This window comes from Dromiciops gliroides, chromosome 2 (assembly GCF_019393635.1).
Source record: "Dromiciops gliroides isolate mDroGli1 chromosome 2, mDroGli1.pri, whole genome shotgun sequence".
Classification (NCBI taxonomy): Eukaryota; Metazoa; Chordata; class Mammalia; order Microbiotheria; family Microbiotheriidae; genus Dromiciops; species Dromiciops gliroides.
In genome coordinates this window covers 336,601,433-336,745,611 of record NC_057862.1, presented here as the reverse complement: position 1 = coordinate 336,745,611, position 144,179 = coordinate 336,601,433, and the positions used below count along the sequence as shown (strand labels likewise).

The window sequence follows — 144,179 nt, the reverse complement described above, 5'->3', positions numbered from 1 at the left end:
GAAGCACAAAGATTGACTGGCCAAATGGAAAAAAAGTGCATAATTTCACTGAAGAAAACAATGCCTTAAAAAATTCAGTTGGCCAAATGGAAAGAAAAAAAAGGTGCATAATCTCATTGAAGAAAACACTACCTTAAAAAATTCACTTGGCCAAATGGAAAAAAAAAGGTGCATAATCTTACTGAAGAAAACAATGCCTAAACAATTAAAATTGGACAGTTGGAAGATAAGGAATCCATGAGACACCAGGAATCAGTCAAGCAGAATCAAAAGAAGAAAAAAATAGAAGAAAATGTGAAATACCTCATTGGAAAGACAACTGATCTGGAAAACAGATCCCGGAGAGACAACTTGAGAATCATTAGACTACCTGAAAGCCATGACCAGAAACAGAATCTAGACACCATACTCCAGGAAATTATTAAGGAGAACTGCCCTGATATCATAGAATCAGAGGATAAAATCATCATTGAAAGAATCCACTGATCACCTCCTGATAGAGACCCCAAAAGGAAAACTCCAAGGAATATTGTAGCCAAATTCCAGAATTATCAAGTGAAGGAGAAAATACTCCAAGCAGCCAGAAAGAAGCAATTTAAATATCATGGAGCCACAGTCAGGATTGCTCAGGACCTGACAGCTTCAACATTAAAGGACCCCAAGGCTTGGAATATGATATTCCAGAAAGCAAAGGAGCTTGGATTGCAGCCAAGAATCTATTACCCAGCAAAAATGTGCATTTTCTTTCGGGGGAAAAGATGGACATTTAATGACATTGGGGACTTTCAACCTTTCCTGGTGAAAAGACCAGAACTGAATAGAAAATTCAATTTCAACATACAATACTCAAGAGAATTTTAAAAAGGTAAACAGAGGGGGGACAAAAAAGGTTACCCTATTAGGTTAAACTGTTTATATCCCTACACAGGAAGATAATACTCATAACTCTTAAGAACTGTAAATATATTTGGGCAGAGAGAAGGACTATACACAGAGGGTATAAATATAAACTGTCTTTGAGGTGATGATACAAAAAAGAATTAGGGGTTAAAAAGGGAATCTATGGGGAAGAGAGGAAAGGGGAGGTGGAATGGTATGAATTATATCATGAAGAGGTGAAAAAAAACTGCTACAATAGAGGAAAAGAAAGGAGGGGTGACCATTGTTTCAACCCTATTCTCATTAGATTTGACTCAAAGAGGGAATAACATATACGTTCATTGGGATGAAGAAACTTAACTCATTCTTTAGGGAAGCAAAAGGTGAAGGGAAAGGGGGGACTGATAGAAGGGAGGACAAAAGCAAGGGAGAAAAGGGTAAAGAAAAGAGAGGGGGGTGATAAAAAGGTAGGGCAGATTGGGGGAGGCAGGGGTAAGAAGTAAAACGTCGGTGAGGAGGAATAGGGCGAAAGAAGGTGGGGAATGTACAAAGTTGGTAAATAGAATGGAGGGGAATAGACAGTCAGTAATAATAACTGTGAATGTGAATGGGATGAACTCTGCTATAAAACAGAAGTGAATTGCAGAGTGGATTAAAAACCAGAATCTTACAATATGCTGTTTACAAGAAACACATTTGAAGCAGAGAGATACACACAGAGTCAAGGTAAAAGGCTGGAGCAGAATATATTATGCTTCAGCTAAAGTAAAAAAGGCAGGGGTAGCAATCCTTATCTCAGACAAAGTGCAGGCAAAAATAGATCTCATTAAAAGAGATAAGGAAAGAAATTACATCTTGCTTAAAGGTACTACAGATAATGAAGTAATATCAATATTAAATACGTATTTGCCAAGTGGTATAGCATCCAAGTTTTTAGAGGAGAAGTTAAATGAGTTACAAGAGGAATTAGACAGTAATACTATACTAGTGGGGGATCTGAATCTCCCCCTCTCAGAATTAGATAAATCTAGCCAAAAAATAAATAAGAAAGAAGTGAAAGAGGTGAATAGATTACTAGAAAAGTTAGACATGATAGATGTCTGGAGAATATTGAATGGGGATAGAAAGGAATATACCTTTTTCTCAGCAGTACATGGCACATTTTCAAAAATTGACCATGTTTTAGGGCACAAAAACATTATAGTCAAATGTAGAAAGGCAGAAATAGTAAATGCATCCTTTTCAGATCATGATACAATAAAAATTACATGTAAGAAAGAGCCAGGGAAAAGTAGAATGAAAATCAATTGGAAACTAAATAATTTCATTCTAAAGAATGAATGGGCCAAAAAACAAATCATAGAAACAATTAGTAACTATATCCAAGAGAATGACAATAATGAGACAACATACCAAAATCTATTGGATGCAGCCAAAGCAGTGCTTAGGGGAAAATTTATAGCTCTAAATGCTTACATGAATAAAAAAAGAGAAAGAGGAGATTAATGAATTGGGCATGCAACTTAAAAAGCTAGAAAAAGAACTAATTAGAAATCCCCAGTCAGATACTAAATTAGAGATCCTGAAAATTAAAGGAGAAATTAATAAAATTGAAAGCAAGAAAACTATAGAATTAATGAATAAAACTAAGGGCTGGTTTTATGGAAAAAACAATAAAATAGATAAAATATTGGTTAATTTGATTTAAAAAAAGAAAGAAGAAAACCAAATTACCAGTATCAAAAATGAAAAAGGTGACATTACCACAATGAAGTGGAAATTAAATCAATTATTAGGAATTATTTTGTACAACTGTATGCCAATAAATTTGATAATCTAAATGAAATGTATGAATATTTACAAAAATACAAACTGCCCAGGTTAACTGAAGAGGAAATAAAATCCTTAAAGAAGCCCATATTAGAAAAAAAAAATTGAACAAGCCATTAATGAACTCCCTAAGAAAAAATCCCCAGGGCCAGATGGGTTTATGGGTGAATTTTACCAAACGTTTAAAGAAAAATTGATTCCAATATTATACAAATTATTTGGAAAAATAGGTGAAGAAAGAGGTCTACCAAATTTGTTTTATGACACAAATATGGTTGTGATACCAAAACCAGGCAAAGCAAAAACAGAGAAAGAAAATTATAGACCAATTTCCCTAATGAATGTTGATGCTAAAATCTTAAATAAGATATTAGCAAGGAGATTACAGCAAGTGATCACCAGGATAATACACTATGAACAGGTGAGGTTTCTACCAGGAATGCAGGGCTGGTTCATCATTAGGAAAACTATTAACCTAATCAACCACATCAATAAGAAAACCAACCAAAATCATATGATTTTCTCAATAGATGCAGAAAAAGCTTTTGACAAAATACAACACCCATTCCTAATAAAAACACTGGAGAGTTTAGGAATAGGGGGAGCTTTCCTTAAAATAATAAACAGTATCTACCTAAAGCCATCAGTAAGTATTATATGCAATGGAGATAAATTAGAGGCCTTCCCAATAAGATCAGGGGTGAAACAGGAATGTCCATTATCACCCCTATTATTTAATATTGTCCTAAAATGGTAGCTTTAGCAATCAGAGAAGAGAAAGGAATTAAAGGAATTAGAATAGGCAAGGAAGAAACAAAACTATCATTCTTTGCAGATGAAATGATGTTATCCTTAAATAATCCTAGAGAATCAACTCAAAAATTACTTGAAACAATTAACAACTTTAGCAAAGTAGCAGGATATAAAATAAATCCACATAAATCATCAGCATTTCTATACATGACCAACAAAGTCCAGCAGCAAGAGATAGAAAGAGAGATTCCATTTAAGGTAACATTAGATAATATAAAATACTTGGGAGTCTACTTGCCAAGACAAACCCAGGAACTCTATGTACACAACTACCAAACACTGTTCACACAAATCAAATCAGATCTAAATAATCGGAAAGATATCAATTGCTCATGGATAGGCAGAGCTAATATAGTAAAAATGACAATACTGCCTAAATTATTTTACTTATTCAGTGTCACACCAATCAAACTACCTAAAAATTATTTTATAGAGCTAGAAAAAATAATAACAAAATTCATCTGGAAAAACAAAAAATCAAGAATATCCAGGGAAATAATGAAAAAAAATTCACAGGAATGTGGGTTAGCGGTACCAAACCTGGAGCTTTACTCTAAAGTGGCAGTCATCAAAACTATCTGGTACTGGTTAAAAAACAGAGTGGTAGATCAATGGAATAGGCTAGGCTCAGGAAATGCAGTAGTAAATGACACTAGTAATGTAGTGTTTGATAAACCCAAAGACTCCAGTTTCTGGGATAGGAACTCAGTATTTGACAAAAACTGCTGGGAAAACTGGAAGATAGTATGGCATAGACCAACATGTTATACCTTATACTAAAATAAGGTCAAAATGGATACATGATTCAGACATAAGAGGTGATACCATAGGTAAATTAGGAGAGAAAGGAATAGTCTACCTATCAGATCTTTGGAAAGGAAAACAGTTTATGACCAAACAAGAGATAGAGTATATTATAAAATGCAAAATGGATGATTTTGATTACATTAAATTAATAAAAATTTTGTATAAACAGCAGCAATGCATCCAAAATTAGAAGGAAGGCAGAAAGCTGGGAAATAATTTTTGTGGCCAGTACTTCTGATAAAGGCCTCATCTCTAAAATATATAGGGAACTAAATCAAATTTAGAAGAACCCAAGTCATTCCCCAATTGAGAAATGGTCAAAGGATATGAAAAGGCAGTTTTCTGATGAAGAAACCAAAGCTATCTATTCCCATATGAAAAAAATGCTCTAAATTTCTAATGATTAGAGAGATGCAAATTAATACAACTCTGAGGTACCACCTGACACCTATAAGATTGGCTAAAATGACAAAAAAGGAAAATAATAAATATTGGAGAAGCTGTGGGAAAATTGGAACACTAATGCATTGTTGGTGGAGCTGTGAACTGATCCAACCATTGTGGAGAGCAATTTGGAATTATGCCCAAAGGGCGATAAAGCTCTGCTTACCCTTTGACCCAGCAATACCACTTTTGGGTCTTTTTCCCAAATAAATCATGGAAAGGGGAAAGGGACCCACATGTACAAAAATATTTATAGCTGTTCTTACGTGGTGGCAAGGAATTGGAAGCTGAGGGGGTGCCCATCAATTGGGGAATGGCTGAAAAAGTTGTGGTATATGAACACAATGGAATACTATTGTGCTGTAACAAATGATGAGCAGGAGGAGTTCAGAGAAACCTGGAGGGTCTTGCGTGAGCTGATGATGAGTGAGATGAGCAGAACCAGAAGAACATTGTACATAGTATCATCAACATTGAATGTTGATCTACTGTGAGGGACTATATTCTTCTCACTTATGCAATGGTACAGAAGAGTTCCAGGAAACTCATGATAGAAGAGGATCTCCAAATCCAAGAAAGAAAAAAAAAAGAACTGTGGAGTATAGATGCTGAATGAACCATACTATTTCTTTTGTTTTTGATGCTGTTGTTTTTTCCTATTTTGAGGTTTTTCATCAGTGCTCTGATTTTTTCTCTTATAACATGACTAATGCAGAAATAGGATTAATGTTATTATGTATATATATATATGTATGTATGTGTGTATATATATGTGCATGTATATTTATATATACCGATATACACGCATGTATATATATACATACATGTGTGTACATATACATATATACATGTATATATACATGTATACATTTGTGTGTGTATATATATATACATGTATGTGTATGTGTATATATATATATCCTATATCAGATTACCTGATTTCTAGGGGAGGGGAAAGGGAGGGGAGGGAGGGAGAAAAATCTGAAATTGTAAAGCTTGTATAAACAAAAGTTGAGAACTATCTTTACATGTAACGGAAAAAAATAAAATACTTTATTAATTAAAAAAAAGAAACAGGAAAAGGTTTATAGAGTCAGGAGAGAGATGCAGGAGGAGCAGGGCAGTTAATGAACTTTACACTCATCAGAATAGGCTCAAAGACCTTAATCTCATCAGAGTTGGCTCAAGGAGAGAATAACATATGCAGTTAATTTGGTGGAGTAATCTTTCTAAATTGTGCAGTGAATGAGTCTTACACTCATCAGAACTGGCTCAAATCAAGGAGGGAATATCCTACACACTCAATTGGGTACAGTAATCTTTCTAACCCTACAGGAAAGTAGGAGGAGAAGGGGATAAGGAGGGATGTGTGAAAGAAGGGAGGCCAGATTTGGGGAGGGGGTAGCCAGAAGCAAATCACTTTTGAGGAGGGATAGGGTAAAAGAAGATAGAAAACAGAGTACATATCATGGGGAAGGGAATAGGATGTTGGGAAACAGTTAACAGTAGTAACTGTGAAAAAAATTTTATAGCAGAGGCAAGAGTAATGTAAGATGATGATTGATGATTGATAGATGATGGATGATGGATTGATGATGATTGGATGAAGATGCAGATTGATTTATGACAATGAAGATGGAATGATGATGATGACTGATGATGGGATATTGTGAAGAAAACTATGTAACTATATAACTATAACTATATAAATGTTATCTATTACTGTTGTTGCAATAATCAACCTGATGGGTTTATTGTAAGGAAATCTGTCTTTAAAGTACTATATAGATGTAGTTTACTAAAAAAAATGATGAGTAGGATGCTATCAGAAAAACCCAGAAAGACCTATATGAGCTGATACAACATGAAATGTACTGTATGCAAAATAACAGCAATACTGTACCATGGTCTGCTGTGAGTGACTTGCTTATTTTCAGCAATGCAATGATCCAAGACAACTCTGAAGGTCTTATGAAAAATGCAGTTCATCTACAGAGAGAGAACTGATGGTGTCATAATATAGATTGAAGCATAATTTTTTGTTTGTTTGTGAATTCATTTATCTGAAGTTTCATGTTTGTCTGTTTCTTTCACAACTTGGCTAATGTGGAAATGTTTTGCATGACTGATCATATATAGCTTATACTGAATTGCTTGAGTTCTTGGGTGGAGAGGGAGGAAGGAAGAAAATTTGGAACATAAAGTTTAAAAAAATGATGTCAAAATTTGTATTTCCATGTAATTTGGAAAAATAAAAATTAATGGGAGAGTAGGAAAAAAAAAAATCTTAATGTCATTGATAACCACAAGGGTATGGTTACTGATCTAGAGCCAGACATTCTGGAGAATGAGGTCAAGTGGGCCTTAGAAGTATTGCTAACAATAAAACTAGTGGAGGTGACATCATTTCAGCTGAGCTATTCAAAAACCTCAACAATAATACTTTTAAAGTGCTGTAGTCAATGTGTAAGCAAATTTAAAAAACACAAAAGTGGCCATTGGATTGGGAAAGGTCAATTTACATGCCAGAACTAAAGGCAATACCAAGGAATTTTCAAATCACCAAACAATTTTGTTTAAGATTCTGCAAGCAAGCTTTCATCAATATGTGAACTGATAATTAGCAGAAGAGCAGGCTGGTTTTCGTAAAGGCAGAGGAAATAGAGACCAAATTGCCAAAATTTGCTGGAAAAGCAAAGGAGTTCCAGGAAAAAAGAAAAAAAGAAAAAAAAAAACCTACTACTTCACTGACTACACTATAAAGCCTTTGATTATGTGTATAACAATAAAATGTGGAAAGTCATCAAACAGATGGAAGTACCAGATCATCTTGCTTGTCTCCTAAGAAATTTACATATGGTCCTAGAAGCAATAGTTCAAAATAACATGGAGAAACTGATTGGTTTAAGATTAGAAGGATACTGTGACAAAAATGTATTTTGTCACCTCATTTATTTAATTTATATCCAAAGCACATCCTGCAAAATACAGGCTGGCTGAATGAAAAGCTACAATTAATGTTTCTAGGAGAAATATCAATGAATTCAGATAAGCAGATGATACAACTTTGATGGCAAAAAAGTAAAGAAGAATTAAGAACCCTCTTGATCAGGGTGAAAGAGAAAATTGTACAAACTGGCTTAAAGTTTAACATTTATAAAAATTAAGACCTGGGCAGCTGGTCTTATCACTTCCTAGAAAATAGACGAAGAAGAAATAGAAGCCATGTCATTTTATATTCTTAGGATCAAAGATCATATCATGTGGTGATTGAAGGCATGGAATTAAAGGACACTTACTCCTCTTAAGGAAAGCTAAATCTGGACAGCATACTTTAATGTAGAGATATCACCTTGCTGAAAACGGGTCATATAACAAAGCTGTGTGGGTTTTTGTTTGTTTGTTTGTTTTTCCAGTAGCATTGTATGGCTGTGAGAGTTAGACGTAAGGAAATCTGAGTCGCACAGAACAATGTTCTTGAATTGTGGTTCTGGAAAGATTTTTGAGGGTCCCTTGGACAGCAAGGAGATAACCAACCATTACTTAAACAATTTAGTAGAAAGTCCAAGGATAAAGCTTAAATACTTTGGCTACATAATGAGGTGAAAAGGTTCATTGTAAAAGAATGAAGCAAAAGAGAAAGGAGATGGAAAAAGATGAATTGGATAGATAATATCATGGAAATAACAAATATTTACGTTTACAGACTTCAAAAGATAGAGGAGAATAGAAGGACCTGGCATGATACGGTCTATGTGGTCATGAAGATTTGGACATAATTGAAAGGCTGAAGAAAACATCTGTCAAAACCTAGGCAGAAACAAACATTTCACACTGTATAAGCTCAAAATGGGCAACTGATTTAGGTATGACAGATAATATCATAAATAAATTAGGGAATCATGGAAAAAATACCTAAATCATCTAAAATTAGAGGAAGATGGGGCATCTAGGTGGCACAATGGGTAAAGCATTGGCCCTAGATTCAGGAGGACCTGAGTTCAAATCTGTCCTCAGATACTTGACATTTACTAGCTGTGTGACCCTGGGCAAATCACTTCACCCCAACTGCCCCACCAAAAAAAAAAATTTAAATAGGGGAAGAGTTCATGACCATGGGAGGTAAAATGTATAATTTTAATTATGTTCATTTAAAATTTTTTACAAATAAAAAAACAATATAGTCAATATTATAATTTATAAAGGAAGCTGGGAGGAAAACAGCAGCAAGCTTCTTTGATAAATGTCTATTTCTCATAGATAGAGAGATAGTGTGCATCATATATAAATATATATACATGTATACACATACACACATACATGGACATGCATATATATGTATATATACACATACATACAAACATATCTGGAACTGATATAAATTTATAAAATTAGGAGCCATTCATCCTTACTGATAAATTGTCAAAGGATATGAGCAAGTAATATTCAGAGGAAGAAATCAAAGCTATTTATAGTCATAAAAATGTTCTAAATAATTAATGATAACAATGCAAATTAATACAATTATGAGGTATTACCTCATACCCCTGTCAGAGGGGATGTGGGAAAATAGGTACACTAAGGCACTATTGGTAGAGCTGTGAATGAGCCCAATATTTGTGGAGAATAATAAGCAACTATGCCCAAAGGATTTTAAAACTGTACATACTAATAGGTATATCATATAGCAATCAAAAAACCAAGAAAGAACATGTACAAAAATATTTATAACAAGAATTTTTGACATAACAAAAATTAGATCCTGGAGGGATGCTTATCAATTGGGAAATAACTGAAGAAGTTTTGGCGTATTTATTTGATAAAATACTATTACACTGTAAGAAATCATTTGGCTTATGATTTAAGAAAAACCTGAGAAGTCTTATATGAACTAATGTAAAGGAAATTATCAGAACTACAAGGAAAATCTACACAGTAACTACAAAAAAGTAAAGATAATCAATTGTGTAAGTCTTGATAACTGATCAGTCAAATGATCCATCACAATTCCAAAGTGCTCATGGTCTAACATGTTTTTCACCTCCAAAAATAGAACTGAGCGTCTGAATATTGATTGAAGCACATTTCTTCCTTTCTTTATTTTCCTTGTCTCCCCTCATATTTCATGAAGAAATGTATTTTGGATGAATATTATATATATATATATATATACACACACATATATACATATATATAGTTTCTTGACTTTTTTAACAATAAAAATTTAATTATTTTACTTTGACATCCAGAATATATAACAAACTTTCACAAATTTGTAAAAGCAATCAATATCCAGAATTATTTGAGTAAAGCATATTTTAACAAAAAAAAAAGAGGGGGAATGAAAAAATTTAAATGTTAAATACTCAACATCATTATTGATCAGAATATCACTGGAACACCTGTTATGGTCCTCTTCCCAAAGTCCATCTCTGTTGCTTATTTTTTTCTACCTTTGCCAAATTCTTAAGACTTTTTATAAATGGAAAAACAGGTACTTGTTTCATAAAATAAAGATGGCAATTAAGGGAAGGGTCAGGGGAGCTACAAACCAGACATTATGAATTAATGGAAAAGCATTTATTGAATACCCGTCTCTGCTAAGTTCCAAGTTCAATGCTCAGAATTGGGGATAACAACTAGAGAAAAACAGTCCATGGTCAAATTAACATTTTGGGGGTGGGGGAAGGGGAAGACAAAATATTAGTGTTTGGCTTCTGGGTAAATGAAAAGACTTTTAAATATTCTAAATTCTGTCATAAGAATGTACCAGAAGGATATTTTGTATGATACAGGCAAGGAGGTTAGATGTCTAATAGATTTTTAAGAATAAAAAAGTAGATAATCTTAGTACTATAAGATACTTTAAGATATCATATTCTTCAATTTTATTTCTTAAAAAGTAAACCTAGAGGGGCAGCTAGATGGCACAGTGGATAGATCACTGGCCCTGGAGTCAGGAGTACCTGAGTTCAAATCCGGCCTCAGACACTTAACACTTACTAGCTGTGTGACCCTGGGCAAGTCACTTAACCCCAATTGCCTCACTAAAACAAAATAAAACAAAACAAACAAAAAAAAAAAGTAAACCTAGAGAGGACAGAATTAAGATGGCAGAGAAAGGTAATTTTTTTTTTTTGCTTTAGGTCCTTTAAATCTACCTCTATAACAGTTTATGACCTAATTCAGACTGAAAACACCAGGAAAAATCAGAAAGTGATTTTTCTCGTTCAGAGCTATTTACGAGGATGGACAATGAGGTCTTTAGACACTCAAGTCTGGATGACCAGGAGTAAAGTTCAGAAGAAGGACAAAGTAGGCAAAGAAGTGGGGAGAGTTTTAACACACAGGAATGTTAAGGGGGTTGAACAACAAGGCAGGAAGCATCTGGGCAGACAGAGATCCCAGGCAATCTTTATACTAGTACTGGGAACAGAAACAGGTATTGTCATCTAGCTCTATCATTCAGGCCTAATACACTCTCCCAGGTAATAGTTTGAGGGTAGAGATGAGTAGTCCTGAGGGAGCAAAGACCCTTTCTATATAAGGATCAAAGAATGAGCTTTGGGGCTATGAGCCTGAGAATATTGTGGACAGATTTCTAACCTTTATCTTGGCATATAAGGCTACAGTAGAATAAATAAAGGCAGAAGAACAGGACCAAAAAAAAAAATAAAAGCCAGTAGTTCAGTTCACTCCAAATCTATAAATCCTTTCAGTGACAAAGAACATCAGCAGCCTATAAAGACTTAAGGCAACAGATATAAATTGGGTTAGGGATTTGTAGATAAGGAGGGCAATGAACAGACGTCTTCCTAGAGTATACCACTTTGTAAGCACCAAAATTTTATAGGTCTCCAATATGAGCTGTGAAAGTAGCAAAAAGACATAAAAGACAGAAGCTTAGGACAGGAATCCAACCCAGAAATGAGCTGAGCTGAATACTAACATAAAGTCCAAAGTCAAGAATTGGGCTGGAAAAAAATGAGCAAAAAAACCTCCAAAAAACAAACAAACAAAACAAACAAACAAAAACCCCAAAATGTTGCTATGCTATCTTAAGACACAAATACAAAAGAAGACAATGGCATAAAAACCTTTACAAGCAAAGCCTCAAAGAAAAATAATGGTTGGATACAAGTCTACCAAAATTTCCTACATGGATTAAAGAAAGAGATTTTAAAAAGGGGAAAATATTTAACAAATTAAATAAGAACAAGAGAAAAAAAGTTGGAGAATGAAAGGCGAACTATACATGAAAATATGAAAATATAATTAACAGTTTGATAAAGGAGGTAAAAACAATACTGAAAAAAAATAACTCCTTAAAAACTAGAATTGGCCAAGTGGAAGCCAATGAGTCTATGAGATGTCAAAGAAAAAAAGAAAAAGCTAAAATTATTTTAAAACATAAGATATCATAAAAAACAAGTGAACTGGAAAAAATTTAAGAGGGGAAATAACTTAAGTATAATTGTATTACCTGAAAGCTATGAACAATAACAAAACAGAGCCCAGACATATTTGAAGAAATTATAAATGGAAACTGCCCAGATATCTTCGAGTCAGAGGATAAATTAAAACTTGAAAGAATACCTCAGTCACCTTCTTAAAGAAATCCCTAAATGACAACTCCCAGAAATATTAAAGTCAAAATCCAGAACTCTGAGATGAAGAAGAAAATAATGCAAGCAGGAAGAAAGAAATAATTCAAGTACAATGGAGCTAACGTCAGAATCACACAGGCTTTAGCAGCTACCAATATAAAGTATCTGAGAGCTTAGAATATGAAAGGGTAATGCAGTAGAAAATGATTTAATGGCAAGAATGTGTGGAAGGGTAGATTATCTAACATAAATGGGATATACAAGGAAGAATTTATGTAATGGAGATGAGAATGGAGGGGGCAGTGGGCAGCACTTGAACCTCACCATCATTTAAACTAAAAGAAGAAAGAATATACAAAAACACAGTTGGGTATATAAATTCACATTACCCAACAGGAAGGTAGGAGACAAAGAATTTAAGAGAAAGAAATTGGTGGCAGGGAGGGGTAGTAAGTTAGAGAAGTAGTGGTGAGAAGGCAAACATGTCTTGAGGTGGTGACATGGTAAGAGAGAGAGAAAAAAGAGAGAGACAGAGAGAGAGAACCAGAGAGAGAGAGAGAGAGAGAGTGAGAGAGAGAGAGAGAGAGAGAGAGAGAGAGAGAGAGAGAGAGAGAGAGCCAGAGAGAAAGAGAGAGAGAGAAGCAAAATTAAGCAAAGCTCCCTGAAGTCAGGAATTATTTTCACTTGTGTCTTTGTCACCTTAATGCCTGGCACATAACATAATAGTTGACATGTAATAAAAGTTTATTGAATTAACTCCATTTGTTACTATCAACATTCCTCAATTACTGACCAACTTATGTATGTATTGAGGTCAGTACTGCAGATAGAAAGAGGTGTGATAAGAATTATTTGCTTTTAAAATATACTGGCATCCTGAGAGACAGAGCAAAGATGGTGGAGAGAAGCCAGGAAGATACCTGAGCTCTCCTGTGCTTCCCTCAAAAAGAACATTAAATCAAACTCCTAAATGGATTATGAAACTACAGAACCTACAAAAAGTCAGAGAGACACAATCTTCCAGCTTGAGATAATTTAAAAGACTTCAGGAAAGGTCAGTCTCACTCAGGCCAAAGGGGAACACAGCACGGCACAGCCCAGTGCAGCACAGCACAGTGCAGTGCAGTGCAGCATAGAGGGTGTCTGGGCAAGTCAGTAGGAGGCTCTTAGCCATAGTGGAGCAACTGAGGACCCTTGATCCTTGCTCAGCAAGCTGGTAGCACAGTGGGCCAGTTGTGAGATCCACCAGCACTAGCTGAGAGGGCAGGCTGCCAGCTTAAGGGCTACTCACGAGACAGTTGTGACTGGGATGGAACATGCCACTGACAGGAGCAAGCTCAGGAAGCAAGCCCAGGGCAGTGAGGAATCCATAAGCCAAAGAGGCCTCAGAGTAGAAAGTCAGTGACATAGCCCCTATCCCCCAGCACAAGAAGCCTGAAGCAGTGACCCTTGTAGCCCAGGAGCAGACCTCGACTTAAAAAAAAAATAAGCCACAATATGACTAAGAAACAGAAAAGGGCTCTTACCATTGAGGGCTTCTATGTCAACAGAGAAGAGCAAAACACAAACTCAGATGAGGACAATATTCCTAAATTGCCTACATGTGAAGCCTCAAGGGGGAAGATGAATTGATCTCAAGACCAAAAAAACTTGGAAGAGCTCAAAAAGGATTTTAAAAATCAATTGAGAGAAGTAGAAGAAAAAATGGGGAGAGAAATGAAAGCTATATAAGGAAATTATGAAAAAAGAATCAACAACTTAGACAAGAAAGCACAAAGATTGACTGAAGAAAACAATTCTTTAAAAAATTCATTTGGGCAAATGGAAAAGGAGGGTGCAAAAGAGTACTGAAGAAAATAATGTATTAAAAATTTGAACTGGACATATGGAAGCTGACTCCCTGAGACACCAGGAATCAGTCAAACAGAATCAAAAGAATGAAAAAAAAACAGAAGAAAATGTGAAATACCTCACTGGAAGTACAACTGACCTGGAAAAAAGATTGAGGAGAGATAATTTGAGAATTATTGGACTACCTGAAAACCATGATCAGAAAAAGGCTGGACACCATATTCCAGGAAATTATCAAGGAGAACTGCCCTGATAATGTAGAATCAGAGGATAAAATCATCATTGAAAGAAACCACTGATCACCTCCTGAATGAGACCCCAAAAGGAAAACTCCAAGGAATATTATAGGTAAATTCCAGAATTATCAGGTGAAGGAGAAAATACTGCAAGCAGCCAGAAAGAAACAATTTAAATATCATGGAGCCACAGGATTGCCCAAGACCTGGCAGCTTCAACATTAAAGGATCGCAAGGCTTGGAATATGATATTCTGAGAAGGCAAAGGAGATTGTATTGCAGCCAAGAATTATTTCAAAAGGTCTATAAAGCTGTCCATACCCTTTGACCAGTAATACCACTATTAGGTCTATAGCCCAAAGAGATCATAAAAAAAGGGAAAACAACCCACACGTAAAAAAAACAAAACAAAACATATTTATAGCAAGCAACTTTTTTTTGTTGTGGTAAGAAATTGAAATTCGAAGGGAAGTCCTTCATTTGGGGAATGGCTGAACAAGTGGTGGTATATGAATGTAATGGAATACTATTGTGCTGTAAGAAACAATGAGCAGCATCGGGCAGCTAGGTGGTGCAGTAGATACAGCCCTTTCCCTGGATTCAGGAGTACCTAAATTCAAATCCAGCCTCAGACACTTGACACTTACTAGCTGCGTGACCCTGGACAAGTCACTTAACCCTCATTGCCCCGCCAAAACAAACAAACAAACACAAAAACAAACACAATGAGGAGGTAGATTTCAGAGAAACCTGGAAGGACTTAAACTGTACACAGTATGAACAACATTGTGTTTTGATCAACTGTAACAGACTTGACTCTTCTCAGCAATACAATGGTCCAAGATAGTTCCAAAGGACTCATGATGGAAAATTTCTTCAAATGCAAAAAAAAGTACTGTGGGATCTAGATGCAGATTGAAGCATACTATTTCTATTTTTTGTTTTTTTTTGTTTGTTTGTTTTTCTCTATTGTTCTGATTCTTCTTTTATAGCATGACTAATGCAGAAATATATTTAATGTGATGGTACATATATAACCTATTACAGATTATTTGCTATCTTGGAGAGGGGTTAGAGAAGGAGGGAAATTTGGAACTAGAAATCTTATAAAAATAAATATCGAAAACTATCTCTACATATAACTAGAAAATAATAAAATACTTTTATGATTTAAAAAAGCATAATGGCATCCTGAAATAAAAGCTCAATGGGAAGAACACATATAAAATCAATCAATGACTGACTGAAAAAATAGATGATAAACCTATAGTTATTTATCTTCCTTTCAAAAAATTATAAAAAAGAATCTTCAATTTTCTTAGTAACAGTGTTTAGTGACCCTAACAGGATTGTTTTCTATGTTTCTAAATGTAATTATTTTGTGTTTTTTTGTGGTTTATCTTTAATTATTCCTTATCTTTTATTTAAGATCAATAACTGAAAGCCACATATGTAAATTGCTGATGAATTTGAAAACTCTTTAAAAATTGATACATTTTAAGGAAAATTGAAATTTTCTTAGTATTTCACATGTCCATTTCCTCAAAGTTTTAATTATTTCTATACTTAATTTAGCCTGTCGATACCTTCTTTTTGTCATTCTAAATTGTGGACTCTAAATCAGATGCAGGATTTTGATGAACCTGATGATTATCAAGGGAAAAGGGATATTATATGTACATTTCCTATTACCTATGTAACTGTTGTGATCATTTAACCATTTGTTAATAAAGATAGTTTTATTCAGAGGACACTGAATGCAAAATTAATGAATTTGCATTCTATCCTAGAGGAAACAGGAAATGACTGAAGATTTTTAGGCAGGAAGTGTGACAAGGTCCGGTATAATCATTGATATTTTTGCCATGTGTATGAAAGATAGGTTGTAGAAAGGAAAGTTTAAAGATAAAGATATTATCAAAGAGGCTACTTAAAGAATTTTACATGAGAAGCAATAAGTCCTTAAGTAATAGTCATGACAAGGTGAATATGAAGAATGGAACAGAGGTAAGAAATATTATGATGTAGGAATCATCAGACCTTGGCAACTATCTGGACAAAGGAGCTAAGTGAAGAAGAGACTATAATCTGAGGGTACCAAATTTACAAACTTGGTTGCCTAAGAATGCCATCCATAGAAATAATTAAATTGAGAAGAGACAGGTTTAATGAGGTAAGTAATAGTTATGGTTTTATATGCATTTACTTTGAGTTGCCAGTTAGACAACAAAGTAGAGAGATACCAATAGGTAATTGAAGATGAGAGTCTAAATGCCTTAGAGAAAATTTGGGATACATACATATATACATATTATATACAGTCATATATGTATATGCACGTGCAGATGTGTGTTTATGTATATACTTATGTTGGGGAGTCTTGTAAGTAAAGGATACTATTGAACCCAAGTGATCAGATAAGATTACCAAGGCAATAATACTTAGGGAAAAGAAAAATGTGCTAAGAGCAGAAACTTTAGAAGACCAATATTTGTGGAACAGGAGAAAGATGTTGAATCAAATAACACAGAAGCAAGAAAGAGCAGTGTCAAAAAAAAAAGTCTGGGAAATACAAAAAAGACCCCAAGTAGTAAAGTAGGGAGGTAGGAACAGTCAGCAGTGTTCTCTCTTAACACAAATGAATAACTTTGTCCAGAATCATCGAGGCCATTTAAATGGAACTAATGAATTTTCTTTTTTAACTTAATTGGCAAGTAAATCTCATCTAATCATCAATTTGATAGACATTTTCACTCAAACCCACTGCCCACATAAGCACTAATCTGATTTTATTTGAATAGAATATAGAAAATAAACTAATTTTGACACTGTGTAGACACATTCTGAGTAAGAAACTAAAATAAATAGAAAATACAATAATAGTGCTGAAAGGTTGGCTTAGGTTTTAATATTTTTCTGAACATGTTTCTTCATTTGGCACCTGTTTCAAAACTTCTGAGCTCAACATTTCAATACCTATGACATTGTTTGTCAAACAGCTTGTGATGTTTCAATTTTTTTGAGACTGGGATACATAATAAACTTTTGTCTAAAGGTACCAAATGTTATAAAAATAAAATAAAATGAAGTTAAGTGAGCGATGGAGAAAACTGTTTATCAAATAGCATAATTATTTACTAATTTTTCACTTTATGCTTTCAAAATATGGTACAGTGTTTGTGTTTGCAATAGCTCTTTCATTTTTCATATGAAAGCATATCCATAAATATTTGTCTAAGGAAAGACCTGCTCTGTGTGCAAATGATTGTTGAAATGGAGCACTTGGAAAGGAAGATCAGCAATGTTTTCACTGAGAAATAATGAAAACATATTTGATAAATAATTCATTTACACCTGCTGTGCATAATAATCACTCAAAATGTAGGAGTTCTCACTGAAATAGTCTTCAAAGCAAGTTGCCCTTTGGAAATTGCTGCTTCCAAGGAAGGAGACTGGATATTCCTACTCTTAAGAAGGCAAAAGTTGGTACAGGAGCCTATGTCCCCAAATTTTTATTTCAGTAATAAATTCAAGTTTGCTGAATGTCATAATCAAAGTTTTAATGAGGTGTTTATGAGAGGAATCATACTAGGTAAAACATTACCTAAATCAAGATCCAATTTTAAATAAAATAGATCCATCAATGTGAAAGGCCATGTGGAGAATTAGATAGAGCATAGGAATTGGACTCAAGCAACCATAAGACAGTTAGATTGACACAATAGATAAAGTACATTGTTTGGAGTCAGGAAGAATTGAATCAGATCTGATGCATGACCCTGAACAATTTAAAGGCTCTCAGCTTTACGCTCTCTCAAACCCATTTTCCTTAATAACAAAATGAGAGGTTTGGACTTGGTACACTGTAAGATAGTTTATAACTCTAAATTTTTAATACACTTATTGACAAATGCTAGTCATATAATCATTGACATAAATCAGACTCAAAGTTTTAGAGAATTTCCTTTCTGCATTTGTGAAGGAAAGAGGTAGTTTTCCTTATATTGACTGAATTATGTGTGTGTAAACACACACAAACATTGTTAAACTGATTGACTGTTTATAAAATATTTTAGATTTCAACAAGTAGCTATCATAAAAGCTAGTACATCATATGTAGATAGAACAGTAGGTTGCCAAGGTTCAAAGCTCAACTTTGTGTAACCTTATGCAAGTCACCCATTTTCTCTAGGACTCAGTTTTCTCCTCTATAAAAGAAAGAATTTGGACTAGCTGACCTCTAAGGTCTTTTCCAGCTCTAAATCTATGAACCTATAAACTAAAGTAAAATCTACACGGAATATCACAAAGGGAGAGAAACTTATAAAACTAATACCTTTTATATTTTACTTTCCCAGTGGTCACATATATGACAGATTATTAGCATTTAAATTGTTTTTGATTTCTTTTAAAATGCTTAAAATTTTCATCTCATAGTTTTTAATCACCTTCAATGAGTTGTTTTTTTTTTTACCAGTATTATCTGAACAAATAAATGTAGGTTTAATAAACTAAAACTCTAGAGATGTATAATTTGAGAAAAATTAGTGGAGATACAGGTGCATATGAGTTTTATAACACATAATTTAAGCAAAACATTTTTCATTCCTTCAATACCCTAAAGATGTCATAGATATCAGTGTTCCTGAAAGGAAAGGGGTCAAATTAAGGGGGAAAAAAACAAATGTATATGAAAGTGAACTAAAATTCTAGAAAAGTCAATTCAGGAAAGATATAAAATTCTGAAAAAATGGAATTGTGAAAAAAAAAAGGGAACTGATTCTAATAAGGAAAAGAAATAAGTTGCCTTAAAGATATAATGTGGACACACAGTGAACTCACTTAGATTTTTTTTAAATGTGCAAGAGATGGAAATGAGGGAAAATAATAAGTATGAATTAAAAATGTAATTAAACTGTAATCAAAATGTTAGAAAAGTTAAAACAAAACTAAGCTTGGTCAGGAAATGTAATTACAATCAATTTTGTTTTTCATCATTTTAGCTATAACAAGGGAGAAGACTCAAAGCAAAGACAAAGACTGCTACTCAGGTGGATGAGATAATAACTGATAACAAATAAGGAACATAATTGCTCAGTTCTCATTTTGATTCTATTTCCCTGCCAAGGAGAATTACTTTTGAACTGGAAATAACAATACAAAATTGACTAATAGGAATTTGATATATTGACTTAATAGAGAAGCAATAAGAAGGCACCGGATGTCCTTGATGCATTCAAATCACCAGGCCCAGATGAACTATGTCTTTGGATACTGAAAGAACTGATAGATGTGACTGTTGCAACACAGTCAGTGATATTTTTAAAATCATGGATAACAAGTGATATATCTGAAAACTAAATAAGCTTGAAAGTCCAAATATTAAAGAAGGAAAAGAAAATGGTGTCTATAACCAATAGTTCAATGTCCTTAAATTAACATCAATTCCTGACAAAACTTTAGAAGACATTATTAAAGATACAAATATGTACAATTTAGAAAAGGAAGAAATGATCATAAAATATCAAAACAAGTTCATCACATCATTTCCAAATAAATTTTATGTTTTAAAAATCTTAGTCAATTGGCACATAAGGGTAATGCCATAAACAGTTAGCTCCATTGTTGTAAAACTATAAGATCAAAGATATAATATCAGAAGGAATCTTCCCACAACCTAAATTTACAAATTAGGAAAGTAAAGCTTATAGAAGCTAGTTAACTTGTCCAATGTGACATAGGTAATATTCTAAATTGAAATTCATGTATTTTCAATTCAAGGTGAATACATTTTTCATCACTGTTTTTCACGCCAGTCTTATTAGAAAGATGGACAGATGTAAACTTGCTACCAGTCAGTGGGCAAGAAGGAAAGGATCACTTCCAGATTCAGAAATGAGAGATATTTAACATTTAATATACTATCAAATGAACAGACAAAATCAGAGAATATTTAGGCTCAATTTAAGCAGCCCCAACATATCAAGAAGGACTTCCTCTATTACAAAGGTGATTTAATACCTCAGGAAAGTTTCAAAATTTACATCTCTAGAATTTTAAATATTAGATACATTTACTTGTGAAAATTATAAACTTCATTGTGCAGAGCCAAAGTCTTAATTTTTGTTCTTTATATCTTAGAACTCAATGAAGTAAATTAATCCACATTCTTCTTGAGGATTTGTCACCCTAATACCTATAAGTCCTAGTGGTCAGGAATTTGATGTATGCATACACCTGTAGAAAGACATATCCTCACATAATGTGAAGCATAAACTGCCTTCCCAAATTTAGTTTTTGTTAGTGGTTTCCAAAGAAGCAAAGTTAGGGAGGTTAATTGCCCTGAATGCTTGCTTCTGCAGTATTACACAACTGATTGACAAATCCTGATTCTAAAAATTTGCCCTTTTCTACTATGGTGCCACTTTTGGAAATAACCTAGACCAGAGTTCTGGCTTCAGTGGAGTATTCATGACTCATCTGCATCCCCCAATACATTAACTACATCTAAAAGGAGATGTTGAATTGGCTTTTGCTCTCTCTTTGATAACACTGGCCCTGTTCCAGACTAAGCCACAAGGCAGACATGATGGAAATATTTATATTGTCAATGCAGAAAAAGATATGAAAAATGCTAGACATGGGTTTCTTATAAACATAGCTACGTTAATGTTATCTATATATGAATTTATCCTCAGAATGAAAATGCTTAAAAAGTAAACTATTTATAGGTGGACCATTCATTTGTTCATTTGTACTTTAGTCATTTTTAAGGGGATAAAATATATGCAATTATGTAAGAATTTAAATGCACCTTTGTGTTTGTATGTCTAATTAGGTTCTCCCCCTTTATATTAAAGATTTATTGCTATCTCTCCCATCTAATTGAAAAAATAGAAATGATATTTTATATCAATTTTTGACCCAAATATGAGATATGGGAATCTTTAGTAAGATTATTACAAAATTGATGGGGTATCAGAAACTTTTAGGTGGTAGTAAGAATTTGAGGAGCCCTCAACAGTCAGAGAAGCAGGAATGAAAATAGAAGCATGAAGAAACATTGAAAAAGCATTAGGAATTAGAAGGCAAAACAGAATTAAAGATCACAAGATATTGACTGGAACTTGAATTATAATCATTGTAAATTTACAAGTTGTTTTCTATCTAAGCATGCATAACTAAATGGGGAAAAAGGCACAAAAATCACAAATACTTCTAAGAGTTTATAATAAAAGTTTTTATAGCAGTGACTTGAACTTTATTTATACAATTCCATTCAACAAGCATTTATTAAATAACAGTCCTGGTGACATAAAGAAAAATAAACTGTGTCTACCCTCAGTGAAAGTAGCAATAGAGAGTTCCTCTAATGAGAGAGACAATATGTACATAGGTGAGTAAATATAAATAATATGCATAGTTTTTTTTTTTTTCTGGTAGAGAACAATTACAAATGGTGGGAACATCAAGAAAGTCCTTAAAGATGATACATAAATTGAAACTTGAAAAAAGCTAGGAATTTAAAGAGATGGAAGAGTGAAGAAAAATTAGTATCAGATTCTAATAGAAACAGATGCCTGAGGGCTACTTAAAAAAACAACAAAAAACAATATTTATGTTTTAATTGTGGGGAAGTTAGGTGTCACAATGGATAGAGTGCTAGGTCTGGAGTCAGGAAGAACAGTTCAAATTCAGTTTCAGACACCTATCAGCTGCTTGGCCCTAGGCAAGTCACAACCTTTTTTGACTCAATTTCCTCATCTGTAAAAAGGAGCTGGAGAAGTAAATGGCAAAGTACTCCATTATCTTTAACAAGAAAGCCCCAAATGTAGTCATGAAGAGTCAGAAGTGCCTGAACAACAACAACAAAAATGTTATATTGTGTTTTCCAATTAGATTTTAATCTCCTTACTGTGACACTGGAGAACTTTGGCAACCAGGGAATTTAACACCTATGAATAGGAAGAAGTTGATGAGAAATTAAAGCAAGTTGGGAATTTCATGATCTGAAAAGTCATAGAAAAAAGTGCTTTCAATACACTTCTTCATCCTTAAACATAAAACTAAAAAAAAAAAAGTATGTGCCAAGTTTTAGCAAATAAAATAAAAGGGATAAAGTAAGATGAAGATACCACACAGAGAAAAAGGCTAATGAAGTAACATCAGAAAACTCCTTTTTAAGTCCCCATCCTCTGTCCCTCCTGAATGCAACAAGCAGCAAAACAATCTCTTATACTTCTGTTTTGGAGCCAAGCTTGTCAGTATCTCACCTTCTCCTCTGGAGTTATAATTCATGTAAAACCTCTTCTGCAATCTTTTCTATCACCACCACCACCACCACCACCACCACCACCACCACCACCACCACCACCACCACCACTACCACCATCTTTCCCAACCCTGTCACCTGTCCAAGAAACAGAAAATATTGATTTGGCCCAGCCACAGGAAAGAAAGTAATTCTAAAGAAAGAGTAATGGGGAATGAAACTTTTTTTTTTTAATAATACAAAGTTCACTTGTGGGCTAGGGGATTACACATCAAAGTTTTATTACATAATGGTAGATCAGCAAGGAATTAAGACTCTTGAAGTGACTTATAAACAATCTCATTCTAAAAGAAAAAAAAAAGATCAGAGAGAGAAAAGTTGATTATAATTACTGTTCTCATGCAGATCAATCAAGTGTTTAAACCAGAAAGTGGAGGCAAAGACTGAAAGAAATTTATATAGGCATGTGGTGAGTAAAAAATGGCTCATCAATTATTTACTCTTCTAACAAAAGTTGGGGAACAGTACAAAATAAGGTGACTCTCAACAATGAAATTCTGAAGTAATAAAGCAAAAAAATTCCACTGAAGATGATAAAATCTTCAGGTATGGAGGAAATTAAAGTGAATGCACGAAGAACCTAGCAACCAACTCATATTTCACAGATATGTATAGAAGATTACAGAAAAAATAGGTAAAAGGATGAATATTGAAATGTGGCACAGTATTATAAAAATAGTGTCAGAATGAAATGAAATTAATGAGAAATTACAAGAGCAACAGCAGATATAGAGTTATTCTTAGCTTAATTAGAAGAGGAGATTCAAGGAAGTCACAGAACTGTGGTTTGGGGTATTTGGACAATGACAAATGACCACAGAGAGAAGATAGCATTGCTTAATCCTTGCTTGGATTCTGTTTTCTCTGCTAAGGAGAATGCCCTTTTCCTAGGAAGACAAAAAATACAAATGACCAACAGGAAGCTGATACACAAATTAAGCAAGGAAATATGAGGAATAATTAGCCACCATTGAATTGTAGTAATCTAATCAAAATTAACTATACATTCAGATAAAGAAATAACTAGAGGATATGATCTCTGAGCTGTTGGCAATTATATATGAAAGGACATGGAGAAAAGAGGAGGTGTCACCGGATCGGAGAAGAGCACATTATCAATTTAGAGAATACATGAATGATCTTGGAGTTTATGTGGCACAGTGAAAGGTTCAGTGATCCAGGAGTGAGAGGAACTGGGTTCCATTCCTGCCTCTGATGCTTTCAATCTGTGTGAATTTGGACCTCCCTGGAATTCAGCTTACTCATTTCTTAAATGAATTGACAGAGATGGCTGTTGAGCTTCTTTATAGCTCTAGATCTATGAGTTTGAATATATGAGCTTAACTGTGACTCCTCGGAAAATGTTAGAATGAATCATGAAAAAGATGATTAGTGAATGTGCAGAAAATGAAGTGGTATTAACAAATAGCCTACATAATTTCATCAATACCAGGTAGACCATTTTAGTCTGTATAAACTCTGAGAATGCTTATCCCGACTCCTACTCTCACAGACATTTCTAGAACAAGGTTATTTCTTCCCTTCAGAGTTCAGCTCCTAATTCATGGAATATTTTATCCCTCATTCATGGGGAGTTCTCCTTAAGCATGGTGAAGTAATGCCCCGCATGTTCTTAGCTCCTAACACCAACCTCGCTGTTACTATTATTGTCCAGGGAGGATGTTTTTGGGAAAGTAGAAAGTCTAAAACTTTCCATATCATTCAAAGATGACAAAATCCTCCTCCAGTCACAAGATGAGGGTGCTGGGTCCAAAGAGGAGACTCAAGACCAAAGTCAAAGTTTTCCATTACCTCCAGGTTGTTTCTCCTAAGGAGTATGTGCTGAAAAAGTCCTGTTTGCTCTAACCTCTTAAGGCTGGACCAGGGGCTTGAATCTAATAAAAAAAGTTCAGTTAGTATAAATACAAATTCATAGTTTGGTTCATAAAACCCAAACAAGCTTCATAATTACAGGATTGGGGAAGTATGGTTAGGCAGCAATTTACCTAGAAAAAAGATTTGGGGGTTGGGGTTGACTGTGGGCTCAATATGAATCAGCAGGATCATGTGACAGCCAAAATAGCTAATGAGATCTTGTATAACATTATGAGTGGCATAGCTTCCAAGCATAATGAAATTATCTCCTGTCAGACCAAATGTTGACTATTTTGTTCTAGATAACATAATAGGTTAGAGAAAAAGATGATAAATCAGAGATTGTGAGAGTAAGACATTCAGGATAGGAAAGGGCCTTCTGTCTGTGTTACATGATGATAAACTGAATGAACTAGGGATGCTTAGCCTAAAGAATAGAAAATACAGGAAAGATAGCATAATTATCTTCAAGCATTTGAAAGCAATATAGAAGACAGGTTTGACTTCCATTTATTTATGAAACTAAGGAAATAAAATGTATCATTAAGAGGTTGTTAGGTAAAAAAATTCTAAACAATTAAAATTATCCAAGAGTGGAATGGGCAGCTGTGGAAGGGTTAGGTGTTGCTCTTGCTCCAGCAATTTTTCAGTTGTGTAAGAGTCTTCATGATCCCATTTGGGATTTTCTTGGCAAATATTCTAGCATAGTGTGCATTTCATTTTCCACCTCATTTTACAGATGAGGCAAACAGCATTAAGTGACTTACCAAGGTCACACAGCCGGTAAGTGTTTGAGGCTGGATTTGAACTCAGGGCTTCCTCACTCCAGGCCTGTACTCTATCTTCTATGCTACCTAGATGCTTAGGAGGTATAGGTCACATCTAATTGGAGGTCTTCACAGAAAAGCTAGACTGAATGAGTGTTTTTTTTTAAAGGTCTGAGAGTTTGGGGGTTTATTCACCATACCCTCATGAGGTATCTATTATAATTCTTATTATCATCTCCCCCACACTTGTGGAAGTTTATTTTGATTTGGGGACCCTACCTTTGGGCTGAGATTAGAAAGCCTTAGGCCCTCAGGTTTTTCTTTTCTGTGTGGAAGGGGCTGGTGCCCCTCCCCCTCCACTTCAGCTGAGCCAAAAAGCCCCATGAGTTTTATAGACTGCTGGGGGAAAAAGCCCCAGTTCCCTCTGCCCTGAGTGGATCTATCCAAGAGATCCCAGGCTCATCCAGGCCAGCCTCTGGCATAGCCAGTTCTGAGATCTTGTATATATATATACCAGAGAGTTAGACACTGAGGGAGGTGGTGGAGAGCACAGAAGTGGTCAGGACAGGGTACAGGTTGGAGAAAGCGAAGATTAAGAGAACAGAAAGGCTGGAGCACTAAGAGATGGGGGAAGGAGAAAAAGCTAAGAGCAAGAAGAGACAAAGGCCAATAGGGAGCAGGGGGGCTGTTCAAATTTTTTTTTTTTTAACAGCCCTCCTGCTCTGTATCAGCCTCTGCCCCTTCTTGCTCTTAGTTTTTTCTCCTTACACCATCTCTTACACTATATCAATACTCTTTTAATTGGGCATCATTTTTCAAGTATTACCCACTCCAATTTATCCTCCAATAAAATCCCAGAGTGTTTTTTCAAAGTGCAGCTTGGGGGTGCAGCTAGGTGGCGCATCAGATAAAGCACCAGCCCTGGATTCAGGAGGACCTGAGTTCAAGTTTGACCTCTGACACTGTCACTTACTAGCTGTGTGACCCTGGGCAAGTAACTTAACCCTCATTGCCTTGCAAACAACAAAACAAAAAACAAACAAACAAAATAAAACAAAACAAAGTGCAGCTTGGATTGTGTTATTGTCCCCCTCTTTAAACTCCAATGGACCCCTATTACCTCCAGGATCACACATAAAGACCTTTGTTTGACCTGTAAAGCTTTTCATCACCTTGACCCTTCTTACTTTCCTGTCTTCTTATACTTTATTCCTCTCCACAGTATCTATCATCCATACATACTGACCTACTTGCCATTTCTTGAAGAGGCTGATCCATTTCTTTGACTTGACAATGACTGTCCTCTATGTCCGGAATGATCTCTGTCCTTATCTCTGTCTTTTAGTTTTACCTGGCCTTTATCAAAACTCAGTTCAAATCCCACTTCTGCCAGAAGGTTTTCCTGTCCGCCCTCCCCAGGCCTCATCCTCCATCTGCTAATACCTTCCCCTCTGAAACTATATTCCATCTAATCCTCTAATTTCTCTCTCTCTCTCTCCTCTCTCTCTCTCCTCTCTCTCTCTCTCTCTCTGTCTCTGAATATGCTTAATCAATATGTATACTCTGATAAAAGATACTGTTTCCCAAAACAAACCATATTATAAATATCTTTTTTTTAATAAGGCTACCATTCTCTCCTTTAACAAGTACAATAACATGCTATTAAGGTATGTTTTAAAAATGAACAGGTATTTACTATTCCTTGGAGCAAGGAATCATTCCATAGTGAAAAAAAAGTTCATGAATGTTTGGGATGCCCCAAGTTATTTTTATAAGTGTCATCCCATGTGGATTCATACTGTTGCTAATTGTTAATAAATATTGGATACATAATTCTAAAAAATAATACATTCATTTATATTACTTTCAAACAATATTCTACCAAATCATCCATATAAAGCTAAAAGACTTATTCATAGAAAGTATTAAAATAGTCAAATCTGTTAGGAATAAACCTTATTCTTCCCAGAACAAATATAGCTCTGATCTCCCCAAACTATGAAAATCTTACTCTCTGGCTACATTCACTTGCTCATCGAACATTGTGATATGAAAAAGTAGTCTTGCAAATGTGCCATTTCCATTTCATAAGTGCATAGTTTTGTCATTACCTACAGTATGGAATTACTAACATGCCCAAAAGACAGTAACCTGAAGAAGGAAACTAGATAGGAACACTGGCATAAGGGATTAGATTTAGGGTAGAAGAATAGATTTATATAAAATGAGAATTTAACCTTTTTGATTCACTTATGGCTAGAGGCAATTATAATTTTATATTCTAAGAGTCAAACATAAAGATACTTTCATATTAAAAAATAAATATATGACTAATGTTCACAGAACTTCTTTGAAAAACAATAATTAAATTTGTAATGTATTTGGGATTCAGATGATTAAAATGGGGTAATCAGGGGAAAACTTCCCAAAGGGAGGTGACATTTGAGCTAAAGGAAGACAAGATTTCTGAGAGAGATTTAAAAAGAGTGCATCGTAGGATTATGAAATAGTTTGTGTTAATACACTGATCTAGGAGTTAGATTTGTGATTTGGGGGAATAGCTAGTAGTCCAGAACTCCTAAAATACACATATATGAAGGAGGATAGAAAGAAATAAGAATAAAAATATGTCTATGTCTGGAAGACAGATCATGCAAGGCTTTTTTTTTTTTTTTAGTGAGGCAATTGGGGTTAGTGACTTGTCCAGGGTCACACCAGCTAGTAAGTGTTAAGTGTCTGAGGCTGGATTTGAACTCAGGTCCTCCTGAATCCAGGGCCCGTGCTCTATCCACTGTGCCACCTAGCTGCCCCCATGCAAGGCTTTTAATGTCAGACCAAGGATTTTGCATTTTATGTTTCAGGCAGTAGCAAGTAATTTTAAGGCTGTGAACAGAGAATTATTTTTTTCAGCTGTTTAGATGATGAATTGAAAGAGAAACTAGAAAAAGGGAAAATAATGGGAAGCTAGTGTATTTAACCAAGGCAGCAGTAATGAAGCCCTGAACAAGCTAGTGGTTGAGTATACAAAAGAAAATGAATCTAAGAGATGTTGTGGAAATAAAGTAAACAGTGCTCAGTAATTTATTTGATATTGGGAGTAAAGAAAACGAAAGAAACAAGTTTGAACCTGATATTTTGAACCTCAGGCATTGGACAAATTGTCATGGCCTCAACAGAAATAGAGAAATTTTTTGGAGGGGAAACTAGGTTTAATGAAAAATACATTGAGTGGGATATGTCTATATTTTCATGAGAAGGCATTGGACAACCAGTTGATGATATTACTTGAAGATAAAGTAAAAGCTGCGGATATAGGTTTGCAAGGGACATGAAACAGAAGATGGTGGACAAAAGCCAGGAAGTTACTGAGCTCTCTCAGGTTCCCTCAAAAAACAACATTAAATTAAGCCTCTAATGGATTCTTGAGTGAAAAAGCCCACAAAAAGAGATTGTGTGAAACAATTTTCCAGCTCAAGAAAACTTGGAGGGATTACAGGAAAGGCCTGTCTCACTTAACTAGAAGGGGAGAGCAGCCCAGTGCAGGTGGTGTCCGTGATAGCTATAGGGAGACCCTTAGCCATATCAGAGACCAGTGACTGAGGCCCTTTGGTCCTGCCTCAACAGGCTAGTGGCAAAGTAGACCATTCTGTGAGGCCTCCAGCCCCAGAAGAGAAACCAATTGCCACCCTGGGAACTAGGCAGAACAGGCATGATTCTACTGTGCCAAGTCAGTACAGTGGGCAAGTCATGAGCCCAATAAGCTACAGCACAGAAATCCAGTGAACAGGCCACTATTCCACAGTCCAGAAGCTTAGGACAGTATACCCTGTATCCCAGGAGAACAGGTGAACTTTACTAGTCACAAAATAGGCTAAAATGACCTAAAAATCCCCATAAAAATCCCTGACCATAGAAAGTTACTATGGTGGGCAGGGAACTCAAAATATAAATTCAGAAGGACACTATCAATGGAAGGGTTCAACAAGGACTTTACAAATCAAATGAGAAAGGTAGAAGAAAATTAGAAAAAGAAATGAGAGGTATTCAAGAGAGAGTAAACACCTTGAAAAGAAAAAATATTCCTTAAAAATACCATTTGCCAAATGGGAAAAAAAATTCACTGAAGAAAACAACTTGTTCAAATGTAGAATTAGTCTAATGGAAAAGGAAAAATAAAAGCTAATTGAAAAAATAATTCCTTAAAAATTATAATTGGGCAAGTGTAAGCTATGACATTAATGAGACATCAAGAATCATTCAAAACAAAATCAAAAGAATGAAAGAATATAGAAGAAAATTCAAATACCTCATTTGAAAGACAACTAAGACCTCCTGGTCAGAGCCATGGTCAGGATAACACAAGATCTAACAGCTTCTACATTAAAGGATTGGAAGGCATGTTATATGATATTCCTGGAGGGCAAAGGAACTGGGATTACAACCAAGAATCACCTACCCAGCAAAACTGAATACACTCAGGAGAAAAATGGGAATTCACTTGAAAGAGAGGACATTCAGGCATTCTGTGATGAAAAGACCCTGAACAGAAGAGAAAATTTGAATTTCAAAACACAAGATCCTAGAGAAGCATAAGATAAACAGGAAAAGAAATCATGAGGGATATTAAAATGTTAAACTGTTTACATTCCTACATGGAAAGATGATACTTCTAGTTCATAAGAACTTTCTCATTATTAGGGCAGCTGAAAGGAGTATATTTAGACAAAGGGCACAGGTGTGAGTTGAATATGAAGGGATGACACCTGTAAAGAATTTATGTTTTTATATTTTTTGTTTTGTTTTGTTTGGGGGGGGTTGTTTGTTTTTTTGGGGTGCAGTTAGGGTTGGGTGGCTTGCCAAGAGTCACACAGCTGGTCAATATCAGGTGTCTGAGGCTGGATTTGGGCTCTGAAATTCCTGTGTCCAGAGATAGTGCTTTGTCCACTGTGCCATCTAACTGTCCCATGATGACAGCTTTAAAACAAATTAAGAGGTGTGACGAATGCACTGGGAGAAAGGGAAAGGGAGAGGTAGAATGGAGTAAAGTATCTACATAAAAGAAGCCAGAAAAGCTATGGAGTGGAGGGGAAGATGGGGAAGATATAGGGAAGTTGATGAGCCCTACTCCAGAATTGGCTCAAAAGGAATAACATACATACTCAAGTGGGTATAGTAATATATCTTGCCTGTGGGAAAGCAGGAGGAGAAGGATGTAAAGGGGAAGGCGTTGAAAGAAGGGAGGGCAGGATTGGGGGAGGGGTAGTCAGAAACAAAACACTTTTGAGGAGGGATAGAGTGAAAGAAAGATAAAAACAGAGTAAATATCATGGGGATGGAGGGCAATACAGTTAACAATAGTAACTGTGAAAAACAAAAAGTTGAAGGAACTTGTTGTCTGATACATCTCAATTCTCAACACATAGAGAACTGAGTGAAATTTCTTTAAAAGAGCCATTCCCAATTGATAGATGATCAAAAGCCATGGAGTTTCAGATGAAATAATCAAAGCCACCTATAGCCAGATAAATATAATCCTCTAACTCACTACTGATGGAGAGATTCAGGTCAAAACAGTTCTGGCTACTACTCAACCTGTTGGATTGGATAATAGGACAGCAGAATAAAATGACAAAATGTTGTGGAAGATATTGGGAGAAATGAGACATCAATGCACTGTTGGTGGATTTGTAAACTGATTCAAACATTCTGTAGAGCAATTTGGAACTAAGGCCATATATGACTATACAACCATGCATATACTCTTAGACCCAACAATTCCATGTTCGGCTGTTATCCTAAAAGAGATCTTTAAAAAGTTGAATTTGATATTGGGTGATGCCCATCCATTGGGGAAAGGCTGAACAAATTGTGGGATGGGATTAGGATGGAACACTATTGTGCTATAAGAAATGATGAGCAGGATGCTATCAGAAGAACTATGAAAAATGCAATCCATCTACAGAGAAAGAACTGATTGGCATCTGAATACCATATTGAAATATATATTTTTGTTAGTTACTCTTTATAAGGTTTTTTTTGGTCTGGTTTCTTTCACAACCTGACTATCTGGAATGTATTGCATGACAGCACATATATAACTTAAATTGAAGTGGCTTGAGTTCTTAAGGGGTGAGGTGAGGGGAGGGATGGAGGAAAGAATTTGGAAGACAAAGTCAAAAACAAATGTGAAAATATGTTTTTACATGTAACTTGGGGGAAAATTCTAAATAATAATTTTTTAAAAATTAATTGGAATCTAAATAATCTAATCCTAAAAACTGAGTGGGTTGAACACAAATCATTGAAACAATTAATACTTTCATCAAAGAAAATTATAATAAGAGAATATACCAAAATACAAGGGTATGGCCAAAGCATACATAGGGAAAATGTATATCTCTAAGTGCTTTCCCTGAATAAATACAGAACCGATAAATGAATTGGGCATGCAATTACAAAAGTTAGAAAAGAAAAAATTAAAATTTTCTAATTAAATGCCAAATTTGAAATCTGGAAATCAAAAGAGAGATTAATAAAATTAAAAGTAAGAAAACTATTGACCTAATAAACTAAAACCTAAGAGCTAGTTTTATTTTATTAAAATATAGATAAACCTTTAGTTGATTAAAAAAAAAGCAAATCAAATTACTAGTATCAAAAATGAAAGGGGTTAATTCACCACCAATGAAGAGAAAATTAAAGCTATAATTAGGAGCTATTTGGCACACACAGTATGCCAACAAATTTTACAATCTAAATGAAGTGGATTAATATTTATAAAGGTATAAATTGCCCAGATTAACAGGGGAAGAAATAAAATTACGCAAATAAGCCTATTTTAGAAAAAGATATTGAACAAGCCATCAATGAATTCCTAAGAAAAAATCTCCAGAGCCAGATGGATTTACAAATTAATTTACCAAACATTGAAAGAACAATTTATTCCAATACCATAAACACTATATGGGAAAATAGGTGAAGGATGCCTATCAAATTCATTTTAGGAGAAAAATATGGTGCTGATACCTAAAGCGGGCAGAACCACAAGAGAAGGAAAATTGCAGACAAGTTTTCCTAATGAATGTATTTTTGTTTGGTTAGGTAATTGGGGGTTCAAGTGACTTGCCCATAGTCATACACTAGTTAAGTGTCAAGTGTCTGAGGCCAGATTTGAACTCAGGTCCTCCTGAATCTAGGCCCAGTGCTCTATCCACTGTCCACCTAGCTGCCCCCAATGAATATTGCTGAAAAATTAGAAAATTAAATATTACCCAAAGGGATTACAGAAATTTATCACTAAGATAATATTCTAAGACCAGATGGGATTTATACTAGGAATGCAGGGCTAGCAGCTTTACCAGTAAATCAGGGGTGAAACAAGGATACACATTTCACCACTATTATTCAATACTGTACTAGAAACATTAGTGTTAGCAACAAGAGAAAGAAAAAGAAATTAAAGGAATTACAATAGGCAATGAAGAAGCAAAATTATCACTCTTTTCTAATGATATGACGATATACTTAGGGAATCCTAGAAAATCAACTAAAAAAAATAACTGAAATAATTAACAACTTCTAGCAAGTTTTTGAATACAGAATAAACCCACATGATCATGAACATTCCTATATATTTCCAGCAAAGCCCAGCAGCAAGAGATAGAAAGAGAAATTTGATTTAAAATAAGTGTGAGACAATAAAAAAAAATTTAGAAGTTCACCTGCCAAGACACAAACTCAGGAATTATATGAACATAAGTACAAAACACTTTTCAGACAAATAAATCAGATCTAAAGAATTGGAAAAAAATAAATTGCTTGAGTAGGCTTGAGTTAATATAATAAAAATTACAATTCCACCTAGATTAATTTACTTACTCAGTACCATGACAACTAAACTAACAAAAACATATTTTATAGAGTTAAAAAAAGTAACAAAATTCATCAAGAAGGGCAAATGGTAAAGAATGTCATGGGAATTAATAGAAAAAAATGAAAATCAAGGTGGCTTTGCCATACCATATCTAAAAATATGTTATAAAAGCAGAAATCATCAGAACTATTTGTTACTGGTTACGAAATCAAGTAAGTTGACCAGTGGTACCATCTCAAAGTCTTTCAGGTTGGACTAATATGACAGAAGCAAAATGATAAATGTTGGAGGTGTGGGGAAACTGGAACACTAAAGCATTGTTGGTTGAGTTGTCAACTGATCCAACCTTTCTGGAGAGCAATTTAAAACTATGCCCAAAGGGCAAACAGACTTGTGGATACCCTTTGCTCCAACAATCCCACTACTAGATCGGTGTCCCAAAGAGATCATATATAAGGGAAAAGGACCCACATATACAAAAATATTAATAGTAGCTTTTCGTGGTAAGAAAGATTTGGAAATTGAGGGGATGTCCATAAATTGGGGAATAGCTGAACAAATCATGGTTTCATGGACGTAATAGAATATTATTGTGCTAAAAGCAATGATGAGCAAGTGGATTCCGAAAAACCTAGAAAGAATAACATGAACTGATGCTGACTGAAATGAGCAGAACCAGGAGATCATTGTCCACACTAACAACATTGTGCAATGATCTGCTATGATGGACTTAACAATTTTCAGCAATTCAGTGATCAAAGATAATTCCAAAAGTCTCAAAGGAACTATGGAGTCTGAATGCAGATCAAAGCATACTATATTCACTTTTTTGTTGTTTTTACTTTCTTGTGTTTTTCCCCTTTTGTTCTGATTCTTCTTTCACAGCATGACTAATGTGGAAATATTTTTTACATGAATGTACTATATAACCCTTATCATATTCCCACTGTGGAGAAGGGATGAAAGGGAGAACAGGAGAAAAAAAAAACTGGAACTCATAATCTTACAAAAATGAATTTGAAAACTATATTTGCATTCAATTATAAAAAAAAATACTATTGAGATGGTAGAAAACAAAATCCAACTTATGTAGAAACAGAATTGATACTTGAACTCAGGGAAATTATGATGAAAACTCCAGAAAGTATATATATATTAGAAGAATATTTCCAATCCTTCTCAAATTATTTCTTTTTCTAATTTCAAATCATATTTTATCTAATAGTTATAAAAAAAAAGGTGTCTTTGCTCATAGCAGAGAAAGGAAATTCAACAAGGATAATCCATCAATTTCATTCTTCTCTGGATACTTTTCTACCTCTGATAACTTATTGTTAGCTGAATATCCACAGAGACACCACTTAATCTTGCTACATCTCAGTGTTCTCACCAAAAAAAAAAAAAAATGGGGGGAAATTATCTTTGTACATGTTATTTCTGAATGTTGTTTAACTATAATGGCCTGCCTCTGACTTGGAAAAATAATGAGAAAACATCTTTTTTTTTTTTTAATCCAGAAAGGGACTAAAGGAGTAAAATGTCCCATATGTTGTCAATTTGACTTTGGCCGAATGGAAGATTCATGTACAGGAGTGGATAGAGGTGTAAATGAAAATGCCTGACATTTTTTAAAAGAAGAGATTGACAAAACTTTAAAAAGGAAAAGTGTTAAAAAAAATAAAAATGTTGTGAATAGAACTAAATCATACAAGAAGAATGAAGAGTTCTGTACAGAGTCCTAGAGAACCATTGGCTAAAGGAAAAGGAGATAACTAACATCCAGTGAGGGAAATGGAAAAGTATCTATTCAAAAAATAGGAGAATAGGAGATATCAATGTCTTGAAAACAAGGGAAGAGTAAATGTGTAGGCAGAGACAAAATCAAGTTTTAGGGGGCAAATGAAGACTGAGAAAAGCCATATATTTAACAATTGAGGAATCGTTTATAACCTTGGAAACAAAAATCTCAGTTTAGTGGTATTATCCAGTGAAAGATAGTAAGGCCTAGAGAAAATTAGGAAGGGGAATAGTAAAGAGCAACAAATAGATCTGATTATTGTGAAGTAATTTGGCAATGAAAGAGATACAGAACAAGATATTGTTCAAATGCAAGTTTTTTTGTTTGTTTCTTTGTTTGTTTTTTAAGAAAGGGAAAAGCCTGTAATCTTAAACAGTATGGAAAGGCCACTGATGATTAGAGATGGAATGCTTGGTAGGGCAAACCCCTGGAGGAGAAGGTAGTTGATGGGATTAAGGGAAAAGCTAAAGGAATCAGCTTTGTTCAGATCAAAGATAAAATTAAAGAAGGAGAAGATAAGTAAAATGGCAGGTATTGAATTATAAAAAGAAGGGACCAATATTCAAGTGGGTCCTATATTCCCAGATAGATCATCCACAGAATCCTATGATCATGGATTTGCTAAGTAGGAAATACTTTTTGAATTCAAATATCTTAATTTTATAAGTAGAAACCCTGAGGCAGAGAGGTGAAGTGATTTGCCCAAGGTCATGTAACCTGAAAGTGTCTGAGACAACACTTAAAAAATTTTGTTTGTTTCTTTGTTTGTTTTTAACTCCAAGTCTCTATTCTGGAGTGTGACTGTAGTGCTTAACAATCAGATAGGGGGGTGGAGAGAAAATGTATACATAGTCACTTTTAAAATTTAATCTGCATTATTAACTTTTTCTCCATCTTTGTTTTTGGTTTGGGACAATCAACAAATCAATAAATCAATCTCTGATATAAACATTTGCCAATTTCCGAGATTAAATGCTCCTACTGCAAAATTTATCTAGTGGTTCTCACAAGCCATTGTTTGCTTTCACACACCCCTAATTACATTCTGCATTTCATGCTGATCAGAGAGAGGAGGTGTAAGCATATCTGTTGGAAGAGAAGAAGTGGGAACAGGTATTAAAGACTGAGATTGGAGAAATGTGTTTCAAACTTAAAAGTAGTTTGGCAAAATCATTAAAAACAGAAAAAATTCTATTTGGACAAAATTTTTTCTGGCTCCAATTTATATGAGTTATCCAATGCTTTGACATATTCATATCATTCACTTCCCCAACAACTTGTTATATATTTATAGCATGTACTTGTGATATCGGGGTGAAGAAAGTAGGTAAGGGGAGAAGTCTTGATTCTTAAAAAAAAATAATAAGGAGGGGGCAGCTAGGTGGTGCAGTGGATAAAGCACGGGCCCTGGGTTCAGGAGGAGCTGACACTTACTAGCCATGTGACCCTGGGCAAGTCATTTAACTCACATTTCCCTGCAAATAAATAATAAACAAATAAGTAAATTAATGAATAAATAAATATATAGATAAATAAATGAGCAAATAAATAGACAGATGAATAAATGGATGGATTGATGGATGGATAGATTGATAGATAGATATGATATTAGGAGCCAAAAAGGGGTTAATAGAAAAATCTAAGACCAAGTTCTAATACAGATATAAGCTCTAAAAGGGAGTCAGACCTCAGTTAATGGATAACTTATGTTAGGGTCCTCGTACCATAGTGATCAACATCCATAACTGGACCAAAACGGGTCAGGTCAAAATAACAATAAAGGAAAAAGACAACCTATAGAAATTGTAATGAAAAATGATTATATTTTGAACTAGCCATGGGAATCAGAAAGAGACATGCACAGAAAAGGCCAAATTTGTCCCCACACATCACCTTATGAAGTGTAAAACCCCCAAAACACACCTCCACAGAAAAAGGTACCCACCTCAGCGTTGGTATAGGACCCATGAACTCCAAATTAGGATAAGCCCTCCCTTATAACACCCCTAGGCGGAGAATAATATAATGAGTAGAACGCCCTCCTCTGTATGTCCCCAAGGTGGAGATTATTATAATGAGACTGATAATTTATCTATACTACTGAATATAACTGTCTTTTCTTTCACTATTCAAGAGATACCTTTCAATATTCTGTTTCTCTCCCGTGGTCACCCACGTATTGCAAAAAAACTTGGGAAAAACTGAGTCACTGAGTCTTGTAATTCTTTTGGATGGACTCACAATCAATTTGACTCCAATTCCAGCCCACATCTGATAGATAGATAGATAAATACATGGAATAAGGAGATAAACCATGCCCACACAAAACAAGTTAAAAATAACCACAAAGCTACATATAATTATACATACTGGGTCAGTTCAATAGGGAAAGGGGCTAATCCTGGAAGGCTTAATAACACAAGAGGATACATATTTGCCTATGATATAGAAATACCAAGTCATCCATACAGCTGGCTATGAAAATACTCCTTATGCAAAAGAAAACAAGTCACATTACATTAGCTTTCCTAGTACTATCTTGAAACTCTAAATAAAAAGGCCTATATTATTTATATAGTTCGAGAATTGAAAAGTAGTTCTTAAAAGTAGACATATACCTAATGAATTTCTAAAGCTCTCCTAAATTTGAATTATAGTAGCACATTAGCTTATTCAAACCTATGGGACAGGATGGATGGGAGAAGAAGGGATGGGATAGAATGAGAACAGGACAGGAAAGCAATGGAAGGCAAGAGAATGATAATAATAATGGCTAATAATAGATAAATTTTTACATAACATTTACTATTGTGCCAAATACAGGGTTAAAACACTTTATAATTATTTTCTCATTTGATCCTCAAACAACATAGGAGGTAGGTGCTATTTATATACCCATTTTACAGAAGAGGAAATTGAAGAAAACAGGTTAAGAGACTTGCCTTGGGTAACAGAGCTAGTAAGTGTTTGAGGCTGGGAATTAAACTCAGGTCTTCTTGACTTGAAGCCAGTGCTCTCTATATTGTGCATCTAGCTGGCTTTTATATAATGTCGTCATGTGCCAAATACTGTTCTAAAGACTTTCACAAATTGATAAAGAATTGATATAGAACTTTAATTCTCATTAATATAAAAAAAGTTTATAAATCCTTGAAAATAAATGGCAGAAGGGGGGCAGCTAGGTGGTAAAGTGGATAAAGCACTGGCCCTGGATTAAGGAGGACATAAATTCAAATCTGGCACTCACCACTGACACTAGCTATGTGACCCCTGGGAAAGTCACTTAACCTCAGTGCCCTATCCAAAAAAAGAAAAAAGAAAAAAAAAGAAAAATAGAAAATAAATGGCAGATGGTTCCTAAAAAAAAATTATTTACATTTCTCCTTCAAATTCAAAACATGCACATACATCTTATTTCTCTAAATAATATGCTAGTTATCTCTAATTCACTCCTATAGCTTATTCAGAGTTTATATGACATGTCAATCGCCTTGTGTTCTGGAAATTTTATTTCTTACCCTTTCCCATACTTAATAATTATTTAATACTAAATATAAGAACTGAGAGTCAGTATGACATAATGAATATAGAACTGGCCTTGGAGTCAGGAAAAACTTCAATTCTATTCTCATCTCTGAACTATTAATTGTGTGACTCTGATCCACTTCCTCCTCTGAGTGCCTGATGTAAAATTCTAAGACTAAGACTCTAAGATGCAGGCAGGTTTCCCATACCAGTGAAATTAGTGATCTTGTGTGAGTGTGCCATGCACAAACATTTATCTGCATGTATGACATTATTCAGTGAATAGAATTGCAGACCATGAAATCAGGAATTCCTGAGTTCAAAACCTGGTTTCAGATTTTACAAGTTGTTGTGACCTTAGGCAAGTCAATTAACCCCTCTTATGATGCATAGCTTTTCATTGTTCTGTAGTGGTCCTGGCCAGACCTCTTTGCTTTTATTTTTCTTGTTATTACAAATATGTTTGTTAAAAATTACTCACTGTTTTTTTTCTTAGATTCCCTTTCAGAATTTGGTCTGAAGTGTTGTGTTTTTTTTTTTTTTTAATCTGTTTTTAGTTATGGAAGAGATGGAGAGCTTGATATAATCTTGTTGGTATTCTGCCATCTTTGCTTCACCTCCAGGGTACCTTCTCCTATATTTATATTAGTAGATCAATTACACTGAAAAAAATGTGTTATCTAGAAATAAACACCAAACTGCAGGTATAGCCTGACTAGAGGAGATTGCAAGGACTTCTATCTCATCAATGTTTTGGGAATTTTGATTTCTTAATACAACCTTGGATAGCATTTTTTTTTTGCTACTATGTGATACTACCAATTCATATTGATCTTACAGCAAATTTATCAAATTAGATTCATTTAGTAGATTCATATATTGATCTAGATTAGAGGGAGTTATTATGATAGCAAGTATGTTAAGACCCAAGACACAAACTCACAAAAAGAGAATAATTAAAACATCTAATAAAAAGCCTCAAAAAACCCATAGCTTGGGTAAAAATTCACCTTGAATTGCTTTGAACATTTTAAATGTTTTAAAAGAGTTTAAATGTATTTTCTAAAAAACAAAATGAGAGCACTAAACAAAAGATTTATTTTAAGAAATAAAACCTACAGACAAATTAGAAAGGAACATGAGCAACAAAATCTTTCCCATGCAACAACTCCATGAAAGCGGAGAAGAACCAAATAGAAGCTAATAACTTCATGAGACAACAAAAAAAATAAAGTCAAAAGATTTTTTTAAATAGAAGAAAGCGGAAGGTATCATTGAAAGACAACTTACCAGGGGCAGCTAGGTGGCACAGTGGATAAAGCACCGGTTCTGGATTCAGGAGAACCTGAGTTTCAAATATGGCCTCAGACACTTAACACTTACTGCTGTGTGACCCTAGCCAATTCACTTAACCCTATTGCCTCACCAAAACAAAAAACAAACAAACAAACAAAAAGAAAAATATTGACCTGGAAAATATATCAAGTAGAAAAAAATAACTCACTGGACTACCTGAAAGTCAGGATGATTGTGGGGGGGTGGGGGAGATCCTAGATAACAAATCATGTTAACATAAAAGAGAACTTTCCAGATATCTTAGAACCAAAGGCAAAGCAAAGACAAAAAATAATCTGCTCATCACTCCTCAAAAGAATGATAATGAAAATTCATGGAATAGAATAAACTTTTAAAATCTAAAGTTTTATGATCAAATTATCATATTTATGCAAATAGAATGAAGCAAAATACTATGCAGTGGAAAGGTTAAAATAAAACACAGTATTCCAGAATGAAGAGGATCAGGCTTAAAAGCAAGGATGAGGGGCAGCTAGGTGGCACAGTGGATAAAGCACAGGCCCTGGATTCAGGAGTACCTGAGTTCAAATCTGGCCTCAGACACTTGACCCTTACTAGCTGTGTGACCCTGGGCAAGTCACTTGACCCTTATTACCCGCCCCGCCCCCCCCAAAAAAGCAAGGATGATTTACTCAGCAAAACTGAACATAATACTGTTGGGGTTGTATGGAAAGTGGTTATATAGAAGATTTCCCAGCATTACTCATTAAAAGACTAGAGCTTCTTAAAGACTATGAAGGACAAATATAGAAATCATGTTAAACACAAAAATGTAACCTTATGATCATTAGGCACTAAAGAAGGGGAAAAATGCGTATTTTCTCATAGGGGAAGATACACTGTCCCTTTGGAACACCATTGTAAATCATATGTTGAATGACAGAAGGCCTGGGATTAAATTTTATATATTGGTGATTTTAAAAGAAGAATGAAAAGAGAGGGAAGGGGGAAACTATGTAGCACAGTAGCTAAAGTACCAGTCCTGCATTCAGTAGGACCTGAGTTCAAATCCAGCCCCAGACAAAAAAATTAAAAAAGAGGGAAATAGAAAAATAATGGGGATTGGAAATAGAAGAGGAAGGTTAGAGAAAATGATCTCACTAAATCAAAGTGCACAAGTCAATATACAAACAAGGAGGAAGTGGGAAAAACTGACACAAAACTGACCCACTTTCATCTGAACTAAAGAGGGAAGACTACATACATGCAAATAGATTGTTGGGTACAGAAATAGATTCCACTCAACAGAATAATAGAGAGAAAGAGTCATAAGGGAGGGTAGATCAATTGAAGGGATTATTTTTAAGGAAAACAAATTCTAAGGATGCACAAAAAATTTATAGCCATTCTTTTTTATGGTGTCAAAGAATTAGAAACTAGAGTCATATCCATCAATTAGCAGCATTAGATAAAAAAAATTATGACATAAAAATGTGATACAATGCTATTATCCTATAAGAAATGATTAAGGGAATGTTTTGAGGGGAAAAAAAAACTGGGTAAGACTTGAAGAAACCGATGAAACAAGTAGAACTAGGAGAACATTTTTTTATTTGCAATTACAATGCAAGAACAAGCAAGTATGAAAGATTTAGGAATCCTGAATGGTATAATGATTGACCACAATTCCAGATTTCAGTGGTCTCAGAGTAAAAAGATGAAAACGGGCAAGCATTTCCATTTTTTAATGTATAATGTATTAAAGATTATCTCATAAGACTCTGAAAGCATTTTTAATATTTTTGTTATTCACATTCCCTAATAGACTATATGAAATATTTTGAAGGGTAATCTTGTTTTACTTCTTTTTGTAATTCATGTGTCATTTAACATAATTTTAGTGTATAGTTGGTGTGTTATAAATTATTTATGATCATTCTTTTTCTCTCCCTCTGTTTTGGACCTAACCTTCTCACTTTATTGTTACAAGGCCTCTAATGGGTATTGAAAGGTCTAATTTAAGAATCAAACAAGGATAGGCAGGTCCTTCCCACAAGAAAGTGAAGCCTGGGAGTTGGGAAAAACAACAACTTTTTATATCTAGTCAACTTGCACTTACATATGGCAAGCAATAAAGTACACAGAAGGGTTTGAGTAGCAGTAAACAAACAACAATGTTAATGCTGATAAAGAACCAAAAAAAAGAAAAAAAGAAATCATAGAGATGATAGCAAGGACATTCTGATAAAGGAAATAAGACTATATGAAAAATATTAGGAGCAAATATCTTTTATTCTTCAAGCATTAATCTAACAGGAGTGTTATTTTTTCCAGCAGCTGTCTTATACATTTAAGAATGGTCATGCTTGGGAAAATTTTACTGGGCATTGCTTTTATTAGATCTTAAAGGGGTACTGCTGCTAGCCTGGTTTATGATCAGACTGTTCTGCAGTACACCCTCTATGACATGGCACAATTCATCCCATTTCTTCTACTCTGTACAATGCAGAATCAGACAGAAAGACCACAAGTGAATGATTGCCATCTCAAAGAACTTCCATGCATTCACTGAGATAGAAAAATTTCCCAAATCAAGGAAAATGATTATTGTTTTACCAATTGTTCTGACAAGTCTGTTGGTTCTTGTTGTAGTCTTAGACACAGAATTGAGTAAATCAGATTAAGACTATGTATATTGACCTCTACATTAAGCCTACCTGTTGTACAACTTAGTTTTTCTCATTTAGCAAGAAGCAGTGGATCTGAATTGAAATCAATAATTTTGATACCACAAACAATAGGTCAATGAGGAAAACAATGTCAGATCCTGTCCACTAAGAGTTTGTTCTAAGTCTTATGGCACATATAAAATACCTCTCTATTTAGTATAAAGTTAGAACATTTTTGAGAGCAAATGAAAGAAATTGGCAGGGAAAGGGAAAACTTGAAGATAGAGGATGGACAAAAGGATTGGGAGGGATAAAAAGAAGGCATTGGGACATGGAGGAAGAGGTGGAGAGAGGGACAAAATGTCAAGTGAGAAAAAGGAATGAAGATGGAAGGAGAATAGAGGAAAAGACAGAAGGAGGGATAAAAAAAGGAGGGCAAGAAGAAAGAGAGGTAAAAAGACAGTTTGTCCAAGTTTTGAAAGCTAAAAGATAAAAATATGAATCATAAAGAAAAATATATTCTTGATTTAGACTACTATAATCATCTTTATTTTGTGGATAGATAAATTGCAAAAGTCAAATAAGATAGAAGTAGCATAGCCTGAAGCAACATAAAATTATTCAAACTCTTCAATGAGAGGTATTTCTTTAGTAAATTACTTGAGTCCTATTTATTTATTTATTTGCTTGTTTGTTTATTGGTTGGTTGCTTTATTTGTTTGTTTGTTTGTTAAGACTATTTTCCCTGATTGACTCTGTAGTTCTATCTTTGCTTGGAACTGAGAACCACCTTAGTTTCACCAGTTGTTACTACTTCTTGGTTATGCTCTACCTTTTTTTTCCAGATTGTTTCACAATTTTTGAATTTAAATGCAGATTAAACTATTGCTAAAGAAACAACAGAATCAATAGCTAATGCATTTTTAAAGTGGTTCCTAGGCATTTTTTGTCTTGAATTGAAACAACTTAAAATGTTCACAGAACCAACTTTAATCAAGTGTAACTATAAACTACATAGAATTGAAAATGAAATGAGTATAAGACATTTCACACTTGAAGCAGTCAGACGATAATAAGTTTCCACCTGTTAACATATTAATAACAGTGTTAAAGAGCACAATGTGCCTGAGGTATTACAAGACTGTGCAATTTTACATCTGTCAAGAAGTGTTTTGCTTGTTAGCAACTGGTTAAAGTATCAAAAATTGAGTGAATACTATAGGGAAAATTGTTGTAACAGGGAGTAAGGGAATCTTCATTTCTTGCACTATTTTAAATAACCTGGGGAAAAAAGAGCATTGGAGAATATGCAAAAAAAAAGAAGTCCTCTAAAGTGGGAAGTAAATGGCCTATAGAAATAGCTCATTCCCATCTCTAATTTCTATGATTAATATGCCATAATTTTGAATGGAGCATACACAGAGTGAGCCAGTACATAATAATAAGAGGGCAGATATAACAACAGGAGAGATATTGTCCTGATTGAGGCAGTATGGCATAACAGCATATGTGGGGAGATCCACTTAGTAGCAGGTAACATAATGAAAAAGATTAATCTATTTTATCCCCCATGTGAGTCTCTTCACAATGGAACTTATACTCTGAATCTGAAAATCTGAATATTAAAAATCAAATAGTGTCAAATATGACACATTGCACTGCTTATCAAGAGACTTTGACAACTATTCAAGCCCAAATAAAGTTCAAGACTATGATAGATAATCAATGATGATTGATTTCTCCATTTTCAAAGTACAAAAATCTGTGATAAGACAAAGCCTAACAAGAGACAAGGGAATCAAGTAGAAATTTGCAAAGAACAACCAGATTCCTTTCTTCCTTGCCCTGTTCCTTATTAATTCTAATCAGACTGCTGCCTTCCACTAATGTGCTCTAATAAAAAATAATATTTTTTGCTATAAGCCATATAAGCCTGGTACGTTGTAGTGAGCTTGTCATTTATAAAATCTTCCAAATGTTATTGATACAAAATATTATTTAAATGTCTAGAAAATATTATAACTTTTCAAAAGCTTTTTTTTTTAAATCTAAGTATCTACCTCTGAACTTATCACTATTAATATCCATCTTGTTAGTTTAGATGAAGATTCCAACTATATACAAATATTTGAGATTCTCATTCTGTCAGTGAATATATTAACTAGCCTTCGATATTTTACATCATTTGTACACCTAAGAGATACAATACATAATGATTACTACTACTGCTACTACAGCTTTAACACTATGTACATTCCCTCAAATGTTAAAGATTGCAACCCAATCATGCCTTCTTAATCTTATCATTCTCTTGTTTATATCCTTCTATCAATCCTCTATAATGGGCCCATCCAACAGTGATGGGTGGAGCATGCCTAGCACTTGTTGTCTTGAAATTGTTCAGGTTCCAGTGCAACTTGGAGACTATCCTCCTTTACTCCTGCTACATAACTACTCAATCTAGTTTTAATTGTTGTCTCCTGATAACATCATTAGAATTAATATTTCTTCATCACTAAATTTATACAACCTACTTATTTATGACATGTGCTTCTCCACTGCCATTTTTATAACATTAAATTCTCATAATTCAGAGACAATAGTACTCTATGACTCAGTCATTTGGAATCACCAGAAGAAGAGTGATGCTAATAATATGGTCCTTTGTTTCGGGAAGATAGTAGGAGTCATTAAATTTACTTTGTGGTTCCCAAAGTCAATCTACTTTTCTTTTTATCTTGTGCTCGACTCTGGGCTCCAGACTTTATCCATTTATAAGATCTGTCCAAGATATATCTATTGATAGAGCAGATTGTAACCTTACCTGTACATAGCCTGGATAATTGTTATCCTTCACCCACTTGGTTTTAATTATGTAAACAGAAGCTAAACTGTTTGGACTAATTACAGATCTTATTTAGAAGAATCTGCATGCTCTGAGTCTTGAGGCAATTAGCACAATGTCATCTACCAGTATGTATACATAGAGAATTTCACCATTCCTCTTCCATTTGATCTTTGCACTTAGTGTCCTGCATGGCAATCACAAAGGCCTTTGATGTGTATGCATTTACTTGTGTTTTTTTCACTTTACTAGCAATTATCATCCATAATTCATATTCATAAAATGAATTTCTACTAGGATTATGTCAAATTTGTTCATAGTCATAACACATACCTTAAAGCCAGTTAGTTGGAGGAGATAATTTATAGCTGAAGTTTGGTCTAATATATTGAAAGAATTTTTAGTAATCAAATAATAAGCAGAATAGGATCCTTTGTTTTCAATATTATTCTATACCTGTTATATAAATTAGTATCCTACATATTATTTATAGATTAGAAATTAGGTTATTGTTAATTAGTTATTGCTATCCTATTAATCCTTATTAAAAAAAAAAAAAAAACCTCTTAGCATTGATGTTATTTCCTAGCCATTTGACACTTTCCCTTTTGTAAACTTTCAGAAAAACTTGATAATCCTCAGGTAATCAAAATTATTTCAACTGAACTACGGATTTATTATTTTTTGTGATTGGTTTGGTTTGATGATATTTTGCCATTTTTTTTTTCCATGTGAGTTTTCCACTTACTCATTTAGAATTGCAAACAATGATGATGATGAAATCTGATGATTTCAGTGTCATGGACAGAAAAAAATGATATAAAATTTTAAAATATCTTTTTCCATGTGTCATATATTTGTAGCCCCTTTTCTTTACTTTAATCTTAAAATGTTCTTGGGATAATCTATGTTGTCTTAAATTTTCTATAACTTTTTTTTTATACTGTTCTCTGTTTTGTGGACCAAATATTTATTTTCTTAATTTCCAACTACCCTCCTCTGTAATATTTTGCCAATTTTTGTTCTAAACCATTGTTGCCTTTTGATGCATATCTCTTTGCTTGGCAGGGAGAATGATTTTATTTGTTTGTTTATTTATCATGAAGCAGTTTAAGTTCCTTTGGCCCAGAGATTCTGGTAATTGTTTTAAATTGGTTAAAAAATCTGTAAATATAATAGATAATCCATGTTTGTCTTTATTGTTTTATCTATTTATGCCTTTAAAGCAACAACAATTTTAAAAAATTAAACCAGGTTGGAGATTTTAATTTGTGCATCATGTTTTTATCTCATTTTTTCCTTGAATTCTGTTTTTTCCCTCTGATAAGTCAAAGATCTATCTATATAAAAATAGCTTCTACTCTTACCATGTTATTTGCCCAAAGGCAAACATACAATAAACTCAGATTTTTGGTTAAATGATAAAATCATTTGATCAATGTCATATACATGTTTTACCAACTTTTTGTGTGTAAGAAAGCACACATTACATAAAAAGATAAATTTATAAAGAAGTTTTCATATAACCCTCATAGAAAGTTGTGAAGAAAATCCATAATCACCTTGAGGGGATTATAGACTGCAGGGCATTAGATAAATGTGATGGGCACATTTATAGAGATAGGGAATATCTAGTGACTGGTTAAGAGAATTAGTCATGCTCCTTAGTTTTATAGATTAAAAGATAAGCAAATTGTCTAGTAATATGAAAAGGGAGATATTTGAACCTGAGATCACTTGTGGAGTGAGATCCCTGCAAGAGGGAGAGGTCACTCTGATCCTTCAAACAACCATGGCATCTGGCAGCAAGCTTGCTCTTCTAGAAGGGGAAACTCCATCCAGCAGAGGGAGACCATATGCTTGATAAATCAAATATGCACATTCCAGATAAATAGGGATACAGAGAGATAGGCATCTAATGATAAAAATGTAATCTCAAAGAGAGTAATACTTTGCATAAGAAAAGAGAGTCAATTCAGGAGAGATATATCATTGACAATTGAGAGGTTGCTACAGAGAAGACTACATAAGGACAGAAAAAATTTTCAGGCCCTGAAGTTCCTGGGCTGCAAGATGACTTGACATATATATTCCCTTTATGCATATATATTTGTACCCACTCCTTCTAAAGATGAAGAATGTATTTCCTAGAGAATACACTTCATGTTTAAGAGTAGAACATTTTGTAGCTAATACTTTTGATAAGCCATCTTGCCTTTGCTAAGACTCAACTCTATTCTTGGCTAACTGGTAATGGAAACAATGCTTGTAGGGGCTCATGCGCTAATGTTTTAGAAGAATGATTCCAGAAAGGAACTCCTAGACTTCTGAGAGTACATACAATAAAGATATGTCTGCTTCTATTGCAAGCCCCATGAATTCCCACTTTCTCATTTTCTAATCCTGGGGCAAATTTGTTTACAATGGATGATAACCAAATTTTTATTTAATTTAGAAGATCTTAATCAGTCTTTCACAGAATTTATCTACTTCATTTATGTGCAAGGATATAATTCAATCTATAATTTTCTTAATCACAGTATTTTTCTTTGTGTTTATCATAAGTGGGGCAATACAAAAAGAGCACCTGTCCAATGAAATTGCCTTTTGACTTTGTATATGTGGGGGAAAAAAAAAAAAAACTTGACTAACTTGTATGTGTTTTTCCTAGAAAACCAAGTGGGCCATGCTTTCATTTGGTAGAAACTTTCTTTGTTTCCATTTACAATAAGAATATCAAGATCACTGTGATCACTATCCGTCAGGAGATGCTTGATTGATTGTTCATTGGACAATGTTCTAATATTTAGCTTATAGATAGTCAAATTTTGATTTACAGATGGTCTAAAAAACTGTGTGATTCTTAATGCTTTCTGCTTTTTTTTACCACTCTGTCACCATTCTTGCAAAAGGTGAACTAAGCCAGATAGAATGATGAGAAAATATTATTATTTTAGTCAGAAGGCAAAGAATTGACATGGAAAGAGAATTCATAATCTAGTGGCTATCCTATTGGTGATGTTTCTCTCTGCACCTGACTCATTTGGTCACCATAAAAGAAATACTGTCTGTTCCCTACTCTACTTGAATGTTTTCTAACATAGAGGAAGAAGCTACCAAAGTGCATGTTCCATTAATCTAGGCTCTAGGGATCAAGGGTTACCTCAATGATATGTATCATAGATCTTTGGGAATAATATTGATAACTGATATTTGTGTGATGCTTTATAGTTTACCAATTGATTAATGCCCTATTTGATTCATTTTCTGGGTTTAGTAGATTGAACCTGTGAGGTGGTACTTTGGGCTTGTTTTGACTCAGTATTTAAGTTTGATAGTGGTGGGGTGGGGAATCAGACACTCTTTTGTGATTCAACAAAAGAAATTTTACTGAGCTATAGCAGGAAAATAATTTTCAGTAAGTATGGACATTAACAAACTCTTGAATTGATTAATTTGCTTTTTGGGGTTTTGGGGGGCTTTTTTATTCAGTGCAACAAACATTTTATTTTTTCCAATTACATGTAAGGGTAGTTTTCAACATTCATTTTCATAAGATTTAGAGTTCCAAATTTTTCTCCCTCCGTCCCTTTCCCCCTGCCCCATACAAGACATCAATCAATCTGATATAGGTTATATATATATATATATATATATATATATATATATATATATATATATATATATATATATACACAATCCACAAATGCTCTTTTTTTTCCCACTTCTTTCTTTGGGGATGGATAGTATGCTTTGTCATTAGTCCCTTGGGATTGTCTTGGATAATTGTATTGCTGAAAGTATTTGTCATTCACAATTTCTCATCAAACAATACTGCTGTCACTATGCACAATGTCCTCCCAGTTCTGTTCACTTCACTATACATCAGTTCATATGAGTCTTTATAGGTTTTTCTGATATCATCCTGTTTGTCATTTCCTATAGCACAATACCATTCCACTATAATCATATACCACAGCTTCTGCATTCATTCCTCAATTGATGGACATTCCCTTGATTCCCAATTCTTAGCTACCACAAAGAGTTGCTATAGATATTTTTTGTACAATTTTCTCCCTTTTCTCTTTTTGATGATTACTATTGTTAACGATTTCCCTCTATCTCCTTCTCTTCCCTATGACATTTATTCTATTATTCTTCTTCTTTCATTCTATCACTCTTCAAAAGGGATTTGCTTCTGTCTGTCCCCTCTCCCAATATGCCCTTCCTTCTTTTGCCCCTCTCTCTTTATCCCCATCCCATCCTATTTTCCTGCAGGGTTAGAGAGATTACTCCACCCAATTGAGTGTGTATGTTATTCCCTCTTTGAGCCAACTCTGATGAGATTAAGGTCTTTGAGCCTATACTTATGAGCATAAAATGCATTTAATGCCCTGTTCCTCCCCTATCTCTTCCCCCATTCCATAAGCCCTTTCCTGTTTCTTTCATGTGGGATTTCACTCCATGCTACCTTTGCCCTTCCCCCTCCCCCAGTGCATTTTGCTCACCCCTCAATTTTACCTTGAATATATTATTATGGGGCAGCTAAGTGACACAGTGGACAAAGTATCCTCTCAGACCCAGGGGAACCCCAGCCAAAACCCAGCCTCAGACACAAGACAGTCACCTACTGCAGAAGCCCAGATATGTCTCCCAACTCCAACTTTTTTGCTGGTTCTCTAGGGTCTTGTATTTGAAAGTCAAATTTGCCATTAAGTTCCGGTCTTTTCAACACAAATGCCTGAAAGTTCCCTTTTTCATTTTTCCTCTGAAAGATTATACTCAGTTTTGCTGGATACATTGTTCTTGGTTGTAATCTCATTCCTTTGCCCTCTGGAATATCATATTCCATGCTCTCCAGTCCTTTAATGTAGAAGCTGCTTTATCTTGTGCTATCCTGAATAGGGCTCCACAGTATTTGAATTCTTTCTTTTTGGCAGCTTGCAATATTTTCTCCTTAATCTGAGAGCTCTGAAATTTAGTTATAATATTCCTGGAAGTTTTCCATTTGGGATCTCTTTCAGAAAGTGATCAGTGGATTTTTACATTTCTATTTTATCTTGTGCTTCTAGAATATCAGGGCAATTTTCCCTGATAATTTCTTGGAAGATGATGTCTAAGTGCTTTCCTTGATCATGGTTTTCAAGTAGACCAATAATTTTCAAATTATTTCTCCTAGACCTATTTTCCATGTCAGCAGTTTTTCCAAGAAGATATTTCACATTGCTTTATTGTGTCTTGGTTTCTCATAAACTCACTAGCTTCCATTTGTTCCATCCTAATTCTTAGGCAATTATTTTCATCAGAGAGCTTTTGTACCTCTTTTTCCATTTGGCCAATTTTGCTTTTCATTCTGTTGACATTTTTGTCATGTATTTACTGCATCACCCTCATTTCTCTTTCCATTTTTTCCTCTACCTCTCTAACTTATCTTCAAAGTCCTCTTTAAGCATTTCTATGGCCTGAGACCAATTCTTATTATCTTTGGAAACTTTAGATATAGGGGCCCTGATGTTGACATCTTCCTCTGAGGATGCACCTCAATCTTCCTTGTCACTAAAGAAACTTCCTATGGTCCTCACCTTTCTCTGCCTGCTCATCTTGCCTTTCTTTTACTTGACTTTTAGCTCCTCAAAGTGGGGCATTCATTCATTTGAATAAAATTCCCACTGTGATCCAACAGCCAATAATTTTAGAGCCATTCTAGTTCCTTGTAGCTACTTTATTTCAGATGATGAGGAATTTACATTATCAGGCAAAGTCCTTCAACTGCAGAACAAACAAAATTTTCAAGGATTATTTCAATATATTTCAAGTTTAAGGGGAAAAAAACTTGTCTGTATGCATGGGATATGGATTTTGGGGAGGGGGCGGCAATTAGGATATTGCCCTTAACCTAAATATAGTAATTTTTGTCCAAAAATCTTTAATGTTACAAGGAAGAGGAGAATTAGTTTTTGTAGCCATGGCTAACAAGGTGGCCCCTGGCATACTCGAACTTCCAGCCCTTGGATTGGACATACGATTTGGTGTGACTATGGGGAGTGCTGGGTGCCTTCCCAAAATGCCTGTACACCTTATGGCCCTTCTAGGGACCAGACAGCAGGACAATTACTTTGTCCTTGGGTGAGCTCATGGCTAGATGGTCAAAGGCAAGGATCTTCCTACCAGCCTTGAGGATGCAATCCCAGGCATTGGTAGTAATGCAAAGAGCACACACCGTCAGCTTGGGGACATCCTAGATCCTCACACCATAGATCACAGTCCCAACAACTACAGCTGTCTTGTTTTCCCTGCCTGGCAGCTTCCTCTTCATGATCATTCAGGACTGGGATGGGGAGGGGGACGGTTGGTCTGCCTCATGAACAGCCTTTTCAGAACAACCTTGTTGAAAGTTGAGTTGGTTCTATGGGCCAAGAACTGGTAGAGCTTCACCAACTGCTGAAGGTAGATGTCCAGTCCCTGTTATGGCAGATGTCAACTCCCATACTGGTGCCCTCCCAAAGACCAGCCCAACCAGAAAAGCTTAAATGTAATATTAATACTAACATATCAGGTATTAAATTCCCATTTTACAAATAGTATTTTATACAGTACAGATGAATTAAATTACTTGCTTATTTTCATCCAGCTAGGAAATAGCAGAGACAAGATAAAATTGATATTGGTTGCTCAAGTTCAGACTCTTTCCAGAATAATGTTGTGAAAAAATAATGGGATTTGGCAGACACCAAGGGGCCCCACATGAAGATTGATTTGGAATTTACTGAATTGGGTAAGACTGGGAAACTGACTGAGAACCTACTTAAGACTGATAAATTGAGACAATGCATGCCTGGCCCTGAGAGAGGTGTTGTTCTCAGAGGCTGTGGACTATGATCAACAGGAGACTACCCTCAACCAATCAGCTTGAAGGACCTCCTCTTTCAGGGAGGGAGACAGGAAGTAGGAAAGTTAGGGTGGCTCACTGGATCAGTCTTTTGTTTGTTCAGACCTTGGCTTGGTGGCAGGGAGAGAGAGAAAAAGAGAGGGCCTCTTTTCTCCTGGGATTTTGGCATGGTGGCAGAATTTCACATGGACTGGTAGGAAAAGCAAGGGTTTCTCTCTGGCTATACCAAATCGATCTATAAGCTAGGGTTTTCCAGGCTATAAGGTATCCCATTCTCAACTTCTCTCTTTTCACTAACTTCTAATACACATTTAATAAATACTTAAAAAGCCTAAACTCTTAACTGAATTTATCAGTAAATCTTAGTTAGTTTTCCCCCCAAAATTTGGTGGGGCAGGTTAGGACCTACATTAGATTTTTTTTTTAGTGAGGCAATTGGGGTTAAGTGACTTGCCTAGGATCACACGCTAGTATTTCTAAGTGTTTCACGGCCAGAATTTGAAACTCAGGTCCTCCCCTGAATCCAGGGCCAGTGCTCTATCCACTGCACCACCTAGCTTCCCCCCACATTATAATTTAAAGATCACAATGTATTCCTATCATAATATATGTGTGTATGTGTGTTTATATATACATATACATACATACATATTTATTTATTCATTTATATGTACACATACATATATGTATATGTATGTATTATCTCTATCTAGTATCTATCTATCTATCCATCTATCTATATATCTCCATGAATTGATAAATAATGTGAACAGAACAAGGGCTAAGGAGTGAGCCTAAGAGAGCAATGACCACATTTACCCCCATTTCATTCCATCTTGGAAACATCAAAAACTTCCAATCCCCCAGAATTGGGTCTGAAAACTATAATGTGAAGAAGACTTAAGAGTCTCAAAAGACACTACCCCTTCTCCCCATATTAGCAACAGAGTTCAAAATTTTAAAAGTGGTGTGGAAAAATTAATAATAACAACAACAAATGACCTTTAAATTCTACACTGGTGTCAGGAAAGCTCTAGACACAAACACTCAAGATAATGAAGTCAAAACAGCTACAAACAAAGCCTCGAAAATATTAATTGAACCCAAGCCCAGTAACAATTCTTGGAAGAGCTAAAATGATTTTCAATATCAAGTAAGAGTAAAAAAAAATAAGGAAATGAAAGCAAAGGGAAAAAATTGTAGAAAGACAATTAATAGCATAGTAAGAGGCACAAAATGCTGAAGAAAATAACACCTAAAACTGAATTGACCAAATGGAAAAAAGAGGTAAAAATATCCTTAAAAAAGATGTAAAAATCCTTAAAATCCTAAAATTCCTTAAAAAAGAGGTAAAATAATTCCTTAAAAAAATTAGAATTGAGAATTGTCGAAGCCAATGACTTTGTAAGACATCAAGAAACCACAAACAAAGTCTAAAGAATAAAAAAATAAAACAAAAGAAATTTAAAATATCTCACATGAAAAAGCTGGTCTAGAAAAAATGAGGAGAGAGAATTTAATTATTAGACTGCTGAAAACCACAATCAATGAAAGAGCAAGATATATATTTCAAGAAATTATAAAGGAAAAGTGCCCTGATATGCTGAACCCAGCAGGTAAAATGAAAGTGGAAAGGATCCATCAGTCATCAATAAAATTTGTAAAAATAGTATTGTCATATTCCAGAGCTCCTAGGTCAAAAATGTAATAATTTAAATAGCCAGGAAAAAAATAATTCAAATAGCATGGAGCTACAGTCAGGATCACACAAGATTTAACAATTGCCATGTTAAAGAAGCAGAGGCCTTGGGGTATGATATCCTGGAAGGCCAAAGAGCTAGCATTACAAACAAGAATACCTACCCACCACAACTGAGTATAATCCTTTGAGGGCAAGATGAATATTTTATAAAATGAAGGACTTTTAAGCATTCCTGATGAAATGAACAAATTTGAACACATAATCTGACTTTCACATAAAAGACTCAAAAGAAGCATATTGAGGTAAATGTGAAAGAAAAATCATAAGGGACTCAGCAAGGTTAAACTGCTTTCCTTTCTATATGGAAGATAGTAGATGTGTTATTAAATTACTTCACAAGTATTAGGGCAGTTGGAAAGTTTATATACAGAAAGATGGTAACAGAAGTGGGTTCATTATATCAGAATATGTAAAAATGGGTAGGCAAAAAAAGAGAGATACTCTGGTAAAAGGGTGGAAGGGACAGCAAGAATGTTAGAAAATTATCTCACATAAAAGAGTTGCACAAGAACTAGTTTTACAATGCAGGGGGAAGTAATGGGAGAAGCAAGAAATTCTAGAATCTCACTCACATCTAAATTGATCTCAAAAAGGGGAAATGTGTGAGTGTGTAGTATCCAACTGATAACTGAAATTTATCTTACCCAACAGGGAAGTAGGAGGGGAAGGATAAGAGAGAGAGTTGATTGATAAACATTTTTAAAAAGGGCAGATAAAAGAAGTCATTGTTCAGAAGCAGAATAGGATTTATAGGAAGAATAGGCTAAAAACAGAGAGGAAAGGATAAATAGAAGAACAATAGGATAGAAGGAAATTCACAGTTAGCAATCATAACTCTGAGTATGAAAATGCTAAACTCACATTTTATAATTGAAGTAGAAAGCAAAATGGATTATAAATCAAAATCCCAATTAATTGTTTATGAGAAATGCATTTGAAACAGAAAGACATTCACAGAGTTAAAATAAGGGGCTGGAGAAAACTCTATTATGCTTCAGCTGATGTAAAAAAGGCAGGTTACAATAAGAATACAAATAAACCCAAACTGAAACATAGATATAATTTAACAAGATAAGCAGGCAAACCACATCTCCAAAAAAACCCTGTAATAATGAAGTATTATGAATACTAAGCAGATATGCAGCGAATGGCATAGCATCCAAAATCTAAAGGAAAATTAAAATGAATTACAGGAGAAAAAAGTAAAAATATATTGGTGGAGGACCTCAAATTTCTACTCTCGGATTTGATAAATATAACAATAAAATAAATGACTAAATAGTTAAGGAGATAAATACGAATCTTTAAAAAATAGAATATGAGGACCTATCAGAAAAAGAAGAAAGAAATAGAAAGGAATGTACCATTTCTCAGCACCTTCACAAAAAATTGACTATGTGTTAGAGCAAAAACTTAACAACCAAATACAGAAAATCAAAAATATTAAATGTACCTCTTTCAGACTATAATACACTAAATGTACATTACACAAAGGGCCATGGATGCTATATATTAAAAACTGGTTGAAAACTACATATTCTTACCCATTAATGAAGTAGGAGAGAAATTGGTTTGAAGAAAGGAAGAGTCCAAGAGAAAAGTTTAATTAAGGGAGGCAGTGGTCAGAAGCAAAACATACTTCTAAAGAAGGAGAAAGATAAAGAGAAGGAAAAAGCATAGAGAATGGAATGGGAGGAAAATTCACAGTTTATAAATCATAAGTGTTAATGTTAATGGGATGAACTTACCCCATAAAACCATAAATCAGGAGAGTATAGCAAAAGGGATTAAAATCAGAATCCAATAATATCTTGCTTACAAGAAAACTCACTTGAGACAGAAAGATATATACATAGAGTTTAAAATAAGAAGCTGGGGCAGAATCTATAATGCTTTAATTGCAATAAAAAATGATAGAGATAATTATCCTGATATCATATAAAGAAAAGGAAAAATAGAACTAATACAAAGAGATAAACTATGTATTTTTTCCAAAAGATATTATAAACATGAAATAATGTTAATATTGAACAATATCCACCAAATGGCAACTAATTCGAAATTCTTATGAATCGTTAGAAAACCTAGACATGATAGACCTCCAGAGATCAATGGACAAACGAATATAAACTAGTATATCTATTCTCATTATGTCTGATACCTTAACCTAAATAAATGATCATGTATAAGGGCATAAAAATCTAGAGACAAATATAGAATATTAAATTCATCTTTTTTCCTGATTTTAGTGTAATCAGAATAAAGGGTGGGGCAGCTAGGTGGCACAGTGGATAGAGCACTGGCCCTGGAATCAGGAGGACCTGAGTTCAAATCCAGACTCAGACACTTAACACTTACTAGCTGTGTGACCCTGGGCAAGTCACTTAACCCCAACTGACTCACCAAAAACTAAAAGATTACATGAATCTAAAAAAAAAAAAAAAGAATAAAGGGTCTTTGAAGTATAGATTAAAAATACATTAGAACCTAAATTATAATCTTTAAAAAGGATTAGTCAAAGAACATATTATAGAAATGATCAATAATTTAATTTAAGATAATGAGATCCATGAGACAACATAAGAAAATTTGTGGAATCAAGCCAAAGCCTTCCTTAGGGGAATGTATGTATTTAAATGCTTATATAAATAAAAGAAGGAAAGCAAAATAGAAAAAAAAAACTAGAAAAACAACAAATAAAAACCTTAAAAACCAAGATGTAAGTCCTGAAAAGTTAGAGATTTTTTTACCAAATGAAAGTAAAAAAAAATAATGTATAAATAATACTAATTGATTTAAAAAAAATAAACCAACAAAAGAAATGTCATTCAGTGGGTTTTTAAAATGAAAACCAAATTACTAATAACAAAAATTTTAAAAAAGGTTTATTTGCAAACAATGATAAAAAAGCAAGTATTAGGAGCTATTTTGCTCAACTATATTCCAACAAAACTGACCATTTAAGTAATATGGATGAACATTTATATATGCATGTATATGTATTTGTGTGAAACATGTGTGTATCCCAGATAAGAATAGGAAATACAATACTTAAATAATCATATATTACAAACAAGAAATTGAACTCTACACACACCTCCAAAAAATGTTCCAGGAGGATTTACAAGTGAATCCTGCTAAACATTTAGAAAAAAAAATAATCCCAATACTATATGAACTGTTTTTAAAAATAGTAAAAAGAGTTTTGAAAAATCCTAAGACACAAATATCCTTTTGATACCTAAACTAGAGAGTCAAAACAAAGAAGGAAAACTACTAACCTATTTTCCTAAAGACTATTAAAGCAAAACATTTTACAGAAAATACTACAGAAATTACAGTAATATGTTGCAAAGATCATATACTATAACTGGGCTAGATTTACATCAGGAATGCAGGGCTGTTTGATATTAAGAACCTATAAACATAATGGATCATAATAATAAAAGAAACAGAAATCATATGATTGTATTAATAAGAAGCAGAAACTGATTTAAAAAACAACATCCCTTCCTGTTTAAAAAAAAAAAATGGAAACATGGGAATAAATGGAGCTTGCCTTAATATTGATAAATAGTATCTAACTTAAGAGAAGAGCAAACATTATCCGTAATTGAGACTATCTAGAAACCTTTTCAACAAGATCAATGGTGAAGCAAAGATGTCCATTATCACTATTCATATTCAATATTGTACTACATGTGCTATCTATAGCAATAGGACACTCTATCTTTCAATATATGTATGTATGTATATACATATAAATATATGTATGTGTGTGTGTGTATAGAATAAACATAGGCAATGAAAATATAAAACTCACTCTTCTAGTGACATGATAGTTAACTTAAACAACTCTAGAGACAATGCAAAAATATTGTCTCTAGAAGCATAACAGTTTCCTCTTTTAGTTTTTCAAGTCTTCTTGTACAAAATGAGTAATGTGGAAATATTTTATATTATTGCACATGCAAACATGTGTATACTTACATACATATGTATGCATATATGTATAACCTATATCATATAGCTTATAGTCTCAGGGAGGGGGAGGAAGAGAGTAAAATAAAATTTGGAACTCAAAACTTAAAAAAAGACATCAATTTTTAACATGTAATTGGGGGAAAATAAAATTATTATTATTATTAAAATAAAGATGTAAGAAATACAACAAAAATGAACATCTTTTAGAAAGTTGCCACATATAAAGTAAACCTAAATAAAAACCATTTTGTATCTCTGTATTTTAACAACAAAACCCAACTGATGTAAATAGAAATAGAAATTCCCCCTTAAAATAACTATGGCTCAGTATAAAATATTTTGGGAGAACTATCTTTCAATATGCATATGTATGTATTGTGTTCTATGTGTGTAATATGATGTGTGTGTATATAAATGTATGTATCTATGTATATATTATTGTTTGTATATATCTTTATATGCACACATAAAACATATATTTGAATTATATGAACACAGTTACAAACAATTCCATACAAGTAAAGATAGATCTAAATAACTTAAAACATATCTATGTTCATGGGTAAGCTGATCCAATATTCATAAAAAATGATAATCTGCTAGCTAAATTGATATATTTGTTCATTGGTAATTATAGTATCAGGGGTGGGGTAGGGGCCTAATTGTCCACTTATACTTTCTTCACACTTTGACATTTCTGTGATATGAGATGAGACCCTTGAAATTTGTACCTCTGTTTTTTGTTCAGTCATTTTATTAGAGTTCAATTCTTCATGACTCCATTTGGGGTTTTCTTGGCATATAATTGTTCTTTGGTAATTATGTTACCAAAGAATTATATTTGAGATGACACGGGAAAAAGTCAAGGTAACTCTGGGAAGTAAGTGCTATTATTATCTTCATTTTAAATATGAGAAAAATGAGGCCAACTGATTAATATCCTTCCCAGGGTTACACAGCTAGGAAGTACATAGTTGTTTTCATCTCACTCCTATATCAGACTATAAAAACAGTTTTCAGCCTATGAAAGTCTTCCTTGTGTCTTTTAAATCTTCCAGAAGGCTGTCCTTTTAATGTGCTGTATGCTTTCCTTTAAATCTCTTCACATTATGTGGGTGTCAGTGCATCTGTCCAGAGGGCAACAATAGAATCCCCAATATTTATTGTTTTCTATCACCATAAAAGACCCATTTTTATTTCTTCTCATCCAGCTCACTGATTACTTCTGTTCATACTTCTCTATATTAATAAAAGCACCCTGGAAACATTTTCACTAAATAAATGTAAGCTACTATGTAACATTTATTTACAGGAAGTACTGGAGAGCAAAGTTGCATAGTGGACAAAGTACCAGGCCTGCAGTCAGGAAGACCTGAATTCAAATCCAGTCTCAGAAATTTACTAGTTGTGACCTTAGGCAAGACACTTAACCATGTTTGTCAGTTTACTCATTTGTACAATAAATTATTGAAGGAAATGGGAAAGCAATGTATATGCCAAGAAAACCCCAAATGGAGTCATGAAAAATTGAACTCTACTAAAATGACTGAACATAAAAACAGAGGTACAAATTTCAAGGGTCTCATCTCATATCACAGAAATGTCAAAGTGTGAAGAAAGTATAAGTGTGACAATTAGGCCCCTACCCACCCCTGATACTATAAACAATGACACAATTTGAGGGATCGAGTTCTCTTACAAATCCCTTTGACTCATGCCACTCTACCATAATTTGCCCTTGAGAATGTCAGCATATGGCTCCTTTTGCTTAAAAAAAGTCTCAGCTTCCATGCAGACAATAAGTAAATTATAACATGTTTTATTTTATTTGAAAGTTAATATAAAGGATTCAAGCCTCTCTTCACTAAAATCCTCTTCACCTTTCAATTGTTAAGCAAACCACCTTAGGTCTTACATTCCCTTGGTGTTTAAACATTCCTTTTGATTCACAGTGTCAACAATAGGAGAAATACTAGTAAACGTCACACATGCTTTTCTAATATACCAAATTTTCTCCTTTGGACTACAGGAAATAGTGTGGTCTGCAGTTTTCTGTCGTGGTCTAAGTGAAGGTTTGAGTCAATAAACATTTATTTAGCACTTCCTATAGGCCTGGTACTATGCTAAGTATAGGAAATATAAAGAAGAGTGAATGAGGTCCCTGCCCCCAAAGAGCTCATATTCGAATTATCAACATGAAAATAATTAGTTTCATACAAGAGACAGATACATAGATAGATAAAGAGACAAAGAGATGATAACTAGATAGGTAGATGTGTGTGTGTGTGTGTGTGTGTGTGTGTGTGTGTGTGTGTGTGTGTGTGTGTGTGAGAGAGAGAGAGAGAGAGAGAGAGAGAGAGAGAGAGAGAAATGGAAGGTATTCTAAGAACTAGAAGCCAGCAGAGGGAATAGGTAATTTCTCTTGGATAAGGTGGGTTTTGATTGAATACTATAGATAGCCTGGAAATCTAAAAGTCAGTTATGAAGGAGAAAATTTCATGAATAGAGCACAACCAGTGAAAAGGCACAGAGAATGGATATGGAATTATATGGAAGGATAAGGAAACATGTGAGTGTTCCTGGATCATAAATAGCATGGATGTGTGAGATAGAAAAGTAGGAAAGAAGCAGATGATGAAAAATTATAAATGCCAAACAGATACCTTTTTTCATTTAATTCTGGTTGTAAGCATGGGCCATTAGAGATTACATTGTAGACAAAAAAATACCTTGGCAGTTGAGTAGAGTATGAATTGAAGTGGAGAGTGATGTTATACAGGGAGAACCATTAGAAGGTTATTCTGATTATACAGGAGAAAGGTGAGAAGGCTTGAACTAGAGTAGTCACTCTGAGTAAAGATGAAATTTGAGAGATATTATGAAGGCAGAAAGCACAAAATATGGTAATAGATTGAATATGTGGTCTCAGTGTGAATCAAAAATTATACTGAATATGAGTGACTGGAGAGTAAACATGGAATTTGAGAGATAAGAGAGTTGGGGAGGGGGGGGCAGGGAGTATATTCTCTTGAACATGTTGAGCTTGAGATACCTATAGGATATCTAGTTTTGCATGTCCAAGAGATAGTTGGTGAGGTGAGACTGTGAGACTAGATTTGGATATTGCAATCTGACAATGATCTGCATAAACATAATTGATCACATGGGACTTGATATAATAAACTAGAGATGGTATTGAGTGAAAAGAGAAGGCTATCGAATGAGCCTTAGAGCAATGTTTCTTAAACTGTGGGTCACAACCCCATATAGAGTCACATAACTAGATATGGGGGGTCATGAAAAATTTGGCAAGAGTAAAAGGTTTTATATACCTATTTTATATGCCTACAAATCCCGGGTCAAGTAAAAATTGCTCAAGTGAAAAGGGGGTCACAAGTGGAAAAATTGAAAAGCCCTGCCTTAGAGATAATCGTGATTGTTCAACCTGATCTGCATGAAGTATAACAAGAGGAGAGTTAGGACGACTGAGAAGGAATTGTAAGGCAGACAGAAAAAGAACCAAGAGAGAACAGTGTTATTAAAATTCAGGAGAGAGAGAGGGAGAGGGAGAGGGAGGGAGAGGGGAGGAGGGAGAGGGAGAGGGAGAGGGAGAGGGAGAGGGAGAGGGAGAGGGGAGAGGGAGAGGGAGAGGGAGAGGGAGAGGGAGAGGGGAGAGGGAGAGGGAGAGGGAGAGGGAGAGGGAGAGGGAGGGAGGGAGGGAGAGAGAGAGAGAGAGAGAGAGAGAGAGAGAGAGATAGAGAGAGAGAAAATATTATCCAGGATGAGGAAAAAGCGATCAACAGAATCAAAGATTTCAGAAAGATGGAGAAAGATGAATGACATGTGGAAACATGTCATTATATTGACAATTATATCATCCTAACCTAATCCCTTAAATTTTGTATCTTTTTGCTACCTATTCTCCAAACTTCTCCCATTAAAATTACATACAGGTGGTTTTCTACAGAACATGTGTGTCTGCAAATGCTTCTCTCCAGTATTATGAGAGAAATAACTTTCCCATGGAGTTCATATTATAGGTAACTTGCTGAATAAATCTTACACAAATTCAAAAATTACAGGAGAAGGGGGCAGCTAGGTGGTGCAGTGGATAAAGCCCAGGCCCTGGATTCAGGATACCTGGAGTTCAAATCCGGCCTCAGACACTTGACACTTACTAGCTGTGTGACCCTGGGCAAGTCACTTAACCTCCATGGCCCCCCCAAAAAAAATTATAGGGGAAAAAATCTAGGTTTTATTATGCATTTGCACATGTTCAGGATTCAGAAAAGTAATGGTGAACCATGATTAGGATTTGAAGCAAGCTACTTATAGAAGGGAAAAAAAAAACTCACAAAGAGAAATTTTAAAATACACAACAATCTTTATGGCCTAGAAAGCTACAAAGGTCCCACAGGCTTAGTAAAAAACAATCATTATCTCATGTTTCATTAAATTAAGATTGAAAAAAGTTAGAACAAATTCATAAAAAAGACTAACTTACAGATTTAAATACAAGGCTACATTTTAAAGAAGCCACAACAGGCCAATAGAGAGGAAGGAATTCATATGTCACAGACAGTCAAATGTTCTGGAGACAGAAAAATCCTTCTATAAGGAGTTAGATAAATCACTTTGGGAGGCTTAAAAATAGCACATGATATATTACCTTACTCTTTTCTTGACTTTTTTTCATATAGGTCAAAAGTTTTGTTGTGTTGTTTTATTTTCCTTAATACTATCATTCTATGAGGCATCTTTTAGCCATGAGGTTATTATTAACAGGAAACAAGCTTTAGTTAGCCAGATGTTCTAAGAAGAATGACATAATAACACTGAAAAAAGTAAAACTAATTATGTATGTATGCATGCATACATATATGTATATGAAACAATATATGTATATGTGGGTATTTGTGTGTACACACATGCACATATATGTATACATATGTGTGTATGTATGTGTAAATCAGCATACAAGGTTTCATATGCTGCCTAGGTATGAATCTGTATCTAAATTTATGGTCTCCTCCCTTTCAAAGGAAAGCAAACACTGATACTGCTTGAAGTTAAAGCTTGGAATGAGTCAGCACTAGAACAAAGGCCAATTTAGGGATAATTCTTAACTTGTCTAAAGAACTTTAGATTACAGTCAAGATGGTAGAGGAAAGGGCAGCCATTCAGCTGAGCTCTCCCCAAAATCCCTCTAAATCCCTTTAAATAATGCTATAAGACAATTCTTGGAGCAGCAGAACACACAAAAGGACAGGGTACAATAATTTTCCAGCCAAAGACAACTTAGAAGGTCTGCAAGGAAAGAACTATCACACCTGGTTGAGAACTATGGAGATCAGTCATGGACACGTTGCAACAAAGCAGACCAGGTCAAAGCAAACCAGGAACAGGCCTTGGGAACTGCTGAAACATCATTAACAGCAGCTACTTCTGGAACTCTCAGCCCACAGATGATAAGGTTATAAAACAATTGGTCAGAAGGAGATTCCAGAAGTCTCCGCTGGCACTGAGTCTTAGCTCTGTTGTTTTGCCCATAATCAGATGCAGGTGGCAGCCTTCAGTGGCAGTCCCAGGAGAGGGAAGAATATTAGCAGACTAGAACTTTCAGCCTCAATGGAGTGGGGACCTCCTCAAAGCTCCAAGGCAGAAAAGAGTGCTTGTGCTTGCTAACAGAAAAAGGTACAAGCAAGAAGAGTAGTAAATACACCTCTTCTTAGAGCATACCACCTTGGAGGAACTGAAAACTCACAGGTCCCTAGAAGTAAATCTAAAAATAGCCGTACAAACCCCCTGAAGCTTGGGATAATGTGCCCTCCACCACGGCAGCAAAGCCTATTTTAACAAAGAGTTAATAGAAATAGTTTTGGAAAACAAGCAAACAAAAGAAAAATATTCTGACCACAAAAAGTTACTGTATTGACAAGGTAGATCAAAACACACACTCAGAAGGAGATGACAAATTCAAATCTCCTACATGCAAAGCGTCCATGAAAAATATGAATTAGTCTTAAGCCATGGAATAGATCAAAAAGGACTATGAAAATAAAGAGAGTTAGAGGAAAAATTGAAAAGTGAAACAGGAAAACCACAAAAAAAGGAGTTAACTGTTTTATAAAGGAAACACATGCAAAAAATACTCAAGAAAATAATATCTTAAAAAACAGACTAGGCCAAATAGTAAACGAGTTACAAAAATCCAATGAGGAGAATACCTTGAAAAATGGGATTGCCCAGAGGGCTGCCAGGTCACATTGTGAATAAAGTACTGGCTCTGGATTCAGGAGCATCTGAGTTCAAATACAGCCTCAAACACTTGACACTTCCTAGTTGTATGACCCTGGGGCAAGTCGCTTAATTCTCATTGACCTGCAAAAAAGAAAAGAAAGAAAGAAAGAAAGAAAAAGAAAAAAGAAAAAGAAGAAAAAGAAAAGTAGGATTGGCCAAATGGAAAAAGAGACAAAAATACACTGAAGGAAAAAAAATACCTTCTTAAAAAGTTCAACTGGCCAAATGGAAAAGGAGGCACAAAAGCTCGCTGAAGAAAAGAACTACTTAAAAATAAGAGAGAAAATGGAAACTAATGACTTTATGAGTGATCAACAAACAATCAAATAAAATCAAACAAATGAAAAGAATAGGGAACAATATTGAATACCTTATGGGGGGGTGCTACTGACTTGAAAAACAGATCCAGAAGAGATAATTTAAAAATTATTGGACTACCTGAAATCTGTGATCAAAAAGAAAGAGCCTAGACATCATCTTTCTAGAAATTATCAAGGAAAACTGCACTGATATTCTAGAAAGAGAATGTGAAATAGAAATTCAAAGAATCTACCAATCACCTATTGATAGAGATCTCCAAGATGAAAACTCTCAGGAATAGTATAGCCAAATTCCAGAATTCCTGTGTCTAGGAGAAAATATTCCAAGTTGCCAGAAAGAAACAATTCATGCAATGAGGAGCCACAGTCAGGATCACATAAGAGTTAGCAACTTTGACATTAAAGGATAAGAGGGCTTGGAATATATTCCAAAGTCCAAAGAAACTAGCATTACAACCAAGAATCAAAAACTTCCTTCAAGGGAAAAAAATGGGAATTCAATGTAAAAGAGAATTGTCAGGCATTCTTGATGAAAACACCAGGGCTGAGTAGAAAATATGACTTTCAAATACAAGACTCAAGAGAGGCATAAAAAGGTAAACAGGAAAATTAAATCATAAGAAATTTAAAAATGTTAAATTTTATATTCATATATTGGAAGATGATACTTGTAACTCAAACAAACTTTCTTATTATTAGAGCAATTGGAAGAAATATATATAGACAGAGGGTACAGGTATAAGTTGGATATCTAAATTATATTCAGATGATAGATTTAGATGATTCAGATATTCAGATTTAGATCATATCTTAAAAAATAAATTAAATTAAAGGGTGGGAGAGGAATGCATTGGGAGAAAGGGAAAGGTAGAGGCGGAATGGGGTTACATTATCTCACATAAAAGAAGCAAGAAAAAGCTTATACACTAGAGGGAAACATAGGGGATAATAGGGGAAGTGAGTGAACCTTACTCTCATCAGAACCTTTTACATTTGCCAATTTTTTGGCAACGTCCACACTCAGTTTTCTGTCTATGGGATTGTGACCCACAGATAAAGAATATTTGTTGTAAATCAATGTGGAACTCAGCTCAAAGGACTATAAAACCATGAATACTCTTTGGCCTAGCAATACCACTACTAGGTCTATATGTAAAAAGAGATAAAAAGGAAAAGAACCTACAGGTACAAAAATAATTATAGCAGCTCTTTCCTGGTTGTAAAGAATTAGAAATTGAGGAGATTCCCAGTTATTAAGGAATGGCTGAACAAATGTGGTATGTGATTATTATTAAATACTATTGTGCTATTAGAAATGATAAGCAAGATGCTCTCGGAAAAACCCATAAAGACTACATGAGCTGATACACAGTGAAATGTGCTGTTTAAAAAGTATGAACAATATTATAAGATGATCAGATGTGTATTACTTAGCTATTCTCAGCAAAACAATGATCCAAGACAACTGTGAAGGACTTCTGATGAAAAGAGCTATACATTCCCAGAGGAAAAAAAAACTGATGGTGTCTGAATACAGATTGCAGCATATTTTTTAAATTTAATTTTCTTGGGTTGCTTTTTTTGGGTCTGTTTTCATTTACAACATGACTAATATGGAAATATTTTGCACTATTACACATGTATAATCTGTATCTAGTTGCTTTCCTTCTCAAAGGTGGGGGGAGAAGGGGAGAAAATTTGGAACCCCCAAATTTTTAAATAGATATCAAACTTTATTTGACATGGAACTGGAAAAAAAAACAAATAAAGAAAAAAATGAAAAAGAATTCACACTTTATCCAAGAGACAGATGACATAAGAAGCAGCCTGGCCATACTATTATTAATGACCTCAGAATGAAAGTGATCCTGTTCAATGGTGTATACTCTTCATGAAGCCATGAAGACCATATGAGCATAGCAGGTCACAAGTTTTATTGGCAAAGATACCTTTCCATTTCTTCCTCCATTGGATAAGAGTCTTGCCCAGAATCACACAGCTAATGAGTGACAGAGGTCAGATTTGAACTCATTTCTTAATGACTCCAGGCCCAGCATTCTATATCCACTAAGATGTATGGCTGCCCCTAAAATTAACCTATGAAAGGAATCTTGGAAAATCATATAGAAAATAATTTCTGCTAAACAAAATTTCAAAATCTGACAGTGTGGGAAGGATGTTTTAGAAAGAGATGGAAACATAGCAATCTTTCTCAACTGAATCTAAGACAGGAGAGAAGCTGGAGAGATATATCTTGCATCTAGTACAGATAAGACTGAGGCACAACTGATTCCAGGAATAAAAGGAGATGATAGATTAGTGAAGAAAAAGGATCTAAGAAAGTTCAGAATCTAGATTCTGTTTGTGTTTTATGAAAAGAACAAGTAATAAAACCTCTTTTAATTTTTACATAACACTCATTATTTAAGCTACAGTCTATTTTACCAGACAGAAAAAAATCGTCAAAAACTCAAACAAGGTTTTTGTACTTAAATCAGTTCCAACAAGACAGAATAGGCATTGTAAACTGTAATCTCTTTCTTTCAGTAAATCTTGTCAATATGAAATGCTTTGGTTTTCTCCAGGGTTACAGAGTTTGTGAGCCATACTGAGTCTTGTTTTGTATTATTTTGAGCTCTGATTATTCTTTCTTAGGTTCTGGTTTATTTAAATACAACCTGTAGATATCTCTGATTCTATGCATTTTCTCAGAAACTCATATTTTTTATGACTTTTTGAGGTATTTTTTCTTTTGATTTTTATTATTCCTAATGAGAATCCTTTTCTAAAGAGAACCCTGAGGTTTCATTGTGTTCTTAATTGATACTGCCTTTTCAATTTTTTCTTATTATTTGCATTTGTGTGCATAACTATTGATGTCTGTTGACATTTAAACTTAAATGAATATCAAAATTTTAAAACAGTAGTATGAAGCATTTGAACTGAATCTCCATGAACTTTTTATATTAGGAATGCCAACTGGCACTAGAGATAACGCTATTGAGGAAGCCATTTATATAATTTTGAATAATTTGGGAAAATGTGAAGTGCTTGTTAAACATTATAAGGAGGAAGAAAGAGCCCTATCTGTGGCCTGTAAATTATTTGAATTGGTAGCACAGCTTAGTATTATTAGAGAGATAATATACATCAAAACATTTTAGCAGCACTTTTTCTTGCAAAAAACTGGAAACAAAATAGTTTCCTGTTAATTAGGGAATGGTTAATTAATTTTGATAGATTGATATAATAGAATATTACTGTTCTTTGAGAAATAATGAACATGTTGAATACAGAGTCACATGAAAATTCTTAACTTATATAAACTGACACAATTTGAAGGAAGCAGAAATAGGAAAACAATGAACACAAGGACTGCAACTCTGTAAATGGAAAGAGCAACAAGAAAAAAAAGAAATCAGATCTTCAAATTCAAAATAAATAAGCTTGGCACCAAATAAGAGTTATAAGATAATATATCCTTCTGATCTATGTTATAGATGAGGGATTATGTGTGTAGAAAATATTCACCCCAATTCCTGTCCACTATATATTGGTTAGTGTAACAGAATATTTTTTCTCCTTAAAAAATTATTGTGCATAATAATTTCCCTGTATAATAAAAAGTCGGTAGTACATAAATAAAATATAACATAAATATTTTTTATTTAAAACATTGAACATAAAATTTGATAAAAATGCTTGCAAATAATTACTGGAGAGACTGAGCCAAGATGGCGGAGAGAGGCAAGGAACCTGCCCAGATTCCCTTGGAAACTACTTTAAATCAAACCTCTAAAAGAAGTCTGGAGCTACAGATTCCATAGAAATATGGAGTAAAACAATTTTTCAGCCCAAGGTAACTTAGAAGGACTTCAAGAAAGCTCTGTCTCACTTCAGTAAATACAATGTACAGCCCATCTCAAGACTTATACAAGACTCAAGACAAGCATTAAAAGGTAAACATGAAAAAACAACAACAACAACAACAACAAAATGGTATTCAATAAGTCTAAACTGTTTATATTCCTACATGGGAAGATAATATTTGTAACTCTTAAGAACTGTATCTTTATTAGGGAGGTTAGGAAGAGTATACTTAATGGGTGTGGATATAAATTGACACTGATATCAGGATAAAATCAAATTAAGCTGTAAAAAAAAAAGATTGTACTGGGAGAAGAGGAAAGGGGGAGGCAGAATGGGTTATATTATGTCACATGAAGAGGCATGAAAGACCTATTAGAGAAGAGGGAAAGAAGAGAGGGGGTGGACATTGTTTGAATCTTATTCTCATTGAATTTTATATTATAAAACCCAAAACACTGAACTGGGATTGTTGTATTTTGTTACTTCAAAATAGCAAAATAATCTTCTTTTAAAATGCAATTCAATTAAAAAATCATAGTCATACTCTCTGAATGAGTAGAATTATTTATATTCATTATAAAATATCATCATTATTTTTAAATGAGCTAGGATTAATAGAATTAACAAAAAACAAATGTATGGACTACCTGATGCATTTGATTATATAATCATATTTTACACATAAAGATTTCCAAACTAGAAGTAATTACATAAACACCAAAGTATTGCCAATTTTATTTCCATAATGGTTATTGAATGAGAAACTTATATTCCAAAAGCCAAATAAATGGCAACGCCTTTGTCTAATTTTCCAGACAATAATGTGTTCAGAATAGCATAGAAAATGTTGGCCTTCATATGAGCCTATGTTTTGAGTTTTTGTTTGTTTTTTGTACTAGAATTCACATTATGTGGATTGTCAATTGAGATATATACTTCTTTCAATATCAAGTAATTGGTCATTTGTTCATGGTTGTTGGCAACTACAAACAGAAATATATTGCTAGCAAGGTTAGAAGGCCCTTCAAATTCTTTGATACAGCTGTAAGTTAAATTGCCTAAAAATGTAATTTAACATCTTGAAGCTGAGTCCATTTTGATTACTCCACCAGCATACTACAGCATTCATGGCAGTACCAGATGCTCATCATGCTGATATACGTTTTTGTATTTCATTCAAAGCATTTTGTGTTTTTCCTTATCCTCCCTAAACTTTTTTTTATTATGTATGTATCTCCATAGTTTTACATATTGTTGTCCACATGTACATATGTGTATCCATGTGAATATTTATATCATATGTGTACAGATGTGGATTTACATGTACATAAAGATGTGAAATAAAGGGTCTGTATCAGGACACCACTGATGAATAAATTTCCTTCTAGTTGAGATAATAAAATCAGAGAACAAAAGGGAGTAGGCATAAAATGTTGTTAACATCATAAAATAACAAATTACACAATAGAAAATGACTATAGTAATCCAGCATATGATAAATCCAAAAATCAAAGCTCTTGGAACAAAAATTCATTATTTTATAAAAACTGCTGGGAAAACTAGGAAACGGTATGGCAGAAACTAAGTGTAGACCAACATCTCACGCTGTATTCTAAAATAAGGTCAAAATGGCTATATGATTTATGAGCACATGGAATAGATTATCTGTCAAATATATGGGGAGAGGAAGACTTTAGGACCAAAGAGGACATAGAGAGCAATACAAAATATAAAATAGATAATTTTGATTATGTAAAACTAAAAAGGTTTTGTACCAAAAACAAAAAAAAAAACACAATACTAATTAATCCAAGATTATAAATGAAGCAGAAAACTGGGAAAGAATTTTTGAAACAAGTATTTCTGGTAAAACATTAATTCTCAAATATATAGAGAACTGTCAAATTTATAAAAAATACAAGTCATTCCCCAAATGAGAAATGGTCAAAGGATGTGAAAAGGCAGTTTTCAGAAAAAGAAATCAAAGCTATCTATAATCATATGAAAAGATGCTCTATACAAAAAAAAAAAAAGAATAATGAAAAGATGATCTAGAAAACTACTGATGAGAGAAATGCAAATTAAAACAACTCTGAGGTATTACCTCACACCTACCAAAGTAGCAAATATAACCAAACAAAAGGAAAATATTTGATGTTGGAGAGGATATAGGAAAACTTTGATACTAATCCACCGTTGGTAGAATTATGAAAAGATCCATCACTTCTGGAGAACAATTTGGAACTATGCCCAAAGGGCTATAGAACTCTGCATACCCTTTAATCCAGCAATGCCACTGCTATGTTTATATCCCAAAGACATCCCCAAAAGAGAAAAAGACCTATTTGTACAAAAATGTTCATACTAGCACTTTTTGTGTTGCCTAAAAATTAGAAATCAAAGGAATAACCATCACTGGGGGAATGGCTAAACAAAGTGTAGTATATGATGGTGATGGATTATTATTGTGCTATAAGATATGACAGGCAGGATGATTTCAGAAAGGCCTGTAAAGAATTCTATGAACTTATGTATACTGAAGTGAGATGTTGAGAGAAAGCTGTGCACAGTGACAGCAATATTGTTGGATGAAGAACTGTGAATGACAACTATTCTCAGTGAATCCAAGACAATCCCAAAGGACTAATAATGATGAAACAAACTATCCACCCTCAAAGAAAGGACTGATATTGATTGAACACAGACTGAGGCATGCTATTTTTTTCATTTTTCTTCCAAGTTTTCTTATACAAAATTATTAATATGGTAATATTTTGCATAATTGCACATGTATAACCTATATGTGATTGCTTAATGCCTCAGGTAGGTGTAGGGGAGGAATAAAATTTGGACCTCAAAACTTTAAATAAAAATATTTATTATTCAAAAACAAGAAAGGAAAATCATAAGGCATGCATGTAAAAATACTTCAGTCAGCTTAATGGAATTAGAGGGCTGCTGACTATTGATCCCAAAAGACTGTCCATGCTCATAGTGGCAGTCAGTTTTTCTAAACAGTAAGTCAGGGAAACCCTGAAAACCGATATTTGACAGTAGAGAAGAGAGCCAGGTAGGGATAAATAAGAGAATTAGCTTTGCCAGATGGGAATAAAACTCAAGAAAAGAATAAGCCTAAGGATTTGAGCTGAATGAACTGCCCAGGTAGAAACATCTTCAGAATACCATAAAAAGAGAAAGGAAACAGGTGCTATAGTCCTGCAGTGCCAAATATGTTACTCGCTTGACTACATAGATATCCTTATATATGTGCCTCTTTAAAAGTATGTTAGTAGAGGTGTATGTATGTGTACCCTTCAGTAATACTGTATGAATTTCTGGCAATATGTGTCTCAGGTTTATTTTGAAGTTATTTTGCAGACACTATATATACTAAGTTATCTTGATAAAGGATTCTCTTTTGAAATAAACATGTTTAATAAATGACTATTAAATGAAAGTTCACCATTGGGGCCATTCATGAGTTATGGTGTTTTAAGACTACAGACCCAGAGAATACCTTGAGCCTAGTGTTGCCCCATAGGGAAGTTTGATCTCACTATAACTCACAAATGCAAAATTTCCACGATCATAAACTTTGAAATTCACTTATCTGATCACAATCTACTACCATTCCACTTCTTCTTCTGCCTTGAAATCCCAAACCCTGTTTTTCATATTCAAGATTAATTGCAATTCCTTGACTCCAACATTCTTCTACTTTCCACATCTTGACCTTTCAGTGAATGTACACTTTCAACTCCACATTATCCTCTTCTCGTGAGGTCCTTGCCCCACTATACTATTGCCAATCTTGCTCTACCTAGTTTCACCCTTAGATCACTACTACCTGCCACAGGTTTTGTTCTTACACATATGCTCCTAAATAAAGGAAGAAAAAAAAGTTGAAACTATGCTTATCAATTCTACTGCAAATTTGTTATTTATCCTCAACTGAATCTCCACTACTACAAGACATTTTTTACTCCTTAATTAATCCTTAACTCATTACTATGACTTTTCTAACCCTTCCATTCCTCCTTAAAGCTCTCATGCTTCCCTCTCCCCACACCTTCTCAATCTTTCCTCGTATTTTATTAAGAAAAAAGTGGTCATTCCCTGAAATCTCCTTCTTCTCATCTTATATTCATTGCAAATCTCCCAGATGTATTCAGCCATGATGTCCTCCTTAACATGTCTCAAGGCAAACCTTCTTCATGTACAAAGGATTCCATTCTTTCCTGTCTTCTTCAGCAGATTGCACATCCATTTTCTCCACTCTAACATATCTTCAACCTCTTCTTGTCTACTGGCTGTTTTCCTTCCGCCTAAAAACATACCCATTCCCACCCCCACCTCCCCTGCCCCATCCTCAGATAATCTCTTGGTCCACCAAGCCTCAATATCTATCTCCTTTTTGTGGTTTAACTCATTGAGAAGATCATTTATAATTGATGCCCCCTCCACTTCCTTTCCTCTCCCTCTTTTGACCTTTGAATATTCTGGCTTCTTATCTCAATATTCAAGTGAGACTTCTCTCTCCAAAACTAACAATTATCCCTTAATGATCAAATTCAAGGGGCTTTTCTCAATCCTCATTCTTCAAATTTCTGAATTCACTGTCTTTTCTTTGATACTTTCTTCTTTCTAGGTTTCTGTAATTGTCCAGGTTTTTCTCCTACCTATTTGAACACTTCAAATATTTTCCAAAATGAAGATAAGACAATATATTCTTGGCTCTTGAAGTAAGTTTCTGAAAGGCAAGCTAGTTCTGTGAAAAAATGACACAGACCATTGAAGGCAAGGCAATCAAGTCAAATAGGTCCACCTATTAAATTAGAATACCAAGTGAAAGAAATTAATTTTGCAATGAAAAAAGAGATAGTTTAAAAAGCCAATCAAGAATTTGATTTTAAGTAAACCAAAGCTGGGGAAAAAAGGCTAATCAAGGCTGGGATAAATCTCAACTATTAAAACCTCAAGAAAATAGCTCTATGATATTGCTACACTACTCTGTCCTGATCACCTTTCTTCCTCCAGGCAATACCAGCCAAAGGCAGATATCATTAAAGGTTCTGTCCTGGGACTTCTCTCAACCCTCTATACTATAACATATCGGGATGGCATCTGCCACTATAGTTTCAATCATCATCTCTAAATTGATGAATCTCAGATCTCCTTGTGCAGCCATGAGCTCTAGACTTAAATTTCTAACTGCCTTTTAGACATCTCAAATTAAATGTTCCATAGACATCTTCCATTTTACACATTCAAAAGTGAACTTTCCCTCCTTTTGATATTTCTATAACTGTTGAAATTATTATTGTCATTCCATTACAATCTAGGTATGATCCTGTACTCACCTCCCCTATGTAATCTATTGCCTATTCCTGTTGCTTTTAACTTTGCAACATCTCTAGACTATTCCCTCTTCCCCCTTCTCAGCTGACATTATTAATACCCTGAAGGAGACTTTCCTCAGTTCACATCTAGATGATTTAAATAGTTTGTTGATTAATCTCCACACATCAAATATCATTCTACTCTAGTCTAATCTTCACTTAATTATCACTTAATCCTGTAAAAGGATACATCTGACCATGTTACCCCACTATTCAATAAATTTCAGGGGCTATCGTCTCTAGGATCAAACCTAAAATCCTCTGCTTGTCTTACAAACCCATATCTAGCCCCTTGTTACCTTCCCAATCTTCCTTTATTTTGCTCTCCACAGTATTCTCTCTAGTCCAATAATATGGGCCTCCTTTCTGTTTTCCCCACAAGACACCCAGGTTCTAGGAACTTTTGTGGGTTGTTCCTCAGACCTAGAAAATTCTCCTTCTTCACCTCTTCTCTTGTATTCAATAGCTTCCTTCAAATATCAGTAAAATCTCACCTTCTACAGGAAGCCTATCTTGAAAGATGTAATACTATTGTTTATCTCTACTAATTATCTCCAATTTATTGTGTATGCATTTTGTAAATAGTTACTTTCATTTTTTGCTCTCACATTTGATTCAGCACAGACTGCCTTTTACCTTTGAATCTCAAGAATTTAGTATAGTGCTTGGCCCATAGTGGGTGCTCAATAAATGTTTGTTGAGTGATTTACTAATATGGAAAAATACACATTTGTACACTTACATATATATAGTGTTAGTGGTATGTAATTTAAAATTATAAATGTGGGTTCTAATCTGTCCTCCCAGTTTTGGGGGGAAACTGACTAAAATCACTGATAAATAAGTTTAGGTTTTTTAAGGGTTTATTGAAAAATAGTAAAAGAAAGAGAAAGATTGAGAACATATTTCCTATAACCTGTCAATCCTAGCCTTCCTAATCTCCCACTTCTGAAGTTCCCTGCCACCATGCTGATGTCTTGCAGCCAAAGAGGAAGAACCCTCTCCCAGAATCTGCTTCCTGCTTCATGCTCCCCTCCCAGAAATGGGAGGTTCCTCAAGCCGATTGGCTAGTGTAATTCAAATTCATTAAGTACCCTTAAGTACCAGGCAGATGTGCTTATAATCTGGTAAATCAATCAAAGTACCCTTAAGTGCTAGCCAGACATGCTTACAATCTAGTACTACAGTCACTCTTCCCCAACTCAATCAGCCCAGATCAATCTCCAGGTGAACCCCTGAGTTCCATAATCTTGACACATTCCCCTTCTTGTTTCTTTGAGGAACAGGGTAACTTCTATAATTATCTCAGATGTCATGATAAATACAGTGTTGGATGTGGCCTTGACATCTGTTATCAATTATATTAGATTCTTTAGTTTCTCATAAAGGCATGATGATAATTAGGCAGATGATGCAAAAAGTAATGAAACAAAGAAAAAATTATTTTTAAAAATTAATATCACAGCAATTGTCTTCTTAACTTACCCTCCACAAGGGGGGACTATAGTAATATTAAGCTTTAGAGAATGTTTCAATTTTTGTTTTATTATGTTTCACGTGTAACAACTAAGATTCTGAATTCCCTTAGACATGTTTTTAAGAAATTTCATTGTTTGATTATTGACAAAGCTATTTTAAAGTTGTGTTAAGCTTAGTTTTATAGGAAATTTTCCTGGCTGATTACCAGCATCCACACATCAATCCCTGAAAAGATTTCCATTCCACAACTACACCTAGAGAATGTCTCAAGAATCATCTGAGAAAAGACTTTCAAAGACTTTAAATGAACAGTTTGGTTTTGTTGATTTTCCTTTTCCCTTCTGTTATTACATACACCATTTGTAACATGTATTCTCTGCAGAGACCCTCCCTCTGCAGGCCAGTGTTAAATCACTGGTTCATGAGGGACCGCGCCTCTGGACAAACTTTCCTTTCTCTGTTTTCTATATTGTTATTAACATATTGTTTGTAGGGGAAGCTAGGTGGCACAGTGGATAAAGCACTGGCCCTGGATTCAGGAGTACCTGAGTTCAAATCAGGCCTCAGACACTTGACACTTACTGTCTGTGTGACCCTGGGCAAGTCACTTAACCCACATTGCCCCACCAAAACAAATAAAAAGACAAACAAACAAAATACCAAATAAACATATTGTTTGTTAGCATAGAGTATTATATTCTATTATTTTTGACTGTTTCATCAAGGAAACACCCTGTGTTTCTTGAAGAAAGAAAGGCGGGGACTGTAACAATTGGAATGACGCCACTTGCTGGAGACTTAGTGCAGGACACTCTGCCATGAGGACATGGCATCTGAGGGCAAACATGTGGCTCTTTGGTGTCAGGAAGTGACATTTGCTTGTGAGAGGAAGAAGGGGCGAGCCTGGCGCTCTCGCTCGCTTTCATCAGGACTCTGGTTGAGAGTGGAGTATGGAATCCTCTCTCCCATTAATAGATAGCTGAATCTAGGCCTTTCTCTCTCTCTTTACCAAATTTTTTATTCTCCTTAATAAATGCTTAAAACTCTAACTCTTGCTAAAGCTTATAATTTATTGGCGACCCCTCATTAGATATTTTAGACAGACTAGCTAGGATTTTAGAACCTTACAGTGGTAAATTTAATATGGGGAGAGTTGGTTGGGTGGCTCACCAAATCCTGGCATTCAGAAAATATTGAGGGACCTCTAGGTCCAAAGTTTTCTCCCCTCCGAACTGCATTTTTTAGTTATTTCTCCCAGGCCAATAAGAAAGGGGATAGACAGCCTCTTGGCAACAAACAAATCAGGTTTTATAAATGGGAAAATAATACACAGCAAATGTGAAATTAATTAAGCCAATGACAAAGGAATTGGGAAAGAGGAAAATGGATAATGCCCCTAACTCTAGCAAAGGCCTATACAATCCCCAAACTCGCTTTCAGCTCAGCTAATTCAAAGAATTGGATTTTATTAACTCACCACGAGGAGTTTGTAATTCCTATGGGAATCACTTGTGCATTCAGTCTCCAGTCTGCTCCGATAGCTCCTCCAAGGCCAGAGAGAGAGAGCGACTTCCTGTTGGGGGTCCCTTTTTGTACCTTTTTCTCACTCCCCCAAAAGGGAGGTCCTTCAAGTTATGTGGTTGAGACTGGTTCCATGTTGATGACACAGTCCACAGCCTCTGAGGACACTCCTTCTCATGGTTGGCCAAGTTTAAACTAGGTTTAATAGGGTGGGCCTAGAGTGGCTCAAAATCTAATCATTTTAAGTGGGTACTTAGTAGTTTCTCATTAACACCCAATTCAAACATTACTAAGTCAATTAAGTTGGACCCCTGGGTGTCTGCCAAATTCCATTATTTTACCACAATAGATCAGTCTCCAATATTTCAAAGATTTTTCAAAAGAAAAAGGGAATTACCTTGTTTTGTAGGCCTTTTTAAAAAACTCTTCCTGTGATTACAAAATACAACAGGAAATCACTTTAAGAGATTATTTTTATGGATAAATCTAGTAATACTATATGAAGGCTTCCTAGCTTAAGCACTGGAAGAGACATTCATTACAAAGGATAAAACAATTTACTGTATTATTCACTGGAAAAAAATTAGGCTTTAAATTCCTTTATTCTTTTTTTTTCTTTTTTTTTGCAGGCAATGGGGGTTAAGTGACTTGCCCAAGGTCACACAGCTAGTAAGTATCAAGTGTCTGAGGCCAGATTTGAACTCAGGTACTCCTGAATCCAGGGCCAGTGCTTTAACTAGTGCCATCTAGCTGCCCCCTTTATTCTTTATGTTCAACATTTTCTAAACAAATATTTCATTTCTCTCCTAACTGTATAATATTATAGGACACTTCTACAATATTATGCCTTTCTGTGTTTTCTTGAGAATCAGAGGCTCTTTCTCTAAATGTTTTCTTGTTACACATATTTTCTCAACTCCATATATTGATATTTGTTCATACACACATGACAACACAGCACTATTCAACCCTGCATGTCCATGAGGGCTATTATAAAGCCAGATCAGCCAACAGTGTTTACAAATGAAAAGAAAATATTTAGTTGGAGCTTTATTTAAGTAGTAATTGTGCTGGGTGATACAAAAATACCAAATTCTCTTTTAAGGTATGTATTGCAACTCTGTAATAAATAACATAATCCACCCTAGTGGACTATTCATTGTCAAAGACACTTATAATTCCAAGCTACAGTTCCAAAGAACTTAGCTTACAGAGTTCGATGTATGAAAGATCTATTCAAAATATAAGCTTATAACAATTGGAAAAAAGCCTGATTTTGTAAGCTATAGTCTAGTTCAAGTTCATTGACAATGTACAATACTCTATACAAAGGATTCCCATTAAACATCTGGACATATGGTATTTCATTTTAAATGGTCTATATTCTATTTCATGAAACTGAAAGGTATTGTTTTGCTTATTTTGTAATGACTAATTTAGGTCAATATACTGAAAAAGTCACATATTTTAAGCTGTAATGATACTGGGATCCAAAAGCATGACCCATGATTCTCATTTTTCAGAAAGATGTATTTAGGTAAACAAAAATATATTCTGCCTTTTCCAAAAACTATAGGTGAATTTCAAAATGTAATTTTCATTTTCTATATTATTCTTTTAGGTGAAAAAAATCTATATTTCATTTATACTGGAGAAATAGTATCAATAATATTTTATTATGTGTTAATGCTCTGAGATATTATAAAGGTTCTAATTTATTTTGTGTGGGGAAATTTGACCCAAATTAAGCAATGGCAATTGCAGAAATCCCCATGGTATATAAATGTCATGGAATGCTACTGGGCTATAAGAAATGATGAGATCAATGATCTCAGAATGGCATGGAAAGGCTTGCAGGAAATGAAAAGCAAATTGAGCAAAACCAAGAAAACATTGTATACAGTAACAGCAATATTGTTTTAAGAACAGCTTTAAACAAGTATGTCATTTTGACTATGATAAATACACAAATTAAACCAGAGAAAGAAATGATAAACAGAAGTATGTATAGGATAATTTTATATACATGCATTCATGTCCATATGTTTGTATGTATACAATGTGTTTGTATGTGTGTGTGTGTATATATATATGTATGTATGTATGTATGTATGTATGTATGTGTGTGTCTCTTTGTAAACACACAGCTAAACCTATTTTAATATAATGGTAGCCATCTCTAGGGCAGGATGTGGAGAGAGAAGAAAAAAATAAATTTATATGACTGCTATTATATATTTGAAGGGAGTAGCAAATTGCACATGATATATTGGCAATTTCATATGCAATTATCTTTTTATTAAACTGTATTATATAAATGTCTCATTCCATGAATTAAAAATAAAATAAAATTTTAAAAAGCACTATATAATTATATATTTGTTGTTACTTATAATAGTGGGGCTATGTCTACAACATTAATATTGATTTTTTTTTTTTGCCAGTCAATGGGGGTTAAGTGACTTGCCCAGGGTCACACAGCTAGTAAGTGTCACATGTGGCTGGATTTGAACACAGGTCCTCCTTACTCCAGGGCTGGTGCTTTATCCATTGTACCACTTAGCTTCCCCCATGTCTATAACATTAATGTTCAAAGACATTATCCCTTCTTTTTGGAGAAAAGGATGGATATTACAAAACAATTAACTTCCTTTAATTGATTAGATGTATTTACATGCAAATATACATTTTATATGTGTGCATATGCATGCATATATGCATATGTTTATATGTGTATGTGTATGTATACACACACACACAAAGAAACCCCACTATAGCAAATTAGAGTACAAAGGGGTCATTTTTTTCAATGATGACATTATTTGTCTAAAGGTCATTTCTATATTTCTTAACCTTTACAATTTTTCTAATTTCTTTTCAAATCAAAAGTATTCCAAACATCTTTTTGAGATTCAGTTTTCCTTTACAAAAGTAAATTTCCATACTCAAGATGTAATAAGATGGTATTAAAACTTCTGTTTCAATAATTTCTATAATTATTAACAATTATTTTAAGTGGACATTAAATCATGCTAAAGTATAATAAGAATCCTACATACATAAGGTATAGCATATATTTGAATATTAAAATAGCTCATTATGATGAATGTTATAATATTGCTAAAAGAAGCAATAATGATTTGTCACTTATCAGAAAACATTCTCTAAACATTGCATGCTGTTCATTCTTTTGGCAATTTAATGTAATAGCCAAATGGCTGTAAATCCTTCCATGTCCCCTTGAGACAAAAACATTTATCACAAATATCTGTTTAACCAGGAAACATACTTATTTTAGCTACATGTATTTGTTATCTAAAAATTCAGCATATGTCTAGCCAGATATTACTTTGTTTTAAAGCATATGAATGCATTATAAATTATAAAGCATTTGTTAACTATGTTCCTGGCACTCTACTAAGTAATGAAAAATTGGCAATCAAGATAGTTCTTGCCTTTAAGCAGCTTACCTTCTAATGGAGGTGGAGATCAGATAAAGAGATGCTAGAAAGCAAGGCACCGTGGAGAAGGAATAGTTCATTACATATTGATATGGAAACCTGACAACTGAAAATATAAGGAAAAAAAAAATTCTTCTTCATACGCCAGCAGCTCAGAAATAGAATCCAAAGCTTTGATGGGCATGGGATGATAATGTTTACGTAAAGAGAAAAGAAACAGAGTGGGAATGATTTTTTGTTTGGGAAGTGATGTAAGCGGGGGACAATTAGGTTTTTAAGGCTTTTTGGGGGGCTTTGTTTTTTTTCTTAATGAAATCATGCCTTTATGAGTTTGGCAGTGTTAATATAACAATGACATATTCCCTATACCTTTCTGAAGGCAATCATTGCAATGAACTCACCTGTTCTAATATTAAATTATTAGAGGAAAAGAAACTTAATTATCTAAAATTATGGCTCTCAGTAATGATGGACCTTTTCAAGAGGTTTCAAAGAGTGTATCCTTATAATCAATCATGAATTACATAAGTTCAAATATTTTTCTTATATTAACATCTTAATTATCATATATTTCTATATAATATGTTATTCCATTTAGAGGATGGGGCACAGAAATACACTTTAGAAGAAAAAAAAATCTTTAATGCATTCAAATTTTTTCCTGAACATCCCTTTTTTTTTTCTTCAATTTTGGCAAGTCAGAGAACACCCTGACCTTAGAAGAATCCAATTCCAAGTGATTCAGATATATGGGAAATACAAGTGTTGAGAGCTTTGTGGCACAGAGGTTAGATTCCTGGACTTAGAATCAAGAATACTGGAAATCATTCCTGTTTCATGCATTTTTACACTGTTTAACACTGGAATAAGTTGACTTAGCCTATTTTATCTTCAATATCTGCACCTATAAAATGGGAATAATAATAATAGTACCCTTGCAGGGTTTGGGTTGAGGATCAAATGAGATAACATACATAAAATGTTTTCAAAATGTTTAAATGTGGGGGGCAGAGCCAAGATGGCAGAGGAGAGGCTATGACTCCCACAAGCTCTCAATAAACCAATCCACTCCCTCCAAAATAATGCCAAAACAAAACCAAAACAAAACAAAATAATAGTAATAATAAAAACAGAGCAGTCTAACTCACATAAGAACAGAATGAGATCTGGAATTTGGCTATAATATTCCTGTAGGTTATCCTTTTCAGATCTCTTTCAGGAGGGGATCAATGGATTCTTTCAATTTCTATTTTGTCTTCTGCTACTGGAATATCAGGGCAATTTTCCCTGACAATCTCTTGGAAAAAGCTATCTTAACTGTTATTTTTGTCATGGTTTTCAGGTAGTTAAGCAGCTAGAAATAAAGATTTCAAATGCTGTGGAGCTCCAATCAGACTAAAACAAGATCTAGCAGTATCTACATTAAAGGAACAGAGGGAATGGAATATGATATTCCAGAGGGCAAAGGAACTGGAACTACAGCAAAGAATCACATACCCAGAAAAGGTGAACCTAAACTTTCAGAGGAAAAAATGGTACTTCAATGAAAAAGAGGACTTTAAGGCATTTGTGATGAAAAGACCTAAAGTGAATAGAAAATTTGACTTTCAAATACAAGGCCCTGGAGAAGCATAAAAAGGTAAACAGGAAAAAGACTTCATGATGGATATTAAAAGATCAAACCATTTATATTCCTACATGGGAAGAAAATACTTTGAACTCATAAGAACTTTCTCAGTAAGGAATTCACAGAGGACACAGTTCCGAACTGAATATAAAAGGATGATATCTGTAAAGCATTTATGTTTTGTTTTTTGTGGGGCAGACAGGGTGGGGTGTCTTATGTCTGGGACTGGATTTGGGCTTGGGGCCTCCTGGGTCCAGGGCTGGTGCATTGTCTACTGTGCCACCTAACTAACTCATGATGGCATCTTTAAAATAGGGTTGAGGGGTAGGAGGAATAGACTGGGGGAGGGGGAAGGGGAGAGATGGTCTGGGGAGAGGTAGTTCACATGAGGAAAACAAGATAAAAGCTTATGGAGGGGAGGAGAAGAGGACGAAGGAGTGGGGAGTAAGTTAACCTTACTCTTATCAGAATTGGCTCAAAGAGGGACTAACATACATACACAAGTGGGTATAGTAATAAATTTTTGCCCTGAAGGAAAGAGGTAGGGGAAGGAGATAAGGGGCAGGGGGTGGAGAAGAGGGAAAGGAGGGAAGGGCAGATTGGGGGAGAGAGCAGTAAAAGGCAAAACACTTTCAAGGAAGGTAAAGATGTTCTGTATAACTGTACAAGTATGACAAAGTGAATTGCTTGATTTCATAGGGAGGGTTGAAGAGGGAGGGAGGGAGGAAGAAAATTTAGAACAAAGATTTACTTCAAAGACCTTAAACTCATCAGAGTTGGCTCATGGAGGGAATAACATTCACATCCAGTTGGGAGGAGTAATCTATTTCACCCTACAGGAAAGTAAGAGGGGAAGAGGATAAAGAAGGAAGGATGAAAAAAAGGGAGTGCAGAGTAGGGGAGGGGACAGTCAGAAGTAAAACACTTTTGAGGAGGAATAGGTTAAAAGAAGACAGAAAATAGAGTAAATATCATGAGAAGGGAATACGATGGAGGGAAATAATTATGATGATTGATTATAATGGCAAAACCTATGGTACCTACTTTGCTGGGCTAATATGAAAAAAAAATTCTTTGTCAAGTTTAAGGTACTTCCTTCCGGTTATGATGAACAGGATACTATCAGAAAAACCTGGAAAGACCTACACAAAATGAAGCAGAGTGAAACGTATTGAATACAAAGTAACAGCAAAAGTGTAAGATGATTGATTTTCTGGGAAGCATGTGGTTATTTTCAGTGTGATGTTTAAAATATACATGTGTGGTTCCCTTAAATTAGAAGCTTTAGCACCAGTCTTTGGGCATTAAGCATTTGTTAAATCATACCAGGTATTCATGTGGTGTTCAAAAAGTTAAGAAAAGGCTTATCTAGCCTAGAGTTTCAGCTGGGTCAGGTTCTTCCTCTAGTACTCAACCATGAGCCTGTTTCAATCAAGAACTCCTCAGCAAATTGAGTGTGCAAGCTTTTTATAGGTGCGGAGCATGGGCACTCCTTACATACTACTTCAAGCTGGATTGGATAGCATCATCCAAATCCATTGGTTCACAGGACTTGAAGGTAGCCTTGACTTGAGTTCAATGTCTTTAGATTCTGAGAACAATACCTCCTTAAGGGCCAGCCAGATGTGGTTACAATCCAATTAACTTGAAGTAGGCTAATCAGCAGTCAATTACTCTTACTTAATTTAATCGGTTTGGATTAATCTCCAGGTGGTCCTTTGAATATCTGCCAAATCTCATTATTTTCTCTCATCAGCAAAGCGATGATCTAATATAACCCTTAAGGACTTGTGAAAATTGCAACCCAGGGGCAGCTAGATGGCACAGTGGATAGAGCACTGGCCCTGGAGTCAGGAGTACCTGAGTTTGGATCTGGCCTCAGGCACTTAACACTTACTAGCTGTGTGACTCTGAGAAAGTCACTTGGCCCCAATTGCCTCACTAAAAAAAAAAAAAAATTCAACCCATCTAAAGAGAAAGAACTAATGGTATCTGAAAACAGATGGAAACACATTTAAACATTTTTTTCTTCTTTGACAATTCCTTATTATTAAATTTGTTTTTTAACTGTTTACTCTCACAACATAGCTAATTTTGGAATGTTTTAAATGACTGCTCATGTATAACTTATTTTTAATTGCTTGAGTTTTTTTGTTTTGTTTTTTGTTTTGTTTTTGGTAAGGCAATTGGGGTTAAGTGACTTGCCCAGGGTCACACAGTTAGTAAGTGTTAAGTGTCTGAGGCCGGATTTGAACTCAGGTGCTCCTGACTCCAGGGCTGGTGCTTTATCCACTGTGCTACCTAGCTGCCCCAGTTGCTTGAGTTCTTGTGGGTGGGGGTTTGGAAGGGAGGGAAGAAGAGAAGTTGGAACACATGGTTTTAAAAAATTGATGTCAAAATTTGTTTTTACATATATTTTGGAAAAGAAAATTCTGATGATGATGATGATGATGATGATGATGATGATGATGATGGTAATAGGATTGTAGATTTAGAGCTGGAAAGGACCTTGGAGGTTAGACAATCCAAGCCCTGATTTCTCAGATTTTATAACTGTGCCCAAAGAGCAAATGGGTTGTTTGATGCCACAAAGAATAAGTAACAGAGCTTGGCTCTTATTAGGTCCTCTAAATGAAATGCTCTAACTTATAGAAAATGCTTTGTGGACCATAAGCAGAGTGAGATGATTTTCCAGCTAAAGACAACAATTGGGATAACCTGCTGATTGGGCTCAGCACAAGGTCCAGACCCAGCCAGGAACAGATGGCACCTCCTATACCTCAGAGACTTCAGCACCAGTGGCTTTTTCTGAGGCTCGCTCATGGTCCAGTGAGGGGGATCAGTGGTTGGACAGGGTGAATTGGCTGTAGTCTCTGTTGGAGTAGGGGCAAAGTTCCCTGGGTCTGAACCAGTAGTCCAAATCAAGTGGTGGTAGCCCAGTTGGGGAGGGGCACAGGCACACCAAGCTTCTGACCATAGAGAATCAGATTTCAATCAGATATCAGCTTTTAGGTTGAGATAAGTAGGCAAAAAAAGCACAAGACTATAGAAAGCTTTTTTAGGGCTGAAGCACACCAGAAAACACCAGCAGAAGAAGATAATAAAAAAGTCAAAGCTCCAACATCCAAATCTTCCAAAAAATATATGAAGTGGGGGGGGGGGGATAGGTGGCACAGTGGATAGAGCACTGGCCCTGGAGTCAGGAGGACCTGAATTCAAATCCAGCCTCAGAGATTTAAGCCTTACTAGCTGTGTGACCCTAGGCAAGTCACTTAACCCCAATTGCCTCATATATATATATATATATATATATACACATATATATATATATATACATATATATATATACATATATATATATACATATATATACATATATATATATATATATATATATATATATATATATATATGACTTGGTCTCAGGCCATGGAATTACTCACAAGGGACTTGGAAGAGAAAGTAGGAGAGATAATAGGAAGATTTAGAGAGACGGAGGAAAGAATTGAAAGAGAAATGAGAGCAATGCAAGAGAGTCATGAGAAAAAAGCAAACAGCTTGAAAAGCCAAATGGAAGAGGAAGTACAACAGCTCTTTGAATAAAATAATTGCCTAAGAATTAGGATTTAACAAATGGCAGTTAGTGACTTTATGAGAAACCAAGACAGAATAAAGCAAATCTAATTGAATAATAATAATAATAAAAAAGAAGGCAATATGAAATATCTCTTTGGAAAAACATCTGACCTGGAAAAGAGATCCAGGAGAGATAATTTGAAAATCACTGGACTATCTGAAAACCATGATCAAAAAAAGAACCTAGATATCATCTTCCAAGAAATTATCAGGGAAAATTGCCCTGATATTCTAGAAGCAGAAGGTAAAATAGAAATTGATAGAATCCACTGATCACCTCCTGAAAGAGATCCTAAAAGGTAAATTTCTTTTTTTCTTTTTTCTTTTTTTAGTGAGGAAATTGAGGTTAAGTGACTTGCCCAGGGTCACATAGCTAGTAAGTGTTAAGTGTCTGAGGCCGGATTTGAACTCAGGTACTCCTGACTCCAGGGTTAGTGCTCTATCCACTATGCCACCTAGCTGCCCCTCTAAAAGGAAAATATCTAGGAATATTATAACCAAACTCCAGAAATCCCAGATCACGGAGAAATTATTACAAGCATCTAGAAAAAAGGAATTCAAATACTGTTGAGCTACAGTAAGAATAACACAAGATCTAGCAGCATCTACATTAAAGTATTGGGGGGCATGCAATTTGATATTCCAGTGGGCAAAAAACTGGGACTACAGACAAAAATCACATACCCAGAAAAAGTAATTCTAATCTTTCAGAGGAACAAATGGGAATTCAATGAAAAAGAGGCCCTTCAAGTATTTGTGATAAAAAGACCCGAACTGAATAGGAAATTTAATTTTCAAATATAAGACCCTAGGGAAGCATAAGAAGGTAAACAACAACAACAACAAAAAGAAATCATGAGGGATATTAAAAGATTAAACTGTTAAATTCCTACGTGGGAAGAAAATACTTCTAACTCATAAGATCTTTCTCAGTATTAGCACAGCTGAATTGAATATACTGAGACAGAGGGCAGAGGTGTGAATTGAATATGAAGGGATGTTATCTGTAAAGCATTTATTTTTTGTTTATCCTTGTTTTTTGTGGGGCAGGCAGGGTGGGGTGGCTTATGTCTGGGGCCAGATATGGGCTCAAGACCTCCTAGGTCCAGGGCTGGTGCTTTGTTCACTGTGTCACCAAGCTGACCCATGATGACATCTTCAAAATAAAATTAAGGGGTAAAGGGAATTCACTTGAAGAAATGGAAAGGGAGAGTTGGACGGGTTAAAGTAGCTCATATTAAAGAAGCAAGAAAAAGCTTAGGAGTGGAGGGGAAGATGGGGAAGAAGTGGGGAAGCGAATGGACCTTACTCTAATCAGAATTGGCTCAAAGATGGAATAACATAAACACTCAAGTAGATATAGTAATATATTTTGCCCTGAGGGAAAGTGGGATTGGAAGGAGATAGTGACGGGGAGAGGAGAATGAAGAAAGGGCAGATTGGGCGAGGGGGCTGTAAAAAGCAAAATACTTTTGAGGAGGGATAGGATGAAGGAAGATAGAAAATAGTGTAAATATTAAGGGGAGGGAATAACATGGAGGGTAATACTGTTAGCAATAGTAACTGTTAAAGAAGTGATGAGCAGGATGCTATCAGAAGGATTTATGAAAAACTCAAACCATCAAAAGAAAGAAATGGTGGTATCTGAATACAGATTGAAGTATAATTTTATTTGTTACCTCCTCTTTCTGTTTCTTGGGGGTTTGGGGGGTTTGTTTGTTTGTTTTTTTTGGTGAAGCAATTGGGATTAAGTGACTTGCCCAGGGTCACACAGCTAGTAACTGTCAAGTGTCTGAGGCCGGCTTTGAACTCAGGTCCTCCTGATTCCAGGGCCAGGTCTCTATCCACTGTGCCACCCAGCTGCCCTAGCTCCTCTTTCTAATGGTATTTTGTCTATTTTCTTTCATAACTTCACTAATGTGAATATGTTTTGCATAACTGTACGTATATGACTCATATTTGAATTGCTGGAATCCATAGGGAGGGATGAGGAGGGAAGGAAGGAGAAAATTAAGAACACAAGCTTAAAAAAAATCAATGTGAAAAGTAATGATGTTCAGAGTAGTTCAGGAGGAGTTCAGAGAAACCTGGAAGGACTTACATGAACTGATGCTGACTGAGAGATGCAGAACCAGGAGAACATTGTACACAGTAACAGCAACACTGTGTGATGAACAAGGGTGATAGACTTGGCTCTTTTTAGCAATGCAATGGTCCAAAATAATTTCAAAGAATTTCATGATAAAAATATTCTCAACATCCAGAAAAAAGAACTGTGGTTTATGAATGCAGATTGAATCGTATTATTTCTACTTTTGTGCTAGTATTTTCCTTCTTTTTTGATGTATTTCCCTTGTGCTCTGACTCTCCTTTCACAATATGACTAATGCAGAAATATGTTTAATGTGATTGCACATATGTAACCTATATCAGACTGCTTTCTTTTTTGGGGAGGATGGAGGGAAGGGAGGGTGAGAGAAAAATTTGGAATTAAAATCCTATGAAAACAAATGTTGAAATCTATCCTTATATGTAACTGAAAAATAATAAAAAACAAACCTGAACTCCTAAAAAAAATAAAAGAAAGAAGTTTCTGCAAAGGGGCAAGAGAAAAATCTTCACATACAAATAAAAGGAAATTTGAATAAGGTGAAAAAAACAGAAAAAATGTTTAAATGCCATATACACTTATTACTGCCACATCACAATTTTCTCCAAATATCACAGCTTGGCAAAAGATATTAAGTAGGAATTTGGGTGGAGTTTTGTGGAAGACTTAGATGACATGTGGTGGAGGCCAGCCACCAACACAGAAAAAATTTAGCAATTCAAAACATAAAATATATGTATAGTATTATAAAATATCAACATATTTTATCTTTTACTATGATAATAATTCAGACTTCTTATCTGGTATGGAAGGTGAACAAACTTTACATGGATTTTCTAAATTGCAGGGCACTGAGGCCCTAACCGTTGTTATGTGGAGGGATAACTTTAAATGTTAGCTATGTTTATTATAAGTATGTGCTAGCATATCATAGAGAATGATTTTGATTTGAATAGTGGTTTTACAAAACAAATAGAACATTAAATAAAAATATGTGGATTAGGTTGGTGAGTCGTAATGAGCATTAAAAATAACAAAAGTACCGATAAACTAAATTTTGAACTGACATACAGAAAATATAAGATCCAAAGGATTTCTTGCAATCCACTGGGTATATCCAATACTGAAGATTTATGGAAGAATGCAAAACTCACACCCCATAGTAATCAACTAGTGTAGGGAATATTCATATAAATATAATCAATTAAGTAATTATTAAACACTTAACAATGTGATGGACACATTGCCAAGAGATGGGGAAACAGATAGAAGAAATCAAGTCAGTATTCTCATAGAAGAATAAGGAGATCTTTGTTTAACACCCAAAATAGGATACAAAGAGAGTTTTGTAGTTAGATTCTACTTAATTATATAAATTAGAAGGAAGACAAAAAAAAAGGGGGGGGTGGCATAGGAGGGAGGGAGGATAGAGAAAAACCAATGGAGATTTCTATTGAAACAAGGGAAATGTCATAATACAAAAATTACAATGGAAAATGACATATAAAAAAAAACATGAAAAGCTATATATCATTAAAATGTGTTATAAATTGTCACCACTTTGTTCCTTCAATCCTTATGAGAAGTCTTAAAGCTGTGCTTGAAAGTAGTATATTGTTCCACATGCATTTAATAGCAAATGATCCAGCAATTCCTCTTTTTCCTTTTACTTATACCCTAAAATAGAAACTTCACTTCATTAAATAATTCAACTTCATACTATTTTGTTCCTAGCTTTGAGATATCTGCAGCAATATTGGACCTTAATGTATAAAGATGATATAAATAAAAATGTAAACAGTTTCTGGGGCTGTTTCTGATTTCATGGGACTTGCATTTATGTGGTCCTTTTGAGAAGAGATTTAAAATAGCATATAAAAGCAGCACATATATGCATGTGTTAAAGCAGCTGTACATTGAAGCAGTGTTTTACACCAAAATTGACACCTGTAAAGTCACCAAGACTTTTTTCTTCTTCCAACTGAATTTATATGCATAGATTTGATGCTATTTTTGTGATGAATGATTCGTAAGGGATTTAAGCTACTGGGGATAAAAGGAGTTTGATGCCACTTGAATCCAGAATGCTTTTTGAAGAAATATGTAAAAGTGGATCTCTCTTATTATCTTTGCACTCCTTGAAGAAAAACATTGAGTGCCCATTATGTTAAATACACTTATTTTTATATTTTCAGTTCGGGGGAGAGAAAATATGATTTCTTTATCAAAGTGACACTATGATAATAATTTAATAGCAAATACATTTAAAAAGGGAAACAAAACATCTTCTATTTTAATCATAATTACACACATTTATAGAGTATTCTATCTCTTTAAATGGCTTTTCTTACAAAAATTCCATGAGTGGTGGTCCAAATGGTATCACCCCCTATTTTATGTCTGAAAACACAGAGTTTCAAGTGGCTAAGGTTACTGTTGTGACTCACAGTCAACACTGAAGTCTAAACTTATTGCTTTTTGGCCCAAACCTAAAGCAACTTCACATTTTTGTGATGTAATATGTATAATTCCTTGTAGCCATTCAAAAGGTATCTACTACAGAAAATATTTCAAAATATAATATGGTTCACACCTACATTTAAATGATTTCTAAAATAGCTATCAAGTATAATTTTAAAATGCAATGAATCATAAACAAATATTGTTTTTTTTATTTAATAGAATTTTATTTTCCAAAATATATGTAAAAACAAATTTTAACATCAATTTTTTTTAAATTGTGTTCCAACTTCTCTTCCTCCTCCATTCCCAGCCCCCACCACTAGAACTCAAGCATTTCAAAATAAGTTATACATGAGTAGTCATGGAAATCATTTCCACATTAGCTAGGCTGTGAGAGAGAACAGTCAAAAAAAACTCCAAAACTTCAGATTTGAGGAATTGTCAAAGAGGAAAAAAAATATTTTAAATGTGTTTCCATCTGTTTTCAGATACTATCAGTTCTTTCTCTGTAGATGGGTTGCCATTTTCATAGGTCCTTCAGGGTTATATTGGATCATTGCCTTGCTAAAAATAACCACATGCTTCCCAGCAGATCATCTTACACTATTGCTGTTATTTTATATGCTGTACATTTCACTCCGCTTCAGTTCATGTAGGTCTTTCCAGGTTTTTCTGATAGTATCCTGGTCATCATAACCTGAAGGAGGTACCTTAAACTTGACAAAGAATTTTTTTTTTCAAATTAGCCCAACAAATTAGGTACCATACATTTTGCCATTATAATCAACTATCATAACTATTTCCCTCCATCGTATTCCCTTCCCATGATATTTACTCTATTTTCCATCTTCTTTTAACCTATTCCTCCTCAAAAGTGTTTTACTGGGGCAACTAGGTGGTGCAGTGGATAAAGCGCTGGCCCTGGATTCAGGAGTACCTGAGTTCAAATCTGGCCTTAGATCCTTGACACTTACTAGCTGTGTGATCCTGGGCAAGTCACTTAACCCCCATTACCCTGCAAAAAAAAAAAAAGTGTTTTACTTCTGACTGTCCCTTCCCCTACTCTGTACTCCCTTTCTTTCACGCTTCCTTCCTTATCCTCTTTCCCTCTTACTTTCCTGTAGGGTGAAATAGATTACTCCTCCCAACTGGATGTGAATGTTATTCCCTCCATGAGCCCACTCTCATGAGTTTAAGGTCTTTGAGGTAATTCTGTGTTCTAAATTTTTTTCCTCCCTCCCTCCTCAACCATCCCTATGAAATCAAGCAATTCAATATCATACTTGTGCAGTTATGCAGAACATCTTTACCTTCCTTGAAAGTGTTTTGCCTTTTACTGCTCTCTCCCCCAATCTGCCCTTCCCTCCTTCCCCTCCCCCCCTTATCTCCCTCCCCTCCCTAAGGGCAAAAATATATTACTATACCTACTTGAGTATGTATGTTAGTCCTTCTTTGAGCCAATTCCAAAGATATTGAGGTTCACTCACTCCCCATTTCTTTCCCCCTCTTCTCCTCCCCTCCATAAGCTTTTTTCTTGTTTCCTTCATGTGAAATACCTCTCCCCAGACCGTCTCTCCCCTTCCCCCTCCCTCAGTCTATTCCTCCTACCCCTCAACCCTATTTTAAAGATGTTATCATGGGTTAGTTAGGTGGCACAGGGGACAATGTACCAGCCCTGGGCCTGGAAGGCTCCAGGCCCAAATCCAGCACCAGACATAAGATACCCCTCTCTGTCTGCCCCACTAAAAACAAAACATAAATGCTTTACACATATCATCCCTTTGTATTCAGTTCAGACCTGTGTCCTCTGTGAATTCCTTATTGAGATAGTTCTTATGAGCTCTAGGTATTATCTTCCCATGTAGGAATATAAACATTTTGATATTTTAATATCCATCATGAAGTCTTTTTCCTGTTTATCTTTTTATGCTTCTCCAGGGTCTTGTATTTGAAAGTCAATTTTTCTATGCAGTTCAGGATTTTTTATAACAATAGCCTGGAGATCCTCTTTCTCATTGAAAATCAATTTTTCCTCTGAAACATGATGCTTAGTTTTGCTGGGTATGTGATTTTTGGCTGTAGTCCAAGTTCCTTTGCCCTCTGGAATATCACATTCCATGCCCTCTGGTCCTTTAATGTAGAAGCTGCTAGATCTTGCTTTATCCTTATTGGAACTCCACAGTATTTGAATTCCTTTATTCTAGATGCTTGCAATATTTTTCCTTGACCTGGGAGTTCTGGAATTTAGCTATAATATTCCTGGAGGTTTCCCTTTTGGAATCTCTTTCAGGAGGTGATCAGTGGATTCTTTCAGTTTCTATTTTAGTTTTTGCTTCTAGAATATCAGGGCAATTTTCCCTCACAATCTCTTGGAGGATGGTGTCTAAGTTCCTGTTTTGGTCATGGTTTTCAGGTAGTCCAATGATTTTCAAATTATATCTCCTAGATTTATTTTCCAGGTCAGCTGTTTTTCCAAGGAGATATTTCACATTGCCCTCTATTTTTTTCATTCAATTGGATTTGCTTTCCTGTGTCTTGGTTTCTCACGAGGTCAGTAGCTTCCATTTGTTCAATCCTAATTTTTAGGCAATTATTTTCATCAGACAGTTTTTTAATCTCCTTTTCCATTTGGCTTTTCAAACTGTTGACTTTTTTCTCATGACTCTCTTGCATTGCTCTCATTTCTCTTTTTATTCCTTCCTATCTTTTTCTACATCTTCATTCTCTCTCTCCTAGTTTCTCTTCAAAGTCCCTTTTGAGAGCTTCCATGACCTGAGACCAGTACATATTTTCTTGGAAGCTTTGGATGTTGGAGCTTTGACCCTGTTATTATCTTCTTCTTCTGAGGTTGTATTGTGGTCTACCTTTCCCCCAAAGAAGTTTTCAATGGTCTTCTGCTTTCTCTGCTTACTCATCCTGGCTTACTATTTCTTGGATTTTACTCCTTCATAAAGTGTAGTGCTGCTTCCAGGAAACACTGTTCGTGCTACAGCATGGCCCAGGGTGTGATTGGGCTTCTTCTCAGCATGCTTGGCTTGTGAGTAATCACAGCCACTTTCTCTTTGTCTCAGAAACAGAAGTCTGATTGAATTGTCATTCTCTATGGTTGGAAGCTTGGAGTGCTTTTGCCACTCCCCCACTGGGCCACCATCACTCTTTGCCCCAACTGCAGTGGTTACTGCCTCCACTTCACCTTGGACTACCACCAAATCCCCTCACTAGTCTGTGATTGGAACCTCAGAGGCTGCTTTTGTTGAAGACTCTGACTGGCTCTGGAAGCACTGTCCCTGGCTGGGTCTGGACTGCACGTTGAGCTGTTCAGCAAGATCTGTAGGTGATTGGAATTGCTCTCTTTTGTGGAGAAATAGTCTCAGTCTGTTCTTATGTGCATTAGGCTGTTCTCGGTTTTGTTTTTTTTAATCTCATTATTTGGGCGTGAGTGGACAGGTTTATACGGAGCTAGTGGGAGTCATAGCCTCTCCTCTGTCATCTTGGCTCTGCCCCATAAACAAATATTGTAACCTTCACAGCCTACTCATATATTCATATTTATGAATATCTATGCAAATTTAAATACTTTTAGCATTTACCAAATGGAAAAAATGTATTTGTTTTGTTTTGTTTTGTTTTGTTTTGTTTTGTTTTGTTTTGTTTTGTTTTGTTTTGTTTTGTTTTACATGGGGCAATGAGGGTTAAGTGACTTGCCCAGGGCCACACAGCTTGTGTCAAGTATCTGAGGACAGATTTGAACTTAGATACTCCTGAATCCAGGGCTGGTGCTTTATCCACTGTGCCACCAAGCTTCCCCCAATGTATTTGTTTAAGCATCAAAGTTTGTAGGCTGAGATTTCCCTTTAGACAGGGACTTTAAAGGATTTCATAGAATTTATTATAATGCAAGCTTGTTACCCATATGTAAAGTTGTCACCAACAGTAGTGAACAGTAGTGAATTTATACACACACATATATATATGTACATATACATACACACACATGTATATGCATATATGATAGAAGGAAATGAACACATAAGTGGCTACTATATATCAATGAACATTTTAACTGCTTTACAAAAATTATTTGATCCTCACAAAAACTCTGGGAGTTAAGGCATTATTATTATCTTCTTTCCTCCTGTCCCTTACGCTTGAGGAAAATGAGGTAGAATCAGTTAGATGACTCATAATAAGATTCACATAACTATTTAACAGTCTTTAGAAGGCTTTGAACTTAGGCCTTTAGACTCCAGGCTCATCATTGAATCCACTATACCTGCTTCTGATCTATATCTGCCTCTGATCATTCTCTAAATATTACCCTTTTATTCAGGGATTAGTATGTATAACCACTATGCAAAACAATGGGGTTACCAATCCAAAAGAAAAGATAGTTTCTGCACTAAATAATGTCCATTCCAATGAGGAAAACAACATAAATGAGGTGGGGGAATGGTTGCCAAGGAAGAACAATTCACCCTCTCCTTACCCCTGGAAAACTAAAGGGATGTTAAGCAGGACTACAGAGTGGATTTATAGTCATTCAGGAGCAATAGTAGTGATGATCTGATCGTTGTTCATGGTTGGGGGCAGGGGATATGGCTAAAAGGAGGTGTGCCTATAGAATGGTGAAGCAGTTGTTCAGAATCAATCAGTAACCATTTTGGAAGTGCCTTCTATGTATCAGAAACTTTGCTAACTTCCATCTTCTATCATATTTCTTTCCCTAAAGTGGCCATTACACAAGAAGTCATATTACTGCTGCTAAAAACAGTAAAGTCCTGGTCTCTGTAACCATAGCCACTTTAGTAAATCTTTGGACAATTAGAACAATTGTTGAAGGCAAGATGATTTTGGGGGGAGGGTGTGAGACAGTTGGGATTCAGTGATTTGCCCAGGGTAACACAGCTAGTAATTATTAAGTGTCTGAGGTTGGATTTGAACTCAGGTCCTCCTGAATCCAGGACCAGTGCTCTATCCACTGTGCCACCTAGCTGCCCCAAGGCAGGATGATTTTAAAATGCTGGTTACCTCAGCACTTTCCTATTTTTGATTAAAAGAGTTCTTGCTTTTTGTTTGAAACAATATCAGATTTAAATTACATTTTTTCCATCAAAAATATTCTGAGACTAGCTGTGGCATGTAAATTAATTGTTCAATAAATGATCTTCATCACAAGTTTTTACTGATTAAAAAATACAATGGCTCCAGTTTTCCCCAAACCACCTATACTATGAAAAATGTTGAGTGGTAATTTTTCTACTATATGTTAATTATAGAAAATGAGCCATATGGAAGACATTTGGAGACCTTATAATTTAAAATTGCTTAGTTATATTCAGGGAAGCTAGTCAGTGCAGTAGTGAGAGTGCTAAGCCAGAATTCGGGAAGACTGGAGTTCAAATTCTGCCTAGCTGTGTGACCCTGGGTAAGTAAATTAACCATGTTTGTTTCAGTTTTCTGTAAAATGTTACAGTTTCTCTAAAAATGAGCTAGAGAAATAAATGTTTAACCATTGCAATATCTTTGCCAAGAAAAATACAAATGGGTTCACAAAAAGTAGGACATGATTGAATTGACTGAACAACAACAGTTACATAAAAGTTGCAGAGCTTATGTAAAAGTGTCCTATTTGTTTTCATTTTTAACCTCTTTTTTGTTGATAAGATTTTCTTCTCATATAAATAATTGCTCATGGAAAGGGACTTCATTGATATGGTTTTAAGCATTTCTGTTTTCTTTTCTCTCTTGCTTTTAGTGTGTTTTCCCTGTCACAGGGAGAGATATGGCAAAGACCTAGTTGGACTTCTACTCTAACATTTTAGATTTGACAAAGTAAAAGAGGTTAACTGAGGTCAACTGATGGAAATATGTGGCACACTGAAGTGTTGAACAGATAACTATTTGGGCTAGCCACTGCACAGATTTTGTGAGATAACCATCAGTACCAATCAATACAGCAAAGCAATACCACAAGAGTTAAGAAATCATACTGGAGCAGCTTTGAAAAAAATCAATTGTTCTCCCTCCCTTCAACAAACTACTTGCAAGATTATATTTGGGTCCATGTCACTCAGGCTTTTTAAATCACTATGGTTTCTTAAAGCTTATATCATAACCATCTATGTGCTTTTTCTTCTCTGTCTTTTGCACACATGAAAGCTAACAACAAGCCCTAACAATATTGTGCTGAACCGGAAGCTAGCAGCTCCTAGAAAAATTGAAAATGTATATTATTTTGAAAATGGTGGTAGTAAATTTAGATTTTTAATTAAAAATATATATTTAACACAAATATAAAAATACTAAATTGGACCTGCAATTCCATTGGTATTAAAAAACTCCTAGTAAAGATAACATGATGGTAATTATAATGTACACTTGATTTTGAACTTTAGTCTTATAAAGAATCTGGGTCAGGACAGGGGGTGGGGTTACTCAAAGGTTAAGTGAATTATTCAAGGTCACACAGCCAGTATAAATCAGAACGTATATTTGAACACAGGTTTTCATGACCCTGAGACTGGCTTTCAATCTACTAAGGTGTGAAACTGAAAAACTGATACTGGAATTTATTCTGTTTTATTTAATAATTATTGATTGAAAATTGTATCTCGAGCACCAGCCCTGGAGTCAGGAGTACCTGAGTTCAAATCCGGCCTCAGACACTTAACACTTACTAGCTGTGTGACCCTGAGCAAGTCACTTAACCCCAATTGCCTCACTAAAAAAAAAAATCGTATCTAGTCACTAGAATCAGTACTTAAGAAGTAGTTTGATTTAAAAGACAGTTTGACTTCTTAACATTATTCCATAAATGTGTTTGACTTCTTTATAAGAATTTTACTTCCTCATTTCTCTGGGCTCAAATCTGGACTCTATCTTTCCCTGGAAAGGAGGAAGGAGCAGGAGTCTACATGATCATAAGATGTTCTGCTTGGTTATAAGCTTAGCCCTGGATCACTGTGTTATAGAGGGTTGCCTAAGCCAGGGCTTTCCAGAAGATGCTGATCAACTCTTTTTTTTTTTCTCCTTTGGAAACCTTCCTCTACATATAACCTATCATGATTATGACAAATGTAAGTTTAACCTACACCTTTTCCAACTCCAAAAAAAATTGTGCTTCTTCTTTACTGCATCTCTGGCCACTGATAGGCTTGGAATCTCACTTTATTGTCAATTGATATCCTTGTTAATAAATTGATCATGCTCAGAATTTTGTGCCTCAGATTCTCTCATTCGCAGATTTATATCTTATGGTATATAATATTTCAAAGAATTTTATAGTGATAACATATTTCTACCTATTAATTATTATGATCAGAGGAGAATGAAATAACTTGGACAAATGAATTTACACACAATACTCAAGGCAGTGTGATATAGCCCACAAAGGGATGATCCCAGAATCAATAAGATCTGGTCAGAAGTCCAGATTTTATCTAACACTGGCCATATCAACTTGGACAAAGAAGCTGATTTCTCAGTGTTCTGGATACTTCTCTAGAACTTCAAGCTGGTAGGATGGTGTTTATATGTATTGATAGAAGCACTTTCCTCATCCAGGATTTGCCATTTTTAACAAATTCACAGTTCCAGGCCCTATCTCTAATAATAAAATAATTAATGGTCATTCACTAAAAGTATTTCTCAGGTAGGTAACATAAATAGATAAAACATTTCAATTGCATCTTTATATTTCACTAAATTCAATTCATTTTATATTATAATATGCTACATGAAAGAATAAATAGAGTAGAGTAAGTCACATAAGAAGAGAATATTGAGCTTGGATTTTAAATAAATAATGGTAATGGATTGTTAGAAAACAGAAAAAAGAGATGATTCAACTAAGCCCCTAGCAAGAGATGCTTGGGAAAGAACCCCCCCACACACACACACACACCTCCATGACTCAGGAGCAGAGTTCAACTTTCAGAGACATGGAATAGACTATAAGATGAGTGAGAAAACAGAAAAGAATCTTAACCATAGAAAGCTACTATAGTGTCAGGGAATGCCAAAACACAAACTCAGAAGAGGACAACATTTCCAAAATGCCTACATGTGAAGCATCAAAGGGCAATATGAAATGGTATCAAAAACAAAAAGCCTTCTTAGAAGAGATCATAAAGGAATTTGTAAATCAAATAAGAAAGGTAGAAGAAAAATTGGGAAAAGAAATGAGATTTATGCAAGAGAGTCAATAGCTTGGAAAAAGGAGGACAAAAATTGACTAAAGAAAACAATTCCTCAGCAGCTAGGTGGTGCAATGGATAAAGCACCGGCCCTGGATTCAGGAGGACCTGAGTTAAAATCCAACCTCAGACACTTGCCATTTGCTAGCTGTGTGACCCTGGGCAAGTCACTTAACCCTCATTGCCCTGCAAAAAACTAACAAAAACCAAAAAAAATTAGGGCCAGCTAGGTGGCAAAGTAGATAAAGCACCAGCACTGGATTCAGGAGGACCTGTGTTCAAATCCAGTCTCAGATGCTTGACACTTACTAGCTGTGTGAACCTGGGCAAGTCACTTAGCCCCAATTGCCTCACAAAAAAAAAAAAAAAAGAAAAAGAAAACAATTCCTTAAAAAATACCATTAGCCAAATGGAAAATGAGTTGCAAAAGCTTATTGAAGAAAATAATTCCTTAAAAATGAGACTTGTGCAAATGGAAGCTAATGACTCTATCAGACATCATACATCAGTCAAACAGAATCAAAAGAATGTAAAAATAGAAGAAAATATAAAATACCTCATCTGACCAAACACCTGACCTGGGAAATACATCAAAGAGGGACAATTTAAGAAGTATTGGACCAGCTGAAAGACTTCATCAAAAGAAGAGCCTAGACAACAGATTTCAGGAAAGTATGGAGAACTGCCCTGATATCCTAGAACCAGAGGGTGAAATAGTTTTTGAAAGACTACAGTGATCAGCTCCTGAAAGAAAGACGAAAATGAAAATTCCACAGAATATTGTAATCAAATTCCAGAATTATAAGTGAAGGAAAAAACACTGCAGGAAGCCAAAAAGAAATAATTTATATATCAAGGAGTGACAGTCAGGCTAACACATAGCCAGGCAGCTTCAACATCAATAGATTGAAAGGCTTAGAATATGATATTCCAGAAGGCAAAGGAGTTTAGTTTGCAAGCAAGAATCAAGTACCCAGGGAAATTGAGCTTAATCTTTCAGGGGTAAATATGGACTTTTGATGAATAGGGGGTCACTTTAAAACTTTCCTGATAAAAAGACCAGACCTGAACAAAAAATTTGATCTTCAATATTACTCAAGAAAAGCATGAAAAAGGAAAACAGGAAAAAAATGTTATTCAATAAATTTAAATGTTTACAACCCTATATGGAGAGATGACACTTGTAACTCTATTTTTTTTTTTTTTTGGTGAGGCAATTGGGATTAAGTGACTTGCCCAGAGTCACACAGCTAGTAAGTGTCAATTATCTGAGGCCAGATTTGAACTAAGGTCCTCCTGACTCCAAGGCTGGTGCTCTATCCACTGCACCACCTAGCTGCCCCTGACACTTGTAACTCTTGAAACAGTATCTCTATTAGGGCAGATAGAGGAAGTATACATAGAGAGAAGGAGTTGGTATTAGTTTATTTTGATGTGATGTTATGAAAAAAAATGAGGGTTTAAAAAAAGTTTATACTGGGAGAAGAAGAAGCAAAATTGGGTAAATTACAAGAAGTGAAGAGTCAAAAAGAGGGAAAAAATGGAGAGTGAGTACTATTTGAACATTCCTCTCTTAGGATTTGGCTCAAAGAAGGGATAATACAGGCTTTCAGATGGGTATAGTGATGTATCTTGCCCTAGAGGGAAGGGAAAGTGGTGGGGGAAGGGGAAAGAACAAAGGGACTGCTTATAGAAGAGAAGGAGGAAGGAGGAGAAGGGGGAAAAAAAGGGAGGGAGACTGAAAGAAGTTTGGGCAGATTGAGGGAGGGGGTGATCAGAAGTAAAACAGTGGTGAGGAGGGACAGGGCAAAAGGAGAGAGAAAAGTATAAACAAAGGGAAATAGGATTAAGGGGAAATATGCAGTTTCTAATCATGATTGCGAATGTGAATGGGATGAACTCACCCATAAAATGCAAGCAACTCACAGAGTGGCTTTAAAACTATAATCCTACAATATGTGTTTTTTTTTAATAAAAGTATTTTATTATTTTCCAGTTACATGTAGAGATAGTTTTCAACTACAATATGTTGTTTAAGAGAAACAAATTTGAAGCAGAGACATGCACACAATGTAAAGACAAAATTCTGGAGCAGAATATATTATGCTTCAGCTGAAGTAAAATAAACAAATGAACAAACAAAAAATAGGGGGTAGCAATCCTTATCTCAGATAAAGCAAAAAGCAAAAAGCAAAAGAAAAGATCTAATTAAAAGAGATAAAGAGGGGCAGCTAGGTAGTACAGTGGATAGAGCACCAGCCCTGGATTCAGGAGGACCTGAGTTCAAATCGGGCTTCAGACAATTGACAATTACTAGCTGTGTGACACTATGCAAGTCACTTAACCCCAACTGCTTCACCAAAAAAAAAAAAGAGGTAAGGAAGAAAACTTCATTTTGTAAAAAGGTACCATAAATAATGAAGTAATATCAATACTAAACATATATACATCAAGTGGTATAGCATCCAAATTCTTAGAGGAGAAGCTTAGTGAGTTACAGGAAGAAATGGAAAGGAAAGCTACATTAGCGGGGGACCTCCACCTCCACCTCCAAGAACTAGATAAATCTAATCACAAAATAAATAAGAAAAAAAGTTAAGAAGGTGAATAGAATTTTAGAAAAGTTAGTTATGATACACCACTGGGGGAAAAAAAAACAAAAAACAAACATGAATGGCTATAGAAAGGAATATGCCTTTCTTCTCAGTGGTACATAGTACATACCTACACACAAACACACACACACACACACACACAATGAATGTATATTAGGGCATTAAAACCTTACCATTAAATGAAGAAAGGCAGAAAGAGTAAATGCATCCTTTTCAGAATATGATGCAGTAAAAGTTACATACTGAGCCATGGGAAAAAAAAAACAAAAATTAAATGGAAACTAAATAATCTCATTCTAAACAATGAGTGGGTCAAACAACAAATCACAGAAACAATCAATAACTTTATCCACGAGAACGACAATAATGAGACAACATACAAAAGCTTATGAGATGCAGCCAAAACAGTTCTTAGGGGATATTTCATGTCTCTAAATGCTTACATGAATTTTTTAAAAAATGAGCAAATCGGGGTAGGTAGGTGGCACAGTGGATAAAGCAATGGCCCTGGATTCAGGAGGACCTCAGTTCAAATCTGGATTCAGACACTTGAAAATTAATAGCTATGTGACCAGGGGCAAGTCACTTAACCCTCATGGACCTGGGGGTAAAAAAAGAGCAAATCAAGAAATTGGGCATCAAATTAAAAAGTTAGAAAAAAGAAAAAAATGGAAAATCCCCAATGAAATACCAAATTTGAAATTATGAAAATCAAAGGAAACATTAATAAAATTGAAAGTAAGAAAACTATTGAATTAATGAAGAAAACTAAGAGCTAGTTTATGAAAAAAACTAATAAAATATACAAAACTTTGGTTAATTTGTTTTTTGGGGGTTTTTTTGGTGAGGCAATTAGGGTTAAGTGACTTGCCCAGAGTCACACAGCTAGTAAGTGTCAAGTTTCTGAGGCCAGATTTGAACTTGGGTCCTCCCGACTCCAGGGCTAGTGCTTTATCCACTGTGCCACCTGGCTGCCTCCCTTTTATTTTTTTTTTAAAGGAAAGGAGAAAACCAAATTACCAGTGTCAAAAATTAGAAGTTTGAATTCATTGCCAATGTAGAGAAAATTTTAAAAATAGTTAGTAACTATTTTGCCTAACTGTATGAACGGCATGAATTTGACAATCTAAGCGAATGGATAAATATTAACAAAATATAAACTACTCAGATTAACAGGAGAAGAAATAAATTATTTAAGTAAGTTCATTTTAGAAAAAAGAAACTGAGCAAGTTATCAATGAACTTCCTAAGAAAAAAATCTCCAGGGCCAGAAGGATTTACTAGTGAATTCTACCAAACTGTGAAAGAACAATTAATTCAATATTATATAAACTATTTTGAAAAATAGACGAAGTCCTACAAAATTCCTTTTATGGGAAAAATATGGTGCTGATAATCAGACAGGAAGAACCAAAACAGAGCAAGAAAATTATAGACCAGTTTCCTTAATTAATATTTTTTGGGGGCAGGGCAATGAGGGTAAAGTGACTTGCCCGGGGTCACACAGCTAGTAAGTATGAGGTGCCTGAGCCTGGATTTGAACTCATGTCCTCCAGAATCAAGGGCCAGTGTTTTATCCACTGCACTATTGTCCCCATAATGAAAATTGATGTAAATATTCTAAATGAAATATTAGTAAAGAGATTACAGCAATTTATCACCAGGATAATATAGTGTGACTGGTTAGGATTTACACCAGGAATACAGGGCTGGTTCAATATTTGGAAAGCTGTCAACATAGTCCCCCACATTAAAAATAACCATCCACATCCACAACAAAATTAACCAAAATCATATGGTTATCTCAAAAGATGCAGAGAAAGCTTTTGAGAAAACACAACACCCATTTCTTTAAAAACACTAGAGAGGGGGCAGCTAGGTGGCACAGTGGTTAGAGCACCAGCCCTAGAATCAGGAGGACCTGAGTTCAAATCTGGCCTCAGACTCTTAACACTTACTAGCTGTGTGATCCTGGGCAAGTCACTTAACCCCAATTGCCTCACCAAAAAAACCCCAAAAAACAAAAAATCAAAAAATCAAAAAACACTAGAGAGCATAGGAGTAAATGAAACTTACCTTAAAATGATAAATAATATCTATCTGAAATCAGTAAGCATTATCTGTAATGGGGATAAGCTAGACGCATTCCCAGTAAGATCAGAAGTGCAACAAGATGTCCATTATCACCACTATTTTTTCATATTGTATAGAAACTTTAGCTTTAAGAATAAGAGAAGAAAAATAAATTGAAAGAATTAAAATAGGGAAGAAAGAAATGAAATTTTCACTCTTTGCAGTTGATATAACGGTATACTTAGAAAATCATAAAAAATCCACTAAAAAACTACTTGAAACAATTAACAACATTAGTAAAGTTCCAGGATAAAAAGGAAATTCATATAAGCAGTCAGTATCTATATATATATGACCAACAAACAAAGCCGAGCAGCAAGAGATAGAGAAATTCCATTTAAAACAAATGTAAACAATATTAACCCAGGAAATATATGAACACAATTACAAAACACTTCACACAAAGAAAATCAGATCTAAACAACTGGAAAAATATAAATTGCTCATGGCTAAGCAAAGCTAATATAATAAATAATAAAAATGACAATTCTACCTAATTTTCTTATTCAGTGCCATACCAATCAAACTACCAAAAACCTACTTTATACTTTTAGAAAAAATAATGAAATTCCCCGGGAAGAACAAAAGGTCAAGTATATCAAGGGAATTAGTGGGGGAAAGTGCAAAGGAAAGTGGCCTAGCCATACCAGATCTTAAACCATATTATAAAATGGCAACCATCAAAACTATTTGGTACTTGCTAAGAAATTGAGTGGCTTATCAGTGTAATAGGTTAGATACACAAGACACAGTAGTAAATGACCATAGCAACCTACTATTTGATAAACCCGAAGACTCCAGCTTCTAGGAGAACTGACTATATGACAAAAACTGGTGGCAAAACTGAAAAGTTGTATAGCAGAAACTAGGCCTAGACCAACTTCTTATACCATATAGCAAAATAAGGTCAAAATGGGTACATGATTTAGACATAAGGAGTGATACCATAGGCAAATTAAAAGTAATGAGTAATTTACCAATCAGATCTATGGAGAGGGGAAGTAGTTATGCCCAAAGATAAGATAGAGAACAATATGAAATGCAATGTGTATAATTTTGATAATCGTAAATTAAGAAATTTTTGCACAAATAAAACCAATGCAACCAAGATTGGAAAGAAAACAGAAAGTTGGGAAGCAATCTTTACATTCAGTGTTTCTGATAAAGGCCTAATTTCTCAAATATATAAAAAACTGAATAAAATTTATAATAATATAAGTCATTCCCAAATGGAAAAATGATCAAAGGTATGAATAGGCAGTTTTCAGATGAAGAAATTAAAGCCGTCTATACCATATGAAGAAGTGCTCCAAATCACTTTTGATTAGAGAAATGCAAATTAAAACAACTCTAAAATACTATCTCCCATCTATCCAATTGGCTAATACAACAAAAACGGAAAAATGATATATAGGAGAAAATGTGGAAAACTTGGAACACTAATGCCTTGTTAGTGGAGTTGTGAGTCCATCCAACAATTCTGGAGAGCAATTTGGAACTATGCCCAAAGGACTATGAAACTGGGCATAACCTTTGACCCAGCAGTGCCACTACCAAGTCTGTATCCCAAAGAGATCATAAGAAAAGGGAAAAGGATCCACATGCGCAAACATATTTAGAGCTGCTTTTTTTGTGGTGGCAAAGAATTGGAAATTGAGGGGATGCCCATTAATTGGGGAATGGCGGAACAAGTTTTGGTATATGAACATAAAGGGATACTATTGTGCTATAAGAAATGAAGAACAGGCAGATTTCAGAAAAACCTGAAAAGACTTACATGAACTGATGCTGAGTGAAGTAAGAAGAACCAGGAGAACATTGTACAAATTAACATAATCATTTTGTGTTGATCAATTGAAAGTTAGCTCTTCTCGGCAATACAGTGATCCAATACCAAAAGACTCATGACTGAAAATGCTTTCCACATCCAGAAAAAAGACATATGGAATCTGAATGCAGATCAAAGCACACTATTTTCATTTTTTTTTGGGGGGGGGTGTTTGTTTGTTTCTTCTTTCTTGTGCTTTTTCCCTTTTATTCTGATTCTTTTCTCACAGCCTGACTAATGTGGAAATATGTTCAGTATGATTATATAACCTATACAGCTTCCTACCGTCAGGAAGGGGAGGGAAAGGAGAAAGAAAAATTTGTGCAAAATCTTACAAAAGTGAATGTTGAAAACAATCTTTACATGTAATTGGAAAAAAAACCCAAAATACTATTAAAATGAATATATGTGTATATATACATATATGTATATACATACACATATCTATACACACACACATATATATGTGTGTGTGTGTGTGTGTGTGTGTGATATTTTTCCAGTAGAATTTATTGTTTTTTAGGAAAAGTGACTATTTCCAAAAAACATCACGATGCTGTGTATATATTTGATGTTTAATAAATGTTTGTTAATTGAATTTATCTATTTATATTTTAACCCCCTTTCCCAATAGGTGATTCTCTTGGCTTTCACAACGACATATTTTTCATGTTCTCTTATATCTCTTTGCCTATACCATCTCTGTTTTGCTGACTTGCCTTCCTCCTATGCATTAAGTCTATGCATGTTACAAACCTCATTCCCTGGCCTGCTACTTTTCTTCATCTAGTTTCTTCATAAGAAAATTATTCACTTCTTGGGGCCTTAACATTTCCCATAACCCAGAATAAATTGAGGATTTAATCTGATCATCAGCTGATGTCAACCTTCTTTATATATGAATTGAAGCACCAGAAGAGAATCTATATTAGAAGTGATGAAAGTGCCTTGTGAATCTCTCAAGAAATTTCAAAGGTAAAGAATAGTTTAGATATGTGAGAGGCCTGTCTAGTCATCAAGTTTACAGCGACTGAATAATATGGTAACAGCAATCATTCCCCCCTATTTTAATTTTATTTTTAAATTAAATTTCATTTTTAATGATTAAGCACTTGTTTTTTCTTCATTTTATCTCCCTCCCTTACTTCCCCCCAAAAAGGAAAACAAAATTCTTGTATCAAATATTCATAGTCAAAAAGAACATTTCTTATTTATCTCCAAAAAACTCCATGCACATTATTCACATCCTTTATTGATTATGCATTAGTTTGGCATACTAACCCATCACTTCTCTATCAAAAAGTAGGCAGGATTCTCCATTATCCACCCTCTGGAATTCATTCAATCCTTGTCTTGATTAGAGTTCTTAAATCTTCCAAAGGTTCACTCTCATAGTGTTAATGCCATATTTTAAATAGTTTTCTTGGTTCACATCTCTTCATTTTCAATCAATTCTCAAAATCCCCCCAAAGTTACTCTCAAATAAGTTTTCTTCATTTCTTATAGCACAAAAAGTTTTGCATTATATCAATATACCATAATTTGTTCAACAATTCTCTAACTGATCAATATTACTCTAGATTCTAGATCTTTGCCTCCATATACCAAAAAAAAGAACTGTTGTAAATATTTTTATACACATAAGCCACTTTCCTCCTCATTTGGTCTCCTTGAGGCATAGGAAGTCAAAGACTATTCACTCTTTAGAAACTTTTTTGCTTTCCAGAATGGCTTTCCTAATACACAGATCCACCAAAAGAATACTTGTATTCATACATGTAGGGTTGTTGGGGTTTTTTGCAGTCACTCCAAAATTTGTTCTTTTTTATTTTTAATAAAATTTTTTAATCTCATGAAAGATGAAACACTGAGTTTCTTTAATTTGCATTTCTCTAATTGTTAGCAACTTGAAACCATTTTTTTATATTACTAAAGATAGCTTGGATTTTTTTTTCCCCTTGGGAACTACCTGATCATATCCTTTGAACATTCATCATTTGGATTCCCTATTAATTTAAAGAACATGTAAAATCAGTTGCATTAAATTAGGTAGCTGCATAGTGATCTGTTTAACTTATAAAACTACACCAGCTCAATTTTGATGACCTGAACATATAAAATATTAATGAAATGTCTCTAAATCAAAGAGTAATAAGAAACAATTTCAGGAAAGTAACATCAGAATTATTATCAATTTTATATTATTTTTAATTGCACCAACAAAAGCAATGTAACCAAGATAAGAAGGAAATTAGAAAAGCTGAGGAAAAAAGATTTTCCAACAAGTATTTGATGAAGGCATCATTTCTCAAATGAACAGAGAACTAAGTCAAATTTATAAAAATGCAATTCATTCCACAACTGAAGATGAAGAAATCAAAGTTCTCTCTACTCTATGAAGTAATGTTCTAAATCACTATTGATTAGAGAAATGTAAAATAAACAACTTTGTAATACTACCTCATACTTATCAGGTTAACTGGTATGAGAGAAAAGGAAAATGATAAATTTTGGAGAAGATGTGGGAAAACTGAGACACTAATGCACAGGAGAAAGAGTTGTGAAATGAGCCAAACATTCTGGAGAAAAATTTGGAACTATGCCCAAAGTCAATGAAACTCTGTATACCGCTTGATCCAGCAGTACCACTACTAAGTTTGTATCCCAAAGAGATTACAAAAAGAGAAAATAATTTACATGTAAAAAATATTTATAGCAGCCCTTTCTGTCATGGCAAAGAATTAGGCATTGAAAAGATTCCCATCAGTTGGGGAATGGCTAAAAAAATTGTCATATATGAATGCAATTGAATACTATTGTGTTATTAAAAGATGAGAAGTTGGATTTCAGAAAAATCTGGAAAGACTTACATGAACTCATGCAAAGTGAAGAGATCAGTAACAGTAATATTGTACCAAGATCAAATATGATTGATTTTGTTCTTCTCAACCATAGAATGATATAAGATAATTCCAAAAGACCAATGATTGAAAATAATTTTTCATCCAGGAAAGAATGAAGATAGAAACATACCACATACTATTTTCACTTTTATTTTTTTTTCATAGTATTTTTTCCTTTTGCTCTGTTTCTTCTTATATAACATGATTAATACCAAAATATGTTTCATATGACTGCAGATATATAACTTACATCAATTTTTCACCATCTTATGGAAGGGGAAGGGGTGGGGGTAGAGGAATTAAAATAGAAATAAAGGGAGCAGCTAGGTGGTGCCATGCAGAAAGCACCAGCCCTGGATTCAGAAGGATCTGAGTTCAAATTTGTGGTAAAAATTATTTGTGGTAAAAATTATTGGAATTTAGCTAACTCATTTGGGAGGGGCCACACCTGGCCCACCCTGAAGTTACATATGCTACTGAGATCAGAAGGAGAACTCTCCACAGGCAGTTTTTGAAGGACCTCCCCTTTTGGGGGAAGAAGATTGAATACTCTCTGAGGGGAGGCTGAGGCACTTCTGGAATGCTAGTTCTCTCTCGCTTCTGCCTTTCTGGTGGTGTGAGCAATTGCAGACATCCCAGGTGTGGTGAGTGAACACAAATTCCTTTGAATTAGCTTAATTGGAAATGATCTGGGGATTGCATAGACTTAGTTTAGAGTTAAGAAAATTTATATGTATTTCTTTTTCCCTACTTCCTTATCTTTGATTTTTATTAATTTCACCTTTGTTATTTAATTAATTCCCAAGTAATAAAATTGGATCTTTTTGTGGAAAAGAAGCTGTAAGGCTCCTTTCTTATCAGCCTGGGAAAAATATCTAAAAGGCCAGTTCAGAGGGGAGGGAGCTTTGAACCTAAAAGACCCTCATTATTTCCGGGACCTCAATTTTTTGGCGAGTCCCCCAATTAACTTTCCATATATTAAATTTTGGCCCTATAGTTTGGCGAGCCAGTCAAGAGCTTACAAATACACCCACCCACAAATAATGTTTACCACAAATCTCGTCTCAGACACATGACACTTACTAGCTGTGTGACCCTGGGCAAGTCACTTTACCGTCATTGCCCCAGCCAAAAAAAATGGAAATAAAAATTTTATAAAAAATGTTGCTCAAAATTGTCTTTACATGTAATTGAAAGAATAAAATACCATTAAATAGAGAGAGGTAAATTATTTTCAATCAGTGAATCATGAAACATCAAGTACCTAAAATGTGTAGGTACTATACTAGTATCTAAAGCTGCAAAGACCAAAGCAATACTTCCTCACCTCAAAGAGCTATCATAATATCAGATAAAAATGCAAAAATACAAGTCTTAAACTCTTTGACATGGTTTCATGAGTTCTCCTTAGCAGTATTCTGAACTAGGTGTGTTTTTTTTTAATTCAGCACTTCTAGACTTAATTCCCTTTATGATGTTTTTTCCTAAGATACCTTAGGTGCCTTAATCATGTTCTTCCTGTATTTCTACTAAACTGGGAAACAGGAAAGGATATGAAACTTGTTCATGTGATTAATCTAATACCTTAGTAATAGTTTATGCTTCTAATTAAAAAAAAATTATTTATTTTTTGGTAAGGCAATTGGGGTTAAATGACTTGCCCAGGGTCACACAGCTAGTAATTTTCAAGTGTCTGAGGTCGGATCTGAATTCAGGTCCTCCTGAATCCAGGGCCAGTTCTCTATCTGCTGAGCCACCTAGCTGCCCCAAAAGCTACATTTAAAAAAAAATTCTTTTTTGGTGGGGCAATGAACATTAAGTAACTTGCCCAGGGTCACACAGCTAGTGAGTATCAAGTATCTGAGGCCGGATTTGAACTCAGGTCTTCCTGAATCCAGGGCCAGTGCTTTATCCACTGCACCACCTAGCTGTCCCCCTTTTCTTTAAAAATTTTTTTTAGAAAGCTACATTTTAATATGCTAATTGAATATATTTTAACATAAGCCTAATAATCATAAAAATTGAGAGTCATACCACCCTCTGAACTAATTTCCGTTTTTGTTTATCTCATTCTCTCTATGTGGAAAGTACCATTTTTCCTTCCAAGTATTCAATTCTTATTCTTCCAGATTCCAATTCCAGGCTCATCTGTTCCTTGTGCCTTACCCTCTATTGATATCTCCATTTTCTGAACTGTTATAGTACTTACTGCTTACAAAATTCATTTTTAAATATAATCCTCAGCTGTTTTACACTCTTACAACTGCTGAATAAACTCAGGCTTTATTTTATTTGCTCAACTAGATTATGAATTCCTGGAGTACAGGAATTTTTTTCTTCCTTTCTTTCTCTTCCCTTCCTTTCTTCCTTCCTTCCTTCCTTCCTTCCTTCCTTCCTTCCTTCCTTCCTTCCTTCCTTCCTTCCTTCCTTCCTTCCTTCCTTCCTTCCTTCCTTCTTACCTTTCTATCTTCCTTCCTGCCTTCCAGCCTTCCAGCCTTTCTTGCTACCTTCCTTCTGTCTCCTCAGCACTTAGGGAAAATGATATGCACTTGTTAAATAAAGAAATAAATTGTAATCATTATTTAAGGGATGAAAGAGCCATGAGCCTTGCTGGCTTTTTTTTTTTTTTGGCATTTTAGAAAATATACCATATTTACAATGGCTTATTTTGCTTACCTGCAGTTCTAGTCCTAGTCTTTCCCATGGGCTGAGAATAATACTTAATGTCCTTTCTACTCCTATGATTCGATTATAACACCTGGTTAGTTTTTATATGATCTAACATTCCCTCCTTAATCATGTTACTTAAGAATTACAAGAAACTCAGGAAAAGTATTTAAAAAAGGAATAGAACTTACTCTTCTAAAGCAAAATTTTTCTTTCTATATATAAATTTTAAAAGAAACAACTGCAGTCTTCTCTTACCTAATAATTCATCTGTCACTTTCCCAAATGCCATATTAGGCTGCTGATGCATGATTTGTAATCTATGGAACTGCCATTATTCATTTTACAATGCTGTGTTGCCTACCCTTACCTATGGCATTACACAAATTGAGATTTTTTTTTAACTTTAGTAGAAAAAAATGTTATCAATGTTGGTAGAATTAAAGATACATCATTCTGTTTCCCACTTTTTTTACATTGCTGCCCAAATATTTAAATCTAGGCTTTTCTTTTTTGACCCTGGGCAAGTCACTCAACCTTGTTTGCCTCAATTTCCTCTAATAAAATCAACTGGAGAAGGAAATTGCAAACCACTCCAGTATCTTTGCCAGGAAAACCCCAAAGAGGTCAGAAAGAATCAGACAAGTTAAAATGACTGAATAATAACACAAAAGATGTCACTCATCTTCTTACAACCAAGTTACTGATGTATAAACCAAAGAAGGATCATCCTCATGCACAGCTCACTACCTTAATGAAATCATTGGCAAGGGATAAAAAGGAGAAAAATAATTATTATTTACTATAGCTATAGCATGACATTGCATGCTATGATTGGAGATTGAAAATAATTAGAAGAAATACAAACTTCCCAGGTTAACTGAAAAGGAAATAAAATCCTTAAATAAGCCCATACTAGAAAAAGAAATTGAACAAGCCATTAATGAACTCCCTAAGAAAAAATCCCCAGGGCCAGATGGGTTTACAGGTGAATTCTACCAAACATTTAAAGAACAATTAATTTCAATATTAAACAAATTATTTGAAGAAATAGGTGAAGAAGGAGTGCTCCCAAATTCATTTTATGATGCAAATATGATGGTGATACCAAAACCAGGCAAAGCAAAAACAGAAAGAAAATTATAGACCAATTTCCCTAATGAATATTGATGCTAAAATCTTAAATAAGATATTAGCAAGGAGATTACAGCAAGTGATCACCAGGATAATACAGTATGACCAGGTGGGATTTATACCAGGAATGCCGGGCTGGTTCAACATTAGGAAAACTATTAACATAATAAACCACATCAACAAGAAAACTAACCAAAATCATATGATTATCTCAATAGATGCAGAGAAAGCTTTTGACAAAATATAGCACCCATTCCTAATAAAAACACTACAGAGCTTAGAAATAGGTGGAGCTTTCCTTAAAATAATAAGCAGTATTGGGCAGCTAGATGGATCAGTGGATAGACTACCGGCCCTGGAGTCAGGAGTACCTGAGTTCAAATCCGGCCTCAGACGCTTAACACTTACTAGCTATGTGACCAAGGGCAAGTCACTTAATCCCAATTGCCTCACTAAAAAAAATAAAATAAAAGAATAAGAAGTATCTACCTAAAACCATCAGCAAGCATTATATGCAATGGAAATAAGTTAGAGGCCTTCCAATAAGATCAGGGGGGAAACAGGGATGTCCATTATCACCCCTATTATTTAATATTGTACTAGAAATGTTAGCTTTAGCAATTAGAGAAGAAAAAGGAATTAAAGGGATTATAATAGGCAAGGAGGAAACAAAACTGTCACTCGTTGCAGATGATATGATGGTATACTTAGAGACTCCTAGAGAATCAACTCAAAAATTACTTGAAACAATGAATCACTTTAGCAAAGTAGCAGGATATAAAATAAATCCACATAAATCATCAGCATTTCTAGATATGACCAACAAAGTCCAGCAGCAAGAGATGGAAAGAGAAATTCCATTTAAAGTAATGGTAGATAATATAAAATACTTGGGAGTCTACTTGCCAAGCCAAACCCAGGAATTCTATGAACACAACTACCAAACACTCTTCACACAAATCAAATCAGATCTAAATAATTGGAAAGATATCAATTGCTCATGGATAGGCAGAGCTAATATAGTCAATATGACAATACTACCTAAATTAATTTACTTATTCAGTGCCATACCATTCAGACTACCTAAAAATCATTTTATAGAGCTAGGAAAAATAATAACATAATTCATATGTAATAACAAAAAGTCAAGAATATCAAGGGAAATAATGAAAAAAATACACAGGAAGGTGGGTTAGCTGTTCCAAATCTGGAGCTTTACTATAAAGCAGCAGTCATCAAAACTATCTGGTACTGGCTAAGAAATAGAGTGGAGGATCAATGGAATACACCAGGCAGAAGAGATACAGTAGCAAATGACACAGTAATGTAGTGTTTGATAAAACCAAAGACTCCAGCTTCTTGGATAGGAACTCAGTATTTGACAAAAACTGCTGCGAAAACTGGAAGATAGTATGGAAGAAACTAGGCATAGACCAATATCTTACACATTATACTAAAATAAGGTCAAAATGGATATATGATTTAGACATAAGAAGTGATACCATAGCTAAATTAGGAGAGGAAGGAATAGTCTACCTTTCAGATCTTTGGAAAGAGAACAGCTGATGACCAAACAAGAGATAGAGAATATTATGAAATGCAAAATGGATGATTTTGATTACATTAAATTAAAAAGTTTTTGCACAAACAGAAGCAATGCATCCACAATTAGAAGGGAGGCAGAAAGCTGGGAAACAATTTTTTATGGCCAGTACTTCTGATAAAGGCCTCATTTCTAAAATATATAGGGAACTAAATTGAATTTATAAGATTCCAAGTCATTCCCCAATTGAGAAATGGTCAAAGGATATGAACAGGCAGTTTTCTGATGAAGACATAAAAATTATCTATTCCCATATGAAAAAATTCTCTAAATCACTATTGATTAGAGAGATGCAAGTTATAACAATTCTGAGGTACCACCTGACACCTATAAGATTGGTTAAAATGACAAAAAAGGAAAATAATAAATGTTGGAGAAGCTGTGGAAAAATTGGAACACTAATGCATTGTTGGTGGAGCTGTGAACTGATCCAACCATTCTGGAGAGCAATTTGGAATTATGCCCAAAGGGCTATAAAGCTGTGCATACCCTTTGACCCAACAATACCACTTTTGGGTCTTTCCTCCAAAGAGATCATGGAAAACAGAAAAGGACCCACATATACAAAAATATTTAGAGCTGCTCTTTATGTGGTGGCAAGGAATTGGAAGTTGAGGGGACGCCCATCAAATGGGGAATGGCTGGAAAAGTTGTGGTATATGAATGTAATGGAATACGATTGTGCTGTAAGAAATGATGAGCAGGAGGAGTTCAGAGAAACCTGGAGGTTCTTGCATGGGTTGATGATGAGTGAGATGAGCAGAACCAGAAGAACATTGTACACAGTATCATCAACATTGTGTGTTCATCTACTGTGATGGACTAGATTCTTCTCATCAATGCAATGGTACAGAAGAGTTCCAGGGGACTCATGATGGAAGAGGATCTCCAAATCCAGGGAAAACAAAAGACCCTTGGAGTATTGATGCTGATTGAAACATACTATTTCTTTTGTTTTTGGTGCTGTCATTTTTCTATTTTGAGGTTTTTCCTCATTGCTCTGATTTTTCTCTTATAACATGACTAATGCAGAAATATGTCTAATGCTATATATATATATATATATATATATATATATATATATATATATATATATATATATATATATATATAAAACCTATATCATATTGCCTGCTGTCTAGAGGAAGGGGGAGGGAGGTGGAGGGAGGGAGGGAGAAAAATCTGAAATTGGAAAGCCTGTATAAACAAAAGTTAAGAATTATCTTTACACGTAACTGGAAAAAATAAAATACTTTTATCAGAAAAAAAGAAAATAATTAGAAGATATAAAATCTGGGAGGATAAAACTTACATAAACATTTCAAGGAGTACGCAAGGATTTGCTTTGATGATGATGATATTTAAGTCCATAAAAGTATGCTAGCATTTGTTTATGAATACAAGCTTAAAATTATTTCAATTATATGATCAAAAGTGTTGTACACTTGTTATATTTTTAGTACCCAAAACCTCATTGTGTAGTGAAAACAAAGGAAGAATAAAGAATATTCAAGCTATAATAGAGGAAGTGAAGGTAAAGTAGTTGTAAAAATACAGGAGAAAAGCAGAAATTAAGAGAGGCAATCTGTGGTTTTCAGTGAAAAATGAAAGATTATTTTATTCTCCATGACCATATGTGCTTTAGCTTTGTTATAAGTTTAGTTTATATATAAATCTCAAAAAAAATTCCAAAATTTCAAAAGGAGCATTTGGGCACACTAAAAAGCAGTCTCTTTAATAAATATATTAACTCTATTAATTTTTGTTTCTGCATACTTAGTACCAAAACATTATTACATATTATTGACATCTAATAGTATTCTAACATTCCTTATAACATTGAATATTCTTTTTGAAAAATTCTTGGCAAGAACAGATTGAACAGAGATTTCATTTTCTAGAATATTTAGAAGACAAAACATTGCCCTTTAATAAACTGATGAAAAATTTGGGTATAAAACTTTTCTAATTTAAACTGGAATACAACTTCTACTTATATATTTCCTTTCCTTATTCTCATAGTAAGAACTTCCATACTCCATTACCTTATTTCTTTATTTAAGAACACCAGACAATATGTGTGTATACACATACATATATACATAGACACATTCAGTTAGCATCTGCTACAATTCTGTACACATAGCATGCTACTGAGAACTTATAAAATCTGGTCTATTTTAAATGAGTTGCCTGATATATACTATATAATTAATTAGAACTTTTCCCCGTAAATAAATTTGAACAACAAAAAAAAGATGAATTGAATACTTGTACTAGAAGTTGATAAAATCATAAAATTAAAAAAATATAATCATCTAATTTAAAAATGGTTTGATTGATTTTTAGATGAAAATACCTTCATTCATGAAGATAATTCAACATCCACTTTCAAAAGATATTTTTTCTTTTCTTTTCTTTAATCTTCTTTTCTTTTTTCCTTTGTGGGAACAATGAGATACCCTTTAAAATTCCTATTTCTTAGTTGGAAAGTACAGCTGTGTTGTTTATCATGCATTGATTTGTTGTCTTTAAACCCACCAAGATATTTCAGTTGTTTACAGCCAGGCTTAAGTAAGTTATGTCCTTTAAGTGTTGTAGATGGAGGCTATTATAGCAATCCACTAAAAGAAGCATACATTTGGTAAAGTAAAAATGGAAGTATTTCAAAAAGATTTTCCATAGAAAACAGGAATATGTGTATCTTTATTAATTATATATTCTATTGTAAGATTGCTCTGTCTCTTCTAAAAATCAACAGACAATGCCTAGAGCCATTGATGTTGATAGGTGGTATAACAGATAGAATTAATCAGTCAAAAATATTTATTGCCTACTATGTGCCAGTCACTGTGCTGGGGATAGAAAGAAAGGCAAATGACAGTCCTTAAACTCAGGTAATTCACAAATAAATGTGGGAAGAAAACACATTAAAAAAAGATAACAGAAAGTTGATGGAAGAGGTAAAGAGGGAGAGGGAACATACATGATGAAGTCCTGTAACTATGTGACAAAGTATGCTTTTGGTTATTTCCTTAGAGGATCTAGAAATTCTCCAGTGTCCTCTATCCTTTCCAAGTAGAGGGAGGCAGGGGCCCAATGAGTAGTGGGTACTGTGGAGCTGTGAATTCCAGAGGTGATTTGATATTGCCAGAAGATGATGATATCTTAAAGGAATTAGGAATCAGAAAGACCTTCTTTAAAATCTAATCACAAATATCTAAAATGGGTCTGAACTTTGACAAGCTATTTTTCTTCCATTGATTATTTGCTTTTTTAATATATGACTTGTTTATTCATATTTCTTTACATATTATTCTTCTCCCTTGACCATTAGCTCCTTGAAAGTAGGGGCTTTTACCTCTTTAAAAAGCAAAACAAAACAAAACAAAACAAACAAACACACAAAACCCCAGTGCTTATCTCAGTGCCTGTCACAAAGAATGTGCTTAATAAATGTTTATTAACTATATGCCTGAGTTTAATCAAATGTAAATATAAGGGAAAACAGAGGGCTGGGGAAATGCAGTAAGCTCTAGGAACATGATCGCTCAAAAAAAAAAAAAAAACAAGTAATGCCATAGAATAATTTCTGGAGCAACAGAACCCTCAAAAGAATGGGTTGGAACCATTTTTTAGCCAAAGAAGGCTTAGAAGGTTGGCAGGATGGGGCAGCTGTGCAGGGGCAGAAGTGGAGCCCAACCCCATGGTCACGCTGACACAAATCCAGTCCCAGGCAGGCCAAGCCAGAGAATGAGACCCTTGGAGCCTGTGAATCAGCTCTATCCACTGCACCACCTAGCTGCCCTTTAAAAAAATTGTTTTTAATGTCCATCTTTGCCTCAGGGTGCAGGCCTAAGCAGAAGAGGTTTGAGCCTGGTTTGTTGAGAATTTGGCATACATTGTTTAATAGATTGATAAGCTTCAAAGACTGAATATTTGTTTTCAGGCTTGTCATTTTTTATCCACCAGTCATATTCATAAATTTTCTAATTACTAAAATATTTGTTAATTTAAAAAAATTAATTCCTTCATAGTTTGGAAATTGAAGTGTAGAATTTTAAAATATTTTATATTTAAGTAACATATTTATGTAATGATAATAGTTATAGTTTACATAATTTGTACATATATGAACATTTATTCTTCATAATGAAACAGTGAAGTAGGCTTTATCATTATTCCCAGTTGACAGATGAGGAAGCTAGGTGGTGCAGTGCATAAAGCACCAGCCCTGAATTCAGGAGCACCTGAGTTCAAATCCGACCTCAGACTCTTGACACTGTGGAAATTTATTTTGATTTGGGGACCCTACCTTTGGGCTGAGATTAGAAAACCTTAGACCCTCAGGTTCTCTTCTGTGTGGGAGGGGCTGGTGCCCTTCCCCCTCTGCTTCAGCTGAGCCAAAAACCCCCATGGGCTGTATGAGATGCCAGGTCAGATAGCTGGGGGTAAAAAGCCCCCAGCTCCCTCCAACCTGAGAGGATCTATCCCAGAGATCCTGGTCTTATTCAGGCTGGGCTCTGGCACAGCCTGTGCTGAGGTATGTGATGCTTGAGTGTCCCCCCAGCCCCAGCCACAGCTCTGGCTGGCGGATGAACTTGGTCTGTGGGGGTGCAAAAAAAGCTCCGAGATTTGAGTGGAGAAAAGGAAAATATATATTGACCTGGGAATTAGACTCAGGGGGGCAGAAGGATAAGATAGGAGGGCAGTGGACAAGATTAAAGGGCAGCTGACAAGATTAGAGGGGTGGCAAAGGCGGGAAAGGGAAGACTGGAGCAGACAGACAGAACAGGAGGCAGCAGAGAGCACAGAAGTGGTCAGCACAGAGTACAGGTTGGAGAAAGCTAAGATTAAGAGAACAGTAAGGAGAGGAAAGGTAGAAGCAGGGGGATAGACAAAGTGACAGGGGCTTGGAGTTAGAATAAAGGACCTGAGTAGTGAAACTGGAACATACCCTAAGACAAGAGGCAGCACGGCCCTTATTGTATTAAAAAAGTTCCAGGCACAAAAGGTGGGAAGAGACCACAGGAATGCAGTCAGGTTGTACATTTTATTTCTCTGTATTTTTATTTTTAAATTGTATCTCATAAGTAATCTCTGCTTTGATTATTTAGGTAAGAGGCTTCATAATATTTTGCTTATCAATTTGGAAGTAGTGTGGAGAAATTTTTAGACAGACCATATTATGTTAATAGCAATCAGATAGCAAGACAGTCAACAGTCCCAGATTAAGTACCCCAGTCAGATTAGGCCCCCCAAATTAGGCAAGCTAGCTAAAATATTTCCACATTTGAATGGTGACCCAGATGGGACTTAATGGCCCAATTATAATTTTTCTAAACTTATAATTTTTCATATAGTTATACTTGTTCATAAGTCTAATTATATAATTTTTCTAGCTAATAATTATTTTTTTTTACAACACTTACTAGTTGTGTGACCCTGGGCAAGTCACTTAATCCCCATTGCCCTGAAAAAAAAAAAACAGAGGAGGAAACTGAAATTGAAAAAGGTAGGTGATTTGTCCAGGGCAAACAGCCAGTAATTATTTGAAGTTGGAGTTTAACTTAGGTCTTCAAACCTCCATGGCTAGTACTCTTCTATATTTTGCCACCTGGCTGCCTTTCTCTTTCTCCCTCACCACCCCCATATACATATTCATATTCATATACATATACATATACATATACACACACACAAAGTATGTATGTGTGTGTATTTTATATATATATATATATATATATAGTTCTGGTCAGAAAAAATAAAGTTCTTGCTATAATTAGTTTAATATAAGTTTTCTCTTGTGTGTTACGGCCAAAAAAGTATTATCATTTTGTCTTTTCTTTAATCATCTTGTTCTTCATTGTCCAATGTAAGAATTGGCAAAAGATTATGAAAATTAAGCATGTGAAATGCTACTGCATCGAATATAAAACAACAAAGAGTTTTGGAGGAATAAACCAGTTTCAAGAAATCTTAGTGAGAGATTCAAAATAGGGAAATCATCCTGATGGCATTTAAATACAAAACTGAAAGGAGAAAAAAGTAGATTAAAAAATGTAAAACTTCTATAAAAGTTTAATATAATAATTGAAGCTACCATATTTGTTTTTATAAATGATAAACATTTCCATTTATAGTTCTGAATTACAAATTTTATCCCTTCTTCCCTCTATCCCCTCATCTCCCTGAGGCAGTAAGCAATCAGACATGGGTTATACATGTGCAATTATGTAAAATGTTTACCATATTAGTCATTTTAGTCAGTAAAACTTGAATAAAAGAAAAAAAATAAAAGAAAGTGAAAAACAGCATCCTTTAGTCTGTGTTCCACCAATATCAGTTCTTTCTTTGGAGGTAGATAGTATGTTTTACCAATAGTCCTTTGGGACTGCCTTGGATCATTGTATTACTGAGATTAACTACGTCATTCACAGTTTTTCCTCAAACAATATTATTGTCTATGTGGACAATGCCCACTTGATTCTGCTCACTTCACTATATATTAGTTCATACAAGTCTTTCCAGGCCTTTCTGAAATCATGCTGCTTTTCATTTCTTATAGCAGAATAATATTCCATCATGAAGACATGCCACAGCTTGTTTAGTCCTTCCACAATTTGTGGGCATTCCTTTGATGTAAAATTCTTAGCCACCACAAAAACTCTGCTATCCATATTTTTGTACAAATAGGTCTTTTTCTCTTTTGGGGGATGTTTTGGGGATATAAATGTTGCAGTGGTATTGCTGGATCAATGGATATGCACAGTTCTATAGCCCTTTGGGAATAGTTCCAAATTGCTCTCCAGAATGGTTGGATCATTTCACAACTCACCAACAATGGATTAATGTCACATCTTTTCCACATCCCCTCCAACATCCAATATTTTCCTTTTTTGCAATCTTTGCCAGTCCAATTTGCATAAGATAATATCTCAGAGTTGTTTTATTTTGCATTTCTCTGATCAATAGTCATCTAGAGCATTAGTTCACATGACTATAAATGAAACTACCATATTGAAGTCATCATATTTGACATGGACAGTGTAGCCTACACATAAGGACTTTAACATCATCATCCTATTTTTGCAATTTGACAAATTTTAAATATCTCTTAATGATATTAAAAAAACAGCTGGAATACACTAAATATACATAAAGGAAGCCTATTCTGTGACTGACAAAATTTTAATAATATTCAAGGGTTGAATTTTATGTAACCTTTAAGAAGGACTGATACAAAAGGCATTGGGAAAAATCTCAGACCTAATTTTTACCAAAATAAGGTGATCAAGAAAATATCAATAACTGACTATTTATATGGTTATTTCCCCATATGTTCAAACTTTCCTTTTTTGTTTGTTATTGTTTTTTGGTTTTTGGTGAGGCAATGAGGGTGAAGTGACTTGCCCAGGGTCACACAGCTAGTAAATGTCAAGTGTCTGAGACCAGATTTGAACTCAGGTCCTCCTGAATCCAGGGCTGGTTCTTAATCCACTGCGCCACCTAGCTGCACCCAAACTTTTCTTATGAGAAGAACCCACACCCATCAAGGGAATCCTTTCTCAAGATATTAGAAAATAATAAGTAGGCTTTTGGAAATGATATTGCACTGGCCATGAGATCTTTAAAATCATTCAATTGTCTGAAAGATGGAGAGAACAAAAGAGCCTGCTGATTGTCAACTTTAAATTGGTAGAGCTTAACATGGCTTTAAAAGCTCTCCTCCAATGACATATATCCTATGTATATGTCAAAATAATTGAAGCAACATTGAAAGGCAAAATCTTTTACTTTGTTCCAAAACTCACTGATCATCAATATTCAGTGAATTTTGGGGGGGAGTGGGAGTTTGTTATTGTTTTTTTTCTTTTTAGAATTTTTCCCCAAATTACATGCAAAAATAAATTTAACATTAATTTTTTAAAACTTTGCGTTCCAAATTCTCTTCCTCCCTCCCTCTCCACCCCCCATAAGAATGCAAGCAATTAAATATGTTATACATGTGTAGCCATGCAAAACATGTCTATATTAGACAGGCTGTGAAAGAAAACTGACAAAAAAAACTTTAGAAAAAGAACTTTAAAAAGTTATGCTTCAATCTGTATTCAGGCACCATGAGTTCTTTCCCTGGAAATGGACTGCATTTTTCATAAGTCCTTTAGAGCTGTCGTAGATCATTGCATTGCTGAAAATAGCCTGGTCATTCAAAGTTGATCATCTTACAATATTGCTGTTCCTTTGCATACTTTACATTTCATTTTGCATCACCTCATGTAAGTCTTTCCAGGTTTTTCTGATAACATCCTGCTCATCATTTTCTTTTCTTTTCTTTTCTTTCTTTCTTTTTTTTATTTGACAAGGCAAAGAGGGTTAAGTGACTTGCCCAGGGTCATACTAGTAAGTGTCAAGTTGATTTGAACTCATGTCCTCCTGAATCCAGGGCTGATGCTTTATTCACTGCACCACCCAGCTGCCCCTAATGCTCATAATTTCTTATAGCACAATAGTGTTCTATCATAATCTCCTCCCACCATTTGTTCAGCCATTCCCTAATTGATGCACATTTTCCCAATTTCAAATTCAACTTTTTGTTTTTTATCACTTTTTGGATGCCAACCAGGTAATGGTATTACTAGGTCAAAGAGTATGCCTGACTTTATAGATATTTCATCATGGTTCCTAACTGCTCTACAAAATGTTTGAGTTAGAGCATTTTTTCCTATGGCTATAGGCAGATTTGATTATTTCATCTGAAAACTTCATATCTTTTGATCATCTATCAACTGGGGAATGGCTCTTATTTTTAAAAAATTGATTCAGTTCCCTTTGTTTTGGAGAAATAAGGCCTGTTAGAAAAACATGCTTCAATTTTTTTCCACAGTTATTCTTGCTAACTGTATTTCCCTCCATCCTATTACCTTACCATGACATTTAATCTATTTGTATCTCCTTTCATCCTGGCTCTCCTCAAAAGCATTTTGCTTCTGACTGCCCCCTCACCCTAATCTGCCCTCCCTTCTTTGACCTCCACCTTCACTGGCCCTCGACCCTTACTTTTTTGCAGGGTAAGATATATTATTATACCAACTTGAGTGTGTATATTATTCCCTGTTTGAGCCAACTCTGATGAGAGTAATGATCATTCACTCCCCAGCACCTCCTCCATCTTCCCCTCCATTGTATAAGTTTTTTGTTGTTTCTTTTATGTGAGATGTTTTATCCCATTCCACCTCTCCCTTTCTCTCAGTACATTCCTCTCATCCCTTAATTTTATTTTTTAAAAGCTATCAGCACTTCATATTCAACTCAAACCTTTGCCCTCTGTCTAAATATACTCCATCCAGCTGCTCTAATAATGAGAAAGTCCTTATGAGGTACAAGTATCATCTTCCCATGTAGGAATGTAAATAGTTCAACCTTTTAATATGCCTTATGATTTCTTTTTGCTCCTTACCTTTTTAAGCTTCTATAGGGTCCTGTATTTGAAAGTAAATTTTTTTATTTAGGTCAAGTCTTTTCATCAAGAACGCCTGAGGGGGTGGAGCCAAGATGGCAGAGAAACCAGTAAGCTGCCTGAACTCTCCCAAATTTTCCATAAAAACAACATTAAATCAAGCCTCTAAACAGATTCAGAAACTACAGAACATAAAAAAGACAGAGGGACACAATATTCCAAATGGAGATAATTTAAAAGACTTCAGGAAAGATTGGTTTCACTCAGACGGGATGGAGCACAGTGCACCTCAGCACAGTGCAGCTTCGAGAGGGTGGGGCAAGTCAGCAGGAAGCAGCTGAAGCCCCTTGATCCTGGCTTGGAGGGATAGTGGTACAGTGGGCCAATGTTGAAATCCAGCAGCACAAGCTGAGAGGGCAGGATGCCAGGTAGGGGGCCAACTACAGGACAGGTGCATCCAGGCCTGACCATGCCACCACATACCAGGAACAAGCACAGAGAACAAGACCAGGGTGGTGAGAAATCAACAAGCCATAGAGGCCTCAGAGTAGAAAGCCACCAACACAGCCCAGATCTCCCAGCACAAGAAGCTTCAAACAGTGACCCTGGTGCCTAAAGAGTGGAACTCAACTTTTAAAAAAATAAGCTGCACTATGAGCAAGAAACAAAAAAACAGCTCTCACCATTGAGAGCTTCTGTGTTGACAGGGAAGAGCTAAACACAAACTCAGATGAGGACAATACTCTCAAATTGCCTCCATGTGAAGCCTCAAGAGGGAAGATCAACTGGTTTCAAGTAATAGCTCAGAAAGGATTTTAAAAATCAATTGAGAGGAGTAGAAGAAAAATGGGGAGAGAAATGAAAGCAACACAAGGAAATGATGAAAAAAGAATCAGCAGCTTGAAAAGGAAGCACTAAGATTGACTGAAGAAAGCAATTCCTTAAAAAATTCATTTGGCCAAATGGAAAAGTAGATGCATAACCTGACTGAAGAAAACAGTGCCTTAAAAATTTGAATTGGACAGTTGGAAGCTAAAGACTCCATGACACACCAGGAATCAGTCAAACAAAATCAAAAGAATGAAAAAATAGAAGAAAATGTGAAATACCTCATTGGAAAGACAACTGACCTGGAAAACAGATCCATGAGAGACAACGTGAGAATCATTGGCCTGCCTGAAAGCCATGATCAGAAAATGAGTTTAGAAACCATATTCCAGAAAATTATCAAGGAGAACTGCCCTGATATTATAGAAGCACAGGATAAAATCATCATTGAATGAATCCACTGATCACCTCCTGAAAGAGATCCCAAAAGGAAAACTCCAAGGAATATTGGAGCCAAATTACAAGTGGTATATACTAAGTAGAATAGCACCCACATTCTTAGAGGAAATGAGTTACAAGAAGAAATAGAGAGCATAACTATTCTACTGGGGGATCAGCATCTTCGCCTCTCAAAATTAGATAAATCTAGCCAAAAAATAAATAAGAAAGAAGTTAAAGATGTGAATAGAATGTTAGAAAAGTTAGATATGATAGATGTCTTGAGAAACCTGAATGGATATAGAAAGGAATAAAGCTTTTCCTCAGCAGTATATGGCACATTTTCAAAAATTGAACATGTATTAGGGCAAAAAACCTCATAGTCACATATAGAAAGGCAGAAATAGTACAAACTAAAACTTATAGTTTTACAGAGTTGCCTCAGGCATTAAGAATTCATGTGTTCATGGTCACATAGGTATTATATGTCAAAGAGTATGATTTAATAGCATTAAATTTCATAATTCACTTGGCTCAACTATAAGTTGTAGTTCAATGTCAGATCTGCATTAGTGGACAGAGTTTTTATAAGTGGTGATGGATGAATTATTGAAATAATAAGTCTAAATTTGACCCCTTCCCTATATCAAAAATCTTTCTCTTCATCTTTTCAAATAATCATATAATTTTGGTTAGTTTTCTTGTTGATGTGGTTGATTATGTTAATAGTTTTCTTAATGTTGAACCAGCCTTGCATTCCTGGTATAAATCCCACCTGGTCATAATGTATTATCCTGGTTATCACTTGCTATAATCTCCTTGCTAATATCTTATTTAAGATTTTAGCATCAATATTCATTAGGGAAATTGGTCTATAAATTTCTTTCTCTGTTTTGACTCTGCCTGGTTTTGTTATCAACACCATATTTATGTCATAAAACAAATTTGGTACAACTCCTTCTTCATGTTTTTTCCAAATAATTTGTATAATATTGGAATTAATTGTTCTTTAAATGTTTGGTAGAATTCACCTGTAAACCCATCTGGCCCTGGGGATTTTTTCTTAGGGAGTTCATTAATGGTTTGTTCAATTTCTTTTTCTAATATGGGCTTCTTTAAGGATTTTATTTCCTCTTCAGTTAACCTGGGCAGTTTGTATTTTTGTAAATATTCATCCATTTCATTTAGATTGTCAAATTTATTGGCATACAGTTGGGCAAAATAATTCCTAATTATTGAATTAATTTCCATTTCATTGGTGGTAACATCACCCCTTTCATTTTCAATACCAGTAATATGGTTTTCTTCTTTCTTTTTTTTTAATCAAATTAACCAATGGTTTATCTATTTTATTGGTTTTCTCATAAAACCAGCTCTTAGGTTATTGATTAATTCTATAGTTTTCTTGCTTTCAATCTTATTAATTTCTCCTTTAATTTTCAGGATCTCTAGTTTAGTAGCTAATTGGGGATTTCTAATTTGTTCTTTTTCTTGCTTTTTAAGTTGTGTGACAAATTCATTGATCTCCTCTTTCTCTTTTTTATTCATGTAAGTATTTAGACATATAAAATTTCCCCTAAGCACTGCTTTGGCTGCATCGTGTAGATTTTGGTATGTTGCCTCATTATTGTCATTGTCTTGGATGAAGTTATTGATTGTTTCTAAGATTTGTTGTTTGACCCACTCATTCTTTAGGATGATATTATTTAGTTTCCAATTAATTTTCAGTCTAATTTTCCACAGTTCTTTCTTACATGTAATTTTTATTGCATCATGATCTGAGAAGGATGCATTCACTATTTCTTGCTTTCTACATTTGACTATGATGTTTTTGTGCCCTAAAACATGGTCAATTTTTGAAAATGTGCCATGTACTGCTGAGAAAAAGGTATATTCCTTTCTATCCCCATTCAGTTTTCTCCAGACATGTATCATGTCTAACTTTTCTAATATTCTATTCAACACTTTCACTTCTTTCTTATTCATTTTGTGGCTAGATTCATCTAATTCTGAGAGGGAAAGATTCAGATCCCCCACTAATATAGTATCACTATCTAATTCTTCTTATAACTCATTTAACATCTCCTCTAAGAAATTGGATGCTATACCACTTGGCCCATGCATGTTTAATATTGATATTACTTCATTATCTATAGTACCTTTTAGCAAGATGTAGTTTCCTTCTGTAATTATTGGAATGATGCCACCTACTGGAGACTTGCTGTGGAGAGCTCCACCATGAGGAAAATGCCTCAGAGGCATTGTGGCTTTTCCTTGGCGTCAGGAAATGACGTTTGCTCATGGGTGCTGTCTATCAAGTCTACCAGCCAATCAACTGGAGGAGCCTCCTATGGTCTGGGAGGAGACAGGATGGAGGAAAGGGAGCCTGCACAGGGAGCGCTGGCCTTTTTTGGCTTCTGGACTTGATGGTGGTGGCGGCAGAGGACTTCACAGGAAATTTGAGGAAAGATAGGAATGCCAGGCTGTTAGAATTCTGTTCTCAATCTTTTTCTTTCTATTTTCCAATAAACCCTTAAAAACCTAAACTCGTTTTATCAGTGATTTTTAGTCAGTTTCCCCCAAACTGGGGGAACACATTAGAATCCACATTTAGAATCTTAAATTACACAGTTTGGCTGACCACGAAGAGGAAAACCGAACGTTCATCTTCTGATCTTCTGATTGGGTAAGATTTCCCCTCCCTTGTCCCCTTAAATTGGAAAGAACTACCAAGTATAGGCTATTTTAAATTTCAAATGGATCTTTTAAACATCCTAAGTACCCCTTTTCTAGCTTTACCTTCACTAATCAAAGATGTTGGCCAGCTTGAATTTGAATATATTTTTATTACTCTTTGTAGTTTTGTAGGGCTTTGTGGTGTGGTATGGAGAATTTGGCATGCCCTAGATAATGTTAGAATAAAGATGATTCCCTGGGATTCCCCATTAGGAAAGCTACTTATGGATTGGAATGAGGGAAAACTTAGGCTAAATACAACCATGACCAGAGGAGAGCTTATCAGACTGTGTTTTATGTGGCATGAGGAATTACAGGAAGAATGGCCCAAATATGGGTCATTTGATCCCCAAACATTGAGGCATTTGCAAAGAACCCTAAGTAGATGTCCACCTGAACATTTACGTTATTGGAAAATCTGGGCCAGAGCAAGTGAAAATTATCATACTAAAAATATAAAACGAGGAAAATCCAGGCCCCAGTTTACATCTGAGTCTGCCACCCAAACTGAAACGATAGACTGGCAGACAGACATGGCCTGCCAAACCGAAACGCCCAATAGTACAACTAAATCCAAGGCCATTCAGACTGAAATTCCAAATGACCCAACTCTTATTCCCTCACCCTCTACTTCCTCCATGCCAAACAAACAAATAAAGAAAGAAAGAAATGATTCCCCTGTAGAGGAGACAGAGAAAGTAAAAATTTTTCCCCTTCAAAAGATCCTCGCCCATGGTCAAAAAGGTACTATACGTAAGCTCAGACAATACACACCTTTTACACCCAAGGATTTGGCTTTATGGGGACAAAGCACTCCTAAATTTGATGAAGATCCCACAGCAGTTATCAGGCAGTTTAGAGCAATTTTTAGAGCATATCAGCCCACTTGGAATGATGTTACTGACCTTATGGAAATAATATTGTCCCCAGTAGAAAGAGCAGATATAGTAGCTGCAGCAAACAGCCTGGAAGCCACGGGAAAGGTTGATATTGGGTGGCCTATTCAAGACCCTGACTGGGACCCCAATAACCCTGAGCATTTTGATATGTTGAAAGATGCAAGGGAAACATTGCTGAAGGCAGTGGAATCCTGTATTAGAAAGACTGATAACTGGCAAAAATTTATAGATATAGTTCAGGGACCTGATGAGAGACCGAATAGATTTTATGACAGGCTGTGTAAGTATGCCAGGCAATATGCTAGACTAGACGCATTAGACAGTAGAGACGCCCATATTATCTGCTCTCATTTTGTAAACCAGTCATTACCAGAAATTCGGAAATATTTTAAAAAGCAATGTCCTGGGTGGAATAGTTTGAGTCCTGACAGACTTAAAGAAATAGCAACATATATTTACGAAGGAAATGAGAGAGAAGAAAGGAACAGACAGGACATTTTAGCTCCAGTACAGGAAACAACAGGGCAGAGAAACTGGAAAATTGAAAATCGTTATCAACCCCCTAAATTTTGTGAGTACTGCAAAAAACAAGGACACTTCTTGAGGGAATGTAGAACTAGAAAACAAGACCTTAAGAGGACAATGACCAAGAGCCTTGAGGAATTCTTTGGGGGAAATCGAAATAATTTTGGAAACTTTTATCAGAAAGGAAACAACCGGAGTAATTATAACCCTTATTACAGGCAGAATCAAAATGGATATAAATCTTTTCAGGGGGATACAAAGAGACAGTATCAGAATAACTGTAGACCCTATCAGGGAGGAACAGAAGGACAGAACCAGAATCAGGGTAACCATGGACTCCCTCAAAGGGGGGCACAGGATTGACAAGAGGAAGGGGAGGAATGGAACAAAGATAATGAAAGCAACATATTCCCAGATCTGGATTTTTTGAATGCACTTGTGCCAGTTCATTCACCTCCCCAGAGTAATGAACCTCATGTGACCCTCAAAGTAGGGGACACGTATTATGACTGTTTACTAGACACAGGAGCTTCTAAATCAGTATTAATAAGCAAACCAGATGCTGGGTGTAGACCTGTAGGATTTTTGAATGTAGTAGGAGTCTCAGGAAAGAGCCAGAGAGTGGCAAAATTGAATCCTCGCATGGTATCTATGGGGCCCTTAACAGTAGAACATTCATTTTTACTCATGCCTGATGCCCCTGTAAATTTATTAGGTTGTGATCTCCTTTGTAAGCTTAGAGCAACCATATCTTGTGCTCCAGATGGGGCTGTCTCCCTACAATTGCCAGAGGATACTGTTCATTTATTACCAATTTTACTTACAGAAGCTCAAGGAACAGCAGGGGAGGTATCCAAAATCCCCTCTGACATTCCTGAGTCTTTATGGGCCTCATCCCCTAATGAGGTGGGGCTCCTTAAATCTGCCATACCTGTTACCTTTAAAGTTAAGGGGGGACCACCCCCCTCCATTCCACAGTATCCATTGTCTAGGGAAGCAATAGAAGGGATCACACCTATAATTGAGGCTTTGAAAAGCCAGAGTATTATTATTCCATGTCATCACTCTCCATTCAATACTCCCATTTTGCCAGTTAAAAAACCCAAGCCTGGGCCAGATGGTAAACCTGTTTATCGTTTTGTGTAAGATCTTAGAGCGATTAATAATTATGTTATTCCTAGACATTCTATAGTTCCAAACCCGGCTACGATAATTTCATCAATTCCCTATGAATCTACATGTTTCACAGTGGTAGACCTCTGCTCTGCCTTTTTCTCCATACCAGTACATGAGGACTTCCAATATTTATTTGCTTTTACCTGGAAAAATAGACAGTGGACCTGGACTAGACTCCCACAGGGATTTGTAGACAGTCCTACATTATTTTCCCAAATTTTACAGCAGGATCTGGCCTCTATTACCTTTAAAGGCTCCACACTAGTACAATATGTAGATGACTTACTTTTGGCTTCTCCTAATGCTGAAATTTGTCAGGAATATAGCCGTCACTTACTGCTGGAGCTGCACAAGAGAGGACACAAGGTTTCCAAGACAAAGGTACAATGGTGTTTGCCCCAGGTAGAATATTTAGGATTTATTTTGGCTGCTGGAACTCGCTCTGTCTCTTCTAAGAGTCCAGACCATTCAACAACTTTCTGCCCCCTCTACTAAGAAGCAATTAAGAGCCATTCTGGGAGCAGCTGGGTACTGTAGACAATGGATACCCTCTTTTGGTGAAATTACTAAACCTCTCATAGCTCTTACAAAAAGTTCTGTTCCAGACATTTTACAGTTGGATCCCCAGCATCTCTCAGCCATAAAAGAATTAAAACGGGCCTTGTTATCAGCACCTGCCCTAGGACTACCAGATTATAGTAAGCCTTTCACTCTCTTTGTGCATGAACAAAGGGGGGTGGCTTCTGGAGTCCTGACTCAGTCACTGGGGCCTAACCAACGCCCTATAGCCTACTATTCAATTCAGCTGGACCCTGTAGCGTCTGGAGCACCACCTTGCCTTAGAGCAGTGGTGGCCACAGCCCTTTTGGTAGAAAAAGCCTCTGATTTGGTCCTAGGTAACCCTCTAACTGTGCAATGCCCTCACAAAGTGGAGGCTCTCTTACTACTTCACAGGACAAAAGCCTTTTCAGATCAAAGGCTGGCTAAGTATGAAATAACCCTGTTAGGTAATGAGAATATCACTTTAAAACGCTGCACAGTTCTTAATCCAGCAACACTACTCCCTAATTTACCATTCTCGGGGAACCGTTGCATGACTGTGCTTCTTTAGTTGATATGGCTGAAAAACCCCGTGATGATCTTTTTGATACACCTTTAGAAAATCCTGATCTTGTCCTCTATACAGATGGTTCCTCATTTATGAGAGAGGGAACCCGTTTTACTGGAGCTGCTGTAGTTTCTGATTATGACACCCTCTAGGCAGCTTCTCTGTCCTGCCATTTTAGTGCACAGGCTGCTGAACTTGTGGCTCTTAAACAGGCCTGTAATATAGCCAAAGGTAAGAGTGCCACTATTTTTACTGACTCGAAATATGGCTTTGGCATATGCCACTTTATTGGTATGATTTGGCGTCAACAAGGCTTTCTAACATCCTCAGGCAAGGCTATTGCCAATGGGGACCTTATCAAGGACCTCTTAGATGCCCTGAAACTGCCTTCTAACCTAGCTGTTGTACATTGCCCTGCCCACACAGGGAATAGTGATCCTGTTTCAAAGGGAAATGCATGAGCTGATTCTGCAGCCAAGCTTGCTGCATTAGAAGCTCCTGAACATGTATTTAACCTTTCACCTTCTGAGGATATTCCTTCCAACCTAACCTATGACGATTCTGAAGTAGAAAAGTGGAAAAAGAAATTTAAGGCGAAACAGATCAATGGCATCTGGGTGTCTCCGGAAGGTAAGCCATTTCTTCCCCGGAAATTCTACCACCAGGTATGCCTCTCTATTCACAGAAAAGGCCATTTTGGTACACAAGGCATCGTAGACTCTATTAAGAGAACCTGGATAGCACCAGGTGTGACTAATACAGCATCTCGAATCTGCTCGGGCTGTTCCACATGTCAGTCTTATAATCAGTATGCTTTTAAGGCCAAAGCTTATGGAGGGCGTCCCCTAGCATATACACCTTTTGAGCACTTACAAATTGATTATATTACTATGCCAAAAGCAGGACATTATAAATTTTGCCTTGTTATAGTTGATCAGCTCACTCGGTGGGTGGAGGCCTTTCCCAGCCCCCGAGCCACAGCTGCCTTTGTTGCCAAAATTCTTCTTAAAGAGATAGTACCTCATTTTGGCCCACCAGCCCGCATCGATTCTGACAAAGGCACACATTTCACTGATTCGATTTTATCCCAAATCTACTCTTTCTTGGGAGTGACTCCAAAATTCTACACGCCCTACCATCCACAAAGTTCAGGCCAAGTTGAACGTATGAATAAAGAGCTTAAGAGCATGATTGGCAAATTATGTACTGAAACCCATTTGAAATGGCCTGATGTTCTACCATTGGCATTATTCTATCTACGAAGTAGACCAAGGGGAGAACTTCATATATCTCCTTATGAAATGCTTTTTGGTCACCCTCCTATCCAAGCTAAAACTTTTTCCCCAGTTTATATATCACTGGTGGGAGGTGATACTTCTGTTGCCTCCTATATACAGGAATTACAGACCAGGCTACATGAACTCCATGAGGCAGGAGCTGTGGTCCAGGCAGGCCCTTTTCATTGCATAACTTCAACCCAGGAGATAAAATATATGTAAAGAATTTTCAGAGAACCAGTGGAACCCAACCTGCCTGGGAAGGACCTTTTCAGGTATTATTGACAACTCCTACTGCCATTAAAATTGGTGAAAAAGACTCATGGATTCATTGCTCTCATGTAAAGCCTGCACCATTCATAGGTGAAGAGATTTCAGATAGACCTGAGGTAGACGCTAAAAAGCTAAAAACCCTAAAACCCTAACCATAGCAACTGTTAAAGAGCAAAGAGAGTTCAGAGGAAATAGGCAGTTCCCATTTGATAATCCCACTGATCAGTTAAATGCTTTGGGACTCAGTTTTCGTAAAGTATCAGGAGACGGAAATTGCCTTTTTAGGGCTTTAGCAGACCAGCTAGAAGTTCACTGTAGAAATCATCTCAGACACAGACAAGAAGCTGCTTCTTATATGATTATCCATAGACAAGAGTTTGAGTCTTTTATAGTAAATGACTCCCCTTTTGAAGAATATGTTGATGAATTAAAGAAATTTGGAAAGTGCGGAGGAAATGATACAATTGTAGCATTTGCTAAGCAGCATCAGCTGAATGTTGTGGTTCATCAATTAAATCAGCCTTTATTGAAAATCAGTGGCACAGACAAAATTGATGCTAGAGAACTCCACATTTTCTACCATAAAGAACATTATGACAGCATTAGAAAGATCAATGACAATTTCAGAAACCCCTGCCACTTTGGCTTGCAGAGAATTGGGGAACCAGTTAAAACAATGTGGCATACCCCAAACTCTAGCAGCTTAAATACCTTATAATTTAACAAGCATTTCCTTCTACAGGCAAAAGCACTGAAGCACATGGCCTAGTTTTCTGGCCCACCTCAACTATTTTTTTTTAAATTCTTTTTGGTTTTTTTGTTTTGTTTTGTTTTGACTTTTGAAAGGCACTAAAAAACCTGGAATTCACCACACCTTTAAGTTCTTTAAGAGCACAAAAGGGTGCTTAGCGAATCTTTTGTTTTTTATTTTTATTTTTGGTTTTGCTTTGTTTCTTGACTTTTGTTTCTTTTGCTTTTCTTTAAAACTAAATTTTATAAACTAAGTGATTATTCAAAGACATTTTAAGTATATGCTGTGGGTGAGGCTATCGGGCCTCAGAAGCTACCAGAATTCTTTTTTTTACTCTTTCTTTTTGAGAGAACCATGAGTTCTAATGAGTTTTGTTTTATTTATTTTTTTTTCTCCTTTCTCTTTTATGTTGTTCTGTTTAACTAAAAAAGACCAGAAAGGGTTATTGAACCCTATTGCTTGATAACTCACTGAAAACATTGAATATTGAAATCTTATTTCTTTTTGAAAAATTAATCACCACTTTAAGTATCTGCTACTGTTATACTAGAGAATTCATGTATAAGATAATGTGATTTACTTGCTAAAAGAAGATTATGTGATAATGTCTAATGTAATCAGCTATTTACATTCATTTATTATTTATATGTCATTATACTCTGGGTATGGTTTGGAATTATTGTATATATCACTAATATATTCTCAGTTATGCAGCATAGCACACATTTTTACCATCATACTGTCTTTGGTGAAATTAATGAGATTTTGGAAGTATGGAAACTTATCATTTCAGAGACTAATTTGCTGTGAACTCTGATGCAGGCCCTGGAGAGAATATATGTGCAACAAAAGGAGAGACAGGTATATGTAAGTCCATGGTTTGCTTATGATGGTGACTATGTAGAGCACAATTACTAGGCACAGTCCAGTATTCATCCTCTCTCCCTCCTAATTTAACCTAATTTAACTGAACTTATTTATCTTTTTATCTCACTCTGTTGAACTCACCTGTGGCCTAGCACAATCACTGGCTGTCTCGGAACCATGGGATATGGTATGATAACCTTTCCATAACATTTTCAGGTGTCATGAACACATACTAAATTTGGCTTTGATCTAGACACATGGTGGTAAAAAGTGTTACACATTGCATAACTACCTCAACCCTCTATTACAAGTCTAACCATATAAAGGAAGGATTGTAATGGAATTTATTAATTTGATCATTGACAATGCTATGCTAAGGTTTAGTAAAAATACAGCAATTCAAACAGTTAAAGAAGAGAATCCAGCTTTCCAGACCAGAGTCCAGAATCCAGTTTTCCAGACCAGAATCCAGTTTCCTCCTGATGACATCTTACCACTTCAAGAAGACAAGAGAACTCAGAGACTTTATATGAACTGTTTTGCTTTGTTAGTTTTTACTATCTCCTTTCTGTTATAATATACATCATCTGTAACATGTACCCTCTGCAGAGGCCCTTCCTTTGCAAGACTAATGTCAAAGCATCGGTTCATGAGAACAAAAAAAAAAAATCGCCCCTCTGGACAAAACTTTCCTCTCTTCCTTTTCTATATTATTGTTCACATATTATTAGTTAGCAATAGTTATTATATTCTTTTTACTGTTCCGTCAAGGAAACATTTTGTTTCTTGAGGAACAACAGGGGGGACTGTAATGATTGGAATGACGCCACCTACTGGAGACTTGCTGTGGAGAGCTCCACCATGAGGAAAATGCCTCAGAGGCATTGTGGCTTTTCCTTGGCGTCAGGAAATGACGTTTGCTCATGGGTGCTGTCTATCAAGTCTACCAGCCAATCAACTGGAGGAGTCTCCTATGTTCTGGGAGGAGACAGGAAGGAGGAAAGGGAGCCTGCGCAGGGAGTGCTGGCCTTTTTTGGCTTCTGGACTTGATGGTGGTGGCGGCAGAGGACTTCACAGGAAATTTGAGGAAAGATAGGAATGCCAGGCTGTTAGAATTCTGTTCTCAATCTTTTTCTTTCTATTTTCCAATAAACCCTTAAAAACCTAAACTCATTTTATCAGTGATTTTTAGTCAGTTTCCCCCAAACTGGGGGAACACATTAGAATCCACATTTAGAATCTTAAATTACACACTTCCAAATCTCTTTTAATTAGATCTATTTTTGTCCTTGCTTTGTCTGAGATATGGATCTCTATCCCTGTTTTTTTTTACTTTAGCTGAAGCATAATATATTCTGCTCTAGCCTTTTACCTTTACTCTGTGTGTATCTCTCTGCTTCAAATGTGTTTCTTATAAACAGCATATTGTAGGATTCTGGGTATTAATCCACTCTGCAACTTGCTTCAGTTTTATGGAAAAGTTCATCCCATTCACATTCACAGTTATTATTACTAGCTGTCTATTCCCCTCCATTCTATTTACCCCCTTTGTACTTCGCCCCTTCTTTCACCCTATTTCTCCTCACCAATGTCTTGCTTCTTACCCTTGCCTCCTCCACTCTGCCCTCCCTTTTTATCACCTCCCTCCCTTTCCTTTACCCTTTTGTCCCCTGCTTATGCCCTCCCTTCTATCAGCTCCCCCCTTTCCCCTTACCCTTTTACTTCCCTAAAGAATGAGGTAAGTTTCTTTATCCAAATGAATGTATGTGTTATTCCCTCTTTGAATCAAATCTAGTGAGAGTAGTTTTAAAACAATGTTCACCCCTCCCTTCTATCTCTCTATTGTAATAGGTTTTTTTACCTCTTCTTATGATGTAATTCACCCCATTCCTCCTCCCTTTCCCTCTTCCCTTAAACTCCCTTTTGAACTCCTTAATTTTCTTGATATCATCACATCAAATACAGTTTATATTTATATCCTCTGTATATATTCCTTCTGTCTGCCCAAATACATATACAGTTCTCAAGATTTATAAGTATTATCTTCCCATGTAGGGACATAAACAGTTTAACCTTATTGATTAACCCTGCCCCCCCCCCCCATTTACCTTTTTAAACTTCTCTGGAGTTGTGTCTGTTAAGATAGATTTTCTAATCAGTTCTGGTCTTTTCATCAGGAAACCTTGAAAATCCCCAATGTCATTGAATGTCCATCTTCCTCTGAAATAGAATGTTCAGTTTTGCTGGGTTCTTGGCTGAAATCCAAGCTCCTTTGCCTTCTGGAATATCATATTCCAAGTCTTGCAATCCTTTAATGTCGAAGCTGCCAGGTCCTGAGCAATCCTGACTGTGGCTCCATGATACCTAAATTGCTTCTTTCTGGCTGCTTGGATTATTTTCTCCTTCACCTGATAATTCTGGAATTTACCTACAATATTCCTTGGAGTTTTCCATTTGGGGCCTCTTTCAGGAGGTGATTGGTGGATTCATTCAATGATGATTGTATCTGATTCTATAATATCAAGGCAATTCTCCTTAATAATTTCCTGGAATATGGTATCTAGACTCTTGTTCTGATCATGGCTTTCAGGCAGTCCAATGATTCTCAAATTGTCTCTCCTGGATCTGTTTTCCAGGTCAGTTGTCTTTCCAATGGGGTATTTCAAATTTTCTTCTATTTTTCATTCTTTTGATTCTGCTTGCCTGATTCCTGGTGTCTCATGGATTCATTATCTTCCACCTGTCCATTTTTAATTTTCAATGCATTGTTTTCTTCAGTAAAATGATGTACTTTTTTTTTTTCCATTTGGCCAAATGAATTTTTTAAGGCATTGTTTTCTTCAGTCCATCTTTGTGCTTCCTTTTCCAAGCTGCTGATTCTTTTTTCATAACTTTCTTGTGTTGCTTTCATTTTTCTCCCCATTTCTCTCAATTGATTTTTAAAATCCTTTTTGAGATCTTCCAAGTAGGCTTTTTGTTCTTGAGACCAATTCATCTTCCCTCTTGAGGCTTCACATGTAGGCAATTTGGGAGTATTATCCTCATCTGAGTGTGTGTTTGCCTCTTCCCTGTAGATACAGAAGCACTCAATGGTGAGAGCTCTTTTTTGTTTCTTACTCATACTGCAGCTTTTTTTTTTTTTTTAAGTTGAGGTCTGCTCTGGGATACCAGGGTCCCTGTTTCAAACTTCTTGTGCTGGGTTATAGGGGCTGTGTCACTGGATTTCTACACTGAGGCCTCTTTGGCATGTGGATTTATCACCACCCTGGTCTTGCTATGTGCTTGGATCAGTAGGCCTGGATGTGCCTGTCCTATGGGTGGTCATCTAGCTGGCAACCTGCCCTCCTGGATGGTGCAGGTGAGTTTCACCACTGTCCTGCTGTGCCACCAGTGTGTTGAGCCAAGATCCAGGGGCTTCAGTTGCTTGGCTGTGGCTCACAGCTTCCTGCTGACTTGCCCCAACCCCCTCTGTGTTGCACAGCCATGGTGTGCTATGTCTCCCTTTTGCCCCAGTGAGACCAACCTTTCCTGAAGTCTTCTAAATTATCTGTGGTTGGAAGACTATCTCTATCTGTCTCTTTGCAGGTTCTGTAGTTTCAGAATCCATCTAGAGGCTTGATTTAATGTTCTTTTTGAGGGAACAGAAGGAGAGCTCAAGCGATTTGCTGGCTATTCTCTGTCACCTTTGGTACCTCGCATTTTTGAACATTGAATCATGAAGATAAGTGGTGTGTGAAGAAGTGAGTAATATAGATTAAAGGGGTTTTTATGCTAGACTATTAGAAACAGGCACACAAACAATAAAGAAGAAACTTTGAAAAGAGATGGGTCAGGGATTCAATGCCATTTTCTACCAGACTTCAAAAAGAAGTTGAGTATTCATCTAACAGTCAAAGATGATGATGGCCATGATGATGGAGAAGATGATGATGTAAATTAGTATTTATGGTCTGAATTTCACACCAGTTATCAAATAATGTCAGTGGGGTTATAGAAAGGAAAAGGCCTTGATTGTTTAATTATAGATTTTTTTCAATATTGTGATGAAACTTTTATCTGATATAAACATAAAATTTTAGTTTACTTGGTCACTTACCAAAATTAGGTAGGGTAATTCTGAAAATAGATAGTATTAAAAATGAAGAAGATGATGATGATTATATAAAGACAACATTATAATTGTTTTATTCCTGGAATTATTACATTTAATTTTTATGCTCCCCTCCTGTTGATCCCAATGAATTATTCCCAAAGCAGAAAAGGTTTTGGGGGTTTTTGTTCCCTGTATGGTGACAAGAAAATATCTTTCAAAGTTGAGCTCTTTTCATTAAAGCTTGGATACACTAGTGATTACTGGAGAAAGAGCTTATCACTTGAAGCAACACATGCAGTTTGTTCTACTTGCCAACCTCCTTCCTCTGGTTTTGATGAGACGCTCCAAAGAGGCCCAATGGCAATACTACTCAGTAAATTCAGGTTAGGGTACATGAGCAGGAAGATAAGTTTCTCTATTATCTCCTTCTTCACCTGAGCTGCAGAGAACAGTTAATGATGGAAGGGAGCCAAAAACACAAACCCCAAAACCTTTCATTGTCAATTTTTTTTTTAATATCCAGTCTTGATAAGTAACAAAGCATACTGATAAAAAAAAAAGTACATTTAGGAATTCCTCTAATCTCTTTAAAGTTTTTCAATAGTTCTAAATTAAATCCCTTTTACTCTTATCTCTTTATCCATCAGAAAATCCGGAGGGTATTTGGATTCAGACATCCATTGCACCAAAAGATCTTTCATTACACAACACAAATAAGCACTTTTATTGAACAAGAACCCAATTACTTAACCTAGCTTCAGGTTTCATTCTACCCTGATGCTTCCACCTTGACACAGGCCTACTAATCTCTTCTGACGGGCATTGCTACATATCAGTTCTGATACACAGAGATGATTCCTAACCTTCCTTGCAGAGAACCACTGATTAAATAAACTGAGATGCCCATCTCAGCTTCCTTGGACCAATGAATAACAATGAGACAACAGTGTTGGTACATATAGACCTTTCCCTTCATGATTTTAAGCTATATTCAAAAAGGAAAGGGGAAAAAAATGGGGGAACTCATGTGGAAAATGATGAAACTATATGCACCAGTATTTAATATGCCACTTATAGGATAATAATTATAGTTTTAAAATATTTTTAGATTATCTTTAAACTTTAGAAAAAGCTTTCAAGTTATTAAAATGCTTTACTATCAATAACTATCCAATAGCTAGATGGAAAAAATATCCAGAGCTGAATTATTATGTGGCTTTTGTTCTAAATTTTTTTCCACAACTTGTTCTTTGTGATGAAAGATTTCTTTAGTGACTACCACAAAACACATTCATTTTTTTAAAAAAACTTATCACTTTCATAGACTAAGTTACAGTATATGGCTGCCTTTCACGAATTTAATTGGTTTTCACTTGAATTTCTTCAGTAGCATAGTATAGTTGATAAAAGACATATTAAAAAAGAAAGCATACATGTATATTTTGAAGACAATACAATTTCATGACAAAGAACACTATTATTCAGAGGATTACAAAGAGGCAACATGGAACCACAGGTTAAATTAGGAATGAGAGGGCCTAGCTTTAAATGCTGGCTCTGCTACTTATAATTTTATAAGCATTGTGACATTGAGTAATTGATTAACCTCTCATAGGTCTCATTTACCTCATATATATATATATATATATATATATATATATATATATATATATATATATATATATATATATATATATATATATATATATATATATATATGTATATATATGTGTATATATATGTATATATATGTATATATGTATGTATATATATGTATATATATGTATATATATACACACATAAACACACATATATGCATGTATATATGCATGCACATGTATATATGTGTATGAATATGTACTTGTACACATACATATATATTGTATATATAATATATATTATAGGTGTATATATGTGCATATACATATATACATCTATAAAACCAAGGAGTTGGACTAAATTATTCCTAAGGTTACTTATAGCTCTAAATTTATGACTGTAGTATGCTGAGGATATATACAAAATTGTGAGGCCATGAATATTTCTAGCTGTAAGAATTTAACACTTAAATTAAGTTGGAGTTTTCCATATAAAGAGTGAGCTTGCCTCACAGCTAAAATCAAAGAGCTAGGGGCAGCCATATGGTGCAGTGGATAAACCACCAGCACTAGATTCACTTACTAGCTCTGTGACCCCTGGGCAAGTCACTTAACCCTCATTGCCCTGCAAAACAAATAAACAAACAAAAACACCCTTTTAACAAAGATATCAAGGGAATCAATGAAAAAAAAATAGAAAGAAGGTGTTTTAGCATTAGCAGATCTCAAACTTTATTATAAAGTGGTAATTATCAAAACAATCTGATACTGGCTAAGAAATAAGAGAGGTAAAATAGTGAAATAGAATAGGCTGAAATTAACTATAGTAATCTTATATATGATAAGCCCAATGATTCAAGGTTTTGGAATAAAACCCCATTATTTGACAAAAACTGCTGGGGAAACTGGAAAACAGTATAGCAGAAACAAGGTAGAGACCAATATCTCACATTATATATTAAAATCAGGTTAAATAGGTACATGATTTACAAATAAAGGGCAATACCATAAGTAAAATAAGAGAGCATGGAATAGCATATTTATCAAATTTATGAACAAAGGAAGCATTTAGGACCAAATCAAACATAGACAGTAATACCAAATGTAAAATAGATAATTTTGATTATATAAAATTAAAAAGTTTTTGCAGAAACAACTAATATAATCAAAGTTTTAAGGAAAGCAGAAAACTGGGAAAGAATTTTTGAAACAAGTATTTCTAATAAAGGCTTCATTTCTCAAATACATAGAGAACTGACCCAAATTTATAAAAACACAAGTCATCCCCCAATTGATAAATGAAAGGATATGAAGAGGCAATTTTCTGACAAAGAAATAGAAGCTATCTATATTCTATGAAAAAATGTTCTAGATCACTCATCAGAGAAATTAAAATCAAAACAACTTTGAGATATCACCTCACTCCTATCAGAGTGGTAAATATAACAAAAAAGGAAAATATTGGATGTTGGAGGAGAAAACTGGATGCTAATCCACTGTTGGTAATGTTATGAAAAGATCCAACTACTCCAGAGAACAATTTGGAACAATGCCCAAAGGGCTATAGAACTTTGATCCAGCTATATTACCGATAGGTTTTTATCCATAGACATCCCAAAAAGATAAAAAGACCTATTTTACAAAAATATTTATAGCAGCTCTTTTTGTGATGGCTAAAAATTGGAAATCAAAGGTATGCCCATCAATTGGAGAATGGCTAAACAAGCTGTGTTATATGATGGTGATGGAATATTATTGTGCTATAAGAAAAGACAAACAGATTCATTTCAGAAAGGCTTAGAAAGACTTGGAAGAACTGATGTATAATGAAGTGAGTAGAACCAGGAGAATGTTGAGCACAGTGACAACAATACTGTTTGATGAGGAACTGTCAATGACAACTATGCTCAGCAATGCAATGATCCAAGAAAATTCAAAAAGACTAAAGATCAAGCATACTATCCCCCTCCAAAGAAAGCACTGATATTTATTGAATATGGACTGAAGCATGACATTTTTCACTTTATCTCATTTTCTTCTTTTATTCAAGTTTCCTTATATAAAATTACTAATATGGTAATGTTTTACATAATTGCACATGTATAATCTATATCTGATTGTTTATCACATCAAGGAGGGGTAGGGGAAGGAGGGAAGGAGGAATAAATTTTGGAACTCAAACCTTTAAAAAAAGTTTATTATTGAAAAAAATATTTTTAAAAAAGGGTTCCAAACCCCATATAAATATTTTTTAAAAAGCCAAGACTTCTAAGATCCCTTCCAGCATCAGAAAGAAATAATAAAATTAAAGAGTTACAAAAATAATGGAACTTAAAAAATAGAAATGAAAATTGGAGAGTAATATCATCTTTGCTTCATATCATGAACATGTCTAACAGTTTCTTTACCTAACTCAGTTTTCTAAGAAACAATTCTCAGACAAATATGGGAAGACATGAAATCTGTATATCCAACCAAAAGCATAATACATTCAATGAGTACAATAATGAAAAAGATAAGAACACTGAGTAAAACTGAATGCTTATAAATTTAATTGACTAATCTTGGACCTAAGGGGGAAAAAAGGATCTCTCTATTTTCAGTACTGACAGGGGCTTTTATTTCTGAGTACTATACACATTTTCAGATGTAATAGAATTTATTAATTTGATCATTGACAATGCTATGCTAACTTTTAGTAGAAATCCAACAATTCAAACAATTAAAGAAGAGAATCCAGATTTCCAGACCAGAGTCCAGTATCCAGTTTTCCAGATCAGAGTCCAGAGCCCAGTTGTCCAGACCAGAATCCAGCTTCCTCCTGATGACATCTTACCAATTCAAGGAGACAAGAGAACTCAGAGACTTTATATGAACAGTTTTGTTTTGTTAGTTTTTGTTATCTCCTTGTGTTATTATATACCATCTGTAACATGTACTCTCTGCAGAGGCCCTCCCTATGTAAGACCAATGTCAAAGTGTCACGTTCATGAGGGACTGCCCCTTTGGACAAAACTTTTCTCTCTCCCTTTTTCTATATTGATATTGACATGTTATTAGGTAGCATAGGATATTATTTTTTGGCTGTTTCATTGAGCAAACTCATTCATTTTTCAAATGAAACAAAGGGGGGAATATGGTAAAAACAGAAGTTTTAGCTGAATCATTTGAGAGTTGAGCGCATGCTACTGAAGCAACTTTTGAAAGACCGTCCCTTTGGGGTGGAGACTGTGCCATATTCCAGACGCCAACTTAAAAGTAAGAGTAGAATGGAAGTTTGCTCTCTGTCTCTCACACTCTGGCTTGATGGCGCGTTTTGGTGATTGGCTCTGGTTCTCAGCCTGGCAGGAAGTTTTGGGATTCAGTGAGTTTTATAAAAGAATATAGATTAAGCTTAGATCTAAGACTATTCATTTATATTTCTACTTTCCTATTTCCCTAATCGGTATCACCTGTTTGTTGTCTAAACAATAAAGGCTAATCCCTCACTGATTGAAGCTCAGAGGCTTCTTTTTCTTAGTGGTCTGGGAGATATAAAAAGGAAAAATTTAAAAGGGGTATTTAATGATCTTATATCCAATTTTAAATCTCACACAGACATGGTCATTGCTTTTAAATTGTTTATCTATCATCCTTCATTAACAAAGGAGGGTCCATTATGTCTCGGTAATAGGCTATCTGGAAATGACTGTGAGATATAGACAGACAAATTGACAGACAGAGATATAGTTATATATCTCAGTTATTTCCAGACACACACACACACACATGCATCAATAAAAGTAACTTTGTTAAAAATAATTTTTCATGCTTGGTCTTAGAGACACAGTAACACAGAGAGTGAAAATCAGGAAAACTAAAGATAACTAATCAAAATCTTAGAATTATCTCAATAGATGCAGAGAAAGCTTTTGACAAAATACAGCACCATTCCAAATAAAAACACTAGAGAGCTTAGAAATAGGTGGAGCTTTCCTTAAAATAATAAGCAGTATCTACCTAAAACCATCAGCAAGCATTATATGCAATGGAAATAAGTTAGAGGCCTTCCCAATAAGATCAGGGGGAAAACAGGGATTTCCATTATCACCCCTATTATTTGTACTAGAAATGTTAGCTTTAGCAATCAGAGAAGAAAAAGGAATTAAAGGAATTAGAATAGGCAAGGAGGAAACAAAACTATCATTCTTTGCAGATGATATGATGTTATACTTAGAGAATCCTAGAGAATCAACTCAAAAATTACTTGAAACAATTAACTACTTTAGCAAAGTAGCAGGATATAAAATAAATCCACATAAATCATCAGCATTTCTAGACATGACCAACAAAGTCCAGCAGCAAGAGATAAAAAGAGAAATTCCATGTAAAGTAATGGTAGACAGTATAAAATACTTGGGAGTCTTGGGAAATACTTAGGAGTTTGCCAAGACAAATCCAGGAACTTTATGAACACAATGACCAAACACTTTTCACACAAATCAAATCAGATCTAAATAATTGGAAAGATATCAATTGCTCATGAATAGGCAGAACTAATATAGTAAATATGACAATACTACCTAAATTAATTTACTTATTCAGTGCCATACCAATCAGAATACCTAAAAATCATTTTATAGAGCTAGGAAAAATAATAACATAATTCATCTGGAAAAACAAAAAGTCAAGAATATCAAGGGAAATATTGAAAAAAAATGCACAGGAAGGTGGGTTAGCTGTTCCAAATCTGGAGCTTTACTATAAAGTGACAGTCATCAAAAATATCTGGTATTGACTAAGAAATAGAGTGGAGGATCAATGG

The 144,179-nt window shown here is 35.1% G+C and overlaps 1 pseudogene; it reads right to left on the bottom strand.

Annotated features, from left to right (window-relative positions):
* Positions 1-51,397: 51,397 nt before the first annotated feature.
* On the bottom strand, positions 51,398-110,919 carry LOC122738836 (annotated as a pseudogene).
* Positions 110,920-144,179: the final 33,260 nt, after the last annotated feature.